A 144,179-nucleotide genomic window follows, 5' to 3' on the forward strand; every position below is an offset into this window, starting at 1 on the left:
AGAGGAAGGATTCCAGGAGAAGTGGCAGCAAGTCTGGCACTGAGCCATACCTGAGCCCGGGACCTGGGCAGCCCCTCCCTCCAGCTTCCAGGCAACCAATACAGCCACACCCAGATCCCACCCTGAATGGTACAAAGGATTTTAAAAAATGTAAATAGTCCCTGAGCGGCCAAAGGGAGTGGCCTAAAGATAGTAGAGAAGACGAGGATCTTAAACCAGCCAAAGGAAAGACACTTCACTTTTTCATTTTTTTTATTTTATCTCTTTTCTTCTTCTTTTTTCTTTGTTTCCCTGTTTTTATTTGTTGCTTTATTTTCTATTTCTTTCTTTTTTTTAAATATATTTTATTGATTTTTTACAGAGAGGAAGAGAGAGGGATAGAGAGTTAGAAACATCGATGAGAGAGAAACATCGATCAGCTACCTCTTGCACACCCCCTACTGGGGATGTGCCCACAACCAAGGTACATGCCCTTGACCGGAATCGAACCTGGGACCCTTGAGTCCAAAGGCTGACGCTCTATCCACTGAGCCAAACCGATTTCGGCTATTTTCTATTTCTTTTTGCATTATTTTCCATCACTCTATTTTATTTTATTTTTTTACCATTTTTTAAATCAATTTTTTGGGTAAATTTATTATTGTTATTATTATTTTCTTCTCATTCTCTTTCTTCTTATCCGCCCATCCCCTTTCTACTTCCTCAACACTGAACTGAGGACCTCCCCATATTCATCTAATTCTTAATCTTATTTTCTGTATATAAGCTCAGCCTCTACAGATTCATTCTGCCCCCACCCTCTTTGCTAGATGTTTGGTGTTTGGATTTTTTGGTTTATCTATTGTTTCTGTGGTGTTTTCCATATTCTCCTTTTTCTTCCTTTTTCTTTTCTCTCTTATCTTTTTCACTCTCTCTTTGATATCATTTGTGCTCTCTTTTCTCTCCCCTAATTCTCTTTTCTCAGGTGGTTACTTATAGTGGGGTCATTAATGTCGTGAGTATATTTGTGCTTTGTTCCCTTTGTGTTGTGTCTTGTCGAGGTGAATATTATCCTGTCTGGCCAGAAGCTAGAGAGCAAGCCACATTAACCAGACACCTGGAGAGGAAACTCCATCCACAAATGGGTCAGTAACACCCCAGACGCAACTACAGAGGCAGGAAGAAGGCGGCAGTGAGAGAGAGAGTGTGAGTGAGGGAGGGAGCAAAAGAGGAGTGTGTGGTCATGTGGTGTGTGTGTGTGTGTGTGTGTGTGTGTGTGTGTGTGTGTGTGTGTGAGTGTGTGAGTAAGGCACAGTTAGATCCCACAGGACTTCGGGGGCAAGCTGACTGGGCTCGCCTAACTAGGCAGCCTCTGTTACCATTGCAAACATTACCAGGAGGTCGGTTTGTCCTCAGAGGCCTAGCCTTTTTTAATGGGAGAGCTGCTGTAACTGGGAGCCCTGCCTCACCTCCACCCAGGGTACCCTCAGAGAACACCTGGGACTCTACAGCCACCCCTGCCAAGGACCTGCTATCTCGGCTGTGGTCCCATGGTCAACGAGTTTCCTGCCACCTTGGGTGCAGGCTCCTGTGAGTTCTGAAACACACTCCCTTCTGACTGGCCCAACACTTTAGCCCAGGGCTCTGCAACCACACGAGAAGCAGACACGTGAGCAGCCCGCTCCTGTCCAAGGAGCATCAGCCCCGTGAGCAGCCCACCCCAGGGCTACGAGCAGCAGCATCACGTGGCTTGCCCCTGTCCAAGGTGCAACAGCTGTATAAGTAGCCCACTCCCCTATCCGAGGAGCAGCAATAATGAGAGCAGCCCACACCATCCGAGGAGCATTAGCCGCAAGAGCAGCCCGCCCACTATTGAGGAGCAGCAGCCCCGCGCACCCTGCCCCCATCTGAGGAGCAGCAGCAGCGTGCAACCCGCACACTGCACCTGTCCGAAGAGCAGCAGCTGCATGAACAACCTGCCCCCATCAGCAGAGTAGCAGCTGCACAAGCAACCTGCCCCTATCCGAGCAGTAGCATCTGTGCGAGCAGCTCACCCCCGTATGATAATCAGCAGTGCCACAAGCAGCCCACCCAATTTGAGGAGTAGCAACCGCACGAGCAGCCTGACCCCATGGGTGGAGCAGGAACTGTGTGAGCAGCCTGTCCCCCTATGAGGAACAGCAGCGCCAGAAGCAGCCCGCCCCATTTGAGGAACAACAGCCACCCGAGTAGCCCGCCCTGGACCAAAGAGCAGCAGCCACATGAGCAGACCACCCACGTCTGAAGAGCAGCAGTCCAGCGCAGCCTGCACTGGTCTGAGGAGCAGCAGCCACACACAGCCTGCACCTAACCGATGAGCAGCAGCTGAGTGAGCATCCTGCCCCTGTCTGCAGGGCAGCTCACTATCGCCTGAGGACCAGCAGCCACGCAAGCAGCCTATCCCCTATCTGAGGAGCAGTAGCCACATGAGCAGACCACCGACATCCGAGGAGCGGCAGTCCTGTGCAGCCCACACTGGTCCAAAGAGCAGCAGCCACACACAGCCTGCACGTGTCTGATGAGCAGCAGCTGGGTGAGTGGCCCGTCCCCATCAGAGAAGCAGCAGCCACATGCGCAGCTCACTCCTGCCTGAGGAGCAGCAGCCATGCACGAATCCCATCCCCTGTCTGAGGAGAAGCAGCTGCATGAGGAGCCCACACCCATATGAGGAGCACCAGCCCTGCAAGCAAACTGCCCCTGTCCAAGAAGTGGCAGCCTCACAAGCAGCCTGCCCCATCTGAGGAACATCAGCAGTGTGCAGCCAGCCCCGATTCAAAGAGCAGCAGCCATGTGAGAAGTCCACACCTGTCCAAGGAGCAGCAGCTATGTGAGAAGCCCACCCCTTTTCAAGGAACAGCAGCCGTGTGAGCAGCCTACCTCACTAGCCAGAGAAGACACCACTCCTGCGAACAGCACCCACCAGAGGAGTCACTGCCAAATGAGGAGCAGCCACTTCAGCGACTGCCTGAGGAGCAACCGCAGGCTGAGGAGCCACTGCCACCCAAGAAGCAGCCCCTGCACGACTCGACATCTAGATCAGTTGGTGAGACCAAAAATGGGTAGGCAAAGAAACCCTAAAAGGAAAGAAAAGGAGGAATCGCCAGAAAAGCAGCTAAGAGAAAGAGAAGCAAGCAATATGTCAGAAAACTAATACAGAAAAAGGGTCATCCAGTTCATAAATCGGATGGAGGAAAAAATAAACAAATTATGTAAGAATCAAGAAGAAATGCATGAAAAAATAAAAAATGAATGTAAGAATCAAGAAGAAATGAAGAGTGATATAGCTGCTATAAAAAACACCATGGAAAGTTTCAACAGTAGACTAGGAGAAGCGGAGGACCAAATTAGCGAATTAGAAGACAGGGAACCAAAAAACACCCAAACTGAACATCAATGGAGAAAAAATTTAAAAGACAGGAGAAGAGCCTAAGGGAGCTATGCGACAACATGAAACAAAGCAACATAAGAATAATAGGAGTGCCAGAACAACAAGAAGAGGAACAAGGGTTAGAAAACCTATATGAAGAAATAATGTCAGAAAACTTCCCTGATGTTGGCAAAAAAAAAAAAAAAAAAAAGTCACACAAGCAGAGAGAGCCCCAGTCAAGATGAACCCAAAAAGACCCACACCAAGACACATCATAATTACGATGGCAAATATTCAGGACAAAGAGAGAATCTTAAAGGCTGCCAGAGAGAGACAGAAAGTTACATACAAAGGATCTCCCATTAGATTATCAAATGTTATCTCAACAGAAACACATCAGGCCAGAAAAGAATGGAAGGAAATTTACAAAGTGATGCAAAGCAAGGGAATGAATCCAAGAATACTCTATCCAGCAAGGCTATCATTCAGAATTGAAGGGGAAATAATGAGCTTCTCTGACAAATAAAGTCTAAGGGAAGTTATCACTACCAAGCCAGCAATGTAAGAAATGCTAAAGGGACTGGTGTAAAAAGAAGAAATAAAAAGGTAAGAAAAAACAGAGGCACAAAAATAAAAAGGGCAACAAACAAGAACCTTTCAATAATAACTTTTAACGTAAATGCACCAATCAAAAGACATTGAGTGAGTGAATGGATTAAAAAAACATTACCCATATATATGCTGTCTACAAGAGACCCACCTCAGAACAACGGACTCATACAGACTGAAAGTGAAGGAATGGAAATATATCTTTCAGGCAAATGGAAATGAAAAAAAAAAAACCAAAAAAACAGGGGTAGCAATAATTATATGTGACAAAATGACCTCAAAGTGAAGGCCATAAGAAGAGATACAGAAGGCCATTTCATAATACTAAAGGGATTGATACAACAAGAGGATATAATCCTAATAAACACATATGCACCCAATGCAGGAACACCCAAATACATAAAAAAAAAAAAAACTCCTGGAAGATATCAAGGGAGAGATCGACAACAATACTAACATAGTAGGGACTTTAATAAACCACAGAAATCCACTGGATAAAAACTCTAGACAAAAAATCAGCAAAGAAACAACAATCCAAAAGGACTCACTGGATCAGATGGTCTTAATTGACATTTTCAGAACATTTGACACCAAAGACACAGAATATACATTCTTCTCAAGTGCAGATGGGACATTCTCAAAAATAGACCACATATTGGGTCACAAGAAAAGTCTCCCCAAATTCAAGAAGACTGAAATCATATCAAGCATTTTCTCAGACCACAATGGCATAATATTAGAAATAAACTACAATAAAAACAGCCCAAAAAATTCAAACAATTGGAAGCTGAACAGCATGCTCTTAAGCAGTGATTGGGTTATCAAAGAGATCAAAGAAGAAATTAAAAACATCCTGGAAACTAATGACAATAAAAACACAACAACCCAAAATCTATAGGACACAAAGAAAGCAGTCCTGAGAGGGAAGTTTATAGCGCTACAGGCCTACCTCAAAAAACACGAAAAAATGGTAATAAAAGATCTAACTCTACAAATCAAAGAATTAGAAAGAGAACAACAAGAAAAACCCAGAGTGAGCAGAAGGAGTGAGATAATAAAGACCAGAGCAGAAATAAATGACATAGAGACCAAAAAAAAAAAAAAAACACAAACAAACAATACAAAAGATCAATGAAACCAAGAGCTATTTCTTTGAAAGGATAAAAAAGATTGATGAACTTCTAGCCAGGCTCACCAAGAAGAAAAGAGAGAGGACCCAAATAAACAAAATCAGAAATGAAAGAGGCAAAATAACAACAGACCCCACAGAAATACAAAGGATTGTTGAAAAATACTATGAACAACTCTATTCCAAAAAACTAGACAACCTGGAGGAAATGGTCGTATTCCTAGAAAAATACAACCTTCCAAAACTCAATCAGGAAGATTCTAAAAATCTCAATAGGCTGATAATTATGGAAGAAATTGAAGCAGTCATCAAAAACTTACAGCAAACAAAAATCCCAGGGCCAGACGGCTTCACAGGGGAGTTTTACAAATATTCAATGAGGAACTAAAACCTATCCTCTTCAGACTATTCCAAAAATTCAAGAGGAAGGAACACTTCCAAGCTCCTTCTGTGAAGCCAGCATCACCCTAATTCCAAAACCAGATAAAGACAACACAAATGAAACAGAATTACAGGCCAATATCCCTCATGAACATAGATGCCAAAATCTTTAAGAAAATTCTAGCAAATCGGATCCAGCAGTACATCAGAAAGATCATACACCATGACCAAGTAGGATTTATCATGGGGATGGAAGGATGGTACAATATCTGCAAATCAATAAACGTGATACATCACATAAACAAATTGAGAGATAAAAATCACATATTCATATCAATTGATGCAGAAAAAGCATTTGACAATATCCAGCACCCTTTCTTGATAAAAACTCTCAGCAAGTTGGGAATAGAAGGATCATACCTCGAGATAATAAAAGACATATATGACAAACCCTCAGTCAACATCATACTCAAAGGACAAAAACTAAAACCATTTATCCTAAGAACAGGAACAAGAGAGGGATGCCCACTCTCAGCACTCCTGTTGACATAGTACTGGAAGTACTAGCCATTGCAATCAGACAAGAAGAAGAAATAAAAGGCATCCATATTGTAAAAGAAGAATTAAAACTGTCATTATTTGCCGATGACATGATTATGCTAAGTGAAATAAGCCAGTGAGAGATAGATAAATATCACATGATCTCATTCATTTATGGAATATAATGAAGAACATAAACTGATGAAAAACATAGATCCAGAGACAGAGAAACATTGATCAGACCATGAAACCTCAGAGGGAAGGTAGGGGAGGGTGGGGGTAAGGGGGAGAGATCAACCAAAGGACTTGTATGCATGCATATAAGCCTAACCAATGGACACAGACAACAGGGGGGGGTGAGGGTATGAGTGGGGAGGTAAGGGGGTAAATGGGGGAATAAGGACACATATGTAACATCTTAATCAATAAAGAAATTAAATTTTAAAAAGTAAAAAAAGAAATGGGCAATGGACTTCAATAGATACTTTTTGAAAGAAGATGGGAGGAAGGCCAAGAGACATATGAGAGCATGTTCAACGTCACTAATCATCTGAGAGATGCAAATCAAACGACAATGTGGTACCATCTCACACCTGTCAGAATGGCTGTCATCAACAAATCAACAAAAGACAAGTGCTGGTTAGGATGCGGAGAAAAAGGAACCCTCGTGCACTGCTGGTGGGAATGCAGACTGGTGCAGCCACTGTGGAGAACAGTATGGAGTTTCCTCAAAAAACTGAAAATGGATCTCCCATTTGACCCAGTGATCCCACTTCTAGGAAAATATCCCAAGAAATCAGAAAGACCAATCAGAAAGGATATATGCACCCCTATGTTCATAGAGCACAATTTATCATAGCTAAGAATTGGAAACAGCCTAAGTGTCCATCAACATGTGAGTGCATTGAAAATCTGTGGTATATTTACACAATGGAATACTATGCTGCAGTAAAAAAGAAAGAGTTCTTTCCATTTGCAATATCATGGATGGAACTAGTGAGCATTATGCTAAGTGAAATAAGCCAGTCAAAGAAAGGTAAATATCACACGATCTCACTCATTTATGGAATATAATAAACAACATAAACTAATGAACAAAACAGATTCAGAGACAGAGAAATATCGGTCAGACTGTCAAACCTCATAGGGAAGGTAGGGGAGGGTGGGGGTAAAGGGGAGAGATCAACCAAATGACTTGAATGCACGCATATAAGCCTAACCAATGAACACAGACAATAGGGAAGTGAGGGCATGAGTGGGGGGAGTGGGGGGGGATAATGGCGGGGTAAGGAAAATAAAATAATATAAAATGTTATAACTTGGGGGAAAAAAACAAATTAGAAAAGAAGAAGTAAGACTTTCCTTATTCACAGATGGCATGGTACTGTACATAGAAAACCCTAAAGACTCCATCAAAAAATTGAGACTTAATAAATGAATTCGGCAAGGTAGCAGGATTTAAAATTAATGCCAAGAAATCTATGGCATTTCTATACACCAATAATGATCTTATAGAAAGAGAGACTAAAAAACCAATCCCATTTACACAAATACATAAAAAATTCTGAATAATATCAAAGGAGAGATCGACAGCAATACAGTCATAGTAGGGGACTTTAATACCACACTAACACCACTGGATAAAGCCTCTAAAAAAAAATCATCAAAGAAACATCAATCCGAAATGACCACTAGATCAGATAGAATTAATTGACATCTTCAGAACATTTCACCCCAAAGCCACAGAATATATATTCTTCTCAAGTGCACAGGTGTCATTTTCAAAGATAGTGCATATTGGGCACAGTAAAAGTCTCTTCAAATTCAAGATGATAGAAATCATATCAAACATCTTCTCAGATAACAATGGCATAAAATTAGAAATCAACTACAATAAAAACAATGAAAATAATCAAACACCTGGAGGCTAAATAGCATGCAATTAAACAATGATTTGGTCAACAAAGAGATCAAAGAAGAAATATAAATCATCATGGCAACAAATGACAAAGAAAACAAAACAATCCAAAATCTATGGGACACAGTGAAAGCCATCTTGATAGGGAAGTTCATATCTCTACAGGCCTACCTCAAAAAACAAGAAAAAATTATAATAAATTATCTAACCCTAAAACTCAAAGAGTTAGAAAGAGAGCAAAAAGAAAATCCCAGCATAAGCAGAAGGAAGGAGATAATAAAGATCAGAGCAGAAATAAATGACATAGAGACAAAAAAAACAACCAAAAAATAACAACAATACAAAAGATCAACAAAACCAATAGCTAGTTCTTTGAAAGGATTAACAAGATTAATGAACCTCTAGCCAGGCTCACATAGAAGCAAAGCTAGAGGACCCAAATAAACAAAATCAGAAGTGAAAGAGGTGCTTCAATTCATAATACAAAGGATTATGAAAAAATACTATGAACAATTCTATTCCAACAAAATGGACAACGTAGACAAAATGGACATATTTTTAGAAAAATACAAGTTCCCAAAACTCAATCAGGAAGAATAAAAAAACCTGAAGGCTGATAACCGATAAAGAAATTGAAACTGTGAATAAAAATATTCCAGCAAACAAAAGCCCTGATCCAGATAGCTTTACAGGGGAGTTATACCTAGCATTCAAAGAAGAACTAAACTCTATCCTCCTCAGACTATTCCAAAAAATTCAAGAGTAAGACACACTTACAAGCTATTTCTATGAAGCCAGCATTACCCTAATTCCAAAACCAGATAAAGACACCACACAAAAAGAGAACTACAGGCCAACATCCTTGATGAACATAGATGCTAAAATCCTCAACAAAATTCTAGCAAATTGGATCCAGCAATACATTAGAAAGATTAAACACCAGGACCAACTGGGATTTATTCCAGGGATGCAAGGATGGTACAAACTGCAAATCAATAAATGTGATAAATCACATAAATAAATTGAGAGACAAAAATCACAGAGTCATATCAATAGATGCAGAAGCATTTAACAAAATACAACACTCTTTCTTGATAAAAACTCTCAACAAAGTGGGAATAGAGGGATCATACCTCAACATAATAAAAACCTTATATGACAAACCTACAGCTAACATCATACTCAATAGGCAAAAACTAAACTTATTTCCCCTAAGAACAGGAACAAGACAGGAATGCCCACCTTAACCACTCTTATTCGATATAGTATTGGAAGTGATAGCCATAGTGATCAGACAAGAAGAAGAAATAAAAGGCATCCAAATTGGAAAAGAAGAAGTAAAAGTGTCCTTATTCTCAGATGACATGATACCGTACATAGAAAACCCCAAAGACTCCATAAAAAAAACTACTAGACCTAATAAATGAATTGGGCAAAGTAGCAGAATACAAAATTAATACCTAGAAATCTATGGCTTTTTTATATACCAATAATGAACTCACAGAAAGAGAAACTAAAAAAAATAAAATAAAATAATTCCATTTACCATTGCACCAAAAAAATTAAGATACCTAGGAATAAACTTAACTAAGGCAGTAAAAGACCAGTACTTGGAAAACTACAGGACATTGAAAAAAGAGATAGAGGAAGACACAAACAAATGGAAGAAAATACCATGTTCATGGATTGGTAGAATCAACATCAGTAAAATGTCTATACTACCCAAAGCAATCTACAGATTCAATGCAATCCCCATTAAAATACCAAGGGTATATTTCCAGGATCTAGAACAAACTCTCCAAAAATACATATGAAATAAAAAAAGACCCTGAATAGCCAGAGCAATCCTGAGAAAGAAGAACAAAGTTGGAGGGATCACCATATCAGAAATCAAGCTATATTACCAAGCTATGGTTCTCAAAACTGCTTGGTACTTACACAAGAACAGACATATAGACCAATGGGAAAAAACAGAGAACCCAGAAATCGACCCAAGCCATTTTGGTCAATTAATATTTGACAAAGGGAAGCAAGAATATATAATGGAATCAAGACAGTCTCTTCAATAAATGGTGCTGGGAAATTTGGTCAGATATAGGAAAAAAAATGAAACTAGATCACCAACTTACACCATACACAAAAACAAACTCAAAATTGCTAACAGTCTTAAATGTAATATGGGAAACCATAAAAATCCTACAGGACTCCATAGGCAGCAAAATAGCAGACATATGTTATAGCAATATCTTTACCGACACAGCTCCTAGGGCAATGGAGACTAAGGAAAAAATAAACAAATGGGACTACATCAAAATAAAAAGTTTCTGCTGTGCAGAAGAAACCATCAACAAAACAACAGGAAAGCCCACTGCATGGGAGAACATATTTGCCAATGCTATTTCAGATAAGGGTTTAATCTCAAAGTTTACAGAGAACTCATACAACTTAACAAAAGGAAAATAAACGATCTTATCAAAAATGGGCAAAGAGCCTAAGTAGACACTTTTTGAAAGAGGACATACAGAAGGGTGAGAGACATATGAAAACATGCTCAAAGTCACTAATCATCTGAGAAGTGCAAATCAAAACAAAACTGAGGTACCGTCTCACACCTGTCAGAATGGCTATCATCAACAAATCAACAAATGACAAGTGTTGGGGAGGATGTGGAGAAAAAGGAACCCTCAGGCACTGCTGGTGGGAATACAGACTGGTGCAGACATTGTTGGAGACAGCATGGAGTTTCCTCGAAAAGTTAAAAATGAAACTCCCATTTGGCCCACTAATCCCACTTCCAGGGCTATATTCCAAGAAATCAGAAACACCAATCAGAAAGGTTTTATGCAACCCTATGTACATAGCCACAAAATTTTCAATAGCTAAGATTTGGAAACAACCTAAGTGCACATCATAAGATGAGTGGATGAAAAAACTGTGGTACATCTACACAGGGGAATACTATGCCGCTATTAAAAAAAAAAAAAAGGAACTGTTACCATTCACAACAGAATAGATGGACATAGAGAGCATTATGCTAAGTGAAATAAGCCAGTCAGAGAAAGATAAATATCACATGATATCACTCATTTGTGGAATATAATGAACAACATAAACTGATGAACAAAAATAGATTCACAGACAGAGAAGCATCAAACAGACCATCAAACCTCAGAGCGAAGGCAGGGAGGGGGCATAAGAGATCAACCAAAGACTTGTATGCATGCATATAAGCATAACTAATGGACACATACACTAGGGGCCTGAAGGCTTGTGCTGAGTGGTTGGGGTAGCTGTAGAGAGGTCAATGGGTGGAAAAGGAGACATATATAATACTATATGTAATATTTTAAATAATAAAGAATTAAGTAAATAAATAAATAAAATAAATACTTCTAAATGAATAAAAAAGAATATTTTATAAATTTGTTAAAGGCAAGGAAAGTAAAAACAAAAATAAATGAATGGGATTATGTAAAATTAAAAAGCTTTTGCACAGCAAAAGAAACTGACAACAATAAAGAATGGACACCACCTGAATGGGAGATATTTACAAAACACAGCTACAACAAAAGGTTAATATCCAAAACATATAAAGAACTCATAGAACTTAATGCCAAACAAATAATCCAATTAAATAATGGTCAGAGGCCCTGGCCAGATGGCTCAGTTGGTTGGAGCATTGTCTTCTACATCAAAAAGGTTGCAGGTTCTATTCCCAGTCAGGGCACATACCTAATTTGCAGGTTTGATCTGCAGTCAGGGCATGTACAGGAGGCAACCAATCAATGTTTTTCTCTTACACTGTCATCTCTATCTCTTTCCCTTCATCCCCTCTAAAACCAATAAAAACATATCCTCATGTGAGGATTTAAAAATAAAATGGGCAGAGGACATGAACAAACACCTATCCCAAGAAGACATACAAACGACCACCACATATATGAAATTATGTTGAACTCTATTGGCTATTAGGGAAATACAAATAAAACCTACAATGAGATACCACCTCACACATGTTCAAGTGGCTATTATCAACAAGACAAGTAATAAGTTTTGGAGAATTTGTGGAGAAAAGAAACCCTCATTCATTGCTGGTGGAAATATAAATTGGAACAGCCACTATGGATAACAGTATGGCAGTTTCTCAAAAAATTAATAGAGTTACCATATGATCAAGCAAACCCTCTTCTGGTTATCTATACAAAAAACTAGAAAATATATATTTGCAAAAATATATGCACAATTATGTTCATGGCAGTATTATTCTTGGTGGCCAAGACATGGAGACAACGTTTTGGTTGATAGAGGCTTGGATAAACAACATATGGTGCATATACACAATGGAATACTACTCAGCTATAAGAAAACATGAAATGCTGCCATTTGCAATAATATAGATGGAACTTGAGAATATTCTACTAAGCAAAATATGGCAGAAAAACCTAAGAACCATATGATTTCACTCTTATGTGGTATATAAGATTGAAACTCATAGACACAGGCAATAGTACAGTAGTTACCAGAGAGAATGGTGGTGGGGGGTAGAGGGTGTCAAAGGGAGCTTAAATATGGTGATGGAAGATGGTTTGACTTTGGATGGTGGGCACACAATACAATCTAAGGATCATATATCATAGAAATATACACTTAAAACCTACATGATCCTGTTAACCAATGCCACCCTAATAAATTAACCAAAAAATAATACAGGAACAATAAAAATCTGATAAAGGCAAACTTTTAATAAAACTAGTGGATCAAACAACTATAAAGCTAATATAAATGTTAAAATCCAAAAGTAGTAAGATCATGTGCAATTAAAATAATAAATTAAGTGAGATACATATTTACAAAGATGAAAACATGATGCCAAAAACCAAACTAGGGAAGTGAAAAATTAAACACAAAAGAAAGCAGGAGTAGAATTACTTATATCACACAAAATAGAGAATTAGGCTTAAAATAAAATGTATTTTAAAACAAAGACTGTAGGAAGAAACAAAGAAGGACATTACATAATGCTAAAGGGATCAACCCAACAAGAGTATATAACATTTGTAAACATCTACACATCAAACATAGGAGCACTTAAATACTATAAAGCAAATTAAGCAAATCCTATCTAATAAAGTGGTAATATGCAAATTGACCATCACTGCAACACACAAGATGGCCACCCCCATGTGGTCAAAGATGTCTGGCCCTTTGTAGACACAAGATGGCCACCGCAAGATGGCCAGCATGGTAGGGCAATTGTGGGCAATTAGGCCAACAGGGAGGACAGTTGGGGGGGACCCAGGCCTACAGGGGAGGGCAGTTGGAGGGACCAGTATTGCAGGGGAAGGCAGTTGAGGGGACCAGGCCTTCAGGGGAGGGCAGTTGGGGGCAACCAGGCCAGCAGGAAAGAGCAGTTAGGGGTGACCGGGCCAGCAGGGGAGGGCAGTTGGGGGAAACCAGGCCAGCAGGAGAGGGCAGTTAAGGGCAACTAGGCTAGCAAGGGAAAGCAGTTAGGGGTGACCGTGCCAGTAGGGGAGGGCAGTTGGGGGTGACCAGACCAGCAGCGGAGGGCAGTTAGGCATCGATCAGGCTGACAGGGGAGTGGTTTGGGGGTGATAAGGCTGCCAGGCAGAAACGGTTAGGGGCAATCAGGCAGGCAGACAGGCGAGCAGTTGGGAGCCAGCAGTCCTGGATTGTGAGAGGGATGTCCCTCAGGGGGTCCCAGATTGGAGAGGGTGCAGGCTGGGCTGAGGGACATCCCCCTGCCCCATGCACCAGGCCTCTAGTAAAAAAACAAAAGACTCATGGATGCAGAAAATAGTATGTTGAGTGCCAGAGGGAGGTGAAAGTGTGGGTTGGTAGAAGAGAGTAAAATAGGGTAAATGGTGATAGAGGGAGACTAGACTTGGGATGGTAAACACAGAATGTGATATGTAAATGATGTATGGTAGATTTGTATATATGAAGCCTATATATTTTTATCAACCAATGTTATCCCAATAAATTTAATTAAAATAAATAAATAAATAAATAAATAAATAAATAAATAAATAAAGCAAATACTAACAGACAAAAGAAAGAGATGGATAGTTAAACAATAATAATATATGACTTGAACACCCAACTTACAGCAATGGCTAAACTATCCAGACAGAAAATCTAGGAAACAGTGGCCTTAAATGATACCTTAGGTCAGGTGGACTTAATGGACTTAATAGATTTTGAAAGAACATTTCACCTGAAGACGTCCAAGTATACATTATTTGCAAATGCACAAGGACATTTTCCAATACAGACCACATGTTAAGCTACAAAACAAGTTTCAACAAATTTAAGAATATTGAAAATACTGAGTGGGACAGAAATAATTTTACAGTTGAGTACATGAAATTCAGATTTTATTCTTGTTTCATTATTTGTTAATCATTGTATTATTTTCCACATGAACAACTGTAAACTTACTTTTACCCCACACTGTATATCAAGCCACTTTTCTTACTACATTGCTATGAAACTAGAAATCAATAAGAGATGAAAACTAAAAAACACAAACACAGGGTGGCTAAGCAAATATCTTTCTGATACAAATAAAAATGAAAATGCAACAATCCAGAATCTATGTGGCATAATAAAAACAATTCTGAGATAAATACATAAATAAAGGCCTACTTCAAGAAATTAGAAAAATCTCAAAAAATCTAAATGTACACCAAAGGGAACTAGAAAGAAAAGAACAAAGCTCAAAAGTGAGTAGATGAAAAAAAAAAAAAACAGATTAAATATAAATGAAATAGAAAAAAAATCAATGAAATTGAAAGCTGGTTTTTTAAAACAGTAAAAAAAAAAAAAAAAAAAAAAAAAGATAAACCCTTAGCCAAAATCATTAATAAAAAAAGGAAAGTTGGCCCAAATATTTAATATATATATATAAAGAGCCAGGGTCGTAATGACCAAATGCCAGGCTGCGAGCACAGAAGGTGAGCAGGCTGAACTGCTGACCTCTTGGAGAGAGAGGTGGGGCTGATCAACAGCGGCAACGGCTGATGGTGAGGCCCGGAGAGAGAAGCAAGGTGATCAAACCCTGCTTCTCTCTCTGGGCCTCGCCAGCAGCCAAGCCTCTCACTCTCTCCTAGAGGTTAGCAGTTCAGCCCGCTCCCCAGCAGTCAAGCCTCTCTTTCTCTCCCGGCCTCCTGTGGGGGCTGCTGATCAGCCCCGCTTCTCTAAACAGGCCAAGGGATAGGCCTGGAGATGCTGACTGGCATAGAAACTGACCAATCAGAACCAAATCTGGGTGAATTGCGAGGAGCCAATGGCTGCCTAGGAGGTAGAGCTTTTGATGCTGACTGGCATAGAAACTGACCAATCAGAACCAAATATGGGTGAACTGCAAGGAGCCAATGGCTGCCTAGGAGGTGGAGCTTTTGATGCTGACTGGCATAGAAACCAGCCAGTCAAAACCAAATCTGGGTGAACTGCGAGGAGCCAATGGCTGCCCAGGGGGCGGAGCTTTTGATGCTGACTGGAATAGAAACCGACCAATCAGAAGTTACTCTGGGTGAACTGTGAAGGCAGAACCTAAGGTGGGGGCTGAGGAGGGGTTTTAAGGGCAACAGCTATTTGGTGTAAGGTGTAAGAGAGCGATTCAATTTTTTAATGACTGGTTTGGCCATATAGTGCAAATGGCTGGCTATCAGTCCAGATATAGGGATTATGAGTTTTTGTCTGCCAAGAGCATCTCCTCCTTCTGAAAAAGGCTTCCCCCCAATTTAAGCAATCCTATCCTATATAATCTATCTATATCAATAAAAGGGTAATATGCTAATTTGACCGGGTTGACCAGCCATCCTCCAGACGTCTGACTTCCTTCCAGAAAAAGCCATGATGATGGGGGCCAAGGCAGAGGCAGTTAGGAGTGATAAAGCTGGCAATGGAGGGCAGTTGGGGTCAAGAGCAGGCCAGCAGGGGAGAGCAATTGGGGGCAAAATCAGGCTTGCAGGGGAGGGCATTTGGGGAGCAACTAGGCCTGCAGGAGAGGGCAGTTGGGGGTGATCAGGCAGGCAGGGGAGAGCAGTTACGGGCGAGATCAGGCTAGCAGAGGAGGGCAATTAGGGGCAATCAGGCAGGCAGTCAGAGAGGTTATGGGTGATCAGGCAGGCAGGAAGGCAAGGTAGTGGCGATCAGGCTGGCAGGGGGGCAGGGTAGTGGCAATCAGGATAGAAGGCAGAGGGGTTAGGGGCAATCAGGCAGGCAGACAGGTGAGTGGCTAGGAGCCAGTCATCCCAGATTGGAGAGGGTGCAGGCCGGGCTGAGCAACCCCCCTCCATGCACAAATTTCATGCACTGGGCCTCTAGTGTAAAAATAAAAGAGAAATTATGGAAGTACAAAGGGTTATAAGAGAATATTGTCAATAACTATAACCAACAAATTGGAAAACCTAAAGACCAAATTTCTAAAAAAACACTATCTTCCACAACTGAATGAGGAAAACAGAAAATCTGAAATGACTGATTACGAGTAACAAAATTTAATCAGCCATTTAACCAACAATAACAACAACAACAAAAAGTTCAGGACCAGACAGCTTCAAAGGTAAATATTCCCCAAACATTTAAAAAATACCTATACTTCTCAAACTACTCCAAAACATTAAAGAGGATGGAATACTTCCTAACTCATTTTGCAAGACCAGCATTACTCCCAAACCAAAACCAATAATAAAAACTATAAAAAAACAAACAAACAATAAAAAAATGACAGACATATTCATGATGAACATAGATGCAAAAGTTCTCACAAAATATTAGCAAACTAAACTCAATCATACATTAAAAATCTTGTACAACATGATCAAGTGGCATATATTCCAGGAATTTAATGATGAGTCAATATCCACATATCAATCAATGTAATATACCACATTAACAAAACAACACAATCCTCTCTATAGACATAGAAAAAACATTTGAAAAAATACAACATTCATTTATGAAAATAATCCTCAACAGAGTGTCATGGAGGAAACAAAACTCAACATAAGTGATATCATAAAATGGCAAGTTTTGTCAAATATTTTTTCTGCATCAATTGAGATAATCATATCATATATCAAGGACATATGTGCTAAAATGACAGCATTGTACTCTGATGAAAAGCTAAAAAGGCACTCCCAAAAGATCAGAAACAAGACAAGGATACCCACTCTCACCATTTTTGTTCAACAGAGTATTGGAAGTCTTAGACAATGTAATTAAACAATAAAAATAAATAAAGGCAAATAAATTGGAACAGAACATGTATAACTGTCACTATTTACCATAATAAATAAAATCAACAAAGAAGCAGTATACAAAGTAGACATAAAGTTAGCTGCATTTATTTTATTTCTTTATTTCTTTATTGCTAATCCTTACCTGAGGATATTTTTCAATTGATTTTTAAGAAGAGTCAAAGAGAGGAGAGGAGACAAAATGGTGGTGGAATAGATGAACGTGTCCTGACCCTTGTCCCAGAGCAAATTGAGTGAGCGGAATTCAGCCCGAATTGGTGAAGGAGACTCAGCTGTACTGGGAGGCCAGCTTGTCCTCAGAGGCCTAGCCTTTTTGAAGGGGAGAGCTGCTGTAACTGGGTTCCCAGCCTCAACTCCACTCAGAGTCCCCTCAGATAACACCTGGGACTCTACAGCCACCCCTGCCAGGGACCTGCTACCTAGGCTGTGATCCCACAGTCAATGAGGCTCCAGCCACCTTGGGTGCAAGCTCTTGTGAGTTCTGAAGCATGCTCCACTCTGACCGGTCCAACGCTTTAGCCCAGGGCACTGCAACCACATGAACAGCAGACACGTGAACATCCCGCTCCTGTCCAAGGATCAGCAGCCCCGCGAGCAACTCGCCCCAGGCCTAAAAGCAGCAGCTTCAAGTGGCCTTCCCCTGTCCAAGAAGCAGCAGTTGTGTGAGCAGCCAGTTCCCCCATCTGAGGAGGAGCAACCATGTGAGCAGGTCGCCCCATCTGAGGAGCAGCAGCTGCTTGAGCAGCCCACCCACGACTGAGGAGCGGCAGCCCCATGCAGCCAGCCCCCATATGAGGAGCAGCAGCTGCACACAGCCTGCACCTGCACCTGTTCGAAGAGCAGCAGCTGTGCAAGCAACCTGCCCCCATCCAAGGAGTAGCAGCCTCACGAGCAGCTGCACAAGCAGCCAGCCCCCTTCCAAGGAGCAGCAGCTGTGTGAGCAGCCCGCCCCCATCCTAGGAGCAGCAGCTGTGTGAGTAGACCACTCCCTTTTGAGGAGCAGAAGCTGCACAAACCGCCTGCCCCATCTGAGGAGCAGCGGCTGTGTAACTGCCTGCCCCCATCGGAGGAGCAGCACCTGTGTGAGCAGCCCTCCCCCTTCCAAGGAGCAACAGATGCACAAGCCACCTGCCCACATCCGAGGAGCAGCAGCTGTGTGAGAAGTCCGCCCCCATCCAAGGAGCAGCAGCTGTGTGAGCAGCCCACCCCCTTCTGAGGAGCAGCAGACACACGAGCAGCCTCCTCCCATCTGAGGAGCAGAAGCCACATAAGCAGATTGCCCACATCCAAGGAGCAGCAGCCCTGTGCAGTCCGCACTGGTCCAAGGAGTAGCACCCACATGCAGTCTGCACCTTTCCAAAGAGAAGGAGCCGGGTGAGCGGCCTGTCCCTGTCTGAGGAGCATCAACAGCATGAGCAGCTCAATCCCACATGAGGAGCAGCAGCCGCACAAGCATACCGCCCCCCCATCCGAGGAGAAGCAGCTGCACGATCAACCCGCAACCATACGAGGAGGAGCAGCCCTGCAAGCAACTTGCCCCTGTCCAAGGAGCGGCGGCATCACAAGCATCCTGTCCCATCAGAGGAACAGCAGCACACAACCAGCCCCCATCTAAAGAACAGCAGCCATGTGAGCAGTCCACCCCTGTCCAAGGAGCAGCAGCCATGTGAGCAGCTGGCCCCCATCCAAGGAGCAGTGGACACAAGCAACCTGTCCCCATCCAAGGAGCAGCAAGCTAATAATCAGCCCAAACCCGTCCAAGGAACAGCAGCTATACGAGCAGCCTCCCCCACCAGACAGAGGAGACACCATGGCTGCGAACAACACCCACCAGAGGAGCTGCTGCCAACTGAGAAGCAGCTGCTACTGTGTCCACCTGAGGAGCAACCACAGCCCAAGAAGCCACTGCCACCCAAGGAGCAGACCCTGCACATTTTGACATCTAGATCAGTCAGTGAGACCAAAAATGGGTAGACAAAGATACCCCCAAAGGAAAGAAAAGGAGGAAGCATAAGAAAAGCAGCTAAGTGAAACAGAGGCATGCAATATGTCAGAAAAAAATTAAGAATAAGGGTCATAGAGTTCATAAAACAGATGGACGAAAAAATCAACACCTTATGTAAAAATCAAGAAGAAATGAAGAGTGATATAGCTGCAATAAAAAACACCATGGGAAGTTTCAACAGTAGACTAGGAGTAGCGAAGGACTTAATTAGCGAATTAGAAGACAGGGAAGCAAAACACAGACAAACTGAATTGCAATTGGAGAAAAAAATAAAAGACAGGAGGAGAGGCTAAGGGAGCTATGGGACAACATGAAACGAAGTAACATAAGAATAATAAGGGCGGCAGAACAACAGGAAGAGGAACAAGGGTTAGACCTATTTGAAGAAAAAACGTCAGAAAACTTCACTGATGTGGCGAAGAAAAAGGTCACACAAGCACAAAGTCCCAAACAGGATGAACCCGAAAAGACCCACACCAAGACACATCATAATTACGATGGCAAATATTCAGGACAAAGAGAGAATCTTAAAAGCTGCAAGAGAGAGACAGAGTGTTACTTACAAGGGATCTCCCATTAGATTGTCAAATGATTTATCAATAGAAACACATCAGGTCAGAAAATAATGGAAGGAAATTTATAAAATGATGCAAACCAAGGGACTGAATGCAAGAATACTCTATCTAGCAAGGCTATCATTCAAAATTGAAGGGGAAATAAGGAGATTCACAGACAAAAAAATGCTAAGGGAGTTTATTACTACCAAGCCAGCAATGCAAGAAAAGCTAAAGGGACTGGTGTAAAAAGAATAAATAAAAAGGTAAGAAGGAACATAGACACAAAAAATAAAAATGGTTACAAACAAGTACCTTTCAATAATAACTTTAAATGTAAATGGACTAAATGCTCCAATCAAAAGACATCGATGGGCTGAATGGATAAAAAAAAACAAAACAAAAAACCACAATCCATATAAATGCTGTCTACAAGAGACCCACTTCAGAAAAAGGGACTCATACAGACTGAAAGTGAAGGGATGGAAAAACATCTTTCAGGTAAATGGAAATGAAAAAAAAGCTGGGGTAGCAGTATTTATATCTGACAAAATAGACCTCAAAGTAAAGGCCATAAGAATAGATAAGGAAGGCCACTTCATAATAATAAAGGGATTGATACAACAAGAGGATATAACCCTGACACACACATATACACCAAATGCAGGAGCACCCAAATACATAAAAACAACTCCTGGAAGATATCAAGGAAGAGATCGACAACAATACAATCCTAGTAGGGGACTTTAATACACCACTGACATCACTGCATAAATCCTCTAGACAAAAAATCAGCAGAGAAGTAGCAATTCTAAATGACTCATTAGATCAGATGGACCTAATTGACATCTTCAGAGCATTTCGGCCTAAAGCCATGGAATATACGTTCTTCTCAAGTGCACATGGGACATTTTCAAAAATAGACCACATATTGGGTAACAAGAAAAGTCTCCCCAAATTCAAAAAGATTGAAATCATATCAAGCATTTTCTCAGACCACAATGGCATAATATTAGAAATAAACTACAATAAAAACATTTCAAAAAATTCAAACACTTGGAAGCTGAATAGCATGCTATTAAACAATGATTGGGTTATCAATGAGATCAAAGAAGAAATTAAAAATATCCTGGAGACTAATGACAATAAAAACACAACGATGCAAATCCTATGGGACACAATGAAAGCAGTCCTGGGAGGGAACTTTATAGTTCTACAGGCCTACCTCAAAAAAATAAGAAAAAATGGTAGTAAGTCATCTAACTCGACAACTCAAAGAATTATAAAGAGAGCAACAAGAAAAGCCCACAGTGAGCAGAAGGAAGGAACTAATAAATATCAGAACAGAAAAGAATGACATATAGACAAAACAAACAAAAAACAAAAAACAATACAAAAGATTAATAAAACCAAGAACTGGTTCTGTGAAAGGATAAACCAGATTGATGAACCTCTAGCCATGGTCACCCAGAAGCAAAGAGAGAGGACCCAAATAAACAAAATCAGAAATGAAAGAGATGAAATAACAACAGACCCCACAGAAATACAAAGGATTGTTACAAAATACTACAAACAACTATTTTAACAAACTAGACAACCTGGAGGAAATGGACATATTTCTAGAAAAACAAAACCTTCCAAAACTCACTCAGGAAGATTCTAAAAATCTCAATAGGCTGATAACTGGAAGAAATTGAAGCAGTCATCAAAAACATCCAGCAAACAAAAGCCCAGGGCCAGACTAATTCACAAGGGAGTTTTACCAAACATTCAAGGAAGAACTAAAACCTATCTGCCTTAGACTATTCCAGAAAATTCAAAAGAAAGGAATTTTTCTATGAGGCCAGCATCACCCTAATTCCAAAACCAGACAAAGATAACACAATGAAAGAGAGTTACAGGCCAATAGCCCCCATGAACATAGATGCCAAAATCCTCAACAAAATTCTAGCAAATCGGATCCAGGAGTACATCAGAAAGATCATGCACCATGACCAAGTAGGATTTACCCTGGGGATGCAAGGAAGGTACAATATCCGCAAATCAATAAACATGATACATCACATAAACAAATTGAGAGATAAAAATCATATAGTCATATCAATTGATGCAGAAAAAGCATTTGACAAAATCCAACATACTCTCTTGATATAAACTCTCAGCAAGGTGGTAATAGAAGATCATACCTCAACATAATAAAAGCCATATATGACAAACCCACAGCAAACATCATACTCAATGGGCAAAAACTGAAACCATTTTCCCTAAGAACAGGAACAAGACAGGGATGCCCACTCTCACCACTACTGTTCAACATAGTGTTGGAATTACTAGCCGTTGTAATCAGACAAGAAGAAGAAATTAAAGGCTTCCAAATTGGAAAAGAAGTATAACTGTCCTTATTTGCAGATGACATGATACTGTACATAGAAAACCCTAAAGACTCCATCAAAAAATTATTAGACTTAATAAATGAGTCTGGCAATGTAGCAGGATACAAAATTAATGCCAAGACATCTATGGCCTTTCTATATACCAATAATGAACTTACAGAAAGAGAGACTAAAAAAGCAATCCCATTTACCATTGCACCAAAAAATTTAAGATACCTAGGAATAAACTTAACTAAGAAAGTAAAAGACCTATTGAGGAAAACTACAGGACACTGAAAAAAGAGATAGAGGAAGACATAAACAGATGGAAGAATATATCAGTTCATGGGTTGGTAGAATCAACATCATCAAAATGTCCATACTACCCAAAGCAATCTATAAATTCAATGCACTTCCCATTAAAATACTAAAGGCATATTTCACAGACCTAGGAAGAACTTTACAAAAATTCATCTGGAATAAAAAAACAACAACCCGAATAGCCAAAGCAATCCTGAGAATGAAGAACAAAGTAGGTGGGATCTCAATACCAGATTTCAAGCTGTATTACAAAGCCACTGTTCTCAAAACTTCCTGGTACTGGCACAAGAACAGATATACAGATCAATGGAATAGAATAGAGAATCCAGATATCGACCCAAACCACTATGCTCAATTAATATTTGACTAAGGAGGCATGAACATACAATGGAGTCAAGACAGTCTCTTCAATAAATGGTGTTGGGAAAATTGGACAGATACATGCAAAAAAATGAAACTAGACCACCAACTTACACCATACACAAAAATAAACTCAAAATGGATAAAGGACTTAAACATAAGATGAGAAACCATGAAAATACTAGAGGAATCCACAGGCAGAGAAATCTCAGACATATGCCGAAGCAACTTCTTCACTGATACTGCTCCTAGGGCAATGGAAACTAAAGGGAAAATAAACAAATGGGACTACATCAAAATAAAAAGCTTTTGCTTGGCAAAGGAAACTATCAGTAAAACAAAAAGAAAGCCTACTCCATGGGAGAACATATTTGCCAATGATAGCAACGATAAGGATTTAATATCCAACATTTACAAGAACTTAACAAAAAGAAGATAAACAACTTAACAAAAAGAAGATAAACAACCCAATCAAAAAATGAGCAACTGACCTAAATGGATACTTTTTGAAAGAAGACAGAAAGAAGGCCAAGAGACATATGAAAACCTGCTCAAAGTCACTAATCATCAGAGAGATGCAAATCAAAATAACAATGTGGTACCATCTCACACCTGTCAAAATGGATATCATCAACAAATCAACCAATGACAAGTGCTGGCTAGGATGCGGTGAAAAAGGAACCCTGGTGCACTGCTGCTAGGAATGCAGACTGGTGTAGCCACTGTGGATAACAGTATGGAGTTTCCTCAAAAAACTAAAAATGGAACTCCCATTTGACCCAGTAATCCCACTTCTAGGAATATATCCCAAGAAACTGGAAACATCAATCAGAAAGGATATATACACCCCTATGTTCATAGCAGCACAATTCACTATAGCTAAGATTTGGAAACAGCCTAAGTTCCCATTAGCAGATGAGTCGATTGAAAAACTGTGTTACATCTACACTATGGAATACTATGCTGTGTTAAAAAAGGATTTCTTACCATTTGCAACAACATGGATGATGATGGAGAGCATTATGCTAAGTGAAATAAGCAAGGCAGAGAAAGAGAAATATCACATGATCTCACTCATTTGTGGAATATAATGAACAACATAAACTGATGAACAAAAACAGATCCAGAGACAGAGAAACATCATTCAGAATGTCAAACTTCCGGGAAGGTAAGGGAAGGTGGGGGTAAAGGGGAGAGGTCAACCATAGGACTTATATTCATGCATATAAACCTAATCAATGTACACAAACAACAGGGGGTTGGGGGCATGAATGGGGTGTGGGGGGTAATGGCAGAATAAAGACACATATGTAATACCTTAATCAATAAAGTAATTAAAAAAAAGAGTCGAAGAAAGTGGGGGAGACAGAGAGAAAAAAATCAATGTGAGAGAAACACATCGAATGGTTGCCTCCTACCTGGGCCCCAACTAAGGCCGGAGCCAAGAAGGAGCCTGCACCCCAGGTATGTACCCTTGAACAGAATTGAATCTGGGACCCTTTGGTTTATAGGCCGACACTCTATTCACTGAGCCAAACTGGCTGTGATAATTGCATTTCTATACAATAAAAATGAACAATTAAAAACAAATTTAAGAAAACAACTTCATAAAAATAATAATTAGAAATTAACGCCAAGAAATCTATGGCATTTCTGTACACCAATCGTGAACTTACAGAAGGAGAGACTAAAAAAGCCATCCCATTTACCATTGCACCAAAAAAATTAAGATACCTAGGAATAAACTTAACTAAGGAGGTAAAAGACCTATACATGGAAAACTACAGGACACTTGAAAAAGAGATAGAGGAAGATGTAAACAGATGGAAGAACATACCATGTTCATGGATTGGTAGAATCAACATTATTAAAATGTCCATACTACCAATAGCAATCTGTAGATTCAATGCACTCCCCATTAAAATACCAATGGCATATTTCAGAGACCTAGAAAGAACTCTCCAAACATTCATCTGGAATAAAAAAGACCCCGAATAGCCACAACAATCCTGAGAAAGAAGAACAAAGTAGGTGGTATCTCAATACCAGATTTCAAGCTGTACTACAAGACCACTGTTCTCAAAACAGCCTTGTACTGGCACAAGAATAGACATACAGACCAATGGAATAGAATAGAGAACCCAGATATCAACCCAAACCACTATGTTCAATTAATATTTGACAAAGGAGGCATGGACACACAATGGAGTCAAGACAGTCTCTTCAATAAATGGTGTTGGGAAAATTGGACAGATACTGAAAAAAAAAAAAAAGAAACTAGATCACCAACTTACACCATACAGAAAAGTAATCTCAAAATGGGTAAAGGACTTAAACATATGACGGGAAACCATAAAAATACTAGAGGAATTCACAGGTAGTAAAATCTCAGACATATGGTGAAGCAATTTCTTCACTGATACCGCTCCTAGGGCAATGGAAACTAAAGAGAAAATAAACAAATGGGACTACATCAAAATAAAAAGCTTTTTTACAGCAAAAGAAACCATCAACAAAACAACAAGAAAGCCCACTATATGGGAGAACATATTTGAAGATGTTATCACTGATAAAGGTTTAATCTCCAACATTTACAGGGAACTTATACAACTTAATAAAAGGAAGATAAATGATCCAATAAAAAAAATCGGCAACAGACCTAAATAGAATCTTTTTGAAAGAAGACAGAAGGAAGGCCAAGAGACATATGAAAACATGCTCAAAGTCACTAATTATCCGAGAGATGCAAATCAAAATGACAATGTGGTACCATCTCACACCTGTCAGAATGGCTATCATCAACAAATCAACAAATGATAAGTGCTGATGAGGATGCGAAGAAAAAGGAACCCTCGTGTACTGCTGGTGGGAATGCAGACTGGTGTAGCCACTTTGGAGAACATATGGAGTTTCCTCAAAAAACTAAAAATGGAACTCCCATTTGACCCAGTAATCCCACTTCTGGAATATATCCCAAGAAACTAGAAACACGAATCAGAAAGGATATATGCATCCCTATGTTCATAGCAGCACAATTCACCATAGCTAAGATTTGGAAACAGCCTAAATGCCCATCAGCAGATGAGTGAATTAGAAAACTATGGTACATCTACCCAATGGAATACTACGCTGCTATAAAAAAAAAGGAATTCTTACCATTTGCAGCAGCATGGATGGACCTGAAGAGCATTATGTTAAGTGAAATAAGCCAGGCAATGAAAGAAAAATATCACATGATCTCACTCATTTTTGGAAAATAAAGAACATTATAATCTGATGAACAAAACATAGATACAGAGGCAGTAAAGCACTGAACAACTGTCAAATTACAGCGGGAAGGCTGGGGAATGTTGGGGAGTTGGGGACAGAGATCATCCAAAGGACTTGTATGCATGCCTATAAGCACAACCAAAGGACACAAGACACTGGCGGGGTGGGATGAGGGCATGCGACAGGGGCTAGGGGAGGCTGGGGGAAGGTCAATGGGGAAAAAAAGGAGATATATGTACTATTATATGTAATACTTTAAACAATTAAAAAAATAAACTGTTAAAAAAATAAAGACGGCCAAATTACACACACACACAAAAAGAAATTAACAAAGGAAATTAAATCCTATATAATAAAGAGGTAATATGCAAATTGACGATCACTCCAACATACAAGATGGCTGTCCCATGTGGTCAAAGATGGCTGCCCCCTATGTGGACACAAGATGGCCACCACATGTTGGCTGGCAGGGGAGGGCAGTTCGCGGGAACCAGGCCTTTAGGAGAGTGCAGTTGGTGGCAACCAGGCCAGCAGGGAAGTGCAGTTAGGGGCGACCACATATGGCAGGGGAGGGCAGTTACGGGCAACCAGGCCTGCAGGGGATGGTAGTTGGGAGTGACCAGGCCTGCGGGGGAGGGCAGTTGGGGGGACCAGGATTGCAGGGGAGGGCAGTTGGGGGGACCAGGATTGCAGGGGAGGGCAGTTGGGGGGGACCAGGTAAGCAGGGGAGGGCATTTGGGGGTGACCAGCCTGAAGGGGAGGACAGTTAGGGGTGACCAGGCTGGCAGGGGAGGGCAATTAGGGGCAATTGGGCTGGCAGGGGAGAAGTTAGGCATTGATCAGGCTGGCAGGGGAGTGGTTAGGGGGTGATGAGGCTGGCAGGCAGAAGTGGTTAGGGGCAATCAGGAAGGCAGGCAGGTGAGCTGTTGGGAGCCAGTAGTCCTGGATTGTGAGTCGGACATCCCTCGAGGGGTCCCAGATTGGTGAGGGTGCAGAGGCTGGGCTGAGGGACACCGCCCCCGCCCCAGCCACCGTGAATGAATTTCATGCATCGGTCCTCTAGTACTTATATAATGAAGACTACAAAACCTTTCTAAAAATATTAAAGAAGACATAAATAAATGGAAACCCATGTCATATGCACGGATTTTAAGACTTAATATTGTTAAAAAGTTAACACTGCACAAAATGATCTAGAAATTCAATGCAATCAATATAATAAAAGCTTAAGCAACTATGATGCTCACTGACCACCAGGGGCAGACACTCAGTACAGGAGCTGCCATCTGGTGGTCAGTGAGCTCCGACAGGGGGAGTGGCCACTTAGCCAGAAGTCCGGCTCATGGCTGGCGAGTGCAGTGGTGGTGTTGGGAGCCTCTCCCACCTCTGTGGCAGTGCTAAGGAGCAGCTAACTAAGCAGTAAGGAGCCTACCACTAAGAAGCAGATAGCCAAGTGGTAAGGAGCAAGTAGGTGGGTGGTAAGGAGTGAGGGATTCTGGATTGTGAGAGGGATCTGGCCTAACCCAGCAGTCAGACATCCCCCAAGGGGTCCTGGACTGTGAGAGGGCGCAGGCCGGGCTGAGGAACCCCACCTCCCCAATGCATGAATTTTGTGCTCTGGGCCTCTAGTCTCTTTATAAAACCTCACATGATGTTTTTGCAAAAATAGAAAGCACATTTTAAATTCCATATAGAATCTCAGGTACCTTAAGTAGTTAACATTATCTTGAGAAAAAAACAAAGCCGGAGAACTCAATTCCTGATTTCAAAACTTAATACAAAATGACATCAATGAAAACTGTGTGATACTGGAATAAAAACAAACATATAAACCAATGGAAAGAATTAGAGCCACCAAATAAATTCTAGCATACATGGTCAAATAGTTTTTAACAAGGGTGCCAACACAATTTAATTGTGAAAATACTGTCTTTTCAAAGAATATTGCTGGGACAAAATGGATATCCACATGCAAAAGAATGAAGTTGTACCCTTACCTAACACCATATTCAATAACTAATTCAAAATGATCAAAAACCTAAATGTAAGACCTAAAACCATAAAATTCTTGGAATGAAACAGGGCACAAGCTTCAAAACATTGAATTTAGCAGTGAGGTCTTGGATATAATACTTAGGGCAAAGGAAACAAAAGAAACAACAGATAAATTAGTCTTCATACAATTTTTTTAAATCGTGGATCAAAAGACAATATCAATAGAGTATAAGGGCAACTAACAGAATGGAAGACAATATTTGCAAATCATGTATCTGATAAAGTATGAATATCCAGAATATATAGAGATCTACCACTCACCAAAAAGTTCAAATAACTTGATTAAAAAATGGGAAAGGGACTTGAGTAGTCATTTCTCCAAGTGATATATTAAAATGTCCAATAAGTATATGAAAAAAATGCTCAACATCAGTAATTAGGAAAATGCAAATCAAAATAACAATGAGATACCACCTCACACTCATTAGGACTGCACCTATCAAATCACACAACACCATATAACAAGTGTTGGCCAGTATTTGAAGAAATTGATACTATTATGCACTATTGGTGGGAATGTAAAATGGTATAACTACTGGGAAAAGAATATATCAGGTCCTAAAAAAATTAAAAATGAAATTACCATATTATGAAACAATCCCATTTCTCGATATATACTTAAATGAGTTAAAAGTAGGGTCTCAAAGAGATATTTTTACCTCCATATTAATAGTAACATTATTCACTTAAGCTAAAACATGGAAGCAACCCAACTTTCAAATGTGGTATATATGTTCAATAAAGTATTATTCAGCCTTAGAAAGAAATAACATTATGTCATATGCTACAACATGGATAGAACTTGAGGTAATTATGCTAATTTAAAAAAGCTAGTTACAAAAAGACTAAAACTATATCATTTCATTATCTAAGGTACTTAGTCAAAACCATAGATAGAGACATAATAAATAGAATGGCAGTTGCAACGGGAAAGGAGAGTTAGTTTTTAATATTTATAGTTTCAGATTTACAGAATGAAAAGCATTATGGAAGTGGACCATAGTGATAGTGGATAGCATTATTAATATATTTAATACAATTGAACTGTACCTTTAATAAAGCTACATTTTATTCTGAAAAAAAGTGGTTAAGATAGTACATTTTATGTTTTGTGTATTTAAGCACAATAAAAATTTTGTGGAAAAATAGGAAACTTATTTTTAGGTAATTTTTGATTATGCAGACAAAGCACAGAAATCTATAAAGATAATTATATCCATATTAGTAGGTTTTTAAAAGATTTTTGTTGTGTTTTGCGGTTTTAATCCTTATCCAAAGGTATGCTTATTAATTTAACAGAGAGAGAGAGAGAGAGAGAGAGAGAGAGAGAGAGAAGTTGTCTCCCTTACACACTCCATTGGAAATCAAACCCACAACCTTTTTGGTGTACGGGATGACACTCCAAACCTACTGAGCCACCAGGCTGGGGCAGTAGCTGTTTTATGTAAAAATGTAATTTGTTATTTTTTTCTTGATGTTTTTATTATTTAACCGAACATAAAGATACACATTGTCTGGGTTCTGGAAATCAAAGAAATCAAATTTCTGGGGCTTCTAGTCAAAATGTAGTACTAGCATTCTCCTGCAACCACATCAAAATCACAACTAAATTACAGAACAACCATCATTCAGAATAGCTTGAAATCTAGGTGACCATAAATCCTAAAACTAAGGATATAAAGATGAGGCCACATCAAGACTGGTAGAAGGGGCAGAGATGAGGGACAGGTGGGTTCGACACTACCATGGGGTGGATAAATCCCAGGAGGGATATCTCAGGTCTGGAGGCCTCCTCTGATGAGTGACACACTAGGCATCCTACTCCAGGGTTCCAGTGCTAGGAAGGGAAGTCCCCATAATTTGACTGTAAAAACAAGCAGGGATTGTTGCTGAGTGGAATAGAGGGTTTCTGGAGTCTCAGGCAGTACTTCTTTTTTTTTTTAATTTCTTTATTGATTAAGGTGTCACATATTTGTCCTCATCCCCCCATTCCCATCCCACACCCCTCCCCATGGATGCCCCAACCCCCTGTTGAACTCAACCGCTGGATAGGCTCATATGCATGCACACAAGTCCCTTGGTTGATCTCTCCCCCCTCCTCTCAACCTCCCCTATCCTCCCTCTGAGGCCCGATAGTCCGATCGATGCCTCCTTGTTTCTGGTTCTGTTCTTGTTCCTCAGTCTATGTTGTTCATCATTTCCCCTAGATGAGCGAGATCATATGTCACTAGATATATACTTATAAGAACTGAATGTGAGACGAGCAATAATAGTTATGCTGACAGGCAAATGAATCAGTCTGTAGTGAGTTTCTTTCTGGACCAACAGTTCTTTTGAGACCCAATTTCAATGTCCACCAGTTCCTTATGTGTACATGTCAGCACTGACCCCTCAGCTCTGGATGGTGGACAAATGGTGGCAACGGAGGTCCAACTCCCTCTGGTTTGGTCTCGGGCGGACCCAGGGGCACGGCTTCACCCGGACTAAGGGGCACGTGGCCTCACCCAGACCCAAGGGGCGCGTTGCCTCACCCGCGCCTGGGACCCAGCCTCACCCGGATGGATCCAGGGGCACACGGCCTCACCCAGACCCAGGATCTGGCTTCACCCGTACCCAGGGGCTCAAGGCCTCACCCGGACCCAGGGGCACATGGCCTCACCCGGGCCCAGGGACCCAGCCTCATCCGGGTCCAGTGGCGCGTGGTCTCACCCGGACCCAGGGGCGCGTGGCCTCACCCGGGCCCAGGGACCCAGCCTCACCCGGGTCCAGTCCCTGGATCCGGGTGAGGCTGGGTCCCGGGTCCAGGTGAGGCCTCGCGCACCTAGGTCCGGGTGAGGCCACGTGCCCCTGTGTCTGGAAGAGGCCACGCTCCCCTGGGTCCGGGTGAGGCCATGTGTCCTTGGAACCAGGTGAGGCCTCGCGCACCTAGGCCCGGGTGAGGCCACGTGCCCCTGGGTCTGGGAGAGGCCACATGCCCCCGGGTCCAGGTGAGGCCATGTGTCCCTGGATCCAGGTGAGGCCTCGCACACCTAGGTCCAGGTGAGGCCACGCACCCCTGGGTCTGGGAGAGGCCATGTGTCCCTGGATCCGGGTGAGGCCTCGCGCACCTAGGCCCGGGTGAGGTCAGGCAGTACTTCTTAAAGAGGCTGTACACGAATCTATTTGGACTCACACCCTCTGAGCTCTAGCATTGAGGAAGAAGCTCAAAGGCACCAGATCCATACAAGGAAGAACTGAAATGTATGGCATCCAGCTACTTCATGGTCATCCTAGTCAGTCATTTCAGCCAATTGGCCTGAGGTAAATTCATCCCACTGATATGCCAACATCAATCAAGGTTTAACTACAGCCTATATAGGGATGCCCACTGAGAGTGTCCAACTCGGGTGATTGGGGAGGCTGTGCCACGGGGGCCTAAAGGATACCTACTACTTTAGATAACTCTACCAAGCCCAGGACATGCAACAACTCTACTTAATACATAGAAACAAACACATGGAGACTGCCAAAATGAGGATGAAAAGAAACATGTCCCAAATGAAAGAACAGAACAAAATTCCAGAAAAATAATTAAACAAAATGGAGACAAACAATCTGCTAGATGCAGATTTATAAACTCTGATTATAAGGATGCTCAATGAACTTAGGGGAAGGGTAGATGAACCTAGTGACAACTTCAACAACATAAGAAAGAACATGAAATCCGTAACAGTAACTGAAATGAAGAATCATTTACAGGGAATCAACAGGAGAGAATATGAAGCCAAGAATCAGATCAGCGATTTGGAATATAAGAAAGTAAAAAACACCCAATAAGAACAGCAAAAAGAAACAAGAATTTAAAAAAAATGAAGATAGTGTAAGGAACCTCTGGTACAACTTCAAGTGTAGCAACATCATGCAGGTGCTGGAAGGAGAAGAGAGAGAGCAAGGAATTAAAACCCTATTTTAAAAAAATGCCAGAAAAATTACTTAACCTGGTGAAGGAAATAGACATATCATTCCAGGAAGCATAGAGAGTATCAACCAAGATAAACCCAAAGAGGCCCACACTAAGACACATCATAATTAAAACACAAACAGTTAAAGACAAAGAGATAATCTTAAAAGCAGCAAGAAAAAGCAGATAGTTACTACAAAGGAACTCCCATAAGAATGGCAGCTGATTTCTCAACAGAAACTTTGTTCACCAGAAGAGAGTGGCAAGAAATATTCAAAGTGATGTAAAACAAGGACCTAAAACCAAGATTACTCTATACAGCAAAGCTATCCTATATAATAAAGAGCTAATATGCTAATTAGATGGAACAGCAGTACGACCGTCTGAACGACCTTCTGGACAAGCCTGGGCTGCAAGGGCAACCACATCAAATTTACAACTAAACTACAGAACAACTTTACTGCGAGGGGCTGCAAGGGCTGAGCCCCTTGCATGAATTTCATGCATCGCACCTTGAGTCATTTATAATTGAAGGTCAGATAAAGAGCTGCATAGAAAAGCAAAAGCTAAAGAAGTTCATCACCACCAAACCAGTATTACATGAAATGTTGAAGGATATTCTTTAAGGAGGAGGAGAGATATGAACAATAAATGGCAACAAACACATATCTATCAACAATTGCATCTAAAGAACAAAAGGAACTAATAAGCAGAATAGAAACAGACTCATAGACACAGAAAACATTTTGACAATTGCCAGATGGGAAGGGTATTGGGAGGCTAGGTGAAAATGGGGAAAGGATTAAATTCAAATTTGTAGTTGCAGAGTAGTTATTGGGATTTAAAGTGTGGCATAAATAATATAGGGAATATAATATTTTAATAATTATGTATTGTGTCAGATGTGTAAAAGACTTAACAGAATGATGACAAGTTACATAATATCTAATCACTGCAATATACATAGGAAAGTAATATAATATTGTATGTCAACTGCAATTGAAAATTTAAAAAAATGGTTAAAAAACAAGTAGATGTATTTTTTATTTTCTCTTTAGTTTCCATTGCCCTAGGAGCTGTATCAGTGAAGATATTGCTACGACATATGACTGCTATTTTGCTGCATATGGCTTCTTCTAAGATTTTTATGATTTCCCATCTTATGGTTAAGTCCTTTATCCATTTTGAGTTTATTTTTGTGTATGGTGTAAGTTGGTGGTTAGTTTCATTTTTTTTCATGTATCTATCCAATTTCCCCAACACCATTTATTGAAAGGACTATCTTGACTCCATTGTATGTTCATGCCTCCTTTGTCAAATATTAATTGAGCATAATGGCTTGGGTCGATTTCTGGGTTCTCTGTTCTGTTCCATTGGCCTATATGTCTGTTCTTGTGTCAGTACCAGGCAGTTTTGAGAACAGTAGCTTTGTAATATAGCTTGATATCAGGTATTGTGATCCCTCCAACATTGTTCTTCTTTCTCAAGATTGCTGCAGCTGTTCAGGATCTTTTTTTATTCCAGTGAATTTTTGGACAGTTTTTTTTTTTCTAGGTCTTTGAAATATGCTATTGGTATTCTATTGGGGATTGCATTGAATCTATAGATTGCTTTGGGTAGTATGGACATTTTAATGAAGTTGATTCTACCAATCCATGAACACGGTAAATTCTTTCATTTGTTTATGTCTTCCTCTATCTCTTTTTTCAGCATCCTGTAATTTTCTGAGTACAGGTCCTTTACCTCCTTGATTAAGTTTATTCCCAAGTATCTTAATTTTTTGTTGCAATGGTAAATGGGATTTTTTTTAGTTTCTCTTTTTGTGAGTTTATTATTGGTGTATAAAAAAGCCATAGATATCTGGGTGTTAATTTTGTATCCTGCTATGTTGCCATACTCATTTATTAGGTCTATTAGTTTTTTTATGGATTCTTTAAGGTTTTCTATGTACAATATCATGTCATCGGTGAATAATGACAATTTTACTTTTTTCTTTTCCAATTTGGATGCCTTTCATTTCTGCTTCTTGTCTGATCACTACTTCCAGTAGTATGTCGAACAGGAGTGATAATGGTGGGCATCCATGTCTTGGCCCTGTTGTTGGGGAAAATGGTTTTAGTTTTTGCCCATTGAGTATGATACTGACTGTAGGTTTGTCATATAAGGCTTTTATTATGTTGAGGTATGATCCCTCTATTCCCACTTTGCTGAGAGTTTTTACCAGGAAAGGGTGTTGGATTTTATCAAATGCCTTTTCTGCATCAATTGATATGATTATGTAATTTAAAATAATAAGGGTGCCAGAACAACAAGAAGAGGAACAAGGGTTAGAAAACCTATTTGAAAAAATAATGTCAGAAAAACTTCCTTGATTTGGGGAAGAAAAAGTCACACAAGCACAGAGCGTCCCATACAAGATGAATCCAAAAAGACCCACACTAAGACACATCGTAATTACAATGGCAAACGTTCAGGACAAAGACAGAATCTTAAAGGCTGCAAGAGAGAGACAGAAAGTTATGTACAAAGGATATCCCATTAGATGATCAAATGTTTTCTCAACAGAAACATATCAGGTCAGAAAGGAATGGAAGGAAATTTACAAAGTGATGCAAAGCAAGGAACTGAATCCAAGAATACTCAATCCAGCAAGGTTATCATTCAATATTGAAGGGGAAATAAGGGGCTTCACAGACAAAAAAAAAAAAAAAAAAAAAGGCTAAGGGAGTTTATCACTACCAAGCCAGCAATGCAAGAAAAGCTAAATTGACTGGTGTAAAAAGAAGAAATATAAAAGGAAGAAGGAACACAGGCACAAAAAATAAAAATGGCTACAAAAAAGTACCCATCAATAATAACTTTAAATGTAAATGGACTAAATGCTCCAATCAAAAGATATTGAGTGGCTGATGGATAAAAAAAACTTGACCCCTATTTATGCTGTCTATAAGAGACCCACCTCAGAACAAGGGACAAACACAGATTGAAAGTGAAGGGATGAAAAAATATCTCTCAGGCAAATAGAAATGAGAAAAATCTGGGGTAGGCATACTTATATCTGACAAAATAGAGCTCAAAATGAAGGCCATAACAAGAGATAAGGAAGGCCACTTCATAATACTAAAGGGATCAACACAACAAGAGGATATACTAGTACCAGTTACCCTGGTAAACACATATGCTCCCAATTCAGGAACACCCAAATTCATAAAATAACTCGGGGAAGAAATCAAGAGGGAGATCAACAACAATACAATCCTAGTAGGGGCCTTTGATACCCCACTGACATCACTGGATAATTCCTCTAGACAATAAATCAGAGAAGAAACAACAATCCTAAATGACTCACTAGATCAGATAGACGTAATTGACATCTTCAGATTATTTCAATCCAAAACCACGGAATATACATTCTTCTCAAGTGCACATGGGGCATTTTCAAAGATAGACCACATATTGGGTCACACTCAGTCTCTCCAAATTCAAGAAGATTGAAATCATATCAAGCATCTTCTCAGACCACAATGGCATAATATTAGAAATAAACTACAGTAAAAACAATCACAAAATTCAAACACTTGGAAACTGAATACCATGTTATTAAACAGTGATTGGGTTACCAAAGAGACCAAAGAAGAAGTTAAAAACATTCTGGAAAGGAATGACAATGAAAACACAACAATCCAAAATCTATGGGACACAGTGAAAACAGTTCTGAGAGGGAAGTTTATAGCTCTACAAGCCTACCTCAAAAACAAAAACAAAACAAAACAAAACAAACAAAAAACAGAAAAAATATCTCTCAATTTGCTTATGTGATGTATCATGTTTATTGATTTGTGGATATTATACCAGCCTTGCATCCCTGGAATAAATCCTACTTGGTCATGTTGTATAATCTTTCTAATGTAATGCTGGATCCAATTTCTTAGAATTTTGTTGAGGATTTTAGCATCAAAATAAAAAGCTTCTGCACAGCAAAAGAAACCATAAACAAAACAACAAGAAAGCCCAATGCTTGGGAGAACATATTTGCCAATGTTATCTCCGATAAGGGTTTAATCTCCAAAATTTATAGGGAACTCATACAACTTAACAAAAGGAAGATAATTCAATTAAAAAATGGACAAAGGACCTGAATAGACATTTTTCAAAAGAGGACATGCAGAAGGCCAAGAGACATATGAAAACATGCTCAAAGTCACTAATCGTCAGAGATAAGCAAATCAAAATGACAATGAGGTACCATCTCATACCTGTCAGAATGGCTATCATCAACAAATCAACAAAGGACAAATGCTGGCGATTATGTGGAGAAATAGGAACCCTCTTGGACTGTTGGTGGGAATGCAGACTGTTGCATCCACTGTGGAAAACAGTATGGAGTTTCCTCAAAAAATTAAAAATGGAACTTCCATTTGGCCCAGTCATCCCACTTCTAGGAATATATCCCAAGAAAACAGAAACACCAATCAGAAAGAACACATGCACCCTTATGTTCATAGCAGCACAATTTACAACACCTAATATTTGGAAACAGCCTTAGTGCCATCAGCAATGAGTATATTAGAAAACTGTAGCACATCTACACAATGGAATACTATGTTGCCGTAAAAAAAAGAAGAAATTCTTACCATTTGAAACAGTATGGATAGAACTGGAGAGCATTATGCTAAGGGATATAAGCCAATCTGGGAAAGATAAATATCACATGATCTCATTCATTTGTGGAATATAATGAACAACATGAACTGTTGAACAAAAATAGAACCAGAGACATACTGTAGAAGCATCGAACAGACTGTCCAACCTATGAGAGAAGGTGGAGGGTGAGGGGGTAAGAGATCAACCAAAAGATTTGTATGCATGCATATGAACATAACCAATGGAGACAGACAGTAGTGGGGTGAGGGCATGTGCTGGGGTGTTAGGGTGGCCAGAGTGAGGCCAATGGGGGGAAAAGGAGACTCATGTAATACTTTAAACAATAAAGAATTTAAATTTTAAAAAATAATAAGTAGAATACTTTCTGTTAAAAGCACTATATCTAAGCCATGGGGTTACTTTCTGGATCTCATCATAGCAATATAAGTGCTCCAGTTCAAATTTTGTCAGTTATTATAGCTAAAGTTTTAAAGAACAAATTTTGTCTTTGAGCTTTTGTTTCCTTATTTTTATGTATAGTGAGGCTACTGTTATGTAATGTTGACTTTAAAGACTAATTTTTTAAGATCCAATATTGTGATGATGATTCAAGCAACTGCTAACCCTATAAAAATACAAGGAATTCTTAACACTATGCATTTTCTACTTCATCTGTATTTTATTAAATCTTAGGGTTTATCTTAGATGAATTTTGGACATCATCACCAAAAATTTACTCAGAAGTCTTCATCTTAATTATTCACAAACTTATATTACCCCTACCTCCCTCTTCTCCTTCTTTATTTGTCAATTTGGTTAATGGCACCACCATCTCCCCACATTAGTGAGCTGGGAGAAATAATAAACCGTTCTCTCTTCCTTTCTTCTTACATCATTAATCCAGTAATTCCAGCAACTTTTGCCTTAGTAGCTTTCAAATGTGCCCTCTCTGCTCCATTCTTACTACTTACTGATTAATATCAATACCCTTTGAATTAAACTCTGAACTACCAAAGGTTTGCCCTTTAGAATTAGAATCTGGATTACCACAGCTGTGTACTAACAGGTGTCCTTATGTTATTCCTCTTCTATACCTTTTACTTCAACCCATTCTCCACACCATCACCCAGAGTTGTTTCTCTACAGTGAAATAATATCACATTGCTATCATGCTTATAAACTTTAAAGGTTACCCATCACCTCTAGGATGATGTCTAAATTTCCTACTATGTCAGACAAAGTTTCTGCTTAGTTTTCCAATCTTACATCCCATCAGCCCTAGTCACACAATGTACTATATGCATGCCAACCTATGGGTGATTCCCCAAATGTGCTATGACTTTTTCACTTGATCTTAAGAATATAAACTTGGGAATGGAAGAATCAATATTGTTCATAGAAGTATGAGGCTTCAATGGTCATGTTGGTTTTGAGTTAAGGGAAGTTACAAAAAATAGAATATTGGTTCTATATAAAAAAACAAAACAATGTAAAGAAAAAATGAGGAGACTCACCTAGCTGGAGGAGAGGGTTGGATTAAGTAATAAAAATTAATGCATATAGAGAGAATGGTGACACATTGTGGGAATCTTATAAAAAGATTTGATAGGTCAGCATGATTTGAATGTCTATGTGTCCTGTTCCTCAATGTATATCTGATAATTATGAATCACAAAGAGGTGTTTTTATAAGTAGATCGGGCTGCCTAGCAACTGTTTCTAATTCCAAAAGAAATAAATTAAATGCTGTTTTCTTTTAGTTATTTCACTATATTTTTTCAGCTCTCTTGACATAACTAAGAACTCCAGAGAGAGTCACATCCAAATCATTCATCTCTAAAACTTCTTGGTAAAGAGCATATGCTGTCAGTTTCCTTGGGTTATCAAGGTTAAATGAGATAAGTATCAAGTTAAGCAAATACGAGGGGGAGGAGAAAATGGTGGCAGAATAGACAGAGGTGTTCTGAGCCTTGCCTCAGAGCAGAAAGAACAGCTGAAGGTCGCACTGGGAGTGTTTGTTCTCAAGCTAAGGGACAGCTGAACTCAAGGAGAAGGTGGGGGACTTCTGGATGGGGTTCCCCTGACCGGGCAGCCCCCACTGCAGCTGCGGCTGGGTCCCTTCCCAGAGCTATGGGCTCAGATGGGAAACCTTGCCATCAAAAAGGGAAAGTGGGTCTTGTCGGAGGCTTGAAAATCAACAACTGCAGCGACTGCCGAATAGCTGAGCCCCAGAACACGGGTCCCAGGTGGTGCGAAAGCTTAGACTCAAGGGAGCTCTTCACTCCACCACGGAAAGGTCAGATTTCCTGGGGATAGGGTGAGGTCTCTGGTCCCAGCGGGAGAGAAAAACATGCGCGCACTGCAGGAGCTGGAGGTCTGTCCCTGGAGAAGTCATGGTTGTTGGGGCCGGTGTGATCTGTGATTGTGGAAGGGGGCCCTCAGAGCTGCTAACAGGGGGGAATCTCTAAAGAGCAACCCATTTTGATCTGACGCGGAGGGACAGCCTGGGAGTTTCAGGGGTGTGCAGTCTGCTTGAACTTGCCTGGGAGTTTCAGGGGTGTGCAGTCTGCTTGAACTTGCTCACCAGCCTCTGCAAACCGGTATTGAGTGCCACAGAGAAAAAAAGGCTAGAGAGGCCTTAAGAGTCCTGGAAGTCAACCCAGAAACACTGCCACCCAGAGGCTGAATCACAAATTGACCCTAGTGTAATAAAAAATCAAGGATTACCAGAAATTAAAACACCGCCTGCTTAAAAATCAGGTCTGGATTACAACACTGAGGAGCAGTAAAACGCAGGGAACTGCAATACTGTCCAGACAGGGAAACAGGCTTGCCAAACAGAACAATAAAGGAAGTGAATGACCTTCACTACTGCACATTTTATTTTATTTATTTTTTATTTTAATTTTTTAATTTTTATTTTTTTATTTTCATTTTTTGCATCATTTACTTAAGAAACTATTTTTTTCTTTTTTTCTCACTTGATTTTACCTTTTTAATTATTACATTTTTATTTGCAATCAGCATTATTACTACTACTATTTTACCTTTTTTATTTTATTTATTCTTGTTTTTTTATTAGTTTTTTTTTTAAGTGTCATTTTATTTTCTCTTTATTTTACTTTAGGATTAGTGTTCTACAGTCTATTTTCATCTTTCCTTCACCATCGTTTTATTCTATCTCAACTCTACCTTTATGCCATCACTCTCTTCCTAACCTTTCCCCTTTTGGTGTCCTGTTTATCTTAACCCTTTCCTGCTCTATATTTTCCCTATTCTTTCTGTTTACCCCCTGCTAAAATTTCACCCTACTTATATATCTAATTTCCAATCCCCTGCTCCAAGTCCATACACACCTCTCTCTTCACTGTCTTAACTATCAAAAACAATTGTTTTTCTCTCTGTCCTTTGATTATTGTTTGCTTGAATGTTGATTATATCAAATTTTGATGCTTTTTTGTGAGATTGTTTTGATTATTCTTTTTTTTTTTTGATGTGTTTTCGTTTTTTACTTCTGTTTTCCCTTGCCTCGCTTGATATTGGTTGGTGTTATAGGTTGTATTAATCTCCAGGTAATTGTTGCTGGCATTTGCTGTGATTAGTGGTTGTCCTATTGAAGTTTTATCTCCATATATATAGTTTGTTCCTCTTTTCTCTCTTAGTCTCATTCTAGTCTCTCTTATTTTTTTTTCTTTTTCTCCTTTTCCCAATTTCATTTTGACACTCTTTTTTTTTTTCTTTCTTTTTACTCTTCTTTCTCTCCTGTCCTCTTATTTGCCTTTCTCTGGTGGTCACCTTTATTGGAGGTTATTAATATTGTGAATACATCGCTGTTCAGTGCCTTGTGTGTTGTACCTGGTTGTGTTGTATTTTGTGCCTTTAAATCAACGCAAGAGAGAGAGAGAACTACATAACCAGACATCTGGAGAAGAGAGACCATGGGGAGACAAAGAAACAGCCCACATATGAAAGAAAAGCAGGCATCACCAAAAAAGGAAGTAAACGAATTAGAGGCCAGCAACCTATCAGAGAAAGAATTCAGAGAAATGGTCATAAAATGGCTGAAAAGAATGGAAGATAAATTTGACAATATGAGTAAGAACCAAGAAGAAATGAAGAAGAACAAATAAAAATGAAAAATGACATCGTTGCTGTAAAGTACTCAATAGAAAGCATCAAGAGTAGACAAGAAGAAGCAGAGGACCACATCAGTGAGCTAGAAGACAAGATGGAAAAAAATACCCAAGTAGAGCAGCTTCTAGAAAAAAAATTAAAAAGCAGGAGGAGAGCCTAAGGGAACTTTGGGACAACACAAAACAAAACAACATCAGGATAATAGGGGTTCCAGAAAGAAAGGAAACTGAGCAAGGAATAGAAAATCTGTTATAAGAAATAATGACAGAAAACTTTCCTGATATAGGGAAGAAAAATCCCACACAAATCCAAGAAGCTCACAGAGGCCCAAGCAAAATGAACCCCAAAAGACCGACACCAAGGCACATTATAATTAAATTGGCAAATACCAACGACAAAGTAAGAATCTTAAAAGGGGCCAGAGAGAGACAGAAAGTTACATACAAAAGAACCCCCATCAGACTAGCAACTGATTTCTCAACAGAAACTCATCAGGCCAGAAGGGAATGGAATGAAATATACAAAGTCATGCAAAGGAAGGGTCTGAATCCAAGAATACTGTACCCAGCAAGGCTATCAATCAAAATTGAAGGTGAAATCAGGAGCTTCACAGACAAAAAAAGGACTAAGGGAATTTATTACCACCAAACCAGCAAAGCAAGAAATGCTAAAGCGTCTACTGGAAAAAAAGAAAAAAAGAAAAAGAAGAAATAGGAAACGAAGAAGGAACATAGAGGTATAGAATAAAAATGACGACATATAAGTACCTATCAATAATAACTTTAAATGTAAATGGATTAAATGCCCCAATCAAAAGAAATAGGGTAACTGAGTTGATAAGAAAACAAGACCCATACATCTGCTGTCTACAAGAAACCCACTTCAGAAAAAAAGACGCACACAGACTGAGAGTGAAGGGATAGAAAAGGGTTTTCAAAGCGAATGGAAATGAAAAAAAATCTTGGGTAGCAATACTTATATCTGACAAATTAGATCTCCAAGTGAAGGACATAACAACAGATAAGGAAGGCCACTTCATAACACTAAAGGGAGCAATCCAACAAGAAGAAATAACTCTGGTAAACATATATGGACCCAATACAGGAGCACCCAAATACATAAAAAAACTCCTGGAGAATATCAAGGGAATTAACAGCACTACAATCATAGTAGGAGACTTTAATACCCCACTATCACCATTGGACAAATCCTCTAAACAAAAATTCAGCAAAGAAACATCAATCAAATGACTCACTAGACCAGATGGAATTAATTGATATCTTTAGAACATTTCACCCCAAAGCCACAGAAAATACATTCTTTTCAAGGGCACATGGGTCATTTTCAAAGATAGACCATATGTTGGGACATAGGCAAAATTTTCCCAAATTTAAGAAGATAGAAATCATAACAAGCACCTTCTCAGATCACAGTGGCATAAAACTGGAAATCAACTACAATAAAAACAATCCAAAGAAATAAAACACATGGAGACTAAACAGCATGCTATTAAACAATGACTGGGTTACAAGAGAGATCAAGGAAGAAATAAAAAACATCATGGCAACAAATGACAATGAAAACACAACAATCCAAAATCTATGGGATACAGTGAAAGCAGTCTTGAGAGGGAAGTTCATAGCTCTGCAAGCCTACTGCAAAAAACAAGAAACAATGGTAATAAATTACCTAACCCTACAACTCAAAGAGTTTGAGAGCAACAAGAACATCCCACTGTAAGCAGAAGGAAGGAAATAATAAAGATCAGAGCGGAGATAAATGACATAGAGACCGAAGAAACAATACAAAAGATCAACAAAACCAAGAGCTGGTTCTTTGAAAGGATGAACAAGATTGATGAACCTCTAGCCAGGCTCACCAAGAAGCAAAGAGAGAGGACCCAAATAAACAAAATCAGAAATGAAAGAGGTGAAATAACAACATACCTCTCTGAAATATAAAGGATTGTTTCAAAATACTACAAACAACACTGTTACAACAGACTGGATAATCTGGAGGAAATGGACATATTCCTAGAAAAATATAACCTTCCAAAACTCAATCTGGAAGAATCTAAACAGATCAATATGAAAGTAAATATAGAAGAAATTGAAGCAGTCATCAAAAAGCTTCCAGCAAACAAAAGCCCAGGGCCATATGGCTTCACAGGAGAGTTTTACCAAACATTCCAGGAAGAACTAAAACCTATCCTCCTCAGACTATTCCAAAAAATTCAAGAGGAAGGAACACTTCCAAGCTCCTTCTATGAAGCCAGCATCACCCTAATACCAAAACCTGATAGAGACAACACAATGAAAGAGAATTACAAGCCAATATCCCTCATGAACATAGATACCAAAATCCTCAACAAAATTCTACCAAATCGGCTCCAGTAGTACATCAGAAAGATCATACACCATGACCAAGTAGGATTTATCCCAGGAATGCAAGGATGGTACAATATCTGCAAATCAATAAACATGATACATCACATAAACAAAATGAGAGATAAAAATCACATAGTCATATCAATTGATGCAGAAAAAGGATTTGACAAAATCCAACACCCTTTCTTAATAAAATGTCTCAACAAGGTGGGAATAGAAGGATCATACCTCAACATAATAAAAGTGATATATGATAAACCCACAGCAAACATCATACTCAATGGGCAAAAACTAAAACCATTTCCCCTAAGAACAGGAACAAGACAGGTATGCCCACTCTCACCACTCCTGTTTGACATAGTACTGGAAATATTAGCTATTGCAATTAGATAAGAAGAAGATATAAAAGGCATCCAAATTGGAAAAGAAGAAGTAAAGCTGTCCTTATTTGCAGATGACATGATATCATACATAAAAAATCCGAAAGACTCCGTCAAAAAACTCATAGAGTTAATAAATGAATTCGGCAAGGTAGCAGATACAAAATTAACGCCAAGAAATCTATGGCCTTTCTATACACCATAGTGAAATTACAGAAAGAGACTAAAAAGCAATGCCATTTACCATCGCACCAAAAAAAAAAAAATTAAGATGCCTAGGAATAAACTTAACTAAGGAGGTAAAAGACCTATATGCATACAGGACACTGAAAAAAGAGATAGAGGAAGACGTAAACAGATGGAAGAACATACCATGTTCATGGATTTGTAGAATCAACATCATTAAAATGTCCATACTCCCCCAAGCAATCTATAGATTAAATGGAATCCCCATTAAAATACCAACGGCATATTTCACAGACCTAGAAAGAACTCTCCAAAAATTCATCTGGAATAAAAAAAGACCCTGAATAGCCACAGCAATCCTGAGAAAGAAGAATAAAGTTGGAGGGATCTCAATATCAGATTTCAAGCTGTATTACAAAGCCACTGTTCTCAAAACAGACTGGTACTGGCACAACAACCGACATATAGATCAATGGAATAGAACAGAGAATCCATATATCAACCCAAACCACTATGCTCAATTAATATTTGACAAAGGAGGCATGAACATACAACGGAGTCAAGACAGTCTCTTCAATAAATGGTGTTGGGAAAATTGGACAGATACATGCAAAAAAATGAAACTAGATCACCAACTTACACCATACACAAAAATAAACTTAAAATGGATACAGGACTTAAACATAAGACGGGAAACCATAAAAATACTAGAGGAATCCACAGGCAACAAAATCTCAGACATATACCGAAAGAACTTCTTCACAAAGAAATGGAAGCTAAAGAGAAAATAAACAAATGGGACTACATAAAAATAAAAAGCTTTTTTATAGCAAAAGAAACTATCAACAAAACAACAAGAAACCCCACTGTATGGGAGAACATATTTGCAAATGTTATCACTGATAAAGGTTTAATCTCCAACATCTACGGGCAGCTTATACAACTTAATAAAAGGAAGATAAATGATCTAATAAAAAATGGGCAAAGGACCTAAATAGAATCTTTTCAAAAGAAGACAGAAGGAAGGCCAAGAGACCCATGAAAACATACTCAAAGTCACTAATTATCCGAGAGATGCAAATCAAAATGACAATGCGGTACCATCTCACACCGGCTAGAATGACTATCATCAATAAATCAACAAATGACAAGTGTTGGCAAGGATGCGGAGAAGAAGGAACACTCGTGCACTGCTGGAGAGAATGTAGACTGGTACAGCCACTGTGGAGAACAGTATGGAGTTTCCTCAAAAAACTGAAAATGGAAATCCCATTTGACCCAGTAATCCCACCCCTAGGAATATAACCTAAGAAACTGGAAACACCAATAAGAAAGGATATATGCACTCCTATGTTCATAGCAGCACAATTTACAATAGCTAAGATTGGAAACAGCCTAGGTGCCCGCCAGCAGATGACTGGATCAGAAAACTATGGTACCGTACATCTACACAATGGAATACTATGTTGCCATAAAAAAGAAGGAATTCTTACCATTTGCAGCAACCTGGATGGAATTGGAAAACATTATGCTAAGTGAAATAAGCCAGTCAATGAAAGAAAAATACCACATGATCTCACTCATTTATGGATAATAAAAGAAAATTATAAACTGTTGAACAAAAAGATTGATACAGAGACAGTAAAGCAATCAAACAGAATGTCAAATTACAGCAGGAAGGTTAAGGAGAGGTGGGGGAGATAAGAGATCAACCGAAGGACTTGTATGCATGCATATAAGCATAACCAATGGACACAAAACTCTGGGGGGTGAGGGCATGTATGGGAGTGGGGTAGGGGGGGGCAATGGTAAGACATGTACACATATAATACCTTAATAAAAAAATGAGAAAAAGTTAAGCAAACACTACACAGTACTCATGAGTCTAAATTATTTTAATTTTGTGTATCACACTCATAAAACAATAAAAATAATAAACAACATAAACAATAAAATAATTTATTATGGGTGATATTAATTCTAGAGTGGCCATAATGATATTAAAAGCATCTGTGGTAAGATTTCTCAAAATTAAGACCATTTTCTGAGAAAAGAGATTTATACAAAAGATGAAGAGAATTTGTGGTTGAAAAGTATGACTGACTTTTTGAGTTATTGACAACAAAAATAATTTTATATGATTTCTAGAAAGGACCACAGTATATCCTTTTCTTAATTCCATATTCTGCCAGAATCAAATAATGTGAATGGGGCAATTTTCACATGGCCAACATTGGAGGTCCCAATAAATAATAAAGGCATGGTCACATAATGGGGACAGGAGGTGACAATAAACATATAATAAACATTGCTCTGGGATCTCTGCAACTTTTTAAAGTTATTGCTCATATTCTCAAAACCTTCTTGGTTATGTCTTTGTATTTTTCATCTCAAGGTATTCTTTTCATTAATCAATGGCCAAGGTTTTGTCTGCTACCTGTCTGAAGGTTGAGCTGCAACAATAGGATAAAAAAGAAACTTGGGAGTCAAAAGTGGTAATGAAAAAAAAATTTTTACTTACAATACTTTAAATGAATTGCTTAGTAGAAAATATTAGATATCATATCACTTGAAAGCTTCAAACCCATGCCCAAGAAATACAATGATCATCTTGCAATTGCAGGTATAATACTGTCTCTTCAGATGCTACTGAGGTGGAATCACAGTAATGCTCATTTTGTAAGCTAGGTGTCTGCTAATATTAGTTTAAAAGAATGTTTCTATATATGACACCTTTAATACATGTTATTTTCTCTAAATTTTAAATTATAGATTCTGGTTCTTTTTCATTTGATAGCCGTGTGATCATAAAAAGGTTACTTGACTACATATACCTCAGTTTTTCCATTTGTAAAATAGGGATAATAGGAAAGATTGTGTAACTTCATAGGGTTGTTGAGAGGATTAAATGAGCTAATACATGTAAAACCCAAGAATGCATGTCAAATAGTAAATGCTACTAAGTTGGTTATGAAATCACTGCATAAGGATTTACCTTGAATTTTAGTATTTTCCAATTAAACATTTATGTCTCCCCGATCTTTGTCACATCATTTTGTATTTATAAACTATATTTAAGAGTAGTCTGAAGCTATGAAAATAACTGCATTGAGAATTGAATGTTTCTGACCTTTTGCTTAAAACTTTCACATTAACAACCTTAGTCGATTTTTTTTCAGAGTTTTTTTTTTTAACTGTCTAGAAATAGTCATTTTAGGGCCTAGAATAAAACTTTACTTGCCTTGCTATCTATCATTATGTAGTCAGGTTGGATGAACTATGGTTTTTTTTACTTTTACCAGTGTCCATTGGTTATACAGCTTTTATAAAATGGAATAAAATAGTGCTGGTTATTGTTTCTTCTGTTGTTTCCACTGCAATTACTACTTTAGTAGCCATCTTTTCATTCAGGAAAAATGAAGATAGCAAGTATGAAAAAATTAGGTTGTTCTCAACTTATAAAAAAAGCTGTATCCCAGAAATTCATTTATAATTCAGTTGTTTGTAATAAAAATAATTTTCTTATTAAAATAACTATAAAAACTCAGTGGTAACTGTGGTCCCCAAAGTACCCCCAAAGCAGAGGAAGTTATCTATACTGTGTGCATGTGCGTGCTTGTGCATATGTGTTTGTATAGGCTGTCTGTGAGAGAATAAAAAGGAAGTGGTGGGGAATACATTAAGAGCTTCAGTTTCCAGAGTCATCAACCAGATAGTACAGTTGGCTTAGAACAGTTTAACAGCTGGATTAATTTCCGAATGAAGCAAGAAGTTTAGGGAGATAGAATGACCTCAGAATGGGAAAAACAGATGCTGATAGGTTTGTAGATATAGGGTACTTATATTTTTTATATTTGCAACTTTGAAAGTCCGCAAGTGTGTTGCGTGGGTGTGTGTCTGTGTGTGATGAGAAGATAGGGGCAGGTCAGGAAGTACAAAGGATTATATAGAAGAAAAACATTTCTTATATAAATGGACTTAGACTAACCAGAATATATTGGGATTCAATTACATGATTTCAAAAAATAAAGATTATTGAAATCATATTTATTATTCCACAATAATCCCCTTTTCTCTATAACATTATTTCTTTTGCCTTCATCTCCAATTCCTTTCTTGTTTAAAAAATATATTTTTATTGATTTCAGAGAGGAAGGGAGGAGAGAGAGAAACATCAATGATGAGAGAGAATCATTGATTGGCTGCCTCATGCACACCCCCTAATGGGGGATACAGTCTACAACCTGGGCATGTGCCCTGATGAGGAATTGAACCCTGACCTCTTGGGTCATAGGTCATGGCTCAACCATTGGACAACACTGGCCAGGCCAATGTATATCCTTTCTTACTGCTATCTTCTTACCACCAATCTTAATTTTATTAAATAATCTACTATCCTGGGTTAACAGTCTCTATCCAATAAACATTTTTCCTAATAAATCTAGGTATCTTTAGAAGGGTTTTGGTTGACATAAGTCATGAGAAGCAAAACTGAAATTTCATATTTTGCTTGTTTAATCATTTCACTTTTGTTGTCTTTGACTCCGAATAAGTCCAAACTCAGAAACTTAAAAAAAATGTAGTCTATAAATTGAGACACAGCTGCCTCAGTTTTTTCAATCTTGGAAAACATGGCAGATTACACAGATCCTGTAGCTGTCAAATGCACCACATCCAATTACTTATGTCATTGAGGCAAACATTTCTTGGATTTAAAGTTCTGGTGAAATCTCTTTGAGAATAAAATGCTTCTTTAGTCAATTATTTAAGATTTATGATGTTGAGTGACAGTCTTAAAGTTCTAATTTAATCTCAACTACTCTTTGGACTCAAGTTGATTTGGCCTATTTTTCTCTATCTGCTTAGAGATGATGCATCATTGATCCTGTTGCTACCTTTGAGGGAGCTGGGGAAAAGAACCTTGAGCTATCAGGGAAAATAAATTATTCAAAAATTCTTACAGAAGAAAGGTCATTGGCACAGCTTTTCTGCAATAGGGGCAGTTGTAACAAAGTGTTCTTTGCTTTTGAATTTGGGGCAACTGGTTCTTCTTTGGAGTGTTCACCTGTGTTGTAGATTTGCAGTAGCTCAGAAAACTAGACACATAGTGTAGATAAAGAGAGAAGACTGGATTCAACCTGAGACCTTCATCTTTTATTAAGTTAATGATTGTTTTCTTCCAAATTATCGATAGAACAATAGGCAGATTATATTGTTAGGAGGAGGAAGCTGTTGATTTGTTTAATATTATTTATTTAGTTACATTCAATTTGAGATCTTTTACTAATGCATTCCAGAAGGATATTACAGTTCATTTCACTCTTGTCAGTTGAACACTTTCAGGAAGCTGTTTTATCTAACAAGAATCCAGTAATAGGACACCATGAAAATACTTTTAGTATTATGAATACTACCAAATTGTTATATGAATGAATGACTTTATGGAAAAGTTTGGCACACAGATGTCGTCAGTAGTTTAGTAGTTTAACAGACCTTAACAAATTGGCAGTATCTTTGGATAGGAGATGGCTTTGTTGTATCTTAGATTGAAAATCCCCATAAAATATATCTTCCACTGTAACAAAACACAGCATATTCCTAAAAAGCTAGCAATGGAAGAAACTGTTTCTCTGTATTTAAACATATTTAACTTAGAAACTATTAGACAAGACATTGCTTTGATTATATGGATTATATAGGTAATATATTTATTTCCCTAAAGCTTTGGCTTAAGAGTTATTTCAGTGAATATTAAGCAGAAGAATTAAATCAATCCATTCATCCCCATGGTAACATGAGCAGGGAAGGAATGAAAAACTGGGTGGATCATTTTGAAATGAAAAGTATGAAAACTTTTGGCCACTTTAGGCAATCTTACTTTTGAAGGTATTATATTGAAAATAGCCTCTTTTGAACCAAGACTTATTTTTTGGCTTCTTAAATATTCAAAATACTTATAAACAAAAGTATTTTTGTTGGTTAATTTTTGAGGTAATTACTACACGTACTACTTTAACAGAACTTGGATGCAAAAGGCATAACACATTTGATTATGTTCAGGCATCTGCGCCTAGAAATACCTATGTAACTGCATATTTACAAAAGTTTGTTTATAATGAACTTTACTAAATGAAAACCCTTCCTTAGTGTCTCTACTAACTAAATCATTTTTGTTCTTTTAAAATCTACCATAAAGCAGATATGGCCACTTATTTAAATGACCTTAATGCAATTTTCTCAAGTACATTGGAATCTTCAAGGACTTAAACTAATTAAATTATTTAAATTTTATTTATAAATAAAAGCTATTTTCATAGTTTAACTTTAAGAAAGGTACACTTACTATTAATTTTATCAGTTTTATATGGAATTATATTTGTGCAGAATTGTAAATAACTTTAAGATAACTCATTAAGTGACACTAGGCTCTTAGTAACATACCATACTTAGTACTTCTTACATGACTATCCATGAAAGTCAATATTAAACTTCACAAATATATATATATACATATATATATATATATATATATATATATATATATATATATATACATTTCAAGTGTTATGATCTTGTTTTGTTATTTCTGAAAAGTGCAATACAGAACAATAATCCACACACACGTATTTCCAACTACTTTAATACTCTGGTGACATGTTGTGATCTTAACATTCAAAATGTTTCTAACTGTTCTGGAAAGCCACTATGAAGCCATTTTATTTGTCTTCATACAGCTTTTATCCCCAAACAACCACTTGTTTTCCTATTAAGATATGTAGGCTGTGAGCACTTTAGAGGGCACTATCTTTTTAACTCAGTCTGTATATTTTTGAACCTTCTATACTGCTTAATTATTAAATGCATATTGAAGGAATAAATGAAGATGATACAAATGGCTTGATATATGTTCTGATATTGAGTTGGTTTGTTTCACTAATGGTTGATTGAAAAGTTTTATTTTTTTTTTAAAGTGAGCTCTCACTTTCTAAATTGTTTGAATGGGGAAAACATCTGTCATCTCCAAAATAGTGTGTGATGAAAACATGGACCAACGTGTAATAAACTAGAAAAATGTAAAAATACCAAAAATATAAAGGAAAGTAATAATTCTTCCAGAAAAATGCTTTGTTAGTGAAGGCATGCAAAGTAAATACATATCTTTGTAAGCTATTGATGAATGTATTATGAAGACTGTCCCTGTCCAATGAAAAAAAGTGGTTACACATATTACCATTATCTAGTCATGGTCCAAAGGTTGGAATGTATGTACCCAGGGCATAGTATTTATATGACTAGATACTGTATTAGGAGCTATTTTATTGTTATATTTTTGAGGAATCAATTACTCTGCATTTGAAAACTTTGATTTTTTGATGGAAGGGAAAGTACCCTACTTTGTGGATATTTTTCATCTAAGATCAGTATAACATGTTTTACATACCCCAACTTAAGGAAACAGAGCTATTAGATACTATGATTTGAACTGCAAATCAAATGTTAGCTATATTCTCTAACAAGGAAGCTAATAACCATAATTTCCTTCAGCTAGAAACACGAAATCTATAAAATAGAACATTTAATACTACTGTAAAAGGCCATTTGTGAAAACGAGGAAAATATCTATTTTTTCTAATGTTAAGGCTTGTATGTTAGCAATATTATTTTTATTACTTATAATTGGCCAACATTACCCTAAAGTTTCCATAAGGAGATACTATAAAACCATACTACATAATTACAACTGTATGCTATAAAAACATACCATGTAATCAAAATTGCACTCTATTAAAGAAGAGTACTAAGGAGATACCAGTTTTGTACTTTCTTTTTGGTTATAAGAATGTGTGCCTTATTTTAACTGTACAATTACATTAAATTATAATCCTAGTAGAAAATAAATTATTTCAAGTTGCACATTTATACACACAGACACTGCAATCCAAATTAAACATTTTTGTTTACCATGCCTAATGTGGTATAACAAGACTAAAATTCAATTTGTACCAACTTAATTATGTCTGGAGAAATGTTGGTCAAGTTTCATTAAAAATAATACTTGCTGCTGTAAAAAATACTTTTTCAAACACCTAGCAATCTTTGTGCATGAAATTCAGAGTGCTAGAAGAAACATTTGATAAAAACTCATTAAAAATGTAATTTTACTGCCCTGTCAGTGTGGCTCAGTTGGTTGGAGCTTTGTCCCGTGCACTTGAAGGTTGCTGGTTAAATTCCTGGTCAGGGCAAATACCTAAGTTGCAAGTTCAATCGTTGGTCTGGGTGCGAATGGGAGGCAACTGCTTGATTTATCTCTCTCATATCTGTTTCATTCTCTTTCTCCCTTCCTCCCTCTCTAAAAATCAATAAAAAATTTTAAATGTAATTTTACTTATTTTCAGTAGAAATAAGATAAAACAAATTTTAAGTCAAAAGCAGCAAAGGTTTGAGGTCCTTTGTTCTCTAATACACATCACCAAAGTAATTCAAATTCTAATTATCATGGGCATTTCTGACAACCTTCTGCATAAAATGGAATTTTTGAGAAATAGTTATTTTAAAGTATCTTGATCCATGTTATTTACAGTTCATTTAGTTTTATTCTCTCTGTACATTGTAGGAAAGAACCAACACCACGTCATGTACAGCTGAGAGGAGGTAGGTTAAACAATGTTGTTTGTGATTAGGTTTACATTTATAAGCTGTGCAAACCTTAATAGAGTAGTAGACAAGCCATCCACAGTGTAATGAAGGCCATTGTGCTATTTGTCAGTTGTATAGTAGATTGATCTTTTAACTAAAAAAAACATATTGCTGGTTATAGGAGTCAAGGAGTAACTAATACTGAACACTTTGTCTACTCTCTTCAATGGCTAGAATATCCAAGTAAAAAAAATGTTCCTATCCAATTTAGCAAACACTGAATTATAGTAAATGGAGAATAAATTTAAAATCTAAATGTTTATGCACTTACCTTAAAAAATTGATTCACAGCACCTGACGATATTGCAAACTTCACATCTGGTTGTTCAGCCCCTACTATAATATCAAATCTCAGGAGCAGAATATTTGATGTGGAATGAAAGTTTAAATTGGCAGTGTCCTTGATACCATTGTGATTCTGAAAGCTAGATAAATCTTGTAAAAGGCCACATTTCTTGGCATCAAGAACATCTTTGGACTCAGTGACATGCATAAAGATAGCACAATCCACAGAGCCATCATTGCCTTTGGAAAAGACATCAAATAATTGTATAATTTATACCAAGTGTGTATGAATCAGAAAATGTTGAGGTGGTCAAATTTTTAGGAGTTGAAGTATAGTTAATTTCAGCAACAAAAGTGGGGGTGCTACCATAAACAATATTAGGAATAGAAGAACTAGAACCAATTTCCAATATAGGCTCAGAGAGATTATTAATTTTTCTGGCATTAGTGGAATTATGAACATTAAGAGTATTTATGACATAACAATTGGTGTTGATGGCAAAGTTGGAGCCAATGGCATGAGTGAATCTAGTCTCATAGTTAGCATCTGAGGAAAAGTTTGTGTAAGCAATATAGCTAGGAGTAATAGCACCACCACAACTAGTAGTGTTGTTGGTGTCAGTGACATTGACACTGCTAGTGGTAGAGATGGGTCTGGCAGCATAGCTGGTTTTGGCAATTGAAAATGAGGTGTTAACAGCAAAACTTGAATCTAGTGCATGGGAAAATCTTGGAATGTAGTCAAGTTCTGAGTTATAGTTTGTGATAGCTGAATAATTGTGACCAGCAGCACTGGTGGGTTTTGTATCAGAGTTGGAATCAGCATCCTTGTTAGAACTAAAAGCACTATTGTGTCTAGTGGCATGATTAGGCCTGGCATTATTATTAGAATCTGGGTAATTTTTAAGGACAGGGATATTATTGTTGGAGACAGGGCTATTATTGTTGAGGGCAGGGCTGTTGTTGGGGTGAAGGCCATTGATGTTGAGATCAGATCCATTGTTATTGAAACCAGGGATGTTGGGACCCTGTCTGTTATTTTGGCAGCCAGGGCCATTGTTTTGGAGGCTAGATCCATTTAAGTTAGGGTCAGGTCTATTGTTGTTAGGGCCAGCTTCGTTAGTGGTGTCAGTACCATTGTTGGAGCAAATGTCATTGCCTGATCTAATGGGATTGCTGAGACTAGCACCGTTGTTGTAACTAAAAGTATGGTCCACGCCAGTTCTTTGTTGCAGCACAGAAGTGTCGTTTAGATTCGTGCCATTGTTTAAGCCAGCAATACAGTCCTGATCAACATCATTGTCTAGGCCAGAGGAATTGTCTGAATTGATGGTGTATTTCTTCTCAGAATCAGTGCTGTAGTTGGAGTTAGCATTGTTATTAGTGTTTTTATCAATGGTAGAGTCAGGGTTAGTGCTGGAGTCAGTTTCATTATTAGAGTCACCATCACTGTTGGAATCAGCTCCACTTGTAGGGTCAGCATCACCACTGGAATCAGATCCATTGTTTGTATCTGTATCATTTTCAGTATTCCTATCTTTGGGATCACTATTATCGGGATCAGATTTATCTTTGGGATCTTTCTTAACTTTGGTATTATTTTCATCTTCAGGATCTTCCTCATCTTCAGAGTCTGTCTCACCTTCAGAGTCTGTTTCGTCATTTCTCTCATCTTTGAGAATAGGTTTGTCTTTGGCATTGGCCCCATTTTTGAGATTGTCAGCACTGACCAATTTAGTCTCATAAGTATTGGACTCATTTTCAAGTTGGCTGCTAGTAAGGTTAAATTGGCCCTCACTTTCAAGGCCAACAACATTGCTGATATTGATTATATTGTCTGGGCCAGGGGTACCATGGTAACACGTGGTATTTTGAGGATTCAGGGGAAGGGTATGGGTATCAGTGGAGCCCATGAGATTTTGGGGAGTCAAGCAACTATCACAATGTAAATATGAAGTTGAACCCAAGGAATATTTAGAATCCCTTTGGTGTAGAGGACAGTGAATGTTCACTGAATGTTTAGGATCCATGGATTGAGATAAAGGGCTATTCCAATAAGTATTATGGTGTCTAATAGATTTGGGGCTGAAAAAATATTTAGAACCCAAGGGAATTTGGATATGTGGAGGGCAGTCAGGGTCTGAATCATTATCAGAATCCATGAGACATTTATGAAAATGAGAATTAGTGATTTCCTTGGAACATTTGGAACATATTGTGGCTCTAGTGTCCGAGGAATATCTGTGAATCTTGGGGCGTATTGCAGACCAGGTGCTCATGGAGGTGGGGTGGCAGTCAAGTGCTGAAACTTCAGCAGTGTAATCCTCAGCAGGATTTAGGAGATTAAAGGGATTAATTTGAGACCCAGAACTCTGAAAACTCTGTAGCCATCTATATTCTTTATAACGACTCTTACAGACAGATATTTTGTAACCAGCATTTCTTTGATGTTTTGGGTCTGGAGAAAGTTTCTGGCTGTGCATTTCCTTAAACTTTTGTTGTGAGTCTTCTTTGTTACTGGGAGTTGGAGATACCTCTTTACATCTTACAATCTTTTCATCACTCAGGTGTCTTACATGGTGAGTTCTGGAAACTGCTGTAGAGAAAATAAAATATGAGTAAGAATAATAAAAAAGACAATGAAGTTTAACTTTGATATTACAATACAAATCTGTGCAAAGGAAAAAATGTGATTTTCTTTAATAGGTTATTGCTATCTGATATTTCAAATGAGGGCCATGATCCTAAATTTTCTGCTCAAGCAGGTATCATCTTGCACTCAAGACATAGAAAATGAGACATGAACACTTATCTCACATTTTACACTCTTCGGATATAGAGAGCTTCTTTTTAAAAAAACAACTCATTAAATAGAAAATGATTGTCATGTATGGCCAAAACAAACTTTGTTTTGCATAGCTTGTTTACTACAGAACTACAATTTTTTAAACTTTTATTTATTTTTTCTTTATTGATTAAGATATTACATATGTGTCTTTATCACCCCATTGCCCCCCCATCCCCCACCCATGCCCTCACCCCCCTGTTGTCTGTGTCTATTGGTTAGGCTTATATGCACGCATACAAGTCCTTTGGTTGGTCTCCCCCCCTTACCCCCACCCTCCCTTCCATTTTGCTTCTAGAAATACTAGCAATTTTTCTTTATTGACATACTAGAAGCCTGGTGCACAACATTCGTGCACGAGTAGGGTCCCTAGGCCTGGCCAGCAATCAGGGCCAATAGGGGTCTTCCATCCCCCAGGTGCTGGCTGCCAGCTGGGGCCTTCCTTCCCTGGCTGCTGGTTGCCGGCCAGGGCCTTCCTTTGTTCCACACTGCCCCTTGGTCCTTCGTTCTTCACCTGCCCCTGGTGGTCAGTGCACATCATAGCAAGCGGTTGAACTCCTGGTTGGTTGAACTCCCAAGGGGACAATTTGCATATTAGCCTTTTATTATATAGGATAATCCCTATAAGGTATATAATCTCCATGTTTGGACAAAATATCCTTAGGTTTGATATATCAAAATTGCAGACATTCTGGTATTAAATTTATTACCAAGGATCAATTTTTAAAGCTATCAAGAACTCAAGGGAACATGATTCTAAAACTTTAGATATTTACCAATATCTTAGCTTTAAAACTGAACTAAAATATTCAGTAAATGTCATAATGGGACAGCCATGCTTTACAGGTAAGTAGGCAGAAATAAAAATAAATGACTTAATTTAATTTAAATATTTGTTGTTGTTGAAAGTATTACATATATCCCCTTTTCTCCCACATTGATCCCTTCTAACTCCTTTACCCCCAGCCCCAGGCCTTCACCAGCCTACTGTCTGTGTCCATGAGTTATGCATATATGCATACAAGTTTTTTGTTTGATCTCTTCCCATCCACCTATCCACCCCTGCCTTCCCTCTGAGATTTGTCAGTCTGTTCCATAATTCTATGTCTCTGGATCTATTTTGTTCATCAGTTTATTTTAGATTCCACATATGAGTGAGATTATGTGATACTTGTCTTTCTCTGACTGGCTTATTTCACTTAGCATGATACACTCCAGGCCCCTCCATACTATCCCAAAGGGAGAGAGATCCTACTTTTTTACTGCTGCATAGTATTCATATTGAAAATGTACCACAGCTTTTTTATCCACTCATCTACTGAAGGACACTTGGGCTGTTTCCAGATCTTAGCTATTGTAAATTGTGCTGCTATGAACATAGGGGTACATACATTTTTTTTCTGATTGGTGTTTTGAGTTTCGTAGGATATATCCCTAGAAGTGGGATCACTGGGTCAAATGGAAGTTCCATATTTAATTTTTTGAGGAAATGCCATACTATTTTCCATAATGGCTGCACCAGTCTGCATTCCCACCAGCAGTATACGAGGGCTCCCTTTTCCCTACATCTTCACCAACACTTGTCCTTTGTTGATTTGTTCATGATAGCCATTCTGGCAGGTGTGAGGTGATGCCTCATTGTCATTTTAATTTGCATCTCTCTGATAATCAGTGACTTTGAGCATTTTTTCATGTGTGTCTTGGCCATCTATACATCCACTTTGGAGAGGTGTCTACTTAGGTCCTTTGTCATTTTTAAATTAGATTGTCTTCTTTTTGTTAAGTCGTATGACTTCCTTATATATTTTGGATATTAACCCTTTATCAGATGTATCATTGCCCAATATGTTCTCCCAAACAGAAGCTTTTTATTTTAATGTAGTCTTATTTGTTTATTTTCTTTTTTGTTTCCTTTGCCCTAGGAGATGTAGCTGCAAACATATTGCTATGAGAGATGTCTGAGATTTTGCCTATGGTTTCTTCTAGGATTGTTATAGTTTCATGACTTACATTTAATTCTTTTATCCATTTTGAGTTTATTCTTGTGTATGGTATAAGTTGGTGGTCTAGTTTCATTTTTTGCATGTCTGTCCAATTTTTCCAAACCATTTATTGAAGTGACTGTCTTAACTCCATTGTATGTTCTTGCCTCCTTTGTCAAATATTAATTGAACATAATGGTTTTGGTTTATTTCTGGAGTTTCTGTTCTGTTCCATTGATCTATATGCCCATTCTTGTGCCAGTACCAGGGTGTTTTGAGCACAGTGGCTTTGTAGTAAAGCTTGATATCTGGTATTGTGATCGCTCCAACTTTGTTTTTCTTTCTCAAGATTACTGCACTATACTGAGTATTTTTTTGTTCCATAAAAATTTTTGGAGTATTTATTCTAGATCTGTGAAATATGCTGTTAGTTATTTGTTGGTAATTTAATAGGGATTGCATTAGAATTGTAGATTGCTTTGGGTAGTAAGACATTTTAATGATATCAATTCTACCAATCAATGAACACGATATAGTCATCCACTTGTTTATATCTTTCTTTATTTCTTTTTTCAACATCCTATAGTTTCCTGAGTATAGTTCTTTTACATCCTTGGTTAAGTTTATTGCTCAGTATCTTTTTTTTGTTGTTGCAATGGTAAATGGGATAGTTTGCTTAGTTTCTCTTTCTGAGAGTTCATTATTGGTGTATAAAAATGCCATCAATTTTTGGGTCTTAATTTTGAATCCTGTTACATTGCCAAATTCATTTATTAAATATAGTAGGTTTTTGGTGGAGTCTTTAATGTTTTCTATGTACAATATCATGTCATCTAGGAATAATAAGTTTTTTACTTCATCCTTTCCAATTTGGATGGGTTTCACGGTTGTTGTTTTTTTCTTGTAAATGGCTTAATTTAAAAAACAGTAGATGTCCTTCACCATTTCCTCAGTGTTCTAAGACCATTTCCCTATGTTTTGGCTTTAAGCAAAAGAGTAATACTTGGGGAAGTATCTGAGAATGCTGTGTGGTAGTTTCCACTTAGAAATTGATACATTTTATAAAAATGGAGATAGATCTTATTCAATTTCTCTTAAGGTCGTATAGAGCCCTTAAGATAAAGTTTTAATTGCACACTCATCATATTTAGTCATTTATAAGAGAGATAACTTTAACAAGGCCATTCTAAAAAGTATTCAGTAGGGTATGGTATGTATGACTTTACCTACAATTAATCATTTTTACTGTATAGCTCTCATACATATATTTCTAAGAAAAAACTCATATTCTTGTAAATACATGGAATCATTATGTTGCCCCTGATAACATGATAGCTTTCAATTGTGCTTATATGATGTAAAAGACATAAGATCTTGGTAGTCTATGTTTTTATGCTTTATAATAAATATTAGAAACACAACAATAAAATTTCTATCTCAAGTCAAATGTCAACAAATATTAAAGGAAGGTGGTTAATATTATATTTAAGGGCTCTGTTCTTTAATAGCATGTATTACATATTTTACCCATATAGTACTATTTTAAATTAGTGACAAAAGCTTATAGTCTGACAGAAAAAAAATTGGTTAATTTTTAGACTTTCACATTCAAGATAACAGTGGCATGAACTAAACAAGTGACAAACAATCTGGCTGGAAAGCAAAATAGAAGTATATGTGTATTAAAGGTGTTCAGGGTTTTTAAATTCAATGAAAAAAATACTGTTTGAAATAGGATACAACAAATATGAGTTTGTATCACTAAATCTTTTTAATATCTTAACTTTGATCAAGAGTGAGGCACCATACTTAGTGAGATAAAAATGAGATAGCATACTCAAGCTGCTCTACAGAGATATAGAACTTACATTATAAGCAATCAAGTATCTCTCATTTATAACCCTGAAGATATATCTCTGATTTTCCAAAAGCAAATGAGTATATTCATATGCAAAAGTTAAATAGAGTATCTATAATGATTAATTTATTTATATGTGATGATCTGTACCTGTAGAGTTTGGTGTCGCTATAGCACAGAATGTGTAGGTTATATAGTGGAGATCGCTATCAGAGATCATCTAAAGCCTTTATTCTTTTTATGACTTTAGAAGAGGGGGGTAAAATTAATAAATGACAACAAAATAGAATCTTAATGACATCAGAGCAGAATAACTGTTTCTATATGATTTAGAGAACTCAATACTGTGTGTTAGATACAGCATTGGTTTTGAGTCAGATAGCCTGTGTTTGAGAATCTGATTCAGCCATATATTAGTCATACGATTTGGGAAAATTATACAATATTTACAAGCTATAATTTCTTCGTCTTTAATATAATTATATTAATGACTACCTTTTAGATTTTGTGAGGGTTAAATGACATACTCAATAAATATTAGGCATTTTTAACCTCCCAATATAGGAGAATATAATATTATTGATATTTGGGGACTAGTTTTTTACCCTTGTGAATCTTATATTCCTAGTGACTAGTAGTAAATTTTATACTATTATGTTAATTATCCCAATTTTATGAAAGTTAGAAAGGATATGATTGCTCAATTATAAGGAGAAAATGTTAGGAATTTTTTTATTTCTGTATATTTATCTGACTAGTATTCCAAGAAGTTCAATAGCTATTTTTCCCACACTCTTTTATAGAGTGAAAATAAAGCTTATCATAAAATATGTTATTAGAAATAACATTTAGTTAAATATATTTTTAAAAGACAGCTATCAAAACAAACTATGATTGTGACAAAGATTCCTGCAAAGTAACAATTATATTAATAATAACTGCTAATAGATAGCCTGAATGATATGTAATTGATACTGATGTTATTAACTTTAAAATAAGACTTGATATTCACATTAAAGGAGAAAACTTTTTTCCAGCATTTTCTTTTTATTTATTTTTAAATTTAAATAATTGAGGTGATGAAGGAGATAACTTTTACTTGGTAAAATAAAATACTAAGTCAGTAGACTAGGCAAAGTAGAAAAGAGAATAACTGAAACAAGCAGTGTTTGCTAATTTTTAAAAAGTAGTTAGACATTAAACTTAAAGATTGTCTTAGTAAAGAGATAGTAATACTTTTACTGAAAGTTGTTTTATCCCCCAAATTTCCATGATTCCCCAAAATATTTTTTAATAATATTTTAAAAATATTTTATTGATTTTTTACAGAGAGGAAGAGAGAGGGATAGAGAGTTAGAAACATCGATCAGCTGCCTCTTGCACACCCCCCACTGGGGATGTGCCCGCAACCAAGGTACATGCCTTTGACTGGAATCGAACCTGGGACCTTTCAGTCCGCAGGCCGATGCTCTATCCACTGAGCCAAACCGGTTTCGGCCAAAAATATTTTTTACTAAACATTTTAATAAAACATCAATAAGTGTATAATTGCATTATATAGAAATTAGAACACAAGTGTAATTGAATTTTGATTTTTTGTTGTTGTTATTGGTAATTTTTAAAATATCTTACCTTTAAAAATTACACAAGAGGACTGATATCACTGAAAATGGAGAAGTAATGGCACTCCAGGACTGCATCCTTCTATAAAACAAGAGGTGGAAAAAGCTGTTAGAATACACTTTTTTCAGAATTCTGGAATAAAAAACTTACCAAAAAATACCCCAAATAAAAAAGGGAACACTTGGTGAAGAAAGAGCTGTTACTTGGTAATGAAATAGTGTTGTGTTATTTTAAACTGCCTAATTACCATCTTTCACTTCCCAGATCAGTGGTGGCAATGAGAGAAACAGCCTGTATTCATGGTGCAGTTTGCTAGTATAAGAGGTAGCAATATATATGCTTCAGTCTCAAAGAATTGTAGCTGTGCGTTTTAACATCTCTGGCAGCTTCCTGATGGACTAATGCAAGAACTTCCTTTCGTTTTGCCCAACTTAAAGCATCCCCATGGCTGGCCAGCTTCCTGGACAGCTTTTGCTGAAAAAAATTTTAAGACATAAGTAGGGTCCAACACATTCTGGGGCAAGAGCCAATGGTTTGGACGATGGAAAGACCAAAATGCCTGAGAAGGAAGAGGTTGTAAAGACAGGTATATAGGTGGAATAAGGACTTTTAAAATTCCAATAGATGTTAGGAATCAAAAAGGCTACAAGCAAGGTCAAGGAATAAATAAAAAGAAAAAAAAAAAGAAAAATTTCAAAACAAATGAAACATAACATACCAAAACCTGTGGAATACTTCAAAAGAAATTCTGAGAGGGAAATTTATAGTGGTAAATGCATATATTTAGAAATTAGAAAGATCTCAAATAAAGAGCCTAACGTTTCACCCTGATAAAGTACAGAAATAACAAATTAAGCCCAAAGTTAGTAGAAGACAGAAAATAATTAAAATCAGAGTGGATATAAATTAAATAGAGACAAGAAAAACAATAGAAAAGATCAAGAAAGCTAAAAGGTCTTTTTAAAAATACAAAAACAAAATTCACAAACCTTAAGCTTCAGAAATGAAACTGAAGATATTACAACTGATATTATACAATAGAGGTACATGGGATCATAAGAAACTACTGTGAACAAATATATGCCAAAAATTTAAACAATCTAGAAGAAATGGATAATTTCTTAGAAATTCACAACCTACCAACACTGAGTCAAGAAGAAACAGAATATTTGAACAGACCAATAACAAATAAAGAGATTAAATCAGTATAAAAACTCCCAACACATAAAACCCTAGGACAAGATAGCTTTGCTGGTGAGTTCTACCAAATACTTAAAGAAGAAGTAATACCAATACTTCTCAAACTCTTTAAAAAATTTGAAGAGAAGGAACACTTCTAAACCTATTTCATGATGTCAGCATTACCTTGATACCAAATCCAGATAAGGACAATTTACTAAAATAGAACTCTAAACCCATATCTCTGATGAATGAAGATGTAAATATTCTCAAAAATATTAGGAAATGGATTTACAGAATACATTAAAAGAATTATACATAATGACCAAAAGGTATTTATCCCTTGAATTCAAGGATGATTAAGCATATACAAATAAATGTGATACACCATATCAATAAAATGAAATATTAAAATCACATGATTAACTCAATAAATGCAGACATCATTGACCAAATATGACATCTTTTCATGATAAAAAGCTACAACAACTTCTGGGAATATATCCTAAAAACCCCAAAACACCAATCAGAAAGAATATATGTACCCCTATGTTCATAGCAGCATTATCAAGTGCCCATCAGTAGATGAATGGATAAAAAAGCTGTGGGAGATTTACACCATGAAATACTAAGCAGCTGTAAAAAAGAGTGACCTCTTACCCTTTGGGACAGCATGGATGAACCTGTAAAATATTATGCTAAGTGAAATAAGCCAATCTGAGAAAGACAAATATAACATGATCTCACTTATTTGTGGAATCTAATGAGCATAATGAATTGACTAACAAAATAAGACCTGAAACATGGAGGCATGGAACAGACTGACATACCTAGATGTGGAGTTGGGGGGACAATAAGAGATAAATCAAAGAACTTATATGCTTATAGGCATAGCCCATGGACATGGGCAAGAGGGTAGTGAAGATATGGGGGGTGGGTAGGGGCTGGGAGGATGGGGATCGAGGGGGAAAAAGAGGAGATATCTATAATACTATCAATAATAAAAAGTACATTAAAAAATAAAAATAAATGACCAAAGTATCTGAATAGATAATTCTCCAGAGAAGATCTTAAACTGGCTAATATATCTGAAGAAGCCCAAAACAATCCAAAAAGATATTTGTACCCCTATGTTTATTGCAGCATCATTTACAATAGCCAAGATATGGAAGCAACCCAAGTTCCCATCAATAGACAAGTGGATAAAGAAGTTTTGGTACATATATACAATGGAATATTACTCAGCCATATTAACAATTAAATTTTACTCTTTGTGCTGGAAGCTATCCATTGTCTACACCAGGCATCCTCAAACTACGGCCCACGGGCCACATGTGGGTATTTTTGCCGTTTTGTTTTTTTACTTCAAAATAAGATATGTGCAGTGTGCATAAGAATTTGTTCATAGTTTTTTTTTTAAAACTATAGTCCGGCCCTCCAACGGCCTGAGGGACAGTGAACTGCCCTGCCCCCCTGTTTAAAAAGTTTGAGGACCCCTGGTCTACACTATCATGAAAGTGCAAACAGGAAACCCAGAAGGCTGATGGACCTTGAGCTTTGGCAAGGGCTAAAAGCTATGCACTGATTTTTCTGTTGAGACAATGGTGGCTCAAGCAATTTCCTGACCTAATAGTCTCAAAGTGAATCTTTACTAATGTTTACTGACCTTTAAGATAGTCTGTCTGCTACCGGAATTGCCTGCCTGACTAAGGGCAAGATGTGTATTCTAAAATTGAATAAAAGCTAACAAGGCCTGGACCACAGGGAAGCCTTTCCATTAGAGAAAGACTCTCCGCCTGGCCCCCCACAATTTCCAAATTCATATTTCTTGTCTAGTGTATTCATTTGTGCGCAGCCCTTCTCCAGATCCTGAACCCTAGCCGTGCAGGTTGCAGCTTTAACACTTTGCAACAACATAGATAAATCTTGAGGTTATTATGCTGAGTGAAGTAAGTCAGTCAGAGAAAAATAAGAGCCATATGAGTTCATTTATATATGGAATCTAAAGAACAAATAAACAAAACAGAAACAGATTCATAGATGCAGAAAACAAATTTGATGGTTGCCAGATGGGAGGGGGGTTGAGAGGGGCTGGGTAAAAAGGTAAAGGGATTAAGATGTACAAACTGATAGTTACATTAAAAAACAGTCACTGGGATGTAAAGTACTTCGAAAGGAATATAGTCAGTAATATTGTAATAACTATGTATGGGGCCAAGTGGGTACTTGAATTATCAGGGGGATCACTTTGTAAATTATGTAATTGTCTAACCATTGTGCTATACACCTACAACTAATATAAAATAATATTGAATATCAACAGTAATTAAAAAAAAAAGATGCTCAACATCATCAACCATCGGGAAAATACAAATCAAAACCACAGTGAGGTACCACTTCACATCCACTAGAATGAATATATCAGAGACAAATAATAAGTGTTGGCAAAGATGTGGAGAAACATGGAAACTTCATGCACTGCTGGTAGGAATGTAAAATGGAACAGTTACTTTAAAAACAACTGGCAGTAACACAGAAGGTTAAACACAGAGTTACCATATGACCCATCAATAATTTCACACATGGATATATATGTATATATATATCCAAGATACATGAAAGCATATGTCCACACAAAACCTTGTACATAAATTTTCATAACAGCATTAGTTATAATAGTCAAAAAGTGAAATCAATCCAAATTTATATCAAATGATGCATGGATAAATATTGAGCAGTAAGGAATGAAGTGCTGATGCATGTTACAATATGGATAAACTTTCAAAAAATTATGCTAAGTGAAAGAAGTCAGTCACAAAATACTACATATTGTATGATTCTATTTACAGTAGAGCTTCAGTATTTGTGGATTCTGTATTTGCAAATTCACCTACTCACTAAAATTTTTAGTAACCTCAAAACCATTACTCATTGCACTTTCATGATCAAATGCAGACATGCTTTAGAGTAGCAAAAGATCTGAGTCATCTCTCCGCTGAGGTTGACAAAGCTAGCACTCTGGTTTATTGTTTCAGCTCTCATAGTGTAAACAAGGGTCTTTTTCACAATCTACTTAGTACCACAGTTTTCACATGTTTGCTGGTGATTTTACTGTTTTAAAATGGCCTCCTAAGCATAGTGTTTAAGTGTTGTCTAGTGTTCCTAAGGAACATTGTTTTCCCCAGGAGCAATTATTCTTTATATGCTAATTCTATGTTTGCAGCAACTTTATAGAATATAACTATAGCAAATAACAAGATTCTACTATATGTGACTGCTAATGAATATGGAATTACTTTTTGGGATGATGAAAATGTCCTGGAATTACATATAGTAATAATTGTATACCTCAGTACATACACAAAAACAAAAAGCATTGAATTTTAAGCTTTAAATAGGTGAATTTTATCTCAATAAAACTTTAAAGGCATTTGAGGGTAATTGATATATTTGAATATCAATTGGATAATAGATGATACAAAATTTTAAAAAATGGATATATGGTAGTATGGTTTTGTATGAAATATCTTTGTTGTTAGGAAATGGCATGCTGAGGTATTTAGGAGTAATGCATCAAGTCCAAAAGTTAATTTCAAATGTTCCACAATTTTTAAAAGACTAGAGAGGGGAAGAAGGAAAGCAAATGTAGCAAAACAATAGCAGTTGCTGAATCTAGATATAATATATATATATGGATATTCATTGTGCTTTACTTTCAAGTGTTTTTTTTTTCTGTTTGAATTTTTTTCAAAATTAAAAAGTTGTTGGGAGAGACTTTTTGCACATTCAGCATTGAGAATACACCCTTTAGGGAAGTAATGAACAACATAGACTGATGAACAAGAACAGACCCAGAAAAAAGGAGGCATGGATCAGACTGTCAAGCCTCAGAGGGAGTGTAGGGGAGGGTGGGGGTAAAGGGGAGAGATCAACCAAAGGCCTTGTGTGCAAGCATATGAGCCTAACCAGCGGTTAAGGACAACAGGGGGGTGGGAGCATGTGTGGGGAGGGGTGTGGGATGGGAATGGGGGGATGAGGACAAATATGTGATACCTTAATCAATAAAGAAATTAAAAAAAGAGAATACACCTTTTGTTCTAATTTTTTAAAAGCTACAACAAATTAGACATAGAAGGAACATATATCATCATAATAAAAAGCCATATATGGCAAACCCACAGCTAACATGATGCCCAAAGGAAAAATTTAAAGCTTTTCTTCTAAGATCCAGAACAAGACAAGGATGTGTACTACCACTAACCTTATTCAATAAATACTAGTAATCTTAGCTAGAGTAACTAGGCAAGACAAGGAATTCAGAAAGGAAGAAGTAAAATAGTCATTATTTGCAGATGACATAATTTTATATATAGAAAATCCTAAAAACTCAACCAAAAAACTTATTAAACTAATCAATGAATTCAATAATGTTGCAAGATAAAATCAATAGTGAAATTAGTTGCATTTCTATACACTAACAATGAAACATAAAAAAGAAAATTTAAAAACTATCCCATTAACAATAGCATAAAAAACAGTAAAATATTCAGGAATAAATTTATCTAAGAACTGAATTTTCTGTGCAAAAAACTTTGTTGAAAGCAATAAAATAATCCCTCCCCCCAAAATGGAAAGACATCCCATGTTAATGAATCAGAAAAATTTACATTGTTAAAATATTCATAACACCCAGACATCTACACATTTACTACAATTCCTATCAAAACTTAAATACCATATTTTCACAGAAATTAAAAATAATTCTAAAATTTGTATGAAACCAAAGAAGATCCTAAATAGTTTAACATAAGAAAGAAGAACAAAGCTGGGGGCATCACACTTCCTGAGTTCAAAGTAGATTACAAAGCTATAGTAATTATGGAATAGACTGACAGATTTCAGAAGGAAGGGGGAAGAAGGGGTGGGAAGAGATTAACCAAAGAATTTAAATGTATATATGCATGATCCAGAGACACAGACAATAGTGAGGTATAGGCCTAGGATGGGACAGGACCCTAGTGGAGGGGAACAAAAAAGGGGGGATGGGAGATGTCTGTAATATTCTAAACAAGAACAACAACAAGCTATAGTAATCGAAACAATGTGATATGCCATAAAAATAGACACATAGACCAATGGAATAGCATAGTTTCCATAATTGACCTACAACATATGGTCAACTAATGTTCAACAAAGGAGCTCAAAGCATCCAGTGGGAACAGTATATTCTGTTCAACAAATGCTGTTGGAAAACTGGATAAACACATGCAGAAAAATAACATTGAAACCCTGTCTAGGAACACTAACAAAAATTAACTTGAAATAGATAAAAAATTAAACATAAAATCTCATACACTAAAATTCCTAGAATAAAACAGAAAAGAAGCTCTTAAATACTGGTGTTGGCAATAATATTTTGTGTAAGACACCAAAAGCACAAGCAACAAAAGCAAAAAGCAACAAGTAGGACTACATCCAACTAAAAAGATTTTGCACAGCATAAGAAAAAATGAACAAAATGAAAAAGAAACCTACAGATTGGGAGAAAATATTTGCAAACAATATATTGAATATGAGGTTAATATCTAAAATACATAAAGAACTCACAAAACTAAATAACAAAAACCAAACAATCTGATTAAAAAATGGGCAGGGGAACTGTACAGATATTTTTCCATAAAAGAATCCAAATGGCTAAAAGGTACATGAAAAGATGTGCAGCATTACTAATCATCAGGAAGATGCAAATCTAAACCAGAATGAGATATTGCCTCACTCCTGTTAGAATGGCTATCATTGGGAAGATAAGAGATAACAAGTATTGTCATGGATGTGGAAGAAAATTAACACTTGTACACTGTTATTGGAAATATAAGTTGATGAAGCCAATATAAAAAAACAATATGGCGTTTCCTTAAAAATTTTAAAATAGAACTTCCATATGACCCAGCAATTCCACTACTTCGAATTATAACACAAAGGAAATGAAAATGGGATATCGATGAGGTGAGGTGCACACACTCCCATGTTTATTGAATCATTATTCACAATAGCCAAGATAGTAAAACAACATCAGTTCTCAGCAATGGGTGAATGGATGAAGATGTGATATACAGTATATACAGGGGTGCACAAAAGTAGGTTAAATTCCCAGCCATCATTACCTAAAACATAAATGATAAGTAAGGATATAATATAATAACACTAAGGATAAGAAGACAAATATCAGAGGATGAGTGGAAGGGAAGAAATCAACCAAAGAACTTGTATGCATATATGCATAACCATGGACACAGACAATAGTGTGGTGAAAGCCTGGGGCAGGGGAGAATGGGGGAGGGCTAGAAAAGGTCAATGGGGGAAAAGGGGTGATATATGTAATACTTCCAACAATAAAGATTAAAGAAAGACAAATAATACAATAAATAAATAATACAAGAATAAAATTTGTTTCACATACAACTATACACCTAGTTTTGCCCACTCTGTATATATACACACAATGGAATATTATTGAACCATGCAAAAGAAGAAAATCCTGACATTTGCAGCAACATGGATTGACCTTCAGGGCATTCTGCTAAATAAGATAAATCAGATAGAGAAAGATTAATGCTATATAATATCACATATATTTGGAATATTACAAAAAATTTGAACTCATATAAATGGAGAGTACACTGGTGGTTACTAAAGCCAGGGGGTTGGGAAATGGGATGCATGTTGTTTACAGGTACACATTTTCAAATTGTAGATAATACGTCTTTGAAAACTAATGCTCAGTAAAGTGATTATAAATCATGATCTTATAGTATAAACATGAAATTTTTTATGAGACTAGATTTTAATTATTCCCACTACAGAAAAAAATAATGATGTCACATGACAGTGGTGTAACCTAATGCTACAATGGCAATCATCCTATATAATATCCTATATAATAAAAGGCTAATATGCAAATTGACTGAACAGCAGAATGACTGGTCACTATGATGTGCACTGACCACTAGGGAGCAGACGCTCAATGCAGGAGCTGCCCCCTGGTGGTTAGTGTGCTCCCACAGGGGGAGTGCTGCTCAGCCAGAAGCTAGGCTCATGGCTGATGAGCACAGTGGTGGTGGCGGAAGCCTCTTCCACCTCTGTGGAAGTGCTAAGGATGTCTGACTGATGGTGTAGGCCCCCAAGGGCTCCCAGACTGCGAGAGGGCACAGGCTGGGCTGAGGGACCCGCTGAGTACAGGAATTTCATGCACTGGGCCTCTAATATTGCAATAAATAAATATTTCAAATCAAATGTTGTAGACCCTAAATTTACTAAATGCTATGTGTAAAATACATTTCAGTTAAAAAAAAAGGGCTACACAGATGTCAAGACTTGACATATGCATGTGAAAACTGGATCATCTTAACTGGTCTATCTTCCAGTTTGTTCATTCTTTCTTCTCCCTAGTTAAATCTGATATGGATGTCCATATATATATATATATATATATATATATATATATATTAACTTCTGTTATTCTATTTGTCTGTTCTTCACCAAAAAGGGCTTGAGAATACCTTAAGTTTTCACCCCTGGATGACCTTCATGCCCTGCACAAACAGGCAGTGAAAGCTAAGGCAGAATTGATACTAATAAGGGCTCTAGAAATAATTGTTGATTGTATATGGTTTAGTTATATACTTTTCTCACTTAACAGCATATTATGAATACCTCTGTATTTTAACAATGCTATTTCTACATTATAATTTTATGAATATGCACTATTACATTGTGTGGGTAGACCATAGTTTATTTATCCAATTCAATTTTGATTTAATTTTGATCACCTCAAATGAATATTAACCATATTAAATGTGTATCAAATAAATCTAAGATATTGAAAGCCAAAGGAAAACTGAAATAAAGAAACTAAAACTAATAATTTTAGTAAACTTTTCTCAGAAAAAGATATTTACTTTTGCATTTTCCTAAACTCCTAAAGTTGGTGTCACATCATATTACTAATATAAAGAAATCAAAGTGTAGACTTTTCCCTATTTTTTGTTTATCTCTATCTAATTTCTCACAAAATTAATGTCAAGATAGGAGATATTTCCAGCTAGATATTAGATGTCTAGGTTTGAGGATGTTGTATGATTAAGAGATATGTAATAGGTAATGTGGTGTCCTGAATTTATATGGAGGGAGATTCTAATTTTACTTCACTTAATGCATGAAATTTGCTTCACAATTAATTCTCCATTCTCTTCACAAATGCCTTTATATTGACAACACTAAAATATGCATGCCTACTGTATGTGTATGAGAGAGAGAGAGAGGGAGAGAGAGAGAGAGAGAGAGAGAGAGAGAGAGAGAGAGAGAGAGAGGAAAGAAGAAGAAGAAGATGATGACGACGACAGAGGAGGAGAGTAGGAGGAGGAGAAAAAGTAATAGTATGGGATGAGAGATATGATGGTGGAGTTTATAGTAGAAGGAAATAAGAGACATTTAAGTTGGGGGAATGGAAGAGAGTGAGCCTTCTAGTCTCTTTATTTTTTTTTTCTTTTACTCAACTTTACTATTACATCTAAAAGCAAAAGGTGTAAAAATTGTAGGTAGAAGACAGGTGTCCAGAAAAGAGTTAACATAGCAGGCTTGACACTGCCATCCTTAAAAAGGCCAGCTTGTACTCTTGGTTGATGTCAAGGAGATTAGATTTAGGGAGGATTCTCACTATTCCCAAAAGTGATAGGAGTGGTTCACTGTGCCTAATCTGTCTGTACAAAAAAATATGGTTTATGCTGAGCACTTCTTACCTCCCAAGAGTTTGGAATTGTGGTATATAGTAGGAAGAGAATACCTATTATTACTAGCTCTCAATAAAAATTCTAGGTACTACCATAGCTGGTGTGGCTCAGTTGGTTGGGCATTGTCCCATGTACCAAAAAGATGCAGGTTTGATTCTAAGTCAGGGCACATGCACAGGTTGTGGGATCAATCCTTGGTAAGGGCTATGCAGGAGGTAGCTGATTGATGGTCCTCTCTGAAATCAATGTTTATCTCTCTCCCCCTGTCTTCCTCTTTAAAAAAAATCAATAAAAATGTTAAAACAAAAAATGAACCAACAAACAAAAATCCCCTAGGTACTAAATCACTAATAAGCTTCCCTGGTAGGCATTTCACACATGTTGTCATAATCTATTGTTGAAGGAATTACATGCACCCTCTGTGATTCCACTGGGAGAGGACTTTTGGAACTTGCATCTGTTCCAATGACCTATGCACTTTTGCCCTTCCTTTATTTTTCTTTCTATCTTTTCATGGAAATACATTAGAGCCATGAGCGCAATAGTAAGCCAAGCCCTATAGGTCCTCCTAGAAAATCGTCAATCCTAGGCATTGACTTGGGGACCTCTGACAAAGTTGATGTCAGAAGTAGGATTTACTAAAAATAATGCTGACTCATTGAAATATGGAAAATGCTATTTTGGGGCAAAACGAAAGATAAAAGTGTAGGTGATAAAACGTTGGTGCCTGTGTGGCTACGGAATCATCCATAGTATTAAATAGCAGCTGGTATACTGTCTGTTGTGAGAAGTAAAAGTTACATATGGAATTTAAAAATTCTTAGAGAGTTGACTTGCTGGGTTACCTGGCTACTTTTGACCATGCTGGCTAAAGTGTGTGTTTGGGGGGTGGGGGGACATGGAGTGGGTACAGATAATATCTTTGGTTTTTGTTCTTTCCCCCATGTGAGAGGTGAAAGAATCCCCAAATTCCTAAATTCCCAAATGTGAGCTTTGGGTGGGCCCAAAATATTAAGTTTATATTGCTATGTCCTTCAAGCAAGAGGAAAAATAAGCTTTAATCAATTCCAAGGACTTTAGCAGAGTTTTAGATAAACTAGAAAAGAAATTAAGCAGTGAACACTCCAGTCACTTCCTCAGTCTTACTGCTGTTGTGTCAGCAGCCCTCTTCAACTTGCTTTCTAACACATATTTCCCTTAATTGTAATGTTTACCCTGTAAATTATAAATTTCTTCCAGGAGCTTTATTAAACTGCTAATGAGGGGAAATTATTTTTAATTTTCCTTTTATTTTGTGCTTATCTTACCTGGATATATCATAAAAGTGATATAAAATGTTAGGGGCTTTTAATATAATAAGTTCTAGTAAAACTCATCTAGATCAGATTAAAGAATCGCACACACACACACACACACACACACACACACACACACACAAAAGTAATGGGACACAGCTCTCCTGCTTTTCGTCACTGGTGAGCAGTTTGAATATTAAGTGCTTTGAGTATGGGAAACAGAACAAGCCTCCAAAGCTGAAAATTATTATTGTTATTTTTTCCTATCGAAGTCTTTGATAAAAAGGAGATAATATAGTAAAAAGCCACATCGAGATTGGTTCCTACCAGTCTCAGGGAAGAGGTGTGTTATGGGCTGGTCCCCCACACACCTGTGGCAGATAAATGTTAGGAGGTATATCTCAGCTAATATACCCTCAGAAAATATACCTCACATACCCTGAGGAGTGAGGGGTTCCAGCCCCACACTAGGTTGCCCCCACTCCAGGATTCCAGTGCCAGGAAGAGGGGCCCTCATAACTTCTGGCTGTAAAAACCAGCAGGGATTGAGGCTGAGGGAGACAGAAAATGTTGGAGTTCCAGGCATTTCCTCTTAAAAGGCCGGTGGGCACAGCCTAACTTGCACTCACTCCCTCTGAGCTACAGAGTAGGGGCAGCAGCTTGAAAGGCACCAGAGACATATGGGGAGGAAGTGAATTGTCTGGCATCGGGATGAGAGTTGGGGTTCCAGATTTCTCCAAGACAGAAGTTCTAGCAGTGGCCATTGTTTCTTTGATGAGCCCTCCTCATACAGAGCCAGTAAGCATATCTGAGAATCTATCAAACTGGCTCACACTGTTTGCCCCACCCTTGTGATTACCTGATATCCTGCCTGACCCAACTTTCTGGCCCACCCAAGCTGTTCCCAGTGGCTTTTCATATAAATGGCCTGTCCTGACTTACGTTCAGATTTTCCCCAAATCTCTCAAACAAGCAGCATCTGGCTTCAGCAAGCCCTATACCTCTTGCTGAGTGGCTCCAGGACCAGGAATAGAAGCAATTGGCCTTGGTTCACAGCGTGGCCTTTCCTGGGCACTTCCAAACTGAACACAAGTAGCAGCCATCTGCAGATCACTTTGTAGCTCAAGTCAAGTGGCTCCAGAACAAGCACACCCAATGCATAGCTTTAGATCACATCAACGTACCACCCAACCACCTCCACAAGTGACACACTCACACACTCAAGTGGCAGAATCAGTGGGCACCAGAGTCCCACTGAAGCAAGTCCTACTCTGTGGGGTGGGACTTTGCACAGCTGCTTCTCCAAGGTGGTTGGAGGTTGGTGGTTGGTGGTCACAGCCAGTCCTTACAGTTGATTGGCCTCAGGGTAAACTCCTCCCATTGATGTGCCAACAGCATTTAACACTTTAACTACAAGAGGAAGTTGTACACAGCACAAACAGGGGTCACATCTTTCACACCCAGCTTGGGTGATCGGTGAGGCTGCCAGTGGATTCTGCAAGGCACCTATTACATTTAGCCACTATACCAAGTGTGTGATATATAACAATTCTATCTAATACATAGAAGCAAATATGGGAGGCTGCCAAAATGAGGAGATAAAGAAACATGTCTCAAATGAAAGAAGAGAACAAAACTCCAGAAAAAGAGCTTGATAAAGAGAAGACAAGCAATCTACTAGATGCAGAGTTCAAAACACTGGTTATAAGGATGCTCAATAAACTTATTGAGAACCTCAACAGCATAAAAAAAGACTAGTCAGACTTGAAGGATACACTAACTGAAATGAAGAATAATTAATAGGGAATCAACAGTCGAGTAGTTGAAGCTGAGAATCAAATCAGATATTTGAAATATAAGGAAGCAAAAAAACACCTACTCAGAATAGCAAAAGGAATAAAAAAATGAAGATACTGTAAGGAGCCTCTGGGACAACTTCAAGCACACCAACATTCACATCATGGGGAAGCTGGAAGGATAAGAGAGAAAGAAATTGAAACCTATTTTGAATAAATGATAACAGAAAACTTTCCCAACTTGGTGAAGGAAATAGACATACAGGCCCAGGAAGTGCAGAGAGTCCCTTAAAAGATGAATCCTAAAAGGCCCACACCAAGACATATCACAATTAAAATGCAAAAGGTTAAAGACAAAGAGAGGATTTTAAAAGTAGCAAGAGAAAAGCAGTTAGTTACCTACAAGGGAACATCCATAAGATTATCAGCTGATTTCTCAACAGAAACTTTGAAGGCCAGAAGGGATTGGCAACAAATATTCAAAGTGATGAAAAACAAGGGCCTACAACCAAGACTTCTCTACCCAGCAAAGCTATCATTTAAAATTCAAGGAGAAATAAAAGGCTTCCCAGACAAGAAAAAACTAGAGGTTCATTACACCCAACCCAGTATTACATGAAACGTTAAAGGGGAAGAAGGAGAAGGAGAAGGAGAAGGAGAAGGAGGAGAGGAGGAGAAGGAGAAGAAGGAGAAGGAGAAGGAGAAGAAGATAGAAGAAGAAGAAGAAGAAGAAGAAGAAGAAGAAGAAGAAGAAGAAGAAGAAGAAGAAGAAGAAGAAGAAAGAAGAAAAGGAAAGAAACGATATAAAATATAAACAATAACCTGGTAATAAATACATATCTATCCACAATTGAATCTAAAAAACACCAACAAAATTAATAAAGCAGAACAGAAACAGACTCATTGATACAGAGAACTGTTTGATGATTACAAGATGGGAAGGGAGTGAAGGGATGGGTGAAAAAGGTGAATAGATTAACAAATATAAATTGATAGTTACAGAATACTCACGGAGAAGAAAAGTACAGCATTGGGAATACAGCCAATAATATTTGAATAATTATGTATGCTATCAGATTGGTATGGAATTTATCAGGTTTAAGTTATGTCTAGTCACTGGAGTGTACACTGAAACTAATAATGAATGTGAACTGTAATTGAAAATAGTGAAAAAAAAAAAGAATCAAGTTTTAATAGCTAATGAACATTTGTTACATTGGATGTCTGACCCTTAGTGCCTGATGATTTTATGACATAGTGTACATATTTTTGAGTAGATCAATTTGAATGCTAACACTGACAAGATAAAAAGGTCTTAGGAAAGTCTTGCTTGTTACTTGGACTTGAAACACAGCCATCTGGCCCTACACAGTGTCATGGCTTTGCTGCTGCTGAAAGAAAGCCACTGTTTTTGTTTGTTCGTTTGTAATCCTGAATTCAGACATTGTCTGGATTTGACTCTAATCTGAAATCTGATACTTTCTGCTATGAAACTGTTTTAACTTCACCACTAGCTGTGCTAAACTGAAATATGGTGAAGTATCTTTAAACAATGAACAGAATTCAGATTCTGGAACTGTTTCAGATTTATGACACCCTTCTACATGGCCATAAACTATGAGAGCATCATGGATGATGGCTGAATTATTTGGGTCATATACATATGTCCACAGAAAAGAGCTTGTCCTCTGATAATATCATCTACTAGAGGCCCGTTGCACGAAATTCGTGCATAGGGGGGGGGGTTGTCCCTCAGCCCAGCCTGCACCCTCTCCAATCTGGGACCCCTCGAGGGCAGTCGGACATCCCTCTCACAATCCAGGTCTGCTGGCTCCCAACTGCTCACCTGCCTGCCTTCCTGATTGCCCCTAACCGCTTCTGCCTGCCAGCCTGATCACCTCCTAACCACTCCCCTGCCAGCCTGATTGATGCCTAACTGCTCCCCTGCCAGCCTGTTTGCCCCTAACTGCCGTCCCCTGCAGGCCTGGGTCACCCCTAACTGCTGTCCCCTACAGGCCTGGTCACCCCTAACTGCCTTCTCCTGCAGGCCTGGTCCCCCCAACTGCTCTCCAATGCAGGCCTGGGTCCCCCCGCAACTGCCCTTCCCTGGAGGCCCGGTCACCCCCAACTTCTCTCCTCTGCTGGCCTGGTGACCCCTAACTGCCCTCCCTTGCAGGCCTGGTCCCCCCCCAACTGCTCTCCACTGCAGGCCGGGGTCCCCCCCAACTGCATTTCTAATTTGTTATTACAGCCCAAATTGTAAATTTGCTGAGTGAACACCACAGAGTTATGATTTCTCCTCCTACTACTGATAGGTATGATTCTGGACTTCCTCTTAAGCTTTCTCACTGCTGTTTACTTGTTGACTTCTAGACTACGTGCAGTTTTCAAAAATGGCCTGATAGTCTGTCTCTACATCCTTCACCTTCCTCCACCTTTATCTTAATATGGAAATTTGCTTGTGAAATGGAGCTGTCCCCAGAAAATCATTGATCTTTTCTAGGCTGCACATAAGTAAATGATCAGGATAAAAAGGGTGGGAGATTATGTAAACCAAGTTTAAAAATTCAGAATTTTATCCTAATTCCTGAACATGATGTGTTTTTCTAGTTATGCTATCTATAATAATAAAAGCATAATATGCTAATTAGACTGGACGTCCTTCCATACGTCCTTCCAGATGACCTTCCAGACTAATCTGGGGCTGTGAGGGAAGCCCAGGTCCCGGGGGCCTGCTGGCGGCCGGAGGGAAGCCCGGGTCCTGGGTGCCAGAGGGAAGCCGGTTCCTGCAGCTGGGGGATGGGAAGCCAACTCTTGCATTAATTTCATGCATTGGACCTCTAGTATAAAAATATTTTTCTATAAAAATGCTTTTGTACCTTTGCATGCTTCCCATCCAGACAAAGGATTGAGTAAAAGTAGGGGATTACTGAAAACAAAATATAAATATTATTTATTTTGTAACAATGGGGATAATACAAACCCTGATACCAATAATTTTTTTCAGTTTTGTTCTTTTTTTTCTCTCTCTTTTTTTATTGTTTAAAGTATTACAAATAGTAGTACACATGTCTCCTTGACTTTTTTTGACACCAATAATTTTTATCAAAACTGTTCCTAAAAACTTTTTCCTCTTTCTGAAGGAAAATGCTCTGTGCTGATTTTTTAAGTGGCTGTGAGCTATATGAATTCAAATTGACTGGCGAGCTTAAGATCACTCCTGACAGTGCTGATTGGCCCTAGCTCCTGCACTTCCCACATAAAACACCTCCGAATATCATACAAGGTACTAAGGAGGATAAGCTGATGTCATGGATAAATGAAACTGTTCTGAATTGACTGCTTTCAGGCAATCTTTCTGAATCCAAGGTAGAATTGAATTGGACTGAACTAAAATTACTAGGGCAGAAGGCCCCATGAAGGGAGGCCACAGTGGGGTTCCTGTTAACCTGTATTGTTGGGCTAATCGATGTCCTGTTTGGGGTGTGTTTCCAAGGGTTCAATGTGTATTCTCCATGATTATATTTATTGTATATTTACCCTATTATTATAATGGCTCAGCTCTTCAAGTTTTCCAAGTTAACTCCAACTTATTAGGCAGAGTTATATTATGCTAGAATTGATTCTTTGGGCCAGATGAAACAGGTTAACAGAAACTTAAGGAGGATATGATCTGTCTTTCTATGATAGATGTTTCTGATTAGTGGGATTTGTCTTACCTAAATCAAGGAACTATAAAGGGCATACATAACTGGGATTAGCACTGCAGGTCGATACCACTCTACTAATAATTTTCCTATAAAGACACCCAAGCTAAGGACCAATGGGGTAGACTATGTAGAAAAGGGTTAATATACAAGTCCTGAAACTGTGATATTTAAAAAGGCCTGCTTACAAGGTTAACCCTTGGCTGGAATCTGGGAACTTGAATTTGGGGAGGATTCCTAACATTCCCAGAATATATGAGTGGTTCACTAAGCCTATATTACTTGTACAAACAATGTGGCTTATGGTGAACAGCTGTTTTCTTTCTGAAAATCTGGTAATTTGGTATATGCTACACAGAGGGTACCCATATGACCAATCTCCAGGATAATCCTAAGGGATATTGAATTCTGGAATGACAGAGGTGAGGTGTTCCATTGAACCATTTCCAGTGAAACTTGTGAAACTTATTTTTAAAACATAAACCATTTTAAATCTTTGGAAATAGCCTTATGGCGATATGACAAATAAATAAAAACTTTTCAAGACAATTGACTACAACTCAGTCAAGGAAGAGTTTGTGACACTTGAAATAAGAATGATCTATCTCTCCCTTCTCCCAATACAGCAAGATGAAAACTGTATTCCAGTGAAGTGCAGCCAAGAACACAGGACTACTACTCCCCCAAGCTCCCAATTTGGGGGCTTTCTTCTCAATAGGAGTAGGATGCCAGCATTTCTTATCCTGACTCCAGCTACCAGTTCCAGGAGAGTGTGGCCAAGAGGTGAGGACTTTCTTCTTCCTGCCAGTTCCCAGTCATGGAATAGAGAATCGATCTTGGCCAAGGTGCTGGTGAGATTACCAAGGCCCCAACTGTCTTTGTCTTAGCTCACAAGACAGTGGTTCCATGCCCAGGTAAGAAAACCAAGAAAACCTGAGCTCTATGGCTATTTCCACTGATCACTTAAGTCCTAAAGCATTCAGACAGACATACACTATTATCTCCATCTTAGATCCAGAGCTTTGTTTTAGAGATTTTACCTGGTGGGAGAAGCATGCCTTGAAACAGTTTCTAATCTCATCTGTGACTAACTTTATTTGCAACAAAGCATAGGGAAGTTTAAGACTAAAAGAGCTCTCAAAACCAGTAAAAATTGTACATGGCAGTTGAAAAGATACTGGTAGATTTGAAGAAGTTAAAGGCTAAATCATAGGCCAGCTATTTTGAGGAGAGAACATAGGAAATTAACAGATGGAAGAAACAATCTTGGAATCAGACAAATATTAACAGGGATATAGGAACACTTTCCTTCAAAGAAGGCTAAATTTGATTAGATTAGTCTTGTAGAACAATTTATCCTCTAGGGTACTGTTGAAAAGAACAGAGAAATTAGCAGTCAATTAGTGGAGCTCAACAGCTGGATGAGGCTAGGGAATAAAAAAGAAAAAAATAAAATAAAAAAAAAATGAGACCTGCCAAAACCATTGTCATCACTGTGTGACTTTGGGCAAACAAAAGCTGTGCTTCCCTGAAGCAACATCAGAGGCCTGACACTGTGGGGAAGGAAACACACATTGCTGAAATACAGCCAGCCACAAATAAGCATATAAATAACAGCAGAGTGTTGGAAACTGTACCTGGAGTTGCTACATTATATTAGCTAAAAGGTCTAGCTTCCAGCAAAAATCTGACAAATACAAAAAAAATGTATGAACCAATTACATGGGAAAAAGAGGCAACAGAATACATCTCTAAGAGCAACCAGATGTTTAATTTAGCAAAAAAAGACTTCAGAGTAGCCATTTATAAATGTATTTAAAAACTAAAGTAAACTACTATTAAAGAAGTAAATGAAGGTATAATGACAATATCATATTAAATAGAGAACATGATTAAAGAGAAATAAATTATAAAGACCAAATTGGAAGTTCTGGTTTTAAAAGTATAATAAGTAAAATAAAAATTCACTAGAGAAACCAAGATGGCGGCATAGGTAAATACCTGAAATTGCTGCCTTGTACAACCACTTCAAAACTACAACTAAAAGACAAAATGGACATCATCCAGAACCACAGGAAGGCTGGCTGAGTGGAAATTCGAGAACTAGAATGGAAGAGAAAAGCACACTGAGACTCAGAGGAGGTGCAGAAGTAAAGTGCAGAGGTACAAAGGGCTGGCAACTGAGTATACTGTTGTCTTTTTCAATCAGGGGGGAGATACAAGCTCCCTACTGCTTTGAACTCCAGTTCCTGGAAGGACTCTGGGGACTCAGACTCATATGGGGAGAAACTGGACTGTCTGGCAGCAGGCAGAACTCGAGGGTGGCTTTCTCTCAGGGGTGCTTGCAGTGATTACTGAGGGACACTGAGACCTGGGGGCCTCTCAGGGAAGGGTTGAGGATCAGCCATAGATGTTTGCTCCACCCTGTTGATTCCCTGAGACCCCACCCCACCCAAGCTGTGCACAGAGGTTTTTGCATATGAATGGCCTGGCCCTTTGCAATCTAAAATTACCTAACAAACTGAAGCTGGGTCAGAGAGTTCCAGAACTTCCAAAAGAAGGCCCAAGACTCCACAGCAGCTTGCATTGCTTCACAGCTGGGCCTCATCTGGGCACCTCCAAACCCCAAACAAAGAAGAGGAATCTGCAGATCTCTCTGTAGCTCCTGCTGGGTGGCCTCAGGCAGAGGCTAAATTAACACCTCCCTGGAGATCCAAGAGCCAGTGTATCCAGTGGTCAGAGTGGGACCATCCAGATTACAACTCCTCAGATCCATAAGGGACATACTCAGGGGGCAGACTCGGTGAGTGCCAAAGCCCCACTGAAGCAAGTCTTGCCCCATAAGGGTGTCTTCAGCACAGAGGTTCTCCCATTGTAGACACAGCTGATTCTCAGCCAATTGGCCTGGAGGTCAATTCCATCCAGGGATACCAACAACAATCAAGGCTTAACTACAACAAGACTGTGCACACAGCCCACAAAGGGGTGCATCAAGAGTGTCTACCTCAGGTAACTGGGGAGGCTGAGACACTGGGCCCTATCGGACACCTAGCACACAAAGCTATTCTATCAACACAGGGAAGCAGCCAAAATGCAGAGACAAAGAAACAGGTTACAAATGAAAGAAATGAAGGAAAGCAAACTACTGGATATAGAGTTCAAAACCATGGTTATAAGGTTTTTCAATAATTTTCTAGAAACTGCCAATAAATTTAGTGAGACCCTCAAAGATATGAAAAAGGACCAATTAGATATTAAGCATACACTGACAGAAATAAATAATAATATACAGAGATCCAACAGCAGACTAGAGGATTGCAAGAATCAGGTCAAAGATTTGAAATACGAAGAAGCAAAAACCACCCAACCAGAAAAGCAAAAAGCAAAAAGAATCCAAAAATATGAAGATAGTGTAAGGAGCCTCTGGGACAACTTCAAGCATACTAATATTGGAACTATGGGGGTGCCAGAAGAAGAGAGAGCAAAATATTGAAAACCTATTTGAAGAAATAATGACAGAAAACTTCCCCTACCTGGTCAAAGAAATAGACTTACAAGTCCATGAAGTGCAGAGAACCCAAACAAAAGGAATCCAAAGAGGACTACACCAAGACACATCATAATTAAAATGCCAGGAGCAAAAGACAAAGAGAGAATCTTAAAAGCAGCAAGAGAAAAAACACCTACAAGGGAGTACACATACAACTGTCAGCTGATTTTTCAACAGAAACTATGCAGGCCAGAAGGGAGTGGCAAGAAATATTCAACGTGATGAATAGCAAGAACCTACAACCAAGATTACTCTACCCAGCAAAGCTATCATTCAGATTTGAAGGTCAGATAAAGAGCTTCACAGGTAAGAAAAAGCTAAAGGAATTCATCACTGCCAAACCAGTATTATATGAAATGCTGAAAGGTATTCTTTAAGAAGAAGAAGAACAGAAAGGTAAAGATAAACATTATGAACAAAAAATACATATCTATCAATAAGTGAATCTAAAAATTAAGTGAATAAAAAATCTGATGAACAGAATAAACTGGTGAATATAATAGAAGCAGGGGCATAGAAAGGGAGTGGACTGACAATTCTTGGGGAAAAGGGGAGTGGGGGGTGCAGGAAGAGACTGGACAAAAATCATACACTTATGAATGAGGACATTGGGGCCGGGGGGATGTGGGGAGGAGTAAGGGCAGAGGGTGAGGTTGGAACCGGGTGGAGGGGAGCTATGGGAGAAAAAAGAGGAAATATAATAATCTGAACAATAAAGATTTATTAAAAAAATTCACTAGAAGGGCTCAATAATAGGTTTTAACTAGCTGAAGAAACAGTTAACAAACTTGAAGATAGACCAATAGGGATTATGCAATCTGAAGAACAAAGACAGTAAATAATGAACAAAATGGACCAAGTTTCAAAGGAATGTGAATTTACTTCCAACATTAAGCTCACCATACTTGGGAGTACTAAAAGGAGAGAAGAAAGAGAAAAGGGAAGAAAAAATTTTTACTGAAACAATGGCTGAAAATCTAATGAATTTACTGGAAAACATATATACAAGAAGCTCATACAAGAAGGGTAGCCCTAGCTGGTTTGGCTCAGTGGATAGAGTTGTCGGCCAGTGGACTTAAGGTTCCTGGGTTCAATTCCAGTCAAGGGCACATGCCTGTGTTGCAGGCTTGATCCCCAGTTGCAGGCCTGCAGGAGGCAACTGATCAATGATTCTTTCTCATCATTGATATTTCTCTCTCTCTCTTCCCCTCCCTTCCTCTGTGAAATCAATAAAAATATATTTTTAAAAAGAAGGGTAACCATGAAATCCACAATATACACATCATATATGCACATTCTGAAAATCAAAGACAAGGAGAAATTTTAAAAGCCAGAAGAGAAAACATGTCCTGGACAGGAAACCCCAATAAGATTAATGACTGACTTTTTAGTAGGAACAATGGAGTCCATAAGGAAGTGAGATAACATATTTAATGTGCTCAAAGAAAATAATGGTAACTAAGGATGCTATATTAATCAATGCTATATTTAAAAAATGAAGGGGTAACAAAGGCATTCTCAGATAAACAAAAACTAAGAGAATGTGGTGCTAGAAGACTCACCCCATAAGAAATGTAAAGGAAGTTTTTAAGGCAGAAAGCAAGTGACTTCAGACTGTAACTTCAATCCACATGTAAAAACAAAGGTCATTAGCATAGATATGTAATTATAAAAGGGAGCATAAATACACATTTTTCTTTCTTAACTGATTTAAAATCTATTTTATAAAATAACATGCATATAATGTTATTATAGAACTATAACATATCAAAATGAAACGTATTTGCTAATAACAGGACAAAGGAGTTGGGTGGCAGCAAAATTGAATTGGGCTAAGGAAATTGATCCAGATCATCGGTCACCAACCGGTGGTTCACGGACCACTGGTGGTCTGTGAGGTCCAAAAGGTTGGCGACTGCTGCTCCAGAAGATAAGTGAGTTTCAGAAAAACAAATGAAGAGAATAAAAAATGATAAATAATAAAATTAATATAATAATAGTTATAAATATATTCTTGATTTCCTTTCTGCTCTCAGATTTTTAAAATAATAAACTTACATAAAGTAATAATTATAACAATGTATTAATGTGAATTTAACATGAATACTTGTCATGTGTATAACATTATCATAAAAAGGTAAAAGAAAAAATATAGTAATAAAATGTATATAGAAGGACTGAAAGATGGCGACCGGCAGGAAGGTAGGGAGAGAGAGAGAGTGTGAGTGACGAACCCATAGAGGAGAGTGTAGACGTGTGTGGTGTGTGTGTGTGTGTGTGTGTGTATGAGCTAGGGTCAGTAAGATTCTGCAGGTCTTCCAAGGGGCTGCCTAACTGGGCAGTCCTAGACTGTGGAGTCCCGCGCACAAAGCGGACACTTCTCGGCTGCTAGTGCAGTCATGGAGACCACGCCATCTTGAGAAACAGAGCTGCCTGAGACTCGGATCCTGGCTTCTGACACAAACCAGGACCCTGCAGCCACTGGGGACAGAGAACTGCTACCACAGCTTCAGACCAACAAACAACAAGAATCCAGACTTCCTGGCAGATTTCCGTGAGTCAAAGAGCCTATCCCCCTTCCCGCAGGCGCGGATAGCGCTAAAGTAACTGATAGACCCGCCCCTCACCCAAACTGCAGAGCGCCCTCAGCCTCGCGATAGCGCTAAAGTAACTGATAGACCCGCCCCTCGCCCAAGCTGCAGAGCTTTGCACAGGGACACGCTCCCCCTTAGGGAATTTGGTGCTCAGGACAGAAGCAGCTCCCCTTCAGGGAAATCTGATAGTGCGCATAGAGGGCTCACCTTCGGGGAATTTGGGGAATTTGGCTTGCGGGTCACAGCTCCCCTTCGGGGAATCTTAGAGCGCACACAGAGGGGCTCCCTTTTGGGGAATTTGGCACACAGGATGGACTCTGCCCCCCTTTGGGGAATCTGGGAGAGTGCACGGAGCCAGCTCACCTTCAGGAATTTGAGAGTGTGCGAAGCCCTAGCCGGTTTGGCTCAGTAGAGAGAGCATACACAGGACGCAGCTCCACTTCAGGGAATTTGGCATGCCGGACACAGCTGCCTGGGATCCCTGACTCACAGCACATTCACACTAAGAGCCAGCGATCCCAATTGTTGGTGCATGCACACACAGGGACGCTGATTCTCAACGAGAAACCGCACAAGGCAACAGAGACTCTGACACTCGATTCTTGTTGCAGACACAGGGAAACTCTGACTTCTGGCACATGCTAAGGATCTAATTTTCGGCACATACCAACAGTGTGGTGCAGACAGGGCCCCTGATTCTAAGTGTGCACACAAGACCACATGGAACACTGGGGACACTGACCCTGGGCAAGTCTGGTTCCCACCAACCAAAGGCAGCCACACGTTCTAGTGTCAGAGCACTTCAGTGAAATTCGGGTGGAGTGAAGTCCCCACAGCACACGGCCCAGGTCCACGCAAATGGAAGCTTGAGCTTTCTGGTGATAGCCAGAATGGGGAAACGAAATAACTCACAGAGGAAAGAAAATGTGGAGTCGCCAAGAAAGGAAATTAGTGAAACTGAAGCTTGCAACATGACCGAAAAGGAGTTCAGAGTAATGGTCGTGGAATTTATACATCGGATGGATGAGAAAATCAACAACTTATGCAAGAATCAGGAAGAAATGAAAAGTGATATAGCTACAATAAAAAACACCATGTAAAGTTTCAACAGTAGGCTACAAGAAGCAGAGGATCTGAATTAGTGAGTTAGAAGATCAGGTACAGAAACAAGCTCAATCTGAACAGCAATTGGAGAAAAAAAGTATACTGCAGGAGGAAAGCCTAAGGGAGCTTCAGGACAACATGAAACAAAGTAACATGCGTATAATAGGGCTGCCAGAAGGACAAGAAGAGCAGCAGGGATTAGAAAATCTATTTGAAGAAATAATGACAGAAAACTTCCCGGATATGGGAAAGATAAAAGTTATGCAAGTACAGAGAGCCCAAGCAGGATCAACCCCAAAAGACCCACACCAAGACATGTCATAATTTCAATGGCAAATATAATGATAAAGAGAGAATCTTAAAGGCGGCAAGAGAGAGACAGAGAGTTACCTACAAAGGAACACCCATCATATTGTCAAATGATTACTCAACAGAAAGACAAGCTAGAAGTGAATGGAAGGAAGTATACAAAGTGTTGCAAAGTAAAGGACTGAATCCAAGAATACTATATCCAGCAAGACTATCAATCAAAATTGAAGGGGAAATCAGGAGCTTCGTGGACAAAAAAAGGCTCAGGGAGTTTATCACCACCAAACCAGCAATGCAAGAAATGCTAAAGGGAATACTGTAAAAAGAAGAAATAAACATGTAAGAAGGAATACAGACACAAAAATAGATATGACTACAAACAAATACCTTTCAGTAATAACTTTAAATGTAAACGGACTAAATGTTCCAATCAAAAGACATCGAGTGGCTGAATGGATAAAAAAACATGACCCATATATATGCTGTCTACAAGAAACCTACCTCAGAACAAGAGACTCACACAGATTGAAAGTGAAGGGATGGAAAAATATCTTTCAGGCAAATGGAAATGAAAAAAAAAGCTGGGGTAGCAATACTTATATCTGACAAAATAGACCTCAAAGTAAATGACATAACAAGAGATACAGAAGGCCACTTCATAATACTAAAGAGAGAAATCCAACAAGAAGAAATAATTCTGGTAAACATATACGCACCCAATATAGGAGCACCCAAATACATAAAAAAACCTCCTGGAGGATATCAAGGGAGAGATTAATAGCAATACAATCAGAGTAGGAGACTTTAATACCCCACTATCACCATTGGACAAATCCTCTAAATAAAAAATCAGCAAAGAAACTTCAATCCTAAATGACTCACTAGACCAGATGGAATTAATTGACAGCTTCAGAACATTTCACCCCAAAGCCACAGAATATACATTCTTCTCAAGTGCACAAGAGTCATTTTCAAAGAAAGACCATATGCTGGGTCACAGGCAAAGTCTCTTCAAATTCAAGAAGATAGAAATTATATCAAGCATCTTCTCAGATCACAGTGGCATCAAACTGGAAATCAACTACAATAAATACAATCCAAAGAAATCAAACACATGGAGACTAAACAGCATGCTATTAAACAAGGACTGGGTCACCAGAGAGATCAAGGAAGAAATAAAAACATCGTGACAACAAATGACAATGAAAACACAACAATCCAAAATCTATGGGACACAGCGAAAGCAGTCTTGAAAGGAAAGTTCATAGCTCTACAAGCCTATTGCAAAAAACAAGAAACAATGGTAATAAATTACCTAAACCTACAACTCAAAGAGCTAGAAAAAGAGCAGCAAGAAAAGCCCAGTGTAACCAGAAGGAAGGAAATAACAAAGATCAGAGCAGAGATAAATGACATAGAGACCAAAGAAACAATTCAAAACATCAACAAAACCAAGAGCTGGTTCTTTGAAAGGATAAACAAGATTGATGGACCTCTAGCCAGGCTCACCAAGAAGCAAAGAGAGAGGACCCAAATAAACAAAATCAGAAATGAAAGAGGTGATATAACAACAGACCCCGCTGAGATACAAAGGATTGTTACAAAATACTAGGAACAACTCTATTCCAACAAACTGGACAACCTAGAGGAAATGGACATATTCCTAGAAAAATATAACCTTCCAAAAAACAATCAGGAAGAATCTAAACAGCTCAATAGGCCAGTAACTATGGACGAAATTGAAGCAGTCATCAAAAAGCTTCCAGGAAACAAAAGCCCGGGGCCTGACGGCTTCTCAGGAGAGTTGTACCAAACATTCAAGGAAGAACTAAAACTTATCCTCTTCAGACTATTCCAAAAAATTCAAGAGGAAGGAACACTTCCAAGCTCCTTCTATGAAGCCAGCATAACCCTAATACCAAAACCAGATAAAGACAACACAATGAAAGAGAATTACAGGCCAATATCCCTCATGAACATAGATGCCAAAATCCTATACAAAATTCTAGCAAATCGGATCCAGCAGTACATCAGAAAGATCATACACCATGACCAAGTAGGATTTATCCCAGGAATGCAAGGATGGTACAATATCTGCAAATCAATCAATGTGATACATCACATAAACAAATTGAGAGATAAAAATCACATAGACATATCAATTGATGCAGAAAAAGCATTTGACAAAATCCAACACCCTTTCTTGATAAAAACTCTCAACAAGGTGGGAATAGAAGGCTCATACCTCAACATAATAAAAGCTATATATGATAAACCCACAGCAAACATCATACTCAATGGACAAAAACTAAAAACATTTCCCCTAAGAACAGGAACAAGACAGGGATGCCCACTCTCACCACTCCTGTTTGACATAGTACTGGAAGTATTAGCTATTGCAATTAGACAAGAAGAAGAAATAAAAGGCATCCAAATTGGAAAAGAACAAGTAAAGCTGTCTTTATTTGCAGACGACATGATATTGTACATAAAAAATCTGAAAAACTCCGTCAAAAAACTAATAGACTTAATAAATGAATTATGCAATGTAGCAGGATACAAAAATCACATAGACATATCAATTGATGCAGAAAAAGCATTTGACAAAATCCAACACCCTTTCTTGATAAAAACTCTCAACAAGGTGGGAATAGAAGGCTCATACCTCAACATAATAAAAGCTATATATGATAAACCCACAGCAAACATCATACTCAATGGACAAAAACTAAAAACATTTCCCCTAAGAACAGGAACAAGACAGGGATGCCCACTCTCACCACTCCTGTTTGACATAGTACTGGAAGTATTAGCTATTGCAATTAGACAAGAAGAAGAAATAAAAGGCATCCAAATTGGAAAAGAACAAGTAAAGCTGTCTTTATTTGCAGACGACATGATATTGTACATAAAAAATCTGAAAAACTCCGTCAAAAAACTAATAGACTTAATAAATGAATTATGCAATGTAGCAGGATACAAAATTAACGCCAAGAAATCTATGGCATTTCTATACACCAATAGTGAACTTACAGACAGAGAGACTAAAATGGCAATCCCATTTACCATTGCACCAAAAAAATTAAGATACCTAGGAATAAACTTAACTAAGGAGGTAAAAGACCTATACACGGAAATCTACAGGACACTGAAAAAAGAGATAGAGGAAGACATAAACAGATGGAAGAACATACCATGTTCATGGATTGGTAGAATCAACATCATTAAAATTTCCATACTACCCAAAGCAATCTATAGATTCAATGCACTCCCCATTATAATACCAACGGCATATTTCACAGACCTTGAAAGAACTCTCCAAAAATTCATCTAGAATTAAAAAAAGATCCTGAATAGCCACAGCAATCCTGAGAAAGAAGAATAAAGTAGGAGAGATCTCAATACCAGATTTCAAGCTGTATTACAAAGCCACTATTCTCAAAATAGCCTGGTACTGGCACAAGAACAGACATATAGATCAATGGAACAGAATAGAGAATCCAGATATTGACCCAAACCACTATGCACAATTAATATTTGACAAAGGAGGCATGAACTTACAATGGAATAAAGACAGTCTCTTCAATAAATGGTGTTGGGAAAATTGGACAGATACATGCAAAAAAATGAAGCTAGATCACCAACTTATGCCATACACAAAAATAAACTCAAAATGGATACAGGACTTAAACATAAGACGGGAAACCATAAAAATACTAGAGGAATCCTCAGGCAGCAAAATCTCACACATATGCCAAAAGAACTTCTTCACCGATACTGCCCCTAGGGCAATGGAAGCTAAAGAGAAAATAAACAAATGGGACTATATCAAAATAAAAAGCTTTTTACAGCAAAAGAAACTATCAACAAAACAACAAGAAAGCCCACTGCATGGGAGAACATATTTGCAAATGGTATCACTGATAAAGGTTTAATCTCCAACATCTACAGGCAGCTTATAAAACTTAATAAAAGGAAGATAAACGATCCAATAAAAAAATGGGCAAAGGACCTAAATAGAATCTTTTCAAAAGAAGACAGAAGGAAAGCCAAGAGACACATGAAAACATGCTCAACGTCACTAATTATCCAAGAGATGCAAATCAAAACAACAATGCGGTACCATCTCACACCTGTCAGAATGGCTATCATCAACAAATCATCCAACGACAAGTGTTGGCGAGGATGCGGAGAAAAAGGAACCCTCGTACACTGCTGGTGGGAATGCACACTGGTGCAGTCACTGTGGAGAACGATATGGAGTTTCCTCAAAAAACTGAAAATGGAACTCCCATTTGACCCAGTAATCCCACTCCTAGGAATATATCCTAGGAAACTGGGAACACCAATAAGAAAGGATATATGCACCCCTATGTTCATAGCAGCACAAGTTACAATAGCTAAGATCTGGAAACAGCCTAGGTGCCCATCAGCAGATGACTGGATCAGAAAACTGTGGTACATCTACACAATGGAATATTATGCTGCCATAAAAAAGAAGAAATTCTTACCATTTGCAGCAACCTGGATGGAATTGGAGGACATTATGCTGAGTGAAATAAGCCAGTCAATGAAAGAAAAATACCACATGATCTCACTCATTTATGGGTAATAAAGAACATTATAAACTTGAACAAAAAGATAGATACAGAGGCAGTAAAGCATCAAACAGTCTGTGAAATTACAGCAGGAAGGTTAGGGAGAGGTGGGGAACCTAAGAGATCAACCAAAGGACTTGTATGCATGCATATAAACATAACCAATGGACGCAAAACTGTGGGGGGTGAGGGCATATATGGGAGTGGGGTGAGGGGGGCAATGGTAAGATATGTACACATATAATATCTTAATTAAAAAAATAGGAAAAAAAATAAATAAAAATAAATAAAAAAATAAAATGTATATATCTCACTGGAATTAATTTAGCATAAATCTGAAAGAAATTTTGATAATATGAACATGGTGTGTCATAGAAAAACCATTAAAAATAATAAAAAGTGAGGAAACCATGATAAAAAAAAATTAAATGCTTCATTAGAAAATATCACTGAAAGCAAAGCAAAGCCATAAAGAAGGAATAAAAGAAAAAAAAAGACAACCAATATATAAAATGAAAAATATAATGGTATACATAAATCCAACTATAACAATAGTAATATTACATTTGATTGGAAATCTAGGCATCAGTATAGATAGCAAAATAAGATTTATTTATATGTTGTCTAGAGGAGTCACTTTAGAATCTAAAATACAAATGGATTGAAAGAAAAAGATGGAAAATACATATCATGCAAACACAGAAAGATGGAGCACCTATGTTAATATCATTATAAAATACTTTAAAGCAAAACACTTTACTAGAGACAAAAAGGGACATTTTAAAAATGATAAACAGCCCCTATGAGCAACGGCTTCTCATCATGGCACACCCTAGAGATAAGGCGCTGCAGGACTACCACAAGAAACTGCTGGAGCACAAATAGATTGACAGCTGCCTCAAGGAGTTAAGGGAACAACTAAGAGAATTTACCAAGCAGTATGAAAAGTCTGAAAATTATCTGAAGGTCCTACAAAGTGTTGGGCAGATTGTGGGTGAAGTACTTAAGCAGTAAACTGAAGAAAAATTATTGTTAAAGCTACAAATGGACCAAGATATGTTGTGGGTTGTCGTCGACAGCTTGACAAAAGTAAGCTGAAGCCAGGAACAAGAGTTACTTTGGATATGATTATACTAACTAACCATCATGAGGTATTTGCCAAGAGAGGTGGATCCATTGGTTTACAACATGTCTCATGAAGACAATGTGTCCTATTCTGAGATTGGATGGCTATTAGAACAGATTCGGGAATTAAGAGAGGTGGTAGAATTACCTCTTACAAACCCAGAATTATTCCAGCATGTAGGAATAATACCTCCAAAGAGTGTTTGCTATATGGACCTCCAGGTAGCAGAAAAACTCTCTTGGCATGGGTGGTTGCTAGCCAGCTAGTCTGCAATTTCTTAAAGGTTGTATCTAGTTCTATTGTATACAAGTACATTGGTGAAAGTGCTTGTTTGATCAGAGAAATGTTTAATTATGCCAGAGACCATCATTTTTATGGATGAAATAGATGCTATTGGTCGTCATTGGTTTTCTGAGGGTACTTCAGCTGATAGAGAGATTCAGAGAACTTGAATGGAATTACTAAATCAAATGGATGGATTTGATACTCTACATAGAGTTAAAACAATCATGGCTACAAACAGACCAGATACACTGGATCCTGCTTTGCTTCATCCAGGAAGATTAGATAGAAAAATACATAGTGACTTACCAAATAAACAAGCAAGATTAGATATATTGAAAACCCATGCAGGTCCCATTATAAAGCATGGTGAAATAGATTATGAAGCAATTGTGAAGCTTTCACATGGTTTTAATGGAACAGACCTGAGAAATGTTTGTACTGAAGCAGGTATGTTTGCAATTTGTGCTGATCATGATTTTGTAGTATAGGAAGACTTCATGAAAGCAGTCAGAAAAGCGGCTGATTCTAAGAAGTTAGAGTCAAAATTAGACTACAATCCTGTGTAATTTACTGTGAGGATTTTGATGGCTGCATGACAGACATTGGCTTAATGTAAAAAAAATAAAGTTAAGGAAAATAATGTATGCATTGGCAATGATCTCATTAAAAGTCATGAATAAAAATATATGTGAATAACAAAAATTAGTAACTCAGTATTTGTACTTCTAAGATTGGAACAGAAGAAATTTGTATGTTTGTTAATGTTGCATTTATTGCAGCAGAAGTTATGAGTGTGTTGTAACTTTTCATATTTGTTGTGTAAGCATTTTATAAAACATTGAAAATGGTTTGAGATAGTAGTACATTTCTATGACTTGTTTTCCTCATCCTAAAGAGTTGAATAAAATCTGTTTGATTCAGTTCTACATAAAAAATGATAAACAACCCATGGAGGAGATATTACAATCATGAATATATATTCACTTAATAACAGACTACCAAAATACATTAAGAAAAAACTGACATAAATTAATGAAAAAATACAATATACCAGTACTGGTTGGAAACTTCAGTATCTCATATTATGTAACGGATAGAACGATTAGGCAGAAGATTTACAAGGCCATAGAAAACTTGAACAACTCTGATGAAACTGGAAATCAATAACAGAAGAAAAACTGGAAAATTACAATTATGTAGTGATTTAAATATTCACTCCTAAAACACTAATAGGGTCAAAGACAAACTACAAGGGAAATTAGAAAATCCTTTGACATACAAGAAGATGAAAACACATTATACTAAAAGGGATGAAGTCTAGTAAAAACAGTGATCAGAGGGAAATTTGTAGCTGTTAATGCTTATGTTATATAGGAAGAAAGAATCTGAATCAATAACCTAGCTTTACAATTAAAGAACTAGAAAAAGAAGAGCAAGTTAAATATAAAGCTAGAATGAAATAATACAGATTAGAATAGAGAAAAATGAAATAGAGAATTAAAAACAAAGAGAGAATCAATGAAACCAAAAGCTACTTCTTTAAAAAAATCAACAAAATTTGTAATCCAAGCCTTTAGCTAGACTGACTAAGACAAACAGAGATAAGACTCAAATGATTAAAAAGAGAAAGTGGAACATTACTGCAGAGCTTAAATAAATCAAAGAAGAATGGTGGCGTGAGGGGTTCTCCTTGTTTCTTATCTTGATGTTACAAAAGGTAGAAGTTATAATTCAACAAAGGATTTTCCCTGCTCAACAACACACAAACATGTCTGAGATATCCTTGCAGTGAAACATCTGAAGGGGGGGCATGAATCAAAGTGAACAGGGTAGGAGGGGACATGAGCAGAGATGGGTGCCACAAGCACAGCCCAAAGCTCACTGTGGGTCTTGGGAGAGGGGAGGAATCAGGTTGCAGTGTACACTCTAGGCAGCCCTGAGGCATAGAGAGGTAGAACCAACATTCCTGTCTGAGTGGTCAGCACATACTGTAGCTGAACCCAGCGACTGGAGCAGAGACAGAATACAAAAGTGCAGCAGCTGTGGTCTAGCAGCCACCATTGTCAGACAGAAAACAAAGCCATGGAGCCTGATTACCTTCCCTCAACCATGTAGAGCTTGCTTTCTCTAACCCTATCAGAGCTAGCAGGGGTCTCAGAAGAAGCTGTAGCTGTGAGCATGAGTGCAGAACACACTCTCTGCATCACTAAGAACTGGAGATGAAGAAGCATTCCTCCCTTGAGTGGCAGGTGAATGTCATGCCTAATCCCAGTGACAGCAGTCTGACAGCTGAGGTCTGGCAGCTACCCTTACTGGGAGGAGAAAAAAGCCACAAATGCAGGAGCCAGCCTCCTGCAGTCCACCCAACCTCCACCCATGACAGCGGAAACCAGTGAGGGTACCTGCAACATCTTGGGCAGTGACTGGTTGCAGAGCACAGCACTGGGATTTCATGGGCTCAGAACCCCATATCCTACCACATTCCCCCAAAAGGCTGGTGCCCTAAGACAGATGTGACCTGGTCACAGAGAAGATGTCCAATTCCCCATGGAATACAGGACATTTTCCATCATCCTGCATAGATCCCAGTAGCCTAGCAGTACAAGAAAAACCTGTGTTTCAGCGCCACCAACTGGAAAACAAAACAAAGATCTCTTCTTATCATGATGCTAAATAAAGTGCTAATCATTCTTTAAAAAAGCAAATTTCATTCCCATCAATCCCTAGACAGAGATATAATCCATCAAATATCATTAATAACCAAGGCACCAAGACAGTTAAGAAAGAAAATGAAAAATGTCCATGAAATAAACAAAGATATGGAAAAACATGATTTAAATGGCAGGAAATTCAATTCAGCAATTCTGAAAAATCTCAATGAGATAAAATAAAACACGGATGGGTAGATTAATGAACAAAAGGAGTACTCTACCAAAGAGACTGAAACTTAAAAATAGAACCAAATAGAATTCTGGAGTTGAAGAACTCAATAAAAGATGAAGATTGAAATAAAAAAAAAATAGCAAGCTTAGGAAATAGAGCTGATTAGGAGGAAAGAACTAATGATATCAAATACAGATATCCAAGAATGACAAAGATGGAAGAAGAGAGAGATTTGAGAGTTAAAAGAAAGAATGAAAGAACTCTATAAGATCAAATGTCATCAGAAAGAGCAATATAAGAATAATGTGTGTACCAGAAAGAAAGAGGGTAAAAGGAATGGAGAGTCTATTCAAACAAGTAGTAGAGGAGAACTTCTCAAATTTATGGAAATAACTAGATCCTCAAATCCTAGAAGGAAACAGAACACCTAATTACCTCAACCCAAAGAGGTCCTCTCCAAGGCACTTAGTTTTAAAGCTGTCAAAAATTAATGACAAATAAAAAATTCTCAAAGCAGCCAGGGAAAAGAAGGAAGTGACCTATAAAGGAAAACCTATCAGAATTTTGTCCAACTTCTGGCAAAAATTCTACAAGCCAGAAGAGAGTGGAACCAAATATTCAAACATCTGAAAGAGAGAAATTACCAGCCAAGAATAATATATCCAGCAAAATTATCTTTTAAATATGAAGGAAAGATAAAGACATTCCCTGACATAAAAAGGCTGAGGGATTTTATCACCAGAAAACCTCCATTCAGAAAATACTCAAGGAGGTTATTCTACCTAAAACAAAGAACAATAAGGATACAGCACTAAGAGTAAGATCACCAAAAAACTTACAGCATAAAAGGGATGATTTGTGACAACAAAAAACATAAAGCAGGAGGAGGGAAAGGTCTGAACTGGCATAGGATGATGAAGATCAGATGCACTCCAAAGGAAAAAATACCTACTATATATATATATGCAACTTTACTTTCTATAAAACTAAAATCCCCAAACCAGGACACATAACTTAAAAAAAGAGGAAACAGGAAAGAAATATCGAATACCATAAAACAAAAACAACAGACAGAAGCACAAAGGAAAAGAACCAATGGAGGCACAGAGCTACTAGTAAACAAAAGATAAAATTGCTAAGGAAATCCTTGTACATCAATAATTATCCTAATATAAATGGTCTGAATTCACCAATAAAGCATCACAGAGTAGCAGAGTAGGTTGAAAATCAAAACCCAACAATATGCGGCCTATAAGAGACACATCTGAGCTACAAAGACAAAGGTAGATTCAAAGTAAAAGGGTGGAAAATGATTCTCTAAGGAAATATCATTCACAGAAAAGCAGGTGTAGCCATACTTATATCAGATAAAGTGGATTTCAAGATAACAAATATAACAAGAGACAAAAATGGACACTTTATAATGATAAAAGGGATACTACATCAAGAAAACATAACATTTCCTGATATATATGGACCCAACCAGGAAGCACAGAAATATATAAAACAAATACTCACAGAACTAAAGAGAGTAACATATCAAAACACAATCATAGTTGGGGACCTCAATACTCCATTGATAGCTCTAGACAGATCAACTAACAGAAAATCGATAAAGAAATATAGGCCTAAAATGAAACACAAGACCAAATGGACATAATTGACATTTACAGAACCTTTTATCCCAGAACATCCAATTATACATTCTTCACCAGTGTACATGGAACATTCTCAAGGATAAAACATATGTTGGGTCACAAAACTAGTATCAACAAATTCAAGAATACTGGAATTATGCCAAGGATTTTCTCCAACCACAATGCCTTAAAATTAGAAGGAAATTAAATACCATACTACTAAAAAATGACATGGTCAAGGATGAAATAAAAGATGAGATAAATATATAGAGACAAATGAGAATGACAATACAACATATCAAACTCAGTAATAAGAGGGAAGTTTATATCATTTCAGGCCTATCTCAAGAAATAAGAGAAATCTCAAGTAAGCAACCTAACATCACATCTTAAAGAGCTAGAAAAAGAAGAACAAAAGCAACCCAAAGTCAGAAGAAGAAAGGAAATAATAAAAATTAGAGCAGAATTGAATGAAATAGAGAACAAAAAGACTATACAAAAAATTAATAAAACAAAAAGCTGGTTCTTTTGAAATATTAATAAAATTGACAACCTCCTGGCTAGACTAACTAAGGAAAAAAAGGGGAAAGAACCATATGAACAAAATCAGAAATGAGAGAGGAGTCACCACAGACTTCACAGATATACAAAACATCATACTAGAATATTATGAAAGACTATATGCCACCAAATTTAATAACTTAGAAGAAACAGGTAAGTTCCTAGAAATATATGACCTTCCTAGACTAAATAGTGAGGAATTAGAAAATCTAGATACTAGATTTTCTAATTCCTCACTAGCAGTGAGGAACATGAAAAACATAAAAAAACCTCCCAAAAAAGAAAAGTCCAGGGCCAGATGACTTCACCAGTGAATTCTACCAAATGTTCATAAAATATATTATATATATATATATATATATATATATATATATATATTTAATATATTTTATTGATTTTTTACAGAGAGGAAGAGAGAGAGACAGAGAGTCAGAAACATCGATGAGAGAAAAACATCGATCAGCTGCCTCCTGCACACCCCCTACTGGGGATGTGCCCGCAACCAAGGTACATGCCCTTGACCGGAATCGAACCCGGGACCCTTCAGTCCGCAGGCTGACACTCTATCCACTGAGCCAAACCAGTTTCGGCAAATGTTCATAAATATTGAAAACGTATTCTTCTTAAACTGTTCCAAAAATTTTAAGAAGAGGCAATACTTCCTAACACATTCTATGAGGCCAATATAATCCTGAAACCAAAAACTGGCAAGGATAACCCAAAAATCAAAAACTACAGTCCAATATCTCTGATGAATACAGATGCAAAAGTCCTAAACGACATACTTGCAAATCAAATACAACAGTACATCCAAAAAATAATACATCCCAATTAAGTGGGCCTCGTTCCAGCGGTGCAAGGTGGTTCAACATATGCAAATCAATATAATACACCACACTAACAAAAGAAAGGATAAAATAATATGATCTTATCAATAAATGCATAAAAACATTTGATGAGATATACCATCCATTTATTATTAAAACACTCAATAAAATATGAACAGAAAGTACTTCAACATAATAAAGGCCATATGTGATAAACCCTCAGCTAATATCATACTGAATGATAAAAAACTGAAAAATTTCCCCCTAAGATCAGGAAAAAGACATGGATGTCTACTCTCACCACAATTATTCAGCATAATGCTGGAAGTCCTACCCAGAGCAATAAGGCAAGAGAAAGAAAGAAAAGGCATCCAAATAGGGAAGGAAGAAGTAAATCTGTCACTGTTTGTGAATGGCATGATTTGGTGTATATAAAACCCTAATGACACCACCAAAAATCTATCCTATATAATAAAAGGCTAATATGCAAATCGACCAAACGGCAGAACCACTGGTACTTATGATACACACTGACCACCGGGGACAGAGGCTAAACACAGGAGCTGCCCCCTGGTGGTCAGTGCTCTCCCATAGGGGGAGCACCACTCAGCCAGAAGCTGGGCTTATGGCTGGCAAGTTCAGTGGCAGTGGTGGGAACCTCTCCCACCTCCACGGAGGTAAGGGTATCTGACTTACGGACATCCCCCAAGGGCTCCCGGACTGAAAGAGGGCACAGGCCAGGCTGAGGGACCCCACGAGTGCACGAATTTTGTGCACTGGGCCTCTAGTTAGAAATAATAAGCAAATACAGTCAAGTTGCAGGAAACAAAATCAATGTGCAAAAATACATTGCTTTCCTGTATACTAACAACAAAACTTCAGAAAGACATATGAAAAAAATTATTTTGCAATTGCAACCAAAAGAATACAATACCTAAGAATAACTTAGCAACAAAGAACATGAAAGACCTTTATACTGAAAATTACAAAGCATTTTTAAAAGAGATTGAAAAAGACAACAAAATGGAAAAATATCTTGTGTTCATGGATTAGAAGAATCAACATAGTTACAATGTCCATTTTCCCCAAAGCAATATACAGATTTAATGCAATCCTTATCAAAATACCAATGTCATTTTTTAAAGAAATAGAATGAGAAATCATCAGATTTGTATGGAACCACAAAAGACCCCAAGTAGGCAAAGCAATCCTGAGAAAAATGAATGAAGCTGAGGTATCATGGTACCTGACTTCAAATTATACTACAGAGGTATGATAATCAAAACACCATGGTATTGGCAGAGAAACAGACATGCAGATCAAAGGAACAGAATAGAGAGCTCGGCTATAAAGCCACATGGACAAATAATTTTTGACAAAGGAGCCAGGAACACACAATGGAGTACAGATAGTCTCTTCAGTAAATGGTGCTGGGAAAACTGGAAAGCCACATGCAAAAGAAGGAAATTGGATTGTAGTTTGTCCCCATGTACAAAAATTAATCCAAAATGGATCAAAGCTGTAAAAATAAGACCCAAAACAATAAGTTACATAGAAGAAAATATAGATACCAAATTTGTGGTCCTTGGTTGTAGAGAACATTTTATGAATTTGACCCCAAAGGCAAGGGAAGTAAAGGTAAAAATAAATGAATGGGACTATAGCAAAATAAAACGCTTCTGCACAGCAAAATAAACTGACAACAAAACAAAAAGCCAACCAGATGGGAGATGATATTTACAAACAGTAGCTCAAAGGTTTAATTTCCAAAATATATAAAGAACTCATAAAAATCAACACCAAGCAAACAACCCAATGAAAAAGTGGGGAGATGACCTGAAATTACACCTCTCCCAAGAAGACATATGAACAGACAATACGGTAGATGTATGAAAAGATACCCAACATCATTGGCAATTACGGAAATGCAAATCAAAACTACAATTAAATACCACCTTACACCTGTTAGAATGGTCATTATCAACAGGACAAGCAATAACAAATGTTGGACAGATTGTGGAAAAAAGGGAACCCTCATTCATTGGTGGTAGGAATGTAGATTGGTACAACCACTACAGAAAGTTGTTTGGCAATTCCTAAAAAATTAAGAGCGGAATTACGATACAACCCAGAAATCCCTCTCCTGGGTATATACATGAAAAGCTCAAAATCATGTATTCGTAAAAACATATACAACACTATCTTAATTGCAGCATTATTCATGATGTCCAAGATATGGGAAAAACCAAAGTGTCCTGTGGTAGAGGAAAGGATAAAGAAGATGTGATACAGCCCTAGCCAGTTTGGCTTAGTGGATAGAGCATCAGCCTCCAGACCACAGGGTCCCGGGTTTGATTCTGGTCAAGGGCAAGTACCTTGGTTGTAGAATTCTCCCCAGGCTGGGCCTGGGCCGGGCTCGTGCAGGAGAAAACCAATTGATGTATTTCTCTCACATCAATGCTTCTCTCTGTCTTTCCCTCTCTCTTCCACTCTCCCTAAAAATCAGTTGAAAAATATCCTCGGGTGAGGATTAACAACAAAAACAAAAATGATGTGATACATATACACATGGAATACAAGTCAGCCATTAAAAATGATGAAATGCTGCCATTTGTAACAATATGGATGGACCTTGAGGATATTATGCTAAGTGACATAAAGTAGTAAGAAAAAAATAAGAACCATATGATTTAACTCATATGTAGGATATATATAACAAACTTTTGATTACAAACAGCAGTGTTGCCAGAGGGAAGGGGGTAAGGGGTTAATGGGGTCCTAATATATGGTGACGGGAGAAGATTTGACTTTAGGTGGTGGGAACACAGTGCAATATAGATCGTGTAATGTAGAAACCCATACCTGAAACTATATGTTCATGTTGACCAATGCTAACCTCAATAAATTTAATAAAAAATGAAAAATAAACATTTATCAGAAGAAAATATATGATAATCGAAGAGCACAAAAATGCTCAACATCATTAATCATCAGAGGAATATAAAAATCATCAATGAAATCGCATTTCACATCCACTAGGATGGCTGAATTGAAAAGTAAGATAATGACAAGTGTTGAAGATAATGTAGAGAAATACGAATTTTCATACACCGTTGATGGAAATGTAAAATTGTGCAATCACTTTGGAAAGCAGTTTGGCAGTTTTGCAAGCTATTAAACATGGAGTAACCATATGACCCAGCAATTCTACTCCCAGGTATACAGCCAAGAGAAATAAAAACATATGTTTATGTACACAAATGTTCTTAGCAACATTATTCATAACTAGAAGCCCGGTGCACAAAATTCGTGCACGGCGGGGGGTTGTCCCTCAGCCCAGCCTGTACCCTCTCCAATCTGGGACTCCTGGAGGGATGTCCGACTGCCCTTTTAGGCCCTATCACACCAGGATCGGGCCTAAAAGGGCAGTCGGACATCCCTCTCACAATCCAGGACTGCTAGCTCCCAACTGCTTGCCTGCCTGCCTTCCTGATTGCCCCTAACCACTTCTGCCTGCCAGACTGATCACCCCCTAACCACTCCGCTGCCAGCCTGGTTGATGCTTAACTGCTCCCCTGCCAGCCTGTTTGCCCCCAACTTCCCTCCTCTGCCAGCCTGGTCACCACTAACTGCCCTCTCCTGCAGGGTTGATCACCTCCAACTGCCCTCACTTGCAAGCCTGGTCCCTCTCAACTGCCCTCCCTTGCAGGCCGGGTGCCTCCCAACTGCCCTCTCCTGCTGGCCATCTTATAGTGGCCATCTTGTGTCCACATGGGGGCAGGATCTTTGACCACATGGGGGCAGCTATATTGTGTGTTGCAGTGATGATCAATCTGTATATTACTCTTTTATTAGATAGGATAGAGGCCTGGTGCATGGGTGGGGGCCAGCTGGTTTGCCCTGAAAGGGTGTCCCTGATCAGGGTGGGGTTCCCTTGGGGCGTGGGGCGGCCTGAGCGAGGGGCCTGTGGTGGTTTGCAGGCCGGCCACGCCCCCTGGCGACCCAAGTGGTGGCCCTGGTATCTGGAATTTATTTTCCTTCTACAATTCAAACTTTGTAGCCTAGAGCGGAGCCAAGCCTGCTGCTCCCTCCGGGGTGGCAGCCATTTCTGTGGCAGTTAGTTCACCTTCTACAATTGAAACTTTGTTGCCTTAAGTGGGTGAGCCCAGCCAGGGTGTGTGGAAAGCTTTGCTTCCCCTTTTGCTGCCGGCAACACTGGCCTGCTCTCTCAACCTCCATTCTGCTGCCATTTGTTTGAATTTGTTTACCTTCTATAATTGAAACTTTGTAGCTTGAGTGGAGGCTTAGGCCTGCAACGGCTATGGAAAGCTTGGCTTGCTCTGTTACCTGGGAAACCTTGCTCTCTGTGGCTGTAGCCATCTTGGATGGGGTTAATTTGCATACTCACCCTGATTGGCTGGTGGGCGTAGCTTATGTAATGGAGTGATGGTTAATTTGCATATTACCATTTTATTAGAGAGGATAACTACAATGTGTAATGAAATCATATGTCCATCAACTGACAAATATATTAACAAAATGTAAAACATATATACAATGACATATTTTTGGTTATAAAAAATGAAGTATTGATACACGCTATAATATGGATTAACATTGCAAACATTATACCAATTGAATGAATGCAGTCACAAAAGGCCATGTAGTATATGATTCCATTCATATGAAATGTCCAGTAGAGAGAAATCTTTAGAGATAGAAAGTAAATTGGTGTTTTCTTATGGGGGTAATGGGAAGCATAGGTGGGTGAAGCCAAACCAAAGGGTATGGCTTACCTTTTATGGTGACAAATACGGTCCAAAATGGACTGTTGTAATGGCTGTACATATCTGTGAATATACCTAAAACTATCAAATTTTCTGGTTTAATTGGTGAATTATATCTTTAAAAAGCTCTTTAAAAAAGAACACACTGGCATTGAGAATCTCATGAGATTCCCTGGCAGACAACTTCATCTGTGTTATTATAACTTGGTGGATGAATTGAATAAGTCTGGTGTGATTATCCTAAGAAAAGATTTTTTGAATCTTGCACATAGTTCTACTAGACTTCACTTAATGTACCCCTTTTCCTTTATTGATTTTATTGCATTTTTAATCTTTTTGCTATAGTAAATCATAGTCATGAGTACTACTGTATGTTGATTTCAGTAAATCCCTCTAGAGAATCATTGTAACTGAATTTTATCTGGAGTATCTCTGTTACCACATGTCCTGGCTTAAATAAGGCAAACACAAATGCCATATGATTTCACTTATATGTAGAATCTAAAGAATAAAATAAATGAACAAACAGAAAAGAAACAGACTCATAGATACAGCGATCATTTTGATGGCTGTCAGATGGGAGGTGGTTTTTGGGGGATGGGTTAAAAAGATGAGGGGATTAACTGGTATTTACAGAATAGACATGGGGATGTAAAGTACAGCATAAGGAATATAGTCAATAATATTTTAATAACTATGTATAGTGTCAGGTGGGTACTAGATTGATCAGAGTGATTACTTTGTAAGTTGTATAAAGTCTACCACTGGGTTGTACTCCTGTAATTAACATAATATTGTTTATCAACTGTAATTTTAAAAATTATTAAAAAATAAATTTTTAAAAAATGTTGATAGTGAACATATAAAATTATAGGTAATTTCTATTCGATATACTCACCTTTGTTACCAGTTTGTTGCATAGAGTGTTTTTCTTCAGTTTTCTTTGCTGGGCCAAATGAAGGTGACAGGAAAATAGGCCTCCAAAAATCTATAAACATATTAAATAGATAATTATTTTCCAATTCCTAATTAAATAACTGGTGAAAGCTAAAATTTATGTTATATTATTCTGCAGTGGAAAATATTTCTGATACTATTTCTTTCAAATATATCTATTAGTCAAAGGTGGTCCTCTTCCTAATTTTCATGAAGTTTATTAAAGCAATATTGAAAACTAAGTTAAAAATATTTCACTATATACTGGTAATATATTTCTCCCATATAAGAATTCAGCAGATGTTCAGTTAACTCTTTCTAAAATTTTTTCCAGTTAGTTTTTGTCCTAATAAATAAAATATTTGGTATAAAATTAGCTGCAAGTACCCATTAGGGTGACCTCTCTCAAAAACACACACAGACATCCAAGAAGATGGCGACCGGCAGGAAGGTAGGGAGGGTGAGTGTGTGATCGAGTGAAGGAGTGATAGAGGTGTGTGTGTGTGTACATGTGTGGGTGTGTGTGTGAGTGAAATAGGGACAGTGAGACCCTGCAGTTCTTCCAGGGGGCTTCCAATCCAGGCAGTCTTGGTTGGTAAAACCCCGCGGCCACTGCAAACACTCCGGAGAAGACAACAGTGAGACAGAGACGCCGCCATCTTTAAGAAAGGAACTGCTAGAGACTAGAATCCTAACCTTACCACCACCCAGTCTGGTCTCAGAAGCAAACCTGGTCACTACAGCCACTCTGGTAGAAGACCTGCCACCCCAGCTGCAGACACACAAACCCTGAGACCTCCACCTCCAAAAGTGCGCCTCTGAAAGCAGTAAATACAACCTCTCCCTCCCCAGCGCCGGAACTCAGGATTCGCCAAGTCCCCAGCCCATAGGCACCCAGGCACTCCACTACCCAGGCAGTGCTTGGGAACCACTGAGAGCCCCTGAGGGGGTGATTCTGCACAGTCAAGGGTGCAAGGCCCTACAGTAGAATCTCTGAACTGCCTCTTCCTAAATAACTGCCCACGGACACCCCTGCGGTGCAACTTCAGTGACAGGGTCCCTTAGAGGGTGTCAGAGATTTGCGCCAGCGGGCGCGCCACCAGTATGCGTACACTCAAGGGCAGGGAAACTCATGGCCACAGCAAGGGAAGGCACCCTGAGGCCATATATCCACAGGGTCCTCTGGGGAGCTGCTTTGAGCCCCTGCTGGCTGTGATTCTGTACAGCCAAGGATGCGCTGTCCCACAGCAGAAACTCTGAACTCCTTTATCTTGAATAACTTCCCACATACACCCTAGCTGCTTAACTTCAGTGCCAGGGCCCCTCAGAGTGCATCAGAGCTCTGCGCCTGCAAACACACCTCCACAATAGCGAATTTACAACAGGCAGGCACCCTGAGCCCATCTACACACAGGGTGCTAGTGGGAGCCACTGGGAGCTCTCCCAACAGACGGTTCCTGGGTGCCACTGTGAGTCCCCACTGGACACACGCAATTTCAACTAAGGGTGCAAGACAGCAAAAACTGGGACACTCCACTCCATAGCTGCTGACTTTTAGACACCACAGTTGTGCCTCTCAAGCTTGCAGGCCTACATCAAGAGAACCCACGTAGCTCAAGTAGGGAGCTACACTAGATTACCAAGCCCAGGAGAACTGAGAGATTACACCAGTAGCACCATCCCCAAAAGAACCTGGGTAGCAAAGCAAGTGGATCTACAATTAAGACATTACAGGAAAACATGGGGAGAAAAAAAGGAAATTCCCAAAGGGAGGAAAAAGAGGAATCACCAGAAAGGGAGTTAAATGAACTTGAGGCAAGCAGCTTAACAGAAAAAGAATTCAGAGTATTCGTTATAAGGATGTTTAAACGGATGGATGACAAATACACACAACTCAATGAGAATTATAAGGAGCTGAATGAAAATGTCACCAACATGAAAAGAAACCAAGAGGAGATGAAGAACGACATAGCTGCAATAAAGAACACAATGGAAGACTTAATGAGCAGAGTAGAAGAGGCTGAGGACCGCATCAGCGAATTAGAAGACAAGGTAGGAAAAAACACACAAACACAGCAGCAACTGGAGAGAAGACTTAAAAAGCAAGAGGAGAGCCTAAGGGAGCTTCTGGACAACACAAAACAAAACAACCTTTGAATAATAGGGATAAAAGAAGGAGAGGAAGAGAAGCAAGGAATAGAAAACCTGTTAGAAGAAATAATGACAAAAAACTTCCCTGATATTGGAATGAAAAAAAAATATCCAAATCCAAGAAGTACACAGAGTCCCAAACAAGTTGAACCCCAAAAGACCGACACCAAGACACATCATAATTAAATTGACAAACACCAACGACAAAGCAAGAATCTTAAAGGCTGCCAGAGAGAAACAGAATGTTACCTACAAGGGATCTCCTATCAGAATATCAACTGATTTCTCAACAGAAACACACCAGGCCAGAAAGGAATGGAATGAAATATACAAAGTGATGCAAAACAAGGGACTAAATCCAAGAATACTATACCCAGCAAGGCTATCATTCAAAATTGAAGGTGGAATCAGAAGCTTCACAGACAAAAAAGGGCTAAGAGAGTTCATCACTACCAAGCCAGCAATGCAAGAAATGCTAAAGGGGCTACTATAAAAAGAAGAGAAAGGCAAGAAGAAACACAAACACTAAGGAAAAATATGTCAACAAACAGGTACTTATCAATAATAACAGTAAACGTAAATGGATTAAATGCCCCAATCAAAAGACATAGGGTAGCTGAATGGATAAGAAAACATGACCCATATATTTGCTGCCTACAGGAGACCCACCTTAGAGCAAAAGACTCACACAGACTGAGAGTGAAGGGATGGAAAAACATTTTTCAGGCAAATGGAAATGAGAAAAAAGCTGGGGTTGCGATATTTATATCAGATAAAATAGACCTCAAAGTAAAGGCTATAATAAGAGGTAAGGAAGGCCACTACATAATACTAAAGGGAGCAATCCAGCAAGAAGATATAACTCTGGTAAACCTATATGCACCCAACACAGGAGCGCCCAAATACATAAAAAAATCTGCTGGAAGATATCAAGGGAGAGATTGACATCAATACAATCATAGTAGGAGACTTTAATAAACCACTGACATGAATGGATAAATACTCTGGACAAAAAATCAGCAAAGAAACAGCAATTCTAAATGACACACTAGATCAGATGGACCTAATTGACATCTTCAGAGTATTTCACCCCAAAGCCATGGAATATACGTTCTTCTCAAGTGCACATGGGACATTCTAAAAAATAGACCACATATTGGGTCACAAGCAAAGTCTCCCCAAATTCAAAAAGATTGAAATCATATCAAGCATTTTCTCAGACCACAATGGCATAATATTATAAATAAATTACAATAAAAACATTCCAAAAAATTCAAACACTTGGAAACTGAATAGCATGCTACTAAACAATGATTGGGTTATCAATGAGATCAAAGAAGAAATTAAAAACATCCTGGAGACTAATGACAATAAAAACACAACATTGCAAATCCTATGGGATACAATGAAAGCAGTCCTGAGAGGCAAATGTATAGCTCTACAGGCCTACCTCAAAAAACAAGAAGAAATGGTAATAGATCATCTAACTCAACAACTCAAAGAATTAGAAAGGGAGCAACAGCCGAAACCGGTTTGGCTCAGTGGATAGAGCGTCGGCCTGCGGACTGAAAGGTCCCAGGTTCGATTCCGGTCAAGGGCATGTACCTTGGTTGCGGGCACGTCCCCAGTGGGGGGTGTGCAGGAGGCAGCTGATCGATGTTTCTCTCATCGATGTTTCTAGCTCTCTATCCCTCTACCTTCCTCTCTGTAAAAAATCAATAAAAAAAAAATAGAAAGGGAGCAACAAGAAAAGCCCACAGTGAGCGGAAGAAAGGAAATAATAAAGATCAGAGCAGAAATGAACGACATAGAGACCAAAAAAACAATAAACAAGACCAACAAACCAAGAGCTGGTTCTTTGAAAGGATAAACAAGATTGATGAACCTCTAGCCAGGCTAACCAAGAAGCAAAGAGAGAGGACCCAAATAAACAAAATCAGAAATGAAAGAGGTGAAATAACAACCGACCCCACAGAAATACAAAGGATTGTTAAAAAAATACTGTGAACAACTCTACTCCAACAACCTAGACAACCTGGAGGAAACACAACCTTCCAAAACTTACTCAGAAAGAGACTAAAAATCTCAATAGGCTTATAACTATGGAAGAAATTGAAGCAGTCATGAAAAAGCTTCCAGCAAACAAAAGTCCGGGGCCAGATGGCTTCACTGGGAAGTTTTATAAAACCTTAAAGGAAGAGCTAAAACCTATCCTCCTCAGACTATTCCAGAAAATTCAAGAAGAAGGAAGACCTCCAAGCTCCTTCTATGAAGCTAGCATCACCCTAATACCAAAACCAGATAAAGATAACACAATGAAAGAGAATTACAGGCCAACATCCCTCATGAACATAGATGCAAAAATCCTCAACAAAATTCTAGCAAATCGAATCCAGCAATACATCAGAAAGATCATACACCATGACCAAGTAGGATTTATCCCTGGGTTGCAAAGATGGTACAATATTCACAAATCAATAAACGTGATACAGCACATAAACAAATTGACAGATAAAAACCATATAGTCATATCAATTGATGCAGAAAAAGCATTTGACAAAATCTAACATCCTTTCTTGATAAAAACTCTCAGCAGTCTGGGAATAGAAGGAACATACCTCAACATAATAAAAGCTATATATGATAAACCCACAGCAAACATCATACTCCATGGACAAAAACTAAAAACATTTCCCCTAAGAACAGGAACAAGACAGGGATGCCCACTCTCACCACTCCTGTTTGACATAGTACTGGAAGTATTAGCCATTTCAATCAGACAAGAAGAAGAAATAAATGGCATCCAAATTGGAAAAGAAGAAGTAAAACTGTCCTTATTTGCAGATGACATGATACTGTACATAGAAAACCCTAAAGACTCCATAAAAAAAATTACTAGACTTAATAAATGAATTCGGCAGAGTAGCAGGATACAAAATAAATGCTAAGAAATCTATGGCATTTCTATACACCAATAGTGAACTTACAGACAGAGAGACTAAAAAAGCAATCCCATTTACCATCACACCACAAAAATTAAGATACCTAGGAATAAACTTAACTAAGGAGGTAAAAGACCTATACGTGGAAAACTACACAACACTGAAAAAAGAGATAGAGGAAGATATAAACAGATGGAAGAACATACCATGTTCATGGATTGGTAGAATCAACATCATCAAAAGGTCCATACTACCCAAAGCAATCTATAATTTCAACGCACTTCCCATGAAAATACCAATGGCATACTTCACAGACCTAGAACGAACTCTCCAAAAATTCATCTGGAATAAAAAAAGACCCGAATAGCCACAGCAATCCTGAGAAAGAAGAACAAAGTAGGTGGGATCTCCATACCAGATTTCAAGCTGTATTACAAAGCCACTGTTCTCAAACTGCCTGGTATTGGCACAAGAACAGACATATAGATCAATGAAATGGAATAGGGAACCCAGAAATTGATCCAAATCACTATGCTCAATTAATATTTGACAAAGGAGGCCTGAACATACAATGGAGTCAAGACAGTTTCTTCAACAAATGGTGTTGGAAAATTAGACAGATACATGCAAAAAAATGAAACTAGACCACCAACTTACACCATACACAAAAATAAACTCAAAATGGATCAAGGATTTAAACATAAGACAGGAAACCATAAAAATACTAGAGGAATCTACAGGCAGAAAAATCTCTGACATATGCCAAAAGAACTTCTTTGCTGATACTGCTCCTAGGGCAATGGAAGCTAAAGAGAAAATAAACAAATGGGACTACATCAAAATAAAAAGCTTTTGCACAGCAAAGGAAACCATCAATAAAACAACAAGAAAGCCCACTACATGAGAGAACATATTTGCCAATGATGTCAATGATAAGGGTTTAATCTCCAATATTTACAGGGAACTCATGCAGCTTAACAAAAAGAAGATAAGCAACCCAATCAAAAAAATGGGCAACTGATCTAAATAGACACTTTTCGAAAGAAGACAAAAGGAAGGCCAAGAGACATATGAAAACCTGCTCTAAATCACTAATCATTAGAGAGATGCAAATCAAAACAACAATGCGATACCATCTCACACCTGTCAGAATGGCCATTATCAACAAGTCAACAAATGAAAAGTGCTGGCGAGGATGTGGAGAAAAAGGAACCCTCGTGCACTGCTGGTGGGAATGCAGACCGGTGCAGCCACTGTGGAGAACAGTATGGAGTTTCCTCAAAAAACTGAAAATGGAACTCCCATTTGACCCTGCAATCCCACTTCTAGGAATATATTCCAAGAAACTGGAAACATCAATCAGAAAGGATATATGCAACCCTAAGTTCATAGCAGCACAATTCACCATAGCTAAGATTTGGAAACAGCCTAAGTGCCCATCAGCAGATGAGTGGATTAAAAAACTGTGGTCCATCTACACAATGGAATACTATGCTGCGGTAAAAAAGGAGCACTTACCATTTGCAACAATATGGATGGAGATTGAGAACATTATGCTTAGTGAAATAAGCCAGGCAGAGAAAGATAAATATCACATGATCTTACTCATTTGTGTAATATAATGAACAACATAAATTGATGGGGGGAAAAATAGATCCAGAAACAGAGAAACATCAATCAGAATGTCAAACCTCAGGGAAGAAATTGTGAGATAACCAGAAACCCAAGAATGCCTGAGAACGCCTTTCTAGCCACGCTAGCAATCATCAGATGTACGGTAATTTTACCTGGGACAAGAGGGTAAGTATTTTGGTCTTATGCTCCTGACCCTTCATGAGTAAGACCCCTTACGTGGGCTGATCCCCTGACTAATGTAGTTACCAATAATACCAATCACCTTGGTCATCCAGGAGGTCCATGGGTGGGGCAAGAAAGTATAAATACACAGGGGTCTCCACTCAGCTTCCCTTTTGTATGACACGAAATGAAAACAATGCCCCTTTGTGTGTACAATTAAAGAGAGGTTTCTGTCTTGTGTGGACACCAAAGAAAGAGTGTCACTACTATCACTACGTGCCCCCGGTAGAGGTGCAGAAAATGTAACTAAGACCTTGTCTATATAAAAAGAAATGGACAACCAGTTTGAAAGGGAATTGCCATGGACTAGAACAAAGAATATCCTTACATGATATTATTCTACACTATCATTAAATTTTATTCCCAGATTTGGATCACCCCCAGTACTTATAATAGTTCCTCGCACCCTTGGGAATAATAAAAAAAAAGTCATCTGTTTGGTGCTTGGAGACAAACTTAGCACATCTCTTGATACTTTAGAATTACAACAGAATAATATACAATTATCCCAAGCAAATGTACAAACTAATTCTTTGAATGTCTGGCAGCAATTTAAAAAGGACATGTAAGGATTTAATCTTTCTCATTGTGTAGAGGGCCTCCTGGGAAGGCACCTGAGCATTCTATATTGGTCCCTATTACCCTTTAGGCCAAGAGAGACCCTCTTCTCACAATTCAATTGCTCACAGCTGTTGCATGAGCTCTCTGTTCATGTCGAGGTTGAAGTCTTGTGATTACTGGTGCCATTGATCTGTCTCTCACCCAGTGGGGCGAACTGAGCCGTCCCTGGGGAAGAAACCCGGGTTCCCCAAGATATGTGATCAGTGCTGGGCCCGCCAGCAGGTGAGGGGATCCAAAGGCAGGTGCTGGGCATGGAGGCCACGGGGCCATAGGCTACCAAGGAGACAAAACTGAACCTCACATCACCCTGCTTGGCCCCAGAGGATGGCTGGTTAGCCAGAGCCGGTAAGATTCCTCAAGGAAGGAACAACCTAAGACAGGCACAGTCACAGAGGGTCCATCAGGAGAGAATTTGGGGATCAACAGAGGTGGGGCACAGACCCTCACCCCCTCAACATTGCAGGGGCCTGAACCCTAGCCCCTTCTGAGGGAGGTCTCCTGCCCCCATGGCTGCTTCATGCTTCCCATGCCCAGCTCAGATCAGGACCCAGGTGACCGACAGAGACTTGGCCGACAGCAGCTGCCCTCTCACTCCAACAAGAATTGTTTGAGTTGTCTTGTACCCATGGTGTGGGAAAGTGGGTTTACGATTTCTAAATCCAGCCTACCACCAGGAATGCTCAGGACCTACTCAAGAAGGCAAATAATCCCTTCCACCAATATTTAAAGGGTAAAATAAGATTGTTGTTAGAGTAATAAATTTGACAGTAAAATAGTAGTCAAGTTTTCAGGCAAATTTAAATTGGCTAGTTGAAACAAGCGAATATTCCAGAAAAATTAATTGTACTGGACAAAAAGGTGTTCCTAAAGTGTTAACTAAAATTTTTATTGGTACTTCATCTCATGATAAAATTGTGCATCATGTAATGAACCTAAAACAGTAACATTATAGTGCAAAAAATTAAAATTTAAAAACCATCAAGACTACATTATAAAATTTTCAAAAGCCTCCTAACATTTAAATCAAAAAAGGAGGGGATAGTAGAGGAATATCATGTAAGGAAAAATATCCTGTAAGTAAATTACATCTAGAAAATTAATACTTTAGAAAATTAATTGTAAGGCTAAAAGCAAGACACCCATGAAAAACACACAAGGTGTCAAAACAAGCCAGAGGAAAATAATTTGGGCAAAAAATGAAATAGGATCCCAACTCAAATTTATAGAAAATATTCCTTTATTAACTTTTGGTCGAGAATATGTTTGTATATTTTCAGAAAACTCTGAGACCATGTGGATTCCAGCAACAGAGAGGAATCGACAGGACTACTCCAGCCATGAAGACAGAAGAGAAGCAGTCCAGAGACGGAAGACGCTGATGTGGCCTTCCCATACTAGCAGTTAGCAGCTGTGCATCACTGCAGATTGCCCAGGACCAAACCAGAGAGAGTCGGACCTGCATTACTACCATTTGTCCAGCATCCAGAACTGTAATGTCAGTGATGACATGTACACATAAGGAACTGTTGGACATTGAAATTGGATCTCAAAAGAACTGTTGGCCCAGAAAGAAACTCACTACAGACTGATTCATTTGCCTGTCAGCATAACCATTATTGCTTCTCTCATTTTCGGTTCTTATAAGTGTATTTCCAATAGCACATGATCTCACTCCTCTAGGGGAAATAATGAACAACATAGACTGATGAACAAGAACAGACCCAGAAACAAGGAGGCATGGATCACACTGTCGTGCCTCACAGGGAGGGTAAGGAAGGGTGGGGGTAAAGGGGAGAGATCAACCAAAGGACTTGTGTGCAAGCATATGAGCCTAACCAGCCGTTAAGGACAAAAGGGGCGTGGGGGCATGTGTGGGGAAGGTTGTAGGATGGGAATGGGGGAATGGGGACAAATATGTGATACCTTAATCAATAAAGAAATTAAAACAAACAAACACACACACAAAAAAAATAAGCTTTGGTGAAGATGTGGAGAAATTGGAATGCTTGTACACAATAGGTGGGAATATAAAATGGTACAGCCATTATAAAAACAGTATGGTAATATCTTAAAAAATTAAAAATACATTACCATATGATTCAACAATTGTACTTACAAAATAATTGAAAACAGAATCTCAAAAAGATATGTGTACAATCTTATCCATAGCAGTTTTATTAATAATAGCTAAAAGTTGGAAGCTACCCAAATGTTTATGATGTATAAATGGATAAACAAAGTGTGGTATATCCATACAATAAAATATTATTTAGCCTTAAAAAGAAGAAAATTCTTACACACATATAGCAACATGGATAAACCTCAAGGATGTTATACTAATAAAAAAAATCCAAGCACAAAAAGAAAACACTTTATCTGAGATACATATATGAGCTATTTAAAGTAGTCTAAATCATAAAGACAGAAAGTAAAACAGTGGTTGACAGGGAATGGGGGAAGGAGAAATGGAGAGTTATTGTTTAATGGTTATAGATTTTTAGTTTGCAAGATTAAAAAAAAAACTTCTGGAGACTGGTTGCACAACAATGTGAATGTACTTAACACTACCAAACTGTACAATAAAAATAGTTAAGATAGTAAATTTTATGTTATGTATATTTTATCACAATTTCTTAAAAATTAAAAAAAATGGCTAATAGTAAGCTATGGTGAAGTATGGGGCTGAGAATATATAGTTACGTGTTCATGTCAGACAGAATGGAGATTGCAATTCAAGGATTCCAAAAAGACAGTACATGGTATAAATATTTAAAATGCAAGAAATTCTAAACACCATTATGACTTGTAAGGGTAGAAATTGAGAAAATGAGTTAATGTTATCAATGAGCTCTGGACTGTTTTCAGGGAAAATTTTTGTAAAGAAAAGATAAAATAAAAATGAGCAATTGTTCATTTATTTAAGAGAAAAAAATATTTTTAAAGTTTTTTATTGATTTCAGATAGAGAAGGGAGAGGGAGAGAGAGAAACATCAATGATGATGGAGAATAATTTATAGGCTGCCTCCTGCATGTCCCCCTCTGGGGATCAAGCTGGCAACCAGGGCATGTGCCCTGACCAGGAATTGAACCTTGACCTCCTGGTTCATGGGTCAATGTTCAACCACTGAGCCACACTGGCTAGGCTAAGGGCTATTACTATTCAGGGTCCATAGTCACAGGACCAAAGAGATGCAACAAAGCCGCTTTTCCTCATATCTCTTTACTATAAGATGACACAGAGAAGTGACAGACACTGTGTAAGCTGACTTTAAGAGGAATGTATTGTTCATTTGGGAATGAACATGAGATAAGGAGCACAAACAACATATTTTTTATACCCACAGCCTTCAGTTTTATTTCTAAGATTTAAAAAATCATAGTTAGCCTATCAATTTATATTTTCAATGTATGACAGATAAAGATGGCTGAAAGCATTCAGCAAAATTTTGGTTTTATGCTTGTAAAGGCATCCCACCTGTGCTTGGTCATATATCAATGAATGTTTTAATAAATCACAAATTAGATTATTACAGTCCAATTGCAAATATTTAAAATATGTCAACACTTTTTATAAAAACAAGACCCAGAGAAAATATACTTCATCAACTAGTTTCATGTGGAATAATATTATATTTTCAATTAGATTATAAACTTCATGAAGTCACAGATGTAGCTGAGATAACACTAGGCTAGGGGTTTCTATGCCGATAATTATGTATGTGACATTTAGTGAAGTAGTCTTCTTGAGCCTCAGTTTTCTCATTTTTGCAGCAGGTACAGTAATGCTATAGTATAGTAGCTCTTTCTAAATTAGAAAATCATGAGATTAAACAGGGGGTTAAATATAAGTAACACAATTAAACTTGATTAATAACTCAGGATCTGGAGTCAGATAAACCTAGGGTCAAATTCCAGGACAAGTTACATGAACATTTTGGCTTCATTATCCTCACTGTAAAATTGGGATAGTACATATGTCTAGAGCTGAAAGATAGTATGTCTTCATGTTTAACAGCACAGATTTTGGAACACAGGGTCACATCCTGACTCTCATTTATTGTGTTACCTTGGTTAATTTTATAACTTACTTTGCCTCAACTTATTCATTGGTAAAACAGAAATGATAATAGTGCCTATCTCCTAGGTTTGTTGTGAGGTTTTAATTAATTCATAATATATGTGTATGTATATATATATGACTGTAAATTAGTATTAATTAATTACTACTATTGTATTGATAATAACAAATTAGTGTATGTAAAATGCTTAGAATGGTACAGGAGGATAACAGTAGTGAATGGGCTTAGATGTAATAATGCATGTAACTTGTGTAGTATAGTACTTGACACTCAATAGATATCAGATGCTATTATTATTTTTACATTAATGGACTTCGAAAGGTGCTACATATATTTAAGATATGGTGCTTTTATGTATTTATTATAATACTAGAGGCTCGATGCACGAAAGTCATGCAAGAGTAGGCCATCCTTCCCCCAGCTGCCGGCACCAACCTCCCACTGGCACCCAGGACCCGGGCTGGCTTCCCTCTGTCCACCCGCAGGCACCCTGGACCTGGGCTGGCTTCTCTCTGGCCCTGGCTTGGTCTGGAAGTCCAGAATGACGTCTAGAAGGAATGCCAGTCTAATTAGCATATTACCCTTTTATTATTATAGATATGCGGAGCATCTAGTAAGCATCTGACAAAATTTTACAAAGCACATCAATAACAACGCAGTTGAGTCCCTGCGAAGTTAGTTATGCTCTTTCACTGGAAATTTATCATATGGTGTTTGAAAGTATTAAAAACTGAAGCTAGATGAGAATGTGAATCTCTGTTCCAATTAATGCAACTCTTACAGGATTGCTAATATTATTATAACAGAATGATATTGAATTAAGGGAGAATTAATTTTGTGTTGGTAAGTTCAAATGCAGTGATAACATTGTTTTAAGGTTTTTCCCCTCTTCATATAAGGTAACAAACCTTTATCACTACCCCACCAATATGCTGCTTTATAAGAGGATATCAGAAATTAATTTCACTACTTGATGCTTTCCAATAGAATTACATTTCTAATTAGAAATTAGACGGTTTTTCTCAGGAAATATAAAAAAAATCAGTTGAATATTTTCCACTAATTAAAAAAACAACACACACACACAGTTGCTCCAAGTGAATTAATAATGGCTTGGGGATAACAGTTTGTGCTGGTAAATGTGAAAATATATAGTATACTTTATTTTTATTAAATTTATAAGTCCACCCTACTTTAAACATATGACAGGGAAAATTCAGTATTATATAGAACAAATTCTTAAGACTTGTGCAGAAGTAGCATATTGAAATAAAAGAATACTGATAACACATTAAATATATATTATTTCAAATATTCTGTTTCTAAAAACTCACTGGAGCTTATTGAGGCATGTAACTTCTTGTTATAATTTCAAAGGGAAGGTGTCTTAACCAATGTTTGAGGGATGAGTTCTTAATTTTATTTTTGTATTTTGAGTTGCAGCTAAAATGCTTTGTGGGAAATAACTAATATGTAGAAAAACACTATCTGAGATAAAAATAGTTCCTTTATCATAGTAAGCATACCTTAATGAAAGGGCTGAGGAAATGGAGAATTATATGATTTAGTGTGATAAAGTAAATACCATTAACAAAGTAAATGCCAACTATTTGTTTAAAATTATGAAGCTTTTATAATAAGTTGGAGTGAAACAAGATAAGTTAAATGTTTATATAGTTAAGCTTGGATACTTCTTTTCACAGTAACCAAAAATGAGACAATTTTGTGAACAATCTTTATTCGCCCATTCCAGAATGATGGGAGATAAATTCAACATGCTGTTTCCTAGGCCAGAATAAGCACCTTTGTTAATACTTCTTTAATTTTACTTCTTTTATATTAAGACTAGAGGCCCGGTGCACGAAATTCATGCATTGGGGGTGGGGGGGGTTGTCCCTCAGCTCAGCCTGCACCCTCTCCAATCTGGGACCCCTCAAGGGATGTCCGACTGCCCGTTTAGGCCCAATCCAGGACTGCTGGCTCCCAAATGCTCGCCTGCCTGCCTTCCTGATTGCCCCTAACCACTTCTGTCTGCCAGCCTGATCACCCCCTAACCACTCCCTGCCCGCCTGATTGATGCCTAATTGCTCCCCTGACAGCCTGTTTGCCCCTAACTGCCCTCCCCTGCAGTCCTGGTCACTCCTAACTGCCCTCCCCTGCAGGCCTGGTCCCCCCCAACTGCTCTCCCTGGCAGGCCTGAGTCGCCCTCAACTGCCCTTCCCTGCAGGCCCAGTCACCCAAACTTCCCTCCTCTGCCGTCCTGGTCACTCCTAACTGCCCTCCCCTGCAGGCTTGATCACCCCCAACTGCCCGCCCTTGCAGGCCTGGTCCCTCCCAACTGCCCTCCCCTGCTGGCCATCTTGTGGCAGCCATCTTGTGTCCACATGGGGGCAGCCATCTTGTGTGTTGGAGTGACGGTCAATTTTCACATTACTCTTTTATTAGATAGGATGATAAAACAGATAGCTAAAGAGAGATGACTTGCTTAATTTTTAAAAGTGAATTGGAAATGAGACTAAGATGCCTTTTCTCTAAATTTCTGATAAAATTATCTCAGGCCCAAATCTATTAATGCTAATGCCATTGTGGAAGTGTCATCGCATTACTAATTAAAGTTGTAATACCTTAATCAATAAAGAAAAAAAATAAAGCTGTAAACAAGCTGCTTTCAAAACCCACACACATTTTAGCTTACCAGGTGGACGATTATCCTTTTTGCGAGCACCAAGCCTTTGTGCTTCATTTTCTGAGTCAAGGCGCTGTCTTTCATTGTCCGGTGTAATCTGATGCTCTTTTTCACGGTCAGAATCCATGCCATAATTTTCTTGCTCTTCATCCAATTGAAGTCTCTTGTTTTCAAACTGTATCAGACACCGTTCCCTCTCTCTCTCCATCATGTGTCTTTCACTTTCAAACTCATTAGATTTTTCATTTTCAGAATTTGCTGGATGTTTTTTAGAATCGGAGTCTAGTTGATGTCTCTCAAAGTTATTCCAATGTTTTTTAAAGTCAACCTGACATCTTTCAGAGCTACCCTGGAATCTTGCAGACCTATGTTGATATCTTCTAGAGCTATCCCTGCATCTATCATAGTCAAAGTCCAACTGTTGCCTTTCAGAGTCAGTCAAAGATTTTTCAGATTCACATTTGAGGTCCATCCAGAATCTTTCCAATTCAGGTTTACTCTGGCAACGTTTAGCTTTCATCATGTGTTTCACTGAATCAGAGGCTCTTCCTAAGCTTTCAGAATCTAAGTCCATTGTGTGCCTTTCAGACAAAAAATCCATCCTGCGTCCTTCAGTGTCAGTACTCAACTGGTATATTTTAGTCCCCATGAGGCATTTTGCAGCCATTGTAGCCAGTGCATGTCTTTCTAAGTCCGAGTCAACTCTGCATGGTTCAGAGTCCGAGTCCATTCTGTATCTCTTAGACCTAGTCTTCTCCTGGTATTTTTCTTTCCCTATAAGATGTACCCCAGATGCAGAAGCTGAACCAATTTTATCCTTTTCCATGCTGGAGTCCATCACATACTCCTCAGACTCAGAGACAATACAGTGTTGTTTAATATCCATCAATCTTTTTTCAGAGTCCAGCAGGCGTTTTATAGAATCTGAGGCCATTTGGAATTTTTCTGCCTTCAGCAGGTGTTTCACAGACACAGAAGCCATGGGGAATTTTTCTGAATCTGAGTCTATCTCAGGTCTTTCATTGTCAGAGTCCCTCAAACATTTTTCAGAGTCAGAATATTCCAAACATTTTTCTGAATCTGAATCACCCCAGTATTTCAGAGAGTCATAGTCCACCTGGAATTGTTCAACTTCCACTAGGTGTTGCTCTGACTCCATCAGGTCTTTTACAGAATCTGAATCCCTCGGGTATCTTTCTGCTTCTAGTAGGTGTTTCACAGAGTCTGAGCGTTTGGGACACATTTCTGAATCTGAATCCATTCCCCACATTACTGAGTCAGAGTCTTTCCATTGTTGTTCTAAATCATAGTCCAAACCAATGCCTCTATCTGAGTCAGAATCAATCTCACATATTTCAGAACCAGAATCAGGCAGGGGGGAGACATTTTCAATTATTAGTAGGTCTTGAAGAATTTTATAGTCCAAAGAACCAGCTGAAGTCTCAGAACCTTTGGTATCAGAAACTTCTGTTTCAGATTTATCTTCATCACGTGGCATCATAACTGCATCTTTATGACTTAAAGAAAAGACAAACATGAATATTTTCAAAATATTAATCAAATGTCAGGAAATACATTACTTATACGTTAAAAACCTTGTGTAATAAAAGATTATAGGTTACATATTTTTTTAACATTTTATTTTATTTTATTTTATTTTCCTTATCCCCCTAGATTACATATTTCTATCAAGCTGTATAAAACAAGATACACCACTAGCTTTGTTATTTAAAAAATTGGAATAATATCAGTGTAGGCAGATTTTACACTCACTTGCATTTACTCTGATATTAATGGCTTTCCAACACATGTGGAAGTAATTGCCTTGCAATGTACTATATTCTTGTCTCTATCCAATCAATGCATCATTATTTTTAGAATGAATATTATTTAAAACTGTAGTGAAAAATAAATGTAAACTATTTATATATTCTACTCCAGGTTAAGATTTTATGTAAATATGACAGAAGCCAGTTCCAGCATGTCATAATTAGAAGAGTTTCATTAAAAGTTTGATGAAGCTTGGGGGCTCAACAAGGCCTGAGCCACATATGTAATCATCTGTTGGAACGGCTAAAAGGCACTTCCCCCAAACCTGAATAGGATTATTGTTTGCTGCCAGACAGCTCAGGGCATCTGAATCTACATGTTATTGCCTCCTGTTGGCCAAACACCTGAACAGCTGTAGGCTATTCCCCAATCTGACAATGCTTCTGTACCCTACCATTTGAAGTGTATTATCTCCACCTTGCCTTAGGACAAATAGTGTTAATAAAAAGCAAAGGGTCCTGAGTCAAGAGAAGTCTTTAGCTCCTTTAGCTGAAGTTCCTCTGACCCCCAATGCCTTTCAAAACTATCTTTCGTCCTTGGACTCCTTATTGAATCTACACACAGCCTTTCTCTAGATTGCTGAACTCCTTCTTAATGCTGGGACAAGAACCCCTACATTTATTTACTCTGATATTAATGGTTTTCCAACACATCTGGAAGTAATTGCCTTGTAATGTACTATATTCTTGTCCCTATCCAATCAATGCGTTATTATTTTGGGAATGAGTATCATTTAAAAATGTAGTGAAAAATAAATGTAAAATATTTATATATTCTACTCCAAGTTAAGATTTTATGTACATATACTTGATTATAACTGAGGCTTACCTTGGAGTGTTGAGTGTTTCTGGAGAAACATACTCAGATCTGCAAGGCACTATTTTATTTTGAAGGGACATATCTTGAAGGGGAAGTACATGTTCACTTGATGAACTTTTTGCAGTTATTGGCTGCAAAGCAAAAGAAATCATACAATTATAATGTCTCAGTTGCATTTAACATGAAACACAGTACACTTAGGCATTCTTATTGAGGGGGAGGGTGTTGCTTCATTAGGTACATATGTGCTTAAGGGAAGTCATAGTGAGAACCTCTTTCAAACTTCACAATGTATATTTAAGTATTAGGGCAAGCATGAAGTGTCTTCCTAACCTCTACTTTTTCATAAACAAATGCTGCTCAGGTGCTATATTACTCAGTACCTTGGTTTTAGGCAACTGGCAATTGACCTAAATTGGGACAATCAGATTTTCTTTCCTGGGGATTTAGAGTTAGAATTCAGAACAATTTTTTTTCCTGCTTTTTATTTAAAATGAAGACAGGTGATTTCTGGCACCATGAAAACCCAATTCTGTCTTTTTCCTAGAGAAGCAGAATAAAGCCATACATAAATGAAGTGAAAATAAGAGATCATATACCTCTAGAGAAATGGATGAAAATATGTTCTCCTTGGGTTCCTGATTCCAGTTCCTCCTAAGTATTAACTCTACTTTCTACCCTTAAATTCTCCAAGGTAATCATGATCATTGATTTAAATTCTTACCACCCCATTTCCTTCTAAAGCTTATATGAGAGAATCCTGTTCCTTTAAAACCAAAAGTACCATCATCAGACATCAGAATTGATATTAATATTTTATTGTTAACCTCAAAGTATAACATATATAACAAATGTGTTTTTAGGAAAAAATGAGTCCAAGCACAGGAAAACAGAAAATTAAATAATGATCAAAATGAAATTTATCTATGCAAAGTGATTTATTCCATCTTCAATGAAACCTAAACAAAATTAATAGCCTTATACTGTAACATGCCATTTAGGTACAATATAAGAAAAAATACTCATTTTAATATATTGTAAAAACAATTTTTTTAGTTAATCCTTACCTAAATATGTTTTCCCATTGATTTATAGAGAGAGTGGAAGGGAGTAGGAAAGATATAGAGAGAAAAACATTGATATGAGACATCGATTGGTTGCCTACCACTGGTGCCCTGACCAGGGATGGAGATCAAGCCCTCAATCGAGGTACATGTCCTTGACTAGAATTGAACTCACAACCCGTCAGTCTGAGGGCTGACACTTTAGCCACTGAGCCAAACTGACTAGGGGTGTAGGATTGATTTTAATACTAATTTTGTAATCTCCTGTTTCATCAGATAACTGTGAGGCTGAAAAGAGATACTGTCTAAGGCAAAACACTCACTCTGAAAACTGGTAAAGATAAAAAATGTAAATAATTGACAGATAATAAAGAGAATGGTAACTTTTTTTATGTGGCAAACCAATATGAGATATTCTGACATACCTCCTGGAGAAGATAGATAGCAAATAATTTTCATGTGCTTATAAACATTGATCTAAAAAGTACAATACTCACATCTTTGACTCTATTCTAAAATCATAGTAACAGCTTTTCTATCACAATGCTCTGTCACTAGTTTTCATTATTTTTAAAGTCAAAACAAACAAAAGATGAGAAAAAATACAAGTTTATTTTACTAGTGATATTCTAAACTTAATCAAATAATACCTGCCTTCATAAATTGGTAATAAATGTTCTTTCATGTATTTGATTTATCAGGATACCCAACCTCCTGAGGAACTATACAGATAATATTTTTAATTTTTGTAAAAGAACCTACAGAAGCTACACATTCTACTACAGTGTTAAAAAATCTAGATGAAAATATAGTACATATGGAATTCGCATTGGGTATTTAGGATTGGCATACTGTCTAAAGCTTTGGGGGCTTTGACTATATCAAAGCTTTATGTCTGCCTTTTGGGACATTAAACCGAAAATATTCCTTAGAAGGAATACTTCCAAAGATAATATAGAATACCAGGAAGTTTAAGTGTTCTTCCTAATAACACCATTTTCCAGAGGTGACACTTTTTAAATAAATGTTTTTTTATAATTATGAAACTTCAATTAACATCAAAAGAAGGGAAATTACATTTCTAAATTCATTAATTAGAACTCTGTAAAAACTACCTTCTCTTTATCTCTAAGACTATGCGTTCCTAAGATTTGTAATTCTGTAACAGTACTGTGATGTTCTTATTGAGAGAAAAAATTGCTGTGAAAACCAAATTCAAATAGATTGTTAAATAAATATACCTCCAACTAATGAATCTGCAAAAAGTTTCTCATTTCCTCTAAAGAATTAATTTACAATTTTATACTGTACACTAAACTAATTTGCAGTTAAGCCTGCAAAACTCTATACAAAGGTTTATCTCTTTGTATCTCCTTTATTTATATCTGCTATTTTTAATTACATCTTCTAGAAAACTAAGCTGTCATTTCATTTCTTAATCTTTTAAAATATTTTTATTTCAATTATAGTTGTTGTTCAATATTATATTAGTTTCAGGTATACAGCATGGTGATTAGACATTTATAACTTATGAAGTGATACCCTGATAAGTCTAGTATCCCCCGAACACCATGCATAGTTATTAAAATATTATTGGCTACATTCCTTATGCTTTACTTGGGTTGGGTGAAAAAAGGTAATGGGGTTAAGAAGTACAAATTGTCATTTCATAATCTTAACAGATTAGTTCAGTCATTAAAACTAAGAAATTCATTAGATCATTTCTTAATTCAGTGATGTTGTTAGTATGGCAACACACCTGTAATATACAATTGTATGCTATCTAGCCTCTGTTCTGTAAGAAATGGACTTATGTAGTACATAAGCCTCAGTGTCTGACAGATGACATTAACTGAACTCCAAGATTCACAGGGAATATGAATATAACAAAAAGGTTCCATTAATGACCTGTATTATAATTTACAGAAATTTTTTTCCTCCATATCTGTCTTTTAGTAAAAAGTGTCATATCACTTATGATGTATGATGTTAGTCTTTAATAAATTTGCATGAAAATAAAACAAAAGCATGTTATTTGCAAAGTTTTAAGGATTTTAGGGCTTAAATGGGAAATTTAAGAGAAGAGAGAGCATGCTAAGGAGCCCCTTTACTTTCTAAAGGAATTAAGGCACACTACTCATGGAACTTGAGTCTCCAATAGTCCTCCTTTATGTAAATTATACCCACCTCTATACATTAAACATTTTGTAAGTTTGCTTTGGGAAAGCCTCACTTCCAAAAATGTCCAATTATAATTTAATGTTAAGGAAAGAAGGCAGAATATCCCAGTATTTTCAACAAACCCAGTTTCAGAAGGGCTGACACTTTAGCCACTGAGAAACAATGAGCCAGATGGTGGGCTGGCAAATTATGGGCCAAATCCAGATGTCTCCTATATGTTATTATATGACTCAAGAGCAAAAGATTTTCATATTAAAAAACTGCAAAAAAGTAAAATGTAAAAATGTTTAGACAACCAAGATGGTGGCAAAGGTAAACACATGAACTTGTTGCCGTGCACAACCATATCAAAACTACAATTAAAAGACAAAACGAATATCATCCAGAACCACAGGAAGGCTGGCTGAGTGGAAATTCTACAACTAGAAAGAAAGAGAAAAGTGCATTGAGTCCGGTAGGAGGTGCTGAGGTATGGAAGTGTGGAGGTATAGAGGCGCGTGCGAAAGGGGCCGGCAACTGAGTATGCTGTTGTCTTTTATAATCAGGAGGGAGATACAAGCTCCCAACTGATCTGAACTCCAGTTCTGGGTGAGACTCTGGGGACCCAGACTCATGTGGGGAGAAATTGGACTGTCTGGCATCAGGCTGGAACACGAAGGTGGCTTTCTCTCAAAGGTGCTTGCAGCAGTCATTGTCACTACACGGTGCCATGGGACACAGAGACTCTGGGAACTCTTTGGGGCAGGGCTGATGGTCAGCCATTGCTATTTGCTCCACCCTGGTAATTCACTGAGACCCTGCCCCACCAAATTTACAACCCAACTCAAGCTGTGCACAGAGGCTTTTGCATATTAATGGACTGACCATTTGCAATCTAACAAACTGCAGCTGGGTCAGAGAGCCCCAGAGCTTCCAAAAATAAAAAGGCCCAAGGCTCCACAGCAGCTTGCATTGCTTCACAGCTGGGGCTCATCTGGGCACCTCCAAACCCCAAACAAAGAAGAGGAACCTGCAGATCTCTCTGTAGCTCCTGCTGGGTGGCCTCAGGCACTGGCTGACTTTGCACCTCCTTGGAGATCCAAGAGCCAGTGTATCCAGTGGTCAGAGTTAGACCATCCAGATTATAATTCTTCACATCCATAAGAGACACACTCAAGGGGCAGACTCAGTGAGCGCCAAAGCCCCACTGAAGCAAGACCTGCCCCATAAGGGTGACTCCAGCACAGAAGTTCTCCCATTGTAGACCCAACTGGTCCTCACAGCCAATTGGCCTGGAGGTCAATTCCTCCCAGTGATATCAACAGCAATCAAGGCTTAACTACAACAATACTGTGCACACAGCCCACAAAGGGGTGCACCAAGAGTGTCCACCTCAGGTAATTAGGGAGGCTGAGCCACTGGGCCCTATTGGACACCTAGCACACAAAGCCACTCCATCAACACAGGGAAGCAGCCAAAATGTAGAGACAAAGAAACAGGTCACAAATGAAAGAAATGGAGGAAAGCAAACTTTTAGAGCTCAAAAACCACATTTATAAGGTTACTCAAGAAGCTTCTAGAAATCTCTGAGAAATATAGTGAGACCCTCAAATATATGAAAAAGGACCAATTAGATATTAAGCATACAATGACTGAAATAAAGGATAATATACAGAGATCCAACAGCAGACTAGAGGATCGCAAGAATCAAATCAAAGATTTGAAATATGAAGAAGCAAAAACCACCTAACCAGAAAAGCAAAAAGCAAAAAGAATCCAAAAATATGAAGATAGTGTAAGGAGCCTCTGGGACAACTTCAAGCGTACCAACTTCCAAATTATGGGGGTGCCAGAAGTTGAGAGAGAGCAAGATATTGAAAACCTATTTGAAGAAATAATGACAGAAAACTTCCCCTACCTGGTCAAAGAAATAGACTTACAAGTCCACGAAGTGCAGAGAACCCCAAACAAAAGGAATCCAGAGAGTACCACACTAAGACACATCATAATTAAAATGCCAAGGGCAAAAGACAAAGAGAGAATCTTAAAAGCAGCAAGAGAAAAACAGTTAGTTACCTACAAGGGAGTACACATATGACTGTCAGCTGATTTCTCAACAGAAACTATGCAGGCCAGAAGGGCGTGGCAAGAAATATTCAAAGTGATGAATAGCAAGAACCTACAACCAAGATTACCCAGCAAAGCTATCATTCAGAATTGAAGGTCAGATAAAGAGCTTCACAGGTAAGAAAAAGCTAAAGGAGTTCATCACCACCAAACCAGTATTATGTGAAATGTTGAAGGGTATTCTTTAAGAAGAGGAAGAAGAAAAACAAGGTAAAGATAAAAATTATGAACAACAATGTGACAACAAATATATATCTATCAACAAGTGAATCTAAAAAGCAAGTGAATAAAATATCTGATGAACAGAATAAACTGGTGAATATATTAGAATCAGGGGCATAGAAAGGGAGTGGACTGACAATTATCGGTGGGAAGGGGGCGTGGGGGGTGCAGGAAGAGACTAGAAAAAAATTGTACACCTATGGACGAGGACAGTGGGGGGGCATAAGAGTAGGGGGTGGGGAGGGAACTGGGTGGACGGGAACTATGGGGGTAAAAAAGAGGAACAACTGTAATAATATGAACAATAAAGATTTATTTTAAAAAATGTTTATTAACCCATTAGTGAGAACCATTGCTTCAACAGTTGAGGACATTTTCTCTTTGCCTGCTAAGCCCAAAATATTTAAGATCTAGTTCTTTACATAAAAGTTTTCCATCCTATGAACCAGATAATTTCCAAGGACTTTTTTTTTGACTCGGAGTCCATGAGTTTATGCTTTTAAGCAAGATAGAAAGCCTCTTAGTACTCTGTAGTGTTTTTTTCCTGTAGAGAAATTATCAATATACTTAAATTTATCAAAGGTTAGAGTCTTCTTTTTAAATTTTAATGGTGTTAAAGATATAAGGTAGCTTGCCCCTAGATAAAATTTGGAATTTATAAATCTGAAAAGGGATTTGTGAATTGCCTAAGAGGTTCTTTGAGGATCCTCTCATTTGGGCTAAAGAAAAAAATTATCCAATTAACTCACAAAAACTACACATGGAAACCTTTTATACATTAAAAGAGTTTGTATAATTATCTAATGCTGAACCATCTAATATTTCCCCCTACACCTAAAAGCTGATTCTAAGAGATGCCAAAAAATATAGTTAATGTGTGGGAATCTTAGTAATAGATTCTCTGTTTCTTCAAGAGTAGGAATGGGGATCTCACATATAATGGAAGGTAGCTATGAAGACAGGGGATAATGAAAATCATTCATCTTTCCTGCCAAATGTAAGCTTTCTATTCTATTTTATTTTTTACCAATGAGATTTTAATTTATTTATTTCTATGTACCCTTGTAAACTTTCTGTTTTAAATTTAAGCTTAAAAGTCCTTCAGTGAAGCCTCCACCCTGTGAATGAGAAGAGTGAACATAATAGAAATTAATCACTTCTTCATTTGAAAATTGACAAGGAGAAAATTCTGAGATGTTCTAAATTAAATTACAGCAGGCTAGAGGATCAAAGAAATAAACAATTAAGGGTTAATCGGTTAACAACTGCAGGGCAAAAACAACAAAAGACTGCTTACATTCCTGACTGTATGTTGGAATTTTGAATTAACTTTCAGATGGCTATCATACATTATCTAATAGAGAATTCAGCCAGGCACCATGGAACCTCAGTAGCCTTTATATTTAGCTTACACATGAATTTTCCAATGTTGCCTACAACCAATCCAAAGGAACAAACACTTGTTCCTTACTGACTCTGCTTCTCCCATTTCCCCTTACCTGTACCCAATGTAATTTTTTAAAAACAACTTACATCTTTCTTACCCCTACTTTATGTATAAAATTTATCCCATCAACTCCAGGACAGTGGGTATGTGGCATTTTCCACCTAGTACTGCTGCTGGTGGATTAGACTCATGTCCCAGGGCCTGGTCCTTATTAACCAATAAAATATTTTCAGCCATTGAAGTTAAATTGTGTTATATAAATGGCAACTATGAAAGGACATAATTTTCTTTTCTTTTTTTTTTCTTTTTTTTTTTTTGAAAGGACATAATTTTCAAAGGAACTGAAGGATATGCTTCTTCCTCAGTTCCTCATGTGACATCCACAGATACCCTCTGAGGCTTGTTGGATACCAGGTTCATCTCCTTTTTGGTCCCCATGAAGCCTTTGATCATGTACCACATATTGTGCAGATGCACATGACTTTACTGAGATAGGGAGGGAAATCCCTCAACAAAGCATCCATAGGTGGCTTGTCCAGTATGTGTGGCATTTGTCCATCAAGATTCAGTATCTTATGGAGGGGTTTCCCTTATTTGTCTGTCCATAGGAAATGATCATGACATGGACAGAGAAGGAAATTGTTCATCTGACTGTTGAATTATTGATAGGATGCTCTCTAGTCAAATTTGGGCATAATTTGGCAGCTGTCCATAAGAATTTTAGACCACCTCAACTGTGAATTCCTCTCAGGGCCTAACCTCCCTCCTTTTGGTTGAAATCAGTGATTTGCGGTGGATTGGCAGTGTTCAGGTGCTAGCATACAGCAGGATGCCACAGGTATTTGCTACAGCATGAGAGGTTTTGCCCTCAAGAAGAAATCTTCACCTGTAGAAGATTTCTGCAGATTTCTTGGGAGGTACATGGCTTGGGGATTTTAACGGCATGAGAAAGAATTTCTCCTTCTCTAAGGAGGGGATTTTCACAACGAGGATGGGGCGGGGGGTCAACAGCTTGCGGGAAATTTTTTCCTGGTTAGAAATACTAATTTTTTTGAGTGCCCTTATGTTTTCTTTTTGTGTGTGTCTGTTGTATTGTTGTCTTAAGAATGAGATTTCATAGGAGAACATAGGCATAAATCCTATATAAACCTATTATCTGGGCTGGCCCATGCATAAGAAGTTGAGGATCTCTCATGGCTATTGAAACAACTTCACTGTGAGTTACATGAACATGAGGTAAAAGCTACTGCTAAAGGAATCTTAGAAACTGAGAACCAAGGCTTAGCTAAAAGGCATGTAAAACAACAATAATATAAACAAAAATAAAACACTGGGGAATTTTTTCTCATATCGAGAGTTGGCTTTTTATCTCTACCATTCATTTACTGGTTTGAGTGCTTATTAAAATCCCACTGTCACTGTTCAGAAAATGGATTTTTTGAATTAGAAAACCTTCTAAATTAAAAAAAAATTTTTTTGAGAGTTCTGGTCAAGATGGCAGATTAAGTAAATGCTGTGCTCACCTCCCATGACCTCATAAAAATTATAACTACATCATAGAACAATAAACCTGGAGAAACATTTGAACATTAGCTGAACAGGAGTCAAATAACTAAGAAAATAAAGAAGAAGCCATGTGTAAACTGATATGAGAGGCGGAAATTAGAAACAGATTGGTCCTACACCCACATGTGGAGGTTGAGAATTGAAAAAGATATCTTAGCTGCAGAGGTACCATACAAGGAGCAAGGGGTCCTAGCCCCACACTGGGTTTCCCAGCTCAGAGCACCACTGATAGGTAGAGGAGGACCCACAACATCTGGCTATGAAAATCAGTGTGATTCTGTCTGTTTTGCTGAGACAGAAGCTTCTGGAAACCCAGATGTCCTCTTAAAGTGCCCGTGCATAGACTCACTCACTTGCAGGCATTCACCTTGTGGTTTGTTGGAAACCTGAGACAGGGAGAAACAGTTATGTGGCTTAAAGGGGAGGGTTGGAGTGAGGGTTGGATTGACAGCTTCTTTGTCTCTGTATTGAGTCCTCCTCCCACACAGCTGGCACACAGGTGCCATCTTTACTTTGTTGAGCTCTCCATTCACATGGCCAAATCTCTGCATTAGACTGGTGAACACAATTCACACCAACCTCAGGGCTTGCTAAGACTCAGCCCCAACCAATTAACACACTGCTAGAGGTTCTTTCAACAGTGGGTGAATAGCCTTGGCCCATGCTGCAGTCTTTCATGAACACACTCAAAGGTCTGCAGGCCCCAGGCAGGTGGTAGTTAGCCACAGTGTGTATTGTTCCTTTTGCTGAGTGGCCACAGACTTGGCACTGGTGCCAAATCTGAATTGCATTAATATGGTGAACACAACTCATGCCACCCAGTGACTCCCTGAGACTCTGAGAGTGACCATTGGAGAGGCAGCTCTGAGGCACACACTTCCACAAACCAGTAGTGAGTGACATAGGGAAAAAAAAAAGCTAGAGAGGCCCATAAGTCAATCCAGAAACACTGCCACCCAGGGGCTGAAACACAAATTGTCTCTGGTTTAATCAAAAATAATTACGAGAAATTAAGACACCACCCGCTTAAAAATCAGGACTGGCTTACAACACTGAGGAGCAGTGGAATGAAGGGAACTGCAATACAGCCTGGACTGCGAAACAGGTGTACCAAACAGAACAATAGAGGAAGTGAATGACCGCCACTATTGCACATTTTATTCTTCTTATTTTTAATATAATTTTAATTTTTTATTTTAATTTTTTTATATTTTAATGTTTTATTTTTATTTTCATTTTTTTGCATCTTTTACTTAAGAAACTAAATTTTTTACTTTTTCCTCACTCGGTTTTCACCTTTTTAATTATTACATTTTTATTTTCAATCAGCATTATATTACTATTATTTTACTTTTTTTTAAGTGTCATTTAATTTTCTCTTTGTTTTATTTTGGGATTAGTGTCCTACATTCTATTTGCATCTTTCCTTTAGAATCGTTTTACCCTATCTCAACGCTAACTTTATGCAATTATTCTCTTCCTAACCTTTTCCATTTTGGTCTCCTGTTTATCTTAACCCTTTCTGGCTTTAGATTTTCCCTACTCTTTCGGTTTACCCTCTGCTAAAATTTCACCCTACTTATATATCTAATTTCCAACCCCCTGCTCCAAGTCCATACACACCTCTCTCTATGCTACCTTAACTAAAAAGAAAAAAAAAATGTTTTTCTCTCTGGCCTTTGTTGTTGTTTGCTTAAATGTTGATTAGATTGAATTTGTATGCTTTTTTATGAGATTGTTTTGCTTATTCTTTTTTTTGTTTGTTTGTTTGGTTCTTTTGCTTGCTTTGTTTTTGCTTGTTTTTTACTTCTGTTTTCCCTTGCCTCACTTGATATTAGTTGGTATTGTAGTTTGTATTCAAGTAGGAGGGATCTCAATACCAGATTAAAAGCTGTATTACAAAGCCACTATTCTCAAAACGGCCTGGTACTGGCACAAGAACAGACATATAGATCAATGGAATAGAATAGAGAATCCAGATATTGACCCAAACCACTATGCATAATTAATATTTGACAAAGGAGGCATGAACATACAATGGAATAAAGACAATGTCTTCAATAAATGGTGTTGGGAAAATTGGACAGATACATGCAAAAAAATGAAGCTAGATCACCAACTTACGCCATACACAAAAATAAACTCAAAATGGATACAGGACTTAAACATAAGACGGGAAACCATAAAAATACTAGAGGAATCCTCAGGCAGCAAAATCTCACACATATGCCAACAGAACTTCTTCACCGATACTGCCCCTAGGGCAATGGAAGCTAAAGAGAAAATAAACAAATGGGACTACATAAAAATAAAAAGCTTTTTTACAGCAAAAGAAACTATCAACAAAACAACAAGAAAGCCCACTGCATGGGAGAACATATTTGCAAATGGTATCACTGATAAAGGTTTAATCTCCAACATCTACAGGCAGCTTATACTACTTAATAAAAGGAAGATAAATGATCCTATAAAAAAATGGGCAAAGGACCTAAATAGAATCTTTTCAAAAGAAGACAGAAGGAAGGCCAAGAGACACATGAAAACATGCTCAACGTCACTAATTTATCCGAGAGATGCAAATCAAAACAACAATGCGGTACCATCTCACACCTGTCAGAATGGCTATCATCAACAAATCAACAAAGGACAAGTGTTGGCGAGGATGTGGAGAAAAAGGAACCCTCGTGCACTGCTGGTGGCAATGCAGGCTGGTGCATCCACTGTGTAGAACAGTATGGAGTTTCCTCAAAAAACTGAAAATGGACCTCCCATTTGACCCAGTAATCCCACTCCTGGGAATATATCCGAAGAAACTAGAAACACCTATCAGAAAGGATATATGCATTCCTATGTTCATAGCAGCACAATTTACAATAGCTAAGATTTGGAAACAACCTAGGTGCCCATCAGCAGATGACTGGATCAGAAAACTGTGGTACATCTACACAATGGAATACTATACTGCCATAAAAAAGAAGGAATTCTCATCATTTGCAGCAAACTGGATGGAATTGGAGAACATTATGCTAAGTGAAATAAGCCCGTCAATGAAAGAAATATACCACATGATCTCACTCATTTATGGATAATAAAGAACATTATAAACTGATGAACTAAAAGATAGATACAGAGACAGTAAAGCATCAAACAGAATGTCTAATTATAGGGGGAAGGTTAGGGAGAGGTGGGGAAGATAAGAGATCAACCGAAGGACTTGAATGCATGCATATAAGCATAACCAATGGACACAAAACTCTGGGGGGTGAGGGCATATGGGTGTGGGGTGGGGGACAATGGTAATATGTACACATATAATACCTTAATAAAATAAAAAAATTAAAATAAAAAAATAAATAAAATAATAAATAAATAAATAAATTCTAGAGAACTGATTAAATTTATGATGTGATAATGTAAATTTACAAATAAATTCGCAGAATAGTTGGTTGGATTATTTACTGTAGAGCAAAGATTTTTAATATGCTAGCCAAAGACTCTAAGAAAGAATTAATAGATTGGCTTTAAGGGGTCAATAAATACTATAAAATTATGTACAAAATATTGTTTGGAGAAGTGCTTTTCCTAAAGAGATACATATAGCTTTTATTTTTAAGCTCTCTGGGACAAAGAGAACATAAACTATATATACAGGCATGGCTAAAAGTAGGTTTACAGTTCTAATACAAATAAATAATATAATACTCAATAAATAATAATATAAGAATATACTGTTTTTGTACTCACAGCTGTAAACCTACTTTTGCCCACTTCTGTCTATTAGTAGACATAATTTCTTTAAATTACTGTAAATTCTTATATCAATATAAATAACTTGGACATTTTTTGTTATTCTCTCTTGTACATGTCTAGTGCCTCTAAAATCTTTGGGCTTTTAAAAAAATATTTCACTAAATGATTTTACTTTAGAACCAAGTCAATTTTAAGAACCATAAAGTATTCAACATTTTCTAACCTTGGGCATTAATATTTCCTGTAACAAATATATAGCAGTTTAACTTTATTTGACTGGTGTTATATTTAGCCATCTCTGAATTTTCAAGCCTAAAGCATTTAATTAAAGGTCCTTTGCCAGTTGTAAAATAAATGAATAAATAAATAAATAAATAAATAAATAAATAAATAAATAAATAAATAAAAATATAAATCTAATGTCACAAAACCTATGGGACGCATGGCTGCAAGATGGACCTATCTCAAGAAACATACACTTAAAGAAACTAGAAAAAGAACAATAAAAAAATTCCAAAGTGAACAGAAGGGGAAAAAAAATAAAGATCAGAGTGGAAATAAAATAGTATAAAAACACAATACAAAAGTTCAATGAACCAAAGCGCTGGTTCACTGAAAAGATAAACTAGATTGATAAATCTTTAACCAGACTCATGAAGAAAAAGAGAGAGCACAAAAATAAATAAAATCAGAATGGAAGAAGTAGTAACAATTGACACCACAGAAATACAAAGAATTATTAAAAATACTACCGAAAATCACATGCCAACACATGGACAATATGAAAGAAATGAATATATTCCAGGAAAAACACAATCTTCCAAAACTGAATCAAGAAGAAACAGAAAATATGAACAGACCAATTACTACTAATTAAATTGAATCTATAATTTTAAAAAAACTTTCAACAAACAAAAGTCTTTGATCAAATAACTTCATGGGACAATTTTATCAAACATTCAAAGAAGAATTAACACCTATCCTTCGCAAAATAGTCCTAAAAGGAGGAGGGAAAGCTCCTAATCTTATTTTACAAGGTCAATATTACCCTGATTCCAAAACCAGATAAAGACACTACAAAGAATGAAAATTACAGGCCTATGTCTCCAGTGAACATTGATTCAAATATTCCCACCAAAAAGTTATCAATCTGAATCCAGCAATCCAATTAAAAGATCATACACAATGAACAAGTGGGATTCATTCCACAAATGCAAGGTTACTTCAAGATATGTAAGTCAATTAAAGTGATATACCATGTATAAAAATGAAGGAAAAAATCATATGATCATACCAATGGATTCAGAGAAAGCATATGACAAAATCCAGCATCCATTTATGATAAAACTCTTAGCAGAGTGGGGATAAAGAAAAAATACCTCAAAGGTAACAATAAAGGTAATATATGACACCCACAGCAAATATCATACTCAAAGGTGGGAAAGCTAAAAGTATTTTTTGTTGTGATCAGGAAAAAGCAAGGGTGTCCATTTTCACAACTTTTATTCCACATAGTATTATAAGTCCTAGCCATAGCAACCAGAAAAGGCAAATAAATAAAAAGCATCCAAATTGGAAAGGAAAAAAGTAAAAATGTCATTATGTACTTGTCAATGGCATACCATATAAAGAGAATCCTAGAGATGCCAAAAAAAAAAAAAAAAAAAAAAACAACTATTAGAACTGATAAATAAATTCAGTAAAGTAGCAGGATACAGAATTAATATTTGTAAATCAGTTGCATTTTTATACACCCTTAAAAGACTATCAGAAAAAGAAATTAAGGAACAATCCTATTTATGATTATACAAAAATACACCCAGAAACAAATTTAACCAAGGAAATAAAAAACCTGTACTTGAAAAATTATAAGACATTGAAGAAAGGAAGAAGATACAAATAAATGGAAGAATATACCATGCTTATGGATATGAAGAAATAATATCATTAATATGTCCATGGTACCCAAAGAAATCTATAGATTTAGTGCAATCCCTATCAAAGTATCAATGCCTTTCTTCACAGAACTAGAACAAATAATTCTAAAATTTATATGGAACCACACAAAAAACTGAATAGCTACAATAAACTTAACAGAGGTGAACAAAGTTTGAGGCATCATATTATCAGACATCAAACTATACTACAAGGATATAGTAATCGTTGTATTGGCATCAAAAAACACATATCTTGATGGAACAGAATAGAGAGCCTAGAAATTAACTCATATCTATATAGTCAATTAATATTTCACGAAGAAGGCAAGAACATACAATGAGGTAAAGTAGTCTATTCAATTATGGTGATGGAAAAACTGGACAGATTCATACCAAAAAAATAAAAATAGAGCACCTTATTATAACATATGCAATAATAAGCTCAAAATGGACTTAAATGTATGACTTGAAACCATAAAACTCCTAAAAGAAAACATAGGCAGAAAACTCTGACATTTCTCTTAGTAATATTTTTTTCTGATATATTTCCTCAGGAAAGAACATCAAAATTAAAAATAAACAAATGGGGCTACATCAAACTAAAACTTTTTGCATAGCAAAGGAAACCATCATCAAAATAACAACCCACTGAGTAGGAGAACATATTAGCCAATGATACATCTGATAAGGGGTTAATGTAAAAAAATTATAGAGAACTCATACAATAAAAATAAACAATTTAATTAAAAAATAGAGAACCTAAATAGATACATCTCTAAAGATGACAGATGGCCAATAGATATAAGAAAAATGTACAATGTCACTAATCATCAGACAAATGCAAATTAAACCCACAATGATATATCACCTCACACCTTTCAGAATGGTTATTATAAGTAAATCAGAAAATGATAAGTGTTGGTGATGATATGAAGAAAAGGGAACCCTTGTGCCTTTTGGGGGAATTGCAAATTTGTGTTGCCACTATGGAAAACTGCTATAGAGGTTCCTAAAAACAAACAAACAAGCAAACAACAACTACCTAATGAATAAACAATTTAACTTCTTGGTATATATTTGAAGAAATCCAAAACACACTAAGTCAAAAAGTTATATGCACCCCTATGTTCATTGCAACATTATTTGCAATATCTAAAAAAAATGAAAGCAACCTAAGTGCCCATGAAAAGATAACTGGATAAAGAAGATTTGGTATATATACAAGGTGTCCTAAAAATTGTAAAATTGTATACACATTATGTCTGTAGATTCTTTTAGATTTTGAAAATGAAATGTATTTTAATAAACACTGCTTTTATAATTATTCAAAGTGTGTATACATTTCATATATACAAATGTAATCTTACTTGGCCATAAAAGATGAAATCTTACCATTTGTTATAACATAAATGGACCTAAAGGGTATTATGCTAAGTAAAATAAGTCATACAGAGAAAGAAAATTACCATATGATTTCACTTATACATGGAATTTAAGAAACAAAATAAATTAACAGAAAAACAGAAACAGACTCATAGATACAGAGAACAAACTTATTGCTGCCAGGTGGGATTTGGGTTGAGGGGGCTGGATGAATAAAGATGAAAGGATTAAGAAGTTACAAATGGGTAGTTAAAAATATTCTTGGGGATATAAAGTACAGTATATGTAATACAGTCAATAATGTAATACCTATGAATAGTGTCAGGTGGGTACTAGACTTATCGGGACAGGGAGGATAACTTCATAAATTATATAAATGTTTAACCATTATCATGTATACCTGAATCTAATAGAAATTGAATATCAACAAAAGTGTAATTGGTAAAAGGTTGTCAAATAAGACATATTTAATAAAAAAAATGTAGAGAGCTCTCATGAAAACAGCTGCTTGATTTCTACCTATAGAAAAAAAAATTTAAATAGAAAGAAAAGAGATTAAAAATGGTGGCAGAGTAAATGGATACTGCACAGACATGCTCCAGGAACAAACGGGAATTACAAGTAAAATACAGAAAAACTTCCTGAATAATCAACGGAAGCCTCACAGGAGAGAACCCTGGTACCTGAGGACTGAAAGTGAGGATCACATAGAGAATGGTAGGAGGGGTGGGTGCCCACAGACAGCAACTGAAGTTCTGGAGAGATATCTCAGCTGTGGGGGGTTGCCACTGAGAACTCTGGGATCTAATCCTCAAGCTTTGCCCCCATCAGAGAGCACCACAACTGAGAAGGGTACCCACATAACATCTGGCCATTAAAAGCAGCGGGGTTGCTGTCTGCCAGGGAATGGTGGATGAAAATTGAGGCACCCTCTTAAAGAGTCAATGCACAAAATTCATTGTGGAGCCACCCACCTTGTGCTCTGGCAGAGGGAGGGTGGAGTGGATTGGAGCTTTGTGAGCAGAAGCCAGGAATGGGGACTCGGGGGTTAGAGCTCAGAAGGCAGATACCCCAAGTTTCCTGTGCTGAATAATTTCCTCACACATCAGAGAGAATCTTTCCCACACAGATTTTTGCCTTTCTTGGGGGGAAGACAGTTGCCCCACCCTATTGGAAAACACCTTGCCCTGAGACCACTTAAGAGACTAAAACTAACAATTAGGCTCCAGGCAGAAGCAACTGCCCCGGCCTTTTGAAACAAAACAAAAATAACCCACAACTCTCTCCATACCTGATGACAATTGCCTGGGGTCAATTCAAGTTGGAAACCTATCAGTCTGTAGGCAGAGGTGGTCTCTGGAGGCTTTGAGTCTTTGCCTGATCTAATTAATCAGAAACACCATTTGACACTGTCCTACACTAGAGATCAAGAGTTGTAGAGGATCTACCCAATACATAGTAATAAACCCAAACAACTAAAATGAGGAGACAAAGAAACAACCCCCCAATAAAAGAACAAGAGAATTCTCCAGATTGGCAGCGACGAAAACATTTTGTAACTGTCTCTCAGATGATACACATCGTACTGCGTGCTAGAGGAGTTCATCATCTACAGAGGCAAGGATAGAAGTGGGAAGATCACTTGGGAGCCTGTTTCAATAACTGAAGAGAGAACATGGTGCTGAGATCAGAGCAGTGCCTGCTGGATATTTTTCCGGGAGAAACCAAGATGGCGGCATAGGTGAAACACCTAACCTGCAGCCGGGCACAACAATTTCAAAGGCACAACTAGAGGTCAGAACGGACATCGTCCAGAACCACAGGAGAGCTGGCGGACTGAAATGCCCACAGCTGGGGGGAAGGAGAAGGCCACGGGGACAATCGGGGGAGCCGTAAAAGCCTGAGGTATGGAGAAACTGGCGGAGACACGAGCACGCGCGCCTGCGGGGAGGATGGAGCCGGAGAGGAAGGGGCGGCTGACGGCCTGGCCGGCATTCACTGGCAGGAAGGAGATAAAGGCCCCGGAGTGCGCTAAGCGCCGGCTCCGACTGCACTGAGCGCCAGTTCCGGGCGAAACCCTGGGAAGCCAGGCACAGGCTGGGGGAATGAATCTGGGCTGTGGGGCGCAGGCACAGAGGAGCGGGGGAAGGCAGAGCTCCAGAGGCGCGCACGGGAAGGGGCGCAAAGGACGGACTGTTGCCTGCGCCACTGAACTGCCCTAGCGGGAAGGAGACATAAGCTCAGGACCGTGCTGAACCCCAGTTCCGACTGCACTGAACCCCAGTTCCGGGCGAAACCCTGGGAAGCCAGGTGCACGCTGGGGGAATGAATTTGGGCTGTGGTGGCGGAGGCACAGAGAAGCGGCGGCTCCAGACGCGCGCACTGGAAGGTGCGCAGAGGACGGACTTTTGCCTGTGCCACTGGGTGGCCCTGCTGGGAAGGAGACAGGGACGCCAGACTGTGCTGAGACCCAGTTCCGACTACACTGAAGCCCAGTTCCAGGCGAGAATCTGGGAGTCCAGATTCATTAGGGGAGGGACTGGACTGTTTGGCAGTGGGCGAAACTCCAGGGCACGTTTCTCTCCGGGGTGTTTGCGGGGAATACAGAGGGACACAGACACAGGAGCCTCATAGGGCGGGGCTGACAGGAAGCCAAGGTTGTAGGCTCCACCCTGTAGCTCCGCCCCAGCCAAGCTGAGCAGAAGCTTTTTCCTGCTGAGTGCCTCAGGTAGTGGCTGACCCACACTACATTGGAGACCCAGAAACGAGGGCATCTAGTGGTTGGTGTGAGATGACACCAGATTTCAATCACTTGCATAAGGGAGGCATTCTAGAGGCAGACTCAGTGAGCGCCAAGGCATTGCTGCATCAAGACCCGGCCCACAAACATGTCTCCTGCACAGCAACTCTTCCTATATAGACAAAGAGGGTCCTCACGGCCAATTGGCCTGGAGGACAATTCCTCCCAGTGACACCAACAACAATCAAGACTTAACTGTACAAAGGAGGACCAAGATGGAGACATAGGGCGGCAGCCTGATCGTTGCCTACCACAACAATATTGAGACTACGACAGGAGAGCAGAGCAGACACCAGCCAGAAAGACCGGGGGGCTGGCTGAGCAGATGCTCTACAACTAGAATAAAAGAGAGGGGTACGCAGGATGATGCTGATGCCGGTGACCCAAAGTCCGCACTTTAAGAACTATGGCTCAGGCGACACAATGGTGGCCTGGAACATGCTCGGCGCAGTTCCCCCAGCGGTCTCCGGCTGAGGGGACGGCTCCACTCGCTGCCGAGCACGGACAGACGAGCCCCTAGGAGACATGGGGTGGGAGACTCCGTGTTTGCTGACCTCCGAGTCCTTCAAGAATCTCAATGCCCCGAAGTGGCCAGGTGCACACGCTCAGCGACTGGCCACCGTTGCAGACCCAAGGGCCGATGCAGCGACACCGGACCAGCCCACCGCCGTGCACCGGGCACACCGGAGCCTTGCCAAGCCCGCCGCCCAACGAGTTCTGCGGCAGCCGCCCTGGAGCTCTGAGAAAATGACCGAAGGAATTGCTGAGAGGGAATTGACCAACAGGAATTGGGATCAAGAAGACGAAACCCCGCTGAGACCCGAGTCCAGGCGAGCCTGCGATCCTCTGGGCTCAGATGTGGTCACACGCCTCTGGGCCTAGGTGAGGCCTCACGCCCCTGGGTTTGGGTGAGGCCACGCGCCCCTGGGTCCAGGTGAAGCTGGATTCCGGGTTCGGGTGAGGCCATGTGCCCCTGGGTCCGGGCGAATCTGAACCCTGGGTCCGGGTGAGGCCGTGGGCCCCTGGATCCGGGTAAGGCTGGGTCCCGAGTACGGGTGAGGCCGTGAGCCCCTGGATCCGGGTGAGACCACGCGACCAGGGGTCTGAGAGAGGTAACGCGCCCCTGGGTCCGGGTGGCTTCGTGCACCTAGGTCCAGGTGAGGCCACGTGCCCCTGGGTCTGAGAGAGGCCACGCACCCCTAGGTCCGGGCGAGACCATGTGTCCCTGGATCCGGGTGGGGCCTCGTGCACCTAGGCCCGGGTGGGGCCGCGTGCCCCTGGGTCTGGGGGAGGCCAGGCGTCCCTGGGTCCGGGTGAGACCGTGTGTCCCTGGATCCGGGTGAGACCTCGTGCACCTAGGCATGGGTGAGGTCACGTGCCCCGGGGTCTGAGAGGCCAAGCGTCCGTGGGTCCGGGTGAGACCATGTGTCCCTGGATCCGGGTGAGGCCGCGTGCACCTAGACCCGGGTGAGCCCAAGTGGCCCTGGGTCTGGGAGAGGCCAAGCGTCCATGGGTCCGGGTGCGACCATGTGTCCCTGGAGCCGGATGAGGCCTCGTGCACCTAGGCCCGGGTGAGGCCACGTGCCCCTGGGTCTGGGAGAGGCCAAGCGTCCCTGGGTCCGGGTGAGACCATGCGTCCCTGGATCCGGATGAGGCCTCGTGCACCTAGGCCCGGGTGAGCCCAAGTGGCCCTGGGTCTGGGAGATGCCAAGCGTCCCTGGATCCGGGTGAGACCATGTGTCCCTGGAGCCGGATGAGGCCTCGTGCACCTAGGCCCGGGTGAGGCCACGTGCCCCTGGGTCTGGGAGAGGCCAAGCGTCCCTGGGTCCGGGTGAGACCATGCGTCCCTGGATCCGGATGAGGCCTCGTGCACCTAGGCCCGGGTGAGCCCAAGTGGCCCTGGGTCTGGGAGATGCCAAGCGTCCCTGGATCCGGGTGAGACCATGTGTCCCAGGATCCGGGTGAGGCCTCGTGCACCTAGGCCCGGGTGAGCCCAAGTGGCCCTGGGTCTGGGAGAGGCCAAGCGTCCCTGGGTATGGGTGAGACCATGTGTCCCTGGATCCGGGTGAGGCCTCGTGCACCTAGGCCCGGGTGAGGCCACGTGCCCCTGGGTCTGGGAGAGGCCAAGCATCCCTGGGTCCGGGTGAGACCATGTGTCCCTGGATCTGGATGAGGCCTCGTGCACCTAGGCCCGGGTGAGCCCAAGTGGCCCTGGGTCTGGGAGAGGCCAAGCGTCCCTGGGTCCGGGTGAGACCATGCGTCCCTGGATCCGGGTGAGGCCTCGTGCACCTAGACCCGGGTGAGCCCAAGTGGCCCTGGGTCTGGGAGAGGCCAAGCGTCCCTGGGTCCGGGTGAGACCATGTGTCCCAGGTTCCGGGTGAGGCCTCGGGCACCTAGGCCCGGGTGAGCCCAAGTGGCCCTGGGTCTGGGAGAGGCCAAGCGTCCCTGGATCCGGGTGAGACCATGTGTCCCTGGATCCGGGTGAGGCCTCGTGCACCTAGGCCCGGGTGAGCCCAAGTGGCCCTGGGTCTGGGAGAGGCCAAGCATCCCTGGGTCCGGGTGAGACCATGTGTCCCTGGATCCGGGTGAGGCCTCGTGCACCTAGGCCCGGGTGAGGCCACGTGCCCCTGGGTCTGGGAGAGGCCAAGCGTCCCTGGGTCCGGGTGAGACCATGCGTCCCTGGATCCGGATGAGGCCTCGTGCACCTAGGCCCGGGTGAGCCCAAGTGGCCCTGAGTCTGGGAGAGGCCAAGCGTCCCTGGGTCCGGGTGAGACCATGTGTCCCTGGATCCGGGTGAGGCCTCGTACACCTAGGCCCGGGTGAGCCCAAGTGGCCCTGGGTCTGGGAGAGACCAAGCGTCCCTGGGTCCGGGTGCGACCATGTGTCCCTGGATCCGGATGAGGCCTCGTGCACCTAGGCCGGGTGAGGCCACGTGCCCCTGGGTCTGGGAGAGGCTAAGCGTCCCTGGGTCCGGGTGAGACCATGCGTCCCTGGATCCGGATGAGGCCTCGTGCAACTAAGCCCGGGTGAGGCCACGTGCCCCTGGGTCTGGGAGAGGCCAAGCGTCCCTGGGTACGGGTGAAGCCAGATCCTGGGTCCGGGTGAGGCCGTGCGCCCCTGGATCCATCCGGGTGAGGCTGGGTCCCAGGCCCGGGTGAGACTACGCGCCCCTTGGGTATGGGTGAGGCCACGTGCCCCTTAGTCCGGGTGACGCCGTGCCCCTGGGTTCGGCCGAGACCAAACCAGAGGGAGTCGGACCTCCATTACCACCATTTGTCCACCATTCAGAGCTGAGGGGTCAGTGCTGACATGTACACATAAGGAACTACTGGACATTGAAATTGGGTCTCAAAAGAACTGTTGGTCCAGGGGGAAGCTCGCTACAGATTGATTCATTTGCCTGTCAGCATAACTATTATTGCTCGTCTCACATTCAGTTCTTATTAGTATATATCTAGTGACATATGATCTCGCTCATCTAGGGGAAATGATGAACAACATAGACTGAGGAACAAGAACAGAACCAGAAGCAAGGAGGCATCGATCGGACTATCGGGCCTCAGAGGGAGGATAGGGGAGGGTAGAGGGAGGGTGGGGGGAGGGGGAGAGTTCAACCAAAGGACCTGTATGCATGCATATAAGCATATCCAATGGTTAAGTTCAACAGGGGATTGGGGCATGCGTGGGGAGAGGGGTGGGATGGGAATGGGGGGATGAGGACAAATATGTGACACCTTAATCAATAAAGAAATTAAAAAAAAAAAAAGAGAATTCTCCAGAAGAAGAGATAAATGAAGCAGAGATAAGAAATTTACCTGAAACAGAGTTCAGAATAATGATCGTAAAGATGCTCAACAGCATGATGGAAGATATAGTAACTATGAAAAAAGAACAGTTGGAAATAAAGAATTATATAGCATAAATAAAGAACACATTGGAAGGAATACACAGTAGATTAGGGGAATCTGAGGATCAAATCTGAATTAGAAGACAGGATTGAAAAACTCACTCAATTATAGAACCAAAAAAAAAAAAAAAAAAAACAGGAGGAAAGATTAAGGGAGTTGTGGTCCAATGTGAAACATAACAATATTAGAATAGCAGGTGTTCCAGAAGAAGCATAAAGGGAGAGAGAACGTGTTTCAAGAAATAATTGCAGAAAACTTCCTTAATCTGGTAAAGGAAAAAGTCACATAAGTTCCGGAGGTACTGAGAACCCCACGAAAGAAGAGCCCAAACAGGTCCACAACCAGACACATCATAATTAAAATGCCAAAAATTAAAGACAAAGAGAGAATCTTAAAGGCAGCAAGAGGAAAGCAAACTGTTACCTACAAAAAAGTTCCCATAAGGCTGACACCTGCTTTATCATTAGAAACTATATAGGCCAGAAGGGCATAGCATGAAGTACTCAACATAATGGAAAGTAAAGATCTGAAACCAAGATTACCATGTACAGCAAAGCTATCATTCACAATACACGCTCAAATAAAGAGCTTCCCAGACCAAAAAAAAATAAATACTAAAGGAGTGCATCATCATCAAACCAGCATTACAAGAAATGCTGAAGGACTGCTATAATTAGAAGAAGAAACAGAGAGATAACTAGGCATACAGAATTAAAATGGCAATAAATAAGTACCTATCAATAATAACCCTAAATGTAAATGGATTAAATACTCCAATCAAAAGGCATAGGGTAGCTGAATGGATACAAATACATGACCCAACTATATGCTGTGTACAAGATAACCACCTCAGAACAAAAGACACACAGGATGAGAGTGAAGGGTTGGAAAAAATTTCCATGCAAATGGAAAAGAAAAAAAAAGCTGGAGTAGCAATACTCTTATCTGACAAAAGAGACTTTAAAATGAAGACCATCAAAAGAGACAACAAAGGTTACTACATAATACTAAAGGGATTGATCCAACAAGAGGATATAACCCTGGTAAACATATATGCACCCAAGAAAAGAACACCTAAACCAAAAATAAAAAATAAAAAATAAAATTCTGGAAGATTTTAACAGAAAAATCGGCAACAATACAGTCATAGTAGGGGACTTTAACACCCTGCTATCTTCACTGGATAGATCTTCCAGACAAAAACTTAACAAGGAAACAGTGACTCTAAAGGACACACTGGATCAGATGGATTTAATTTGCATTTATAGAACATTTCACCCCAAAGCAGCAGAATATACATTCTTCTCAAGTGCACATAGGGCATTCACAAAGATAGACCACATATTAGGATACCAAACAAGTCTCTAAAAGTTCAAGAAGATTGAAATCATATCCAGCATCTTCTCAGATCACAATGGAATGAAATTTAAATAAACTCCATTAAAAACATTCAAACTCATGGACCCTAAATATCATTTTATTAAACAATGAATGGGTTACCAATGAGATCAAGAAAGAAAACAACTTCCTGGGAACAAATGAAAATGAACACACAACTATGCAAAATCTCTGGGACAGCAAAATCAGTCCCAAGAGGGAAGTGCATAGCACTATAGACATGCCTCAAAAAATAAGAAAAATCAGCAACATACTATTTAACCCTACAACTTAAAGAACTAGAATAATAACCACAACAAAAGCCCAGAGTAAATAGAAGGAAGGAA

At 38.5% G+C, this 144,179-nt stretch overlaps 1 long non-coding RNA gene and 1 pseudogene across 1 annotated transcript; one reads left to right on the top strand and one right to left on the bottom strand.

Annotated features, from left to right (window-relative positions):
* Nucleotides 1–55,240: 55,240 nt before the first annotated feature.
* On the bottom strand, nucleotides 55,241–117,485 carry LOC129149123 (uncharacterized). Its single transcript, XR_008556088.1, has 4 exons — nucleotides 117,452–117,485; nucleotides 103,069–103,158; nucleotides 61,153–61,224; nucleotides 55,241–55,431 (listed from the first exon to the last, which is right to left on the bottom strand). It is a non-coding gene; the product is annotated as an uncharacterized LOC129149123 (long non-coding RNA).
* LOC103304801 (26S proteasome regulatory subunit 10B-like) lies at nucleotides 90,869–92,088 on the top strand (annotated as a pseudogene).
* Nucleotides 117,486–144,179: the final 26,694 nt, after the last annotated feature.

Source organism: Eptesicus fuscus, chromosome 1 (assembly GCF_027574615.1).
Source record: "Eptesicus fuscus isolate TK198812 chromosome 1, DD_ASM_mEF_20220401, whole genome shotgun sequence".
NCBI classification, from domain to species: Eukaryota; Metazoa; Chordata; class Mammalia; order Chiroptera; family Vespertilionidae; genus Eptesicus; species Eptesicus fuscus.